Source organism: Leptosomus discolor, chromosome 1 (genome assembly GCF_034619465.1).
Source record: "Leptosomus discolor isolate bLepDis1 chromosome 1, bLepDis1.hap2, whole genome shotgun sequence".
Lineage (NCBI taxonomy): Eukaryota > Metazoa > Chordata > Aves > Leptosomiformes > Leptosomidae > Leptosomus > Leptosomus discolor.
The window spans coordinates 161006500-161139133 of record NC_141391.1 but is presented as its reverse complement, the minus strand read 5'-3'; the positions used below and the strand labels follow the sequence as shown (position 1 = coordinate 161139133).

At 46.9% G+C, this 132634-nt stretch overlaps 4 protein-coding genes across 6 annotated transcripts; all 4 read left to right on the top strand.

Annotated features, from left to right (window-relative positions):
• Nucleotides 1-9618: 9618 nt before the first annotated feature.
• EIF3D (eukaryotic translation initiation factor 3 subunit D) lies at nt 9619-17333 on the top strand. Of its 3 annotated transcripts, none has more exons than XM_086468772.1 (15): nt 9619-9659; nt 10060-10193; nt 10510-10555; nt 10955-11091; nt 11208-11293; nt 11774-11846; nt 11986-12098; nt 12316-12448; nt 13063-13210; nt 13461-13591; nt 14049-14134; nt 14360-14489; nt 14975-15117; nt 15950-16230; nt 17282-17333. In XM_086468772.1, exons 2-15 carry the CDS (start codon nt 10071-10073, stop codon nt 17293-17295), a joined length of 1644 nt encoding a protein of 547 aa, XP_086324898.1. In that variant the 5' UTR covers nt 9619-9659; nt 10060-10070; the 3' UTR covers nt 17296-17333. The 3 variants fall into 3 exon arrangements, with proteins under 3 accessions (XP_086324898.1, XP_086324896.1, XP_086324897.1); XM_086468770.1 differs by having other exon boundaries at nt 11983-12098; XM_086468771.1 differs by lacking the exon at nt 9619-9659 and having other exon boundaries at nt 10029-10193; nt 11983-12098.
• A 1159-nt stretch (nt 17334-18492) lies between these two features.
• Nucleotides 18493-26194, top strand: FOXRED2 (FAD dependent oxidoreductase domain containing 2). The gene is made up of 8 exons (XM_009951225.2): nt 18493-19016; nt 20582-20833; nt 21328-21597; nt 22318-22484; nt 23147-23312; nt 23834-24075; nt 24982-25152; nt 25926-26194. The coding sequence occupies exons 1-8, from the start codon at nt 18493-18495 to the stop codon at nt 26192-26194; spliced, it is 2061 nt and encodes a 686-aa protein (XP_009949527.2).
• Nucleotides 26195-28575: 2381 nt separating this feature from the next.
• On the top strand, nt 28576-36969 carry TXN2 (thioredoxin 2). Its single transcript, XM_086468750.1, has 4 exons — nt 28576-28616; nt 29303-29502; nt 31145-31268; nt 36221-36969. The coding sequence occupies exons 2-4, from the start codon at nt 29303-29305 to the stop codon at nt 36335-36337; spliced, it is 441 nt and encodes a 146-aa protein (XP_086324876.1). The 5' UTR covers nt 28576-28616; the 3' UTR covers nt 36338-36969.
• A 38871-nt stretch (nt 36970-75840) lies between these two features.
• On the top strand, nt 75841-132027 carry MYH9 (myosin heavy chain 9). Its single transcript, XM_009953572.2, has 40 exons — nt 75841-76190; nt 82147-82303; nt 92579-92606; nt 93405-93498; nt 98698-98790; nt 99490-99553; nt 100107-100205; nt 101075-101218; nt 103188-103283; nt 104370-104488; nt 105565-105717; nt 107504-107677; nt 108447-108620; nt 109127-109241; nt 111606-111799; nt 112133-112254; nt 112635-112704; nt 113658-113818; nt 114547-114655; nt 115629-115760; nt 116412-116618; nt 117137-117274; nt 117773-117896; nt 118730-118901; nt 119474-119686; nt 120148-120292; nt 120820-121026; nt 121990-122094; nt 123335-123487; nt 123851-124099; nt 124709-124921; nt 125631-125843; nt 126201-126362; nt 127063-127191; nt 127535-127623; nt 127826-127949; nt 129055-129263; nt 129699-129807; nt 130130-130302; nt 130476-132027. The coding sequence occupies exons 1-40, from the start codon at nt 75858-75860 to the stop codon at nt 130591-130593; spliced, it is 5883 nt and encodes a 1960-aa protein (XP_009951874.1). The 5' UTR covers nt 75841-75857; the 3' UTR covers nt 130594-132027.
• Nucleotides 132028-132634: the final 607 nt, after the last annotated feature.

The window sequence follows — 132634 nt, the reverse complement described above, 5'->3', positions numbered from 1 at the left end:
TCCCCCTGTCCCAGTAGTGGGGGAGGAAAGCCAGCAGGCCCTCTGCAGTGCAGCAGGAGTGAAGATGCAGCAGGCAAAGTTTGGTCTGATGCCTTCAGCCAAGTCCCTGCTGCACCCCAGCTCCGGGACCTCTCTGGGGTCAATGGCCATTCCCTTTCAGGTGCCAGAGAAAAGCAACACCCAGCCCTGCAGGGGTGTGATTTCTGACACACACACACACTGCCTCCAAATCTGAGGACACGCTCTCAAATGCTGACTGAGGATGGGTGGAAGGCAGGGAGGGCATCTGCCAGGGAGAGGGCTGCCCCACTCAGACAGAGCAATCCCCTAGGATGGCTCTGGCAAAGGATCTGAGCTCAAGAGGGCACGGTCTGCCCAAGGGATGCTGGCCAGCGCTGGCAGTGGTGCCAGGTCTTCCCTTGCCACAGAGGCAGCATAGCTGAAGAGGAGCTCCCTTTGGGGGAGGGTATGGGGTGAGGGAGTGCTTCCTGCTGAGTAATGCCCAGCTCCTGATGCTGGTGGGTCTGCCGGTAACGTGTGCTCGCCGCTCCTCTGCTGCTTCTCTCATGTGGACCACAGCCAGGGCTGGCTGGGTTTTGCTTCTGTGGGAGACACTCTGAGAGCTCCTCATGTGGGGAAACCCAGATACTTGGCTATTGAATTAACACTGGGCATTTAACAGCAACATTGAAACGGTTTAAAGACCTAGGAGCGGTAATTAGTAATAATGATTTGGTGAGGGAGGAAATTAAGACCCAGGTATGGAGCCCAGTACTTTTCTCTGCAGATAATTTTTAGTGCCAAATGACTACAGAGAGAGGCCAAGCGTCAGACACACCATCCTACTGTCTTTCTTGCATGTGAGCACTGACCCAGGGGAGGAAGACAGCCACATATCTCACCTTGCAAAGCCAAGCACCAAGGCCAAGGATGGAGAGAGGCTCAAGAAGGAGAGCTGATGAAGAAAAGGGGTCTGTGAGGAGGAAAAAGTCAACCTAACAAAAGCCACTAGGTGAGGAAGGCTAGCAATGGGCAAGCTAGTTGAATGTCCTGGAGGTCTGTCCAAGGGTAGTGGTGGCTCCAGATGACCCAGCATCCCCTCCAGCTGCTGGGGGCTTCTCCCATCCTCTCCCCAGACCCTTCTGGACACCCCCTGGAGAGATAGAAAGAAACAACAGTTTTGGTAGGGAAAGAAGATAGAGGGAGGGTAAATTTAACAGTAGCCAAGGACCTATACAGATTAAGGGGATATGAATTGTATGCCATCGGACTGAGTTTTCCCTTTGAGAGCAGAGAAAAAGTCATCCCTCTCACTAAGCTGAGACACGGAGCAGGACCCCCTGAGGGTTACTGCCCAGTATGCTGCTCCTCACGCAGGTGGGGCATTTACAAGAAGTCCTGACCAAACCAAGCATACCCGCACCACTGTGGTGGTTCTGCAGAGCTCCAGAGCAGCTGTGCAGCCAAAATCCCCCATGGAGAGGAGAAACATCCATCCAGCACAGGAGAGGGGACAGGGACCTGTCATCAGGACATGGGACAAGTCCTAAAAAGCCCCTTTCCTACTCACAAGGGTAGGGTGGACATCTGTGATGCCCCACTGTCCACAGTGAATACTCCATCCTAAAGCCATCAACCACAGGCTGGTAGAGGGGTGCTGAGGACCTGTCGGGCATGGAGCTGCAGTGACGTCCCCGCCAGAGGAGTCAGCACCCCAATGGGCCATGCTGCTTCCCACAGGCGCAGCAGCAGAGGCAGGAGACTGGTGCCTGGTGCTCACCCAGCCCTTATCTTCCTGAGCTGCAAATCCCAGCTTTGACCTGGCTCCGGCAGAGCCAACGCAGATGTGAGCCATTCTGGTAGAGTGTTGTCACTTGTGCCAGTTTTACACCGCAGAGAGGAGTAACGTGCGAATGACGCCAAACCCTGCTGGCCTCATTTCGCTTGCCCTTTATCGAAACCTCCAGGCCTTGCACGCCAGGCATGGAGCGACAAGGGTGCAACAGCTCATGTGTTGCAACGAGGGCTCGGACAAGGCGTCCTCGGCATCCTCTGCAGCGGTCGGCTCTTGACATTGCGAAAAGTCCGCAGTGAAGGAGGCAGCTGGCCCAGCACCCGCAGCTTCAGCAAAGGGGTCAAGATATACGGGTATGGGCTAAGTCCCAGAAACAGATCTGCAAGGGCAAAGTGCTGGGCTTGGGAAAGGGTTTTCTCTGCTGCTGCTCCTCCTGCTGCTCCTGATTCCCTCGGGGCTGGAGAAAACAAGGGACTTTGCTCTCTAGGGACCTGTCAGTCAGAATCTGCCACCACCATTTAATTTGCTGAATTTATGCTTGCCAGGAGCGCCGGCCTGGCTGCCCGTTCCTGAGCAGGCAGTGCCATCCCGTGGGACGAGCTCGGCACAGCAGCGGAGTCTCAAAGCCGCACTGTGTGGGAGCCGGAGAAGCCGCGAAGCTCCCGCAGGAGATGCAGCAGTGCGACCCTTGCCCGGTGTCCCACTGGTGCACAGGGGCGACCAGGGACCATTTCTAGTTTGCCAGGGGTCCTCACTACCTGCTTCTTCTCATTCCCTCTCTCCTTCTGGCAGGAAAGCTCAGCGGTGGCACAACGACATAATTTGCCTGGACATGGGGGTTCAGCTCACTCCCACCTGGGACAGGCTCCAGCCAGCCCAGAGGCAGGTATGATTTTAGGAGGGGAGGGAAGATAACAAAATTCTTACCCTTAGCTTGGTGTGGCTGTGAGGTTCGAGGCAGCATGTCCCAGCAAACTGCCTGCCATCAGCAAGCCTCCCCACTTCTCCTCCTCTAAATTTTGCAGCTCCTGTGATCTACGGCTGGTGCCGGGCCAGGGATGGTCCAGGAGGGTTTAGCGGGAAGATACTTCATGCGTGCAGAGGAAAGAGCAATCCCACGGAGCAGTTCCCAGGTCAGGGAGCCCCATGGCTGCCCCATGTCTCCTCCTGCCCCTGCTGCTCTCCCCGGAGGGCTTGGTGCTGCTCGTGGGCCCTTTCGGTGAGCGAGCAGTGCAGGGAAGGTCCCTCCCCAGCCCCAGCCCTTTCCCATCCCTTCCTGCAGAGGCCACAGCAAAGCCTGGACCCGACCTTGGGAGTCAGCTGTGACCTTGGGAAGTGCCTCATCCAGAGGGACAGACTGCGGACGGGAAAGAGGAGAGAAAGACCTTGGGCTGCTGCAGTGGGAGCTTTCTGGAGCAAGGCTGAGAGTGCGCATCCTTCCCGGCTGCCTCGGGGTGCCTGACGCCCGATGGGGGACACAGCACGGCTTTGCCAGAAGGGACAAAAGCACCCGGCTGACTCCTCCAAAGACAGAAGAGAGCAGATGGCGCTGAAATCTGCTCAAGAGGAGAGGAAGAAATAGCCCCGAGGCTCTGCACTCCCTGTACCCCGAGAGGCACATTTGTCCCCAGCCAAGCGTGTCGGCCAGCTCCTTCTCTGACTTACCGAGGGGCAGAGAAGGGAAAGGCGGCTGCAGGCTCACTGAGCTCCTGTGTGTCTCTTGCTGCTGTTGTCTTTTGCGGGGACTTTTCTGAAAGTCCCTGGGAGGGGAACAGCACGTTATACATGGGTAGCATCTGCATTCAACTCCTTACTGCCTTGATAATTGGGTCTTCTGCAATTGGGGTTCGACTCTGCTCCCTGCCTCCTGATGTCCTGCTTAGCCCTCTTTGTCTGGCTGACACAAACAGTAAGCTTTCCAGAGGAGGGACCAGCCAGGCAGGAGCATTTGCAGAGCATGTTTAGCCCCAGAAGGTTCTGATTTTTCACAGAGGTTACCATAACACCGATGATGTTGAAGGAAATAACTAAGCACGTCTGTGCTGGCCAAGGGCCCTTGTAAAGAAAGCCCGTGTTGCCCGCAGTTCTGCTCACACACATCAGGATTCCCTCCAGGGCGGTGCCGAATATAACTCAGGCACTGGAGAACCGCAGGGCATGGAGCAGGGCTCCCGCAGCTGAAAAGCAAATGGCTAACTCAGTGCTGAGAAGGCACGGCGTGCCTCGCACCCTCCATCACCCGGGGCCTCATCCTCTTCCCCGCTGTTGGTCCAGCTGGATCTACGTAGCATTTCCCAGACACAGCAGCTGTGACCTGCTTCTGCCTCTGTTGACACGGTTCCCCATCACCACGACAGCTTCCATCTCTAATGTATTTCTCCTCCGGTGAGGCAGGGAAATGTTGTCCCTCCCTGCGCAGCACAGAGGTGCCAAGCTCCCAATGGGTGGCCTGGAGGACAGCAGCAGAGCGGGGATTTGCAGCTCAGCCTGTAGACTCCCAAGCTCATACCCCAGCCATTGCACCAGCCTTCCTTTCCTTCTGCAGGCTTGAAGCCAGCAAGGACGCTGCCGGCGCCAGCTGCTCTAATTGAGCTTTGTAGAATAAACTTGTGGAATTAGCCTGTTGGCTGCTGGGATGAACTCCAGCGCTGAGTGCAGATCAAAGGAGGCAATCTTGCTGACAGTGTGCGGGGAGACAGCTGAACCCAGGCTCCTTCTGCAGCTCTGGAGAGGGCAGTGTTCAGCAGCCAAGGACAAGGACGGAGCGTGACACATGCTGCCTCTTCAACGACACATGTGGCCCAGTCCCCGATGGTCAAAGGACTAATTCAGAGAAAGACAATTTTTGGGTGTGTCATAAATCTGTGGCTTTTCCTGGTAGCATGGAAGGAGCAGACAATGCAAGGCCAAGCGCTGAGCCCAGCCTTCAGAAGCAACATGGTTTAAGAAGGGGAAGCCTGCCCTTGCCAGGATTCTGTCTGTCCTTGAGGGCGAGACGGTCTGGCCCAGCAGCTGCGGGGAAAGCTCAGTATGGCAGGAGGAAGAAGAGGCAGAAAGCCTCACAGTGAAAGCACTACCTGCTACCAAGAATAATAAACTCAGCACATTCCCTGCGTGGGCCTTATTGTTCGGACACGGCCGGTCTGAACACACGCAGCAAATCTGCCAGGTGCCACCTGCTCCCAGCCCCGCTAGATCGCACAGGCAGCAGATTAAAAATCAGATTCACAGCACGTGCACAGTAAAGTTGCTTTACGGCTGTTTTTCCAGGGTTCCTGAAAAATCCGATCAAGCATTTCCCCGAAAAAGCTGGCAAGCAACTGCCACGCGGGGAGGGCAGGTTTATAGCACAGCCTCCAGGGTACACCCCAGAGAGGGATGAATGCGCTGGGAAGGAGGCCACGCATCGCAGCGAAGCACCTGCCCTGGGAGAACAGCAGCCTGAGAGGGCAGATAAAAGTGCAGCGGGAAAGACGGGATGCAAAGAGGAAGGCCAGGGAAGGACGGAGGGCTTCCCAGCCTGTGAACACCAGCCTGTGGCAGGAGCCAGTTCATATACGGACAGGGTTGGTTGCAACGAGAGCCCAGGAGCCAGCAGATAAAGTGCTGCTTTTAAGACAGCAACAATGACTTCGGAAGAAGAGTCTGACCTGGAGGTGTGCAAACACCAGGCCTGTCCGCAGGGGGAAGGCGTTAAGGCTGAAGACTATTTCCCTTGGTTTCTGGGTTTGTCAAGAAGCGTGGGGCAGTGGAGACCAAGCACGTGGCACAGGCATACGGTGTGTTTGTTGTCCAGTGAGGAAAAAGAACCCAACTGGCCATTTTTGATGCATTTGTTATAAAAATGAGAAAAGGAACTACTGGGAAATAGTGTTTTAATGTGAACATTAGTCTTCCAAGCCTCAGCTGCCCCTTTGAGTTGAAGTACAGTCACACGAGCTGGAAAGCAACCCCTGCCTTAAGGCTTTCCGAGGCATCTTCAGTCAAGGCAGCGATGATCTGTTTTCTAGGAAAGGCCCCTAAAGGGTTGGGCACTTGGACTTGCTCTGCTTCGTTTAAACGTGGCAAACCTCTGGTAACACTGCCTGAGCCGCGTGCTGTCCTCGCTCAGCAGGAGGAGGCCGCTGCTCAACGCAGAGCCAGCTCACAGAGCGCCAGCTCTCCAACAAGCCCCAAACCGCGGTGGAGGCTGACGGCGGTGAAGGTTTAGGACTGGGACAGCCACGGTGCTGGAACGTGCCCCTCTTTTATGGATCTGCTAACACCAGAACAGAGAGAAGTGGGAGACAAGAACAGAAAACCAGATGGGAGCAATTTATCCTGGCTGTTCTCATGAGCATCTTCCAGGGGAGAAAGATTAGCCTTATTAACTGATTAAGTGGTTAATTAACTGATGAACTGAAATTATGGATCAAATGATTGCACGCAAGTGTATTTTTGAGTGCTTTTCCGGGAAACGACGTATCTCACGTGCCTTTAACGAAAGCTAGAGGCCGAGCAGTGAACCGTTTGCGGCAGCGGTGTGCAGGGGACGAGACAGGACGGGAGGCGCATGCAGCCGCGGGGTCCCGGCCGCAGCACGGCACAGGAGACAGGAGCTGCAGTGCCTGGCACGAAGCGGAAAGCGAGACAGACCCGCTCCCTCCCCTCTTCTAGTAAACCTGACCTAAATGTGGCAGCAAATCTCACCCGCTTCAAGACTGGATTTTTTCCTCAGAATCTTTCTTCCCCTTGATAAAAAAAAAAATGGAAGGTTACGTCCGTGTCCAGAGTAGCATTTATCCCACACGGGCCACTCCCTACACACGCTCTCTCCTCCAGCCTGCACCCATACCCAACTCTGTCCCCAGAAAAGGTAGTTTGATGGGCCAAGCCCAAACTGCAGATGTTCTGTCACCTCTGGGAGACACCAGCGGCGTTACATCCTCTTGTAAGCACCTCACGCAGGCTCGGGAGTGAAGAGGATGCCGTGGGAAGGAAGGAATTTTGGTTTATCAGGCTATTTGTCATTGCTTCTCTTCATTCATGCCTTAGTCCAGTTTTCTCTTCAGAACTTCTTGCTCTTTTTATTGCCATCTCCTAAGCAGACAGTCCCTCTGAGCCTGCTCAGCCCATTGCCCCCGGCTCTGGAGGGCGAAGGATGGCCGCTGGGGGGGGTTACCTGGAGCTGGGATCGCACTGAGCCACCACCAGCAACCAGCGAGGCAGTTCCAGCACTAATAACGTTTATCTCAAAAAAGGCTGTTTAGGTCAGACAGTTACAAATTGTATTTTATAAACTGTATTTCTGTAAGTGGATTTTTTCGCTAGCGGAGAAAAGTGCTTTAACAATCCCACTTCTGATTAATGGCAGGGTGTCTTGGCAAAGCAAAGACTGCTGCGGCTTTGGTTGTTTCTCGAGAAGGAATTACAAGTGGCAAATAAAGAAGAAAATGCACATCTCTCTGCCTGGAAAATATTGAGCTAGACTCTTCTTAGGTAAAATATATCCAGTAAAATTCTCTAAAGAGTTAGTTTTTATCCAGTGAGCTGAAGAGATCTGTAAACCAGATCCCTGCTCTTTTTAGGGGTAGCAAAAATTTCAGTCCCTCTGGCACGTGAACATCTGAGATTGAATGATTTATTGCCCTCACTCCCTGAGAAGAAACACTATCCCTCTTACAGAGACAGGGATCTGAGGCACATGCTGTATTAAATCACTGGTTCGTGGTCTCCTAGAGAGGCCATAGGGCTGAATCCTAATTTTCAGCCCTGGGTCTCCCCTCCAGCAGGTCAAGGAAAACTACTAGGGACAATGCAAAACCTTGAAGACCATATTGTGAACACAGCAAGGGCAACTGCAATTCCATTCTTCGCACATCTTTACCTCTCAAAGTCAAGTGCTTTGTAACAACCTCTAAAACACAGAGTCCGTTAAATAATCATACAACTACAGCTGGAAAAGCACTCGCTTTTCTGCAAAACCATTGCATAGTTTGGAATACGTTTTTATTTCAAGACGCTCTGTGTGTGTGAACATTAAGAGGCAAAGCATTAAATCATGTTTCCTCTTCTGACACATGGCTTTATCGATAAAATTCATAGAATCATAGGTTGGAATAGACCTCTAAGATCATCCAGTTCAACCGTTGACCCAACACCTCCATGCCCACTAAACCATGTCCCAAAGTGCCACATCTACACGTTTTTTGAACACCTCCAGGGACGGTGACTCCACCACTTCCCTGGGCAGCCTGTTTCAGTGCTTGACCACTCTTTCACTAAAGAAATTTTTCCTAATGTCCAATCTAAACCTCCCCTGACGGAACTTGAGGCCATTTCCTCGCGTCCTATCACTTGTTACTTGGGAAACGAGACCGACCCCCACCTCGCTACAACCTCCTTTCAGGCAGTTGTAGAGAGCGATAAGGTCTCCCCTCAGCCTCCTCTTCTCCAGACTGAACAACCCCCGTTCCCTCAGCCGCTCCTCGCCAGACCTGTTCTCCAGACCCTTCACCAGCTTCGTTGCCCTTCTCTGAACACACTCCAGCACCTCAATGTCCTTCTTGTGGTGAGGGGCCCAGAGACCTGTAAGTTTGTTCTCTATCAAAGTTATAAATCTCTGTCTCCATTTTTACCTGTCAAAACAGGAATTTTCCTACCAGACTTTACAGTAACTCCATCTCATGTCTGTAGAGCAACCTAGCACAATCAGATGGGGACCGCACGCTACTAGTTGAAATATTCACTTGCCTAAGCTGAGGATCAGTATTCTTCCAATACATGATTTTAATTCAAATTTAAATTTAATTAGAATTCATGTTCTTCCAAAGAAAAAAAAAAAACACATTCTTGTGATCGGGCAGTCTTTTGTGTGGTCGTGAAGCCCAAATTATCTTCATGAGAGAAGAGGACAGTCAGGAGGAGGAAATCTGTTAGACAAACTATGCCACCCTGCTGCCATCAGGCGAGTCAACTACACCAAAACCATCCCCAACAGACATCTGCCCGCTGTAGGCCTAGATACTTCTGGTAAGAGAAGTTCCACGTTTCTAGGAAGTTTGATCACTATTACCGCTGGAGGAGACGTTTCCGACAGCTCAGCGTTGTTTGTTTGAGCTGCCGTGCTGCGCCACGAAAGTAGAAAACTATGTTTTCTTCCTCTGTGTGACAGTCGGGTACAAACCGAACCGTTTTGTCATGTGTCACCCCCGTCTTCTCCTACCTAAAAGCCAAACCCAAGCTTTTTAATCAATAGGGCGAATCTACCGTCATTAACATCACTCTCTTCCCACTCCTACGCATTTTTGTCATTAAGCGGTAATTAGGAGGGAGGGAAATCTCGGTAAGTGACACCGCCGTGACAGAAGGCACAACACAGCCGGGGACAGACCCACCCGACCCGGGCACACGGGGCGCAGCTCCACGGCGGGCGCGGGCCCCTGCGCCGCCCCCCAGCTGCAGGGACGGGCGGCTCCGACGCCCTCGGCCACGAAGCCGGACACGGAAGGGAACCGCGGCTGCCGTGGCCTGAGGACGGAGCCACGGCCGCCGCCACCCGCCGCCATCGCCCGGGCCCGGCGGCCCCGCGCGGCGCCCGGCGGCACTCGCCACAGGGGGCGCTCGCGTCCGCCGCGCCCTTTCTAGCCCGGCCCTCCCGCAGCTCTATGGCTGTGACGCACTGCGCCGTCGGGGGGGGGGGGGCGCTTTACGGCAGCCGCGCTCTGCTCCTTTACGGTTGGGGGGGGGGTTGTTTAGTTTTACGACAGCGGTGCTGCCGTCGCGCGGGCTGACGCGGAAGAGGCGGGCCGGGGCCGCGCGCGGCCTTTTCACTCCCCGCCGCCGCCGCATCCGCTGCCATCGGGGCCGTGACGGTGTCGCGCAGGTGAGGGGGGGCGCTGGGGCCGCCCCGGGACCGGCCTCCTGCCCTACGGGCACCCGCCCACGGGCATCGGGACCCCCCGGCCCCGCCCCGGCGCTGCCACCGGTTCCGGTGGGGGCCGCCTCGCCGCCCCTCCCCCTGCACACACACACACAGTGGCAGCGGCGACCGGGGCTCCCTGGCCCGGCCTGTCTCGTCCCGGCCGCTCCGCTCGGTGCGGGCCGGGCCGGTGGAGGTGGCCTCCCCTCCCTCCCCTCACGGTGGCACCGCGCCCTGGCCTGGGCCGGGGCAAGGCCGCGGTCCCCGGTGTCCCACGGGCGTCACGGCGTGCGGCGGGGCTCAGCTGAGGGTTTGAGGTTGTTTGGGGTTTTGGTGGGGTTTTTTTGCTTTTTCTCCCCTCTAGACGTTTAAAAAATGGCGAAGTTTGTGACACCCGTGATCCAGGACAACCCCTCCGGCTGGGGTCCGTGCGCCGTCCCCGAGCAGTTCAGGGACATGCCCTACCAGCCCTTCAGCAAAGGAGACCGCCTGGGAAAGGTACCTCCTTCCTGCCGCGGTGCCTTGGGCTGCTGCTGAACGAGCCCCATGTGCCTCCTGGCATCCCCCCCTCTGCGCGCTGCCACCGGTTGTCGCCTCGTGACTGCTGTGGGTGCTCTGCTGGCACCCTTTGCCGTGCACCCTAGCACCTCGGGCAGCAGGGCTGGCAGGCGGAGGTGGGAGTTGAAACGGTTGGTTCTGAAGCGTACAGCAGTGTTTGCTTCGGCTGCTTGAGGTCGTGCATGTGTCAAGTCAGACATGGGGGGCGAGAAATGTCACGTTAATACTTATTTTGACTGGTTATGCTTGTCCTTAGGTGGCTGATTGGACGGGAGCCACGTATCAGGATAAAAGATACACAAGTACGTGCTGTCTGGTGGCTTCCGTGGTTTATTTCCTACAGAGTTTTCTTCAAGCGTCATTCCTGCTTTCATGTCTCACACCCGCCCTGGTGGTTACCTGTGCACCTCAGCAAGAGAGGCTTCTTAAATTAGGAAGTGTGCCTCACCCTTAGGAGAGCTCTGTGGGGCTCTCGCTGTCCTTAAGGCTTTCTTCTGATTTTTGTATGGGACTTCTGGGGCTTCTCAGGGAGGTGTGGAGGGGGAGGAAACACTCTGCTGTAAGACAGGAGTCCCAGTTTATGTATTGGACTTGGGTGAAGGCAGTTAGAGGGAATTTGGGCGAGAAAAGGGCAAAATGTCACCTTTTTTTTTTTTTTTTTCATAGAATCTTAGTATCCAGCTGCTTTGTTTTATTTCCAGACAAATACTCGTCGCAGTTTGGTGGCGGGAGTCAGTATGCATATTTCCATGAGGAGGATGAGACCAGCTTCCAGCTGGTGGATACAGCCCGAACGCAGAAAACGGCGTACCAGAGGAACCGCATGCGGTTTGCACAGGTAATGTGTTTTCAGAAGCAGGCTCAGAGGAGAGCTTCAGCGGCACGCAGGTGTTTTGCGACTGATGTATTTTTTTAAATTTTTTTTTTTTTTTCTCCTTTTCTTTGTTTCTGCAGAGGAACCTTCGGAGAGACAAGGACCGTCGGAACATGCTGCAGTTCAGCATGCAGACGCTGCCAAAGAGCGCCAAGCAGAAGGAGAGGTGAGGCCTCAGATACGAGCGTACCGTACTTGGGTTGGAGTGTGTGAACGTACCGTTGATAAATTTATGAAGTTACTGTAACAGAACCCACTAGGGCTAACAGCAAAGAATTTTGGGATATTTCAAATCACTGATGCCCCCGGTGGTTATGAGCCTGGGTTTCGAACCGCTGTCGAAGAATTTAGAAGGATTTTTGGGTCATGTTTAGAAAGCAAACATGACGTTTTAAAGCCGAGCATACCCATGCTGAAAACGGTGTTGCAGTCTGGAGATGAAAATATTTAAAGGGTTGCTCAGAATAAAGCACGGAGCTTTTAGTGTTTCGGGCATCTTGATCAACAGACAGCTCAGCACATGTTGCAGTGGCTCGGTGCCTAAAAGCATTGCTCCTCTGGTGGTAGCTTGGAAGCGTAGGAATGGCTGTGGCGCGTAAGAATCAAGAGCTTCTCCTCACGGCTTTTCTCACGTTTATCATTTTAGAGATCGTTTGCGCCTACAAAAGAAGTTTCAGAAGCAGTTTGGAGTGAGGCAGAAGTGGGACCAGAAATCCCAGGTAAACTCGCAAGCTTTGTGCCCGCTGCGATGGCTTGGTTTCTCTGGCTGCGCTCACGGGGCAGCCGCTCTCGCGCAAATCCTGATGTGCTCTGTCTCCGTTTCTCTCTCCGTCTGCCCCACCTCTGGCCGCGCAGCAGAAGCCTCGTGACTCCTCTGTTGAAGTCCGCAGTGATTGGGAGGTGAAAGAAGAGATGGATTTTCCTCGGCTGATGAAGATGCGCTACCTGGAGGTGTCGGAGCCGCAGGACATGTGAGTTCCTAAAGCGGCTGTGCCCTTGCTTCTTGAACGGACTGGATTTTTGGAAAGCAGGAGGGACAGGGGTCTCCTGGCCTGGTCCCAGGGATTTCATTGAGGTACCCAAAGCAAGGGGAGGTGATGGAACATCCAGCAGGCCCCTCAGTCCCATGTGGTTTGTGGGTGGTGTTAGCTGCAGGTGTGTATCAGGATGGTCCCTTTCCCTCTGCAGAGAGTGCTGCGGAGCCCTAGAGTACTATGACAAAGCCTTCGACCGCATTACAACGAGGAACGAGAAGCTACTGAGGAGCATTAAGCGCATCTTCCATACCGTCACTACTACTGATGACCCAGTAATCCGAAAGGTACGTTTACTGGTTTATAAAACCCAGTAGTGTGTTTCTTGGTGGGTGCTGTTTTAGAGACCAGCTGTCGCCCTCAGACCGAAGTTAAGAGAAGGACAGAAAAATTCCAGATCCCCCAGCTCGCTAAGGAAAAGAAGCATTAGCTGGCATCGTTATTTTCCTTAGGTCCAAGGCAGAGCTAGATTAATGCAAAACGAGGAGTGCTGGCCAAGGAAAAGCTGTAATTCTGGAAAGGCAAGGGGAGCAGTACTTGAGCTGTGTTAGGAAAGAAACTTCCACGTCAGAGACCTGGCTCTTGGGGTTTCTGCTTTTGGAGATGAGGAAGGGTCGGAGAGTTCTTTCTGTGACCTGATGAGCAATAAGGAGCCATGCCTTTTCCCCACAGAATTAATATTTTGTAATAGCTTTCTTAGTTTTTCCTTGTTTGGGTGAGGGTGGGCCTGGGTTGCTGGGTAGTACCTCGCGCTTTGTCTGGCAACCTACCAGCCTGGCTCCCCCAGCGCGGTAGAAGAAATTAGCTATGTGGTTTGCTAACGCTTCTCGTCCCGGCTGGGGAAGGGAAGGGGTGTCTGTTCCTGTTGCTGAAACACTGTTTTCTCCTCCTCTGTCCGTAGCTGGCCAAGACCCAAGGGAATGTGTTTGCCACAGATGCCATCCTGGCCACACTGATGAGCTGCACTCGCTCCGTCTATTCCTGGGACATCATTGTCCAGAGAGTTGGATCCAAGCTTTTCTTTGACAAGAGGGACAATTCAGATTTTGGTGAGGAAAAGTCCTGAAAGAAATTTCTGTTAGAGTAGGTAAAGGGTCTAATTTTCTTTATGCTTTTTTGAGTTTAGTCTGTCTCAGTGTCCAGACTGAGACCTCTGGAACAACCTGATTACTGCAGGACACTTGCTAGCTGTGGGGGTAACTTCAGGACTGATCTGCTGCAGTGTGGGGCTGGAGACTCACTGAAGCTGACGTCGTTTCTCCCGTGAGTGTAACCTCTTGTGTCTGGTTTTCTTCCCAGATCTCCTGACGGTGAGTGAAACAGCCAATGAACCACCGCAGGAAGAAGGCAACTCCTTTAATTCTCCACGCAACCTTGCCATGGAAGCTACCTACATCAATCATAACTTCTCGCAGCAGTGTCTGAGGATGGTAAGGTTGGGCAGTGCCGGGTGGTAGGGTCTGTGTTTCAGAGAGTCTCAGGAAGAGCCTTCATTAAGGCTGCTTTAGTGCAGCACTTTTAATTGTCAGAATTATGTTACAGTGATGTTCTTGCAGCTTGAAAAGGGGGATTACTTCTGGTGAGCAGTGTGATTTTGTTGTAGAAAGGTTTTTTCACCTTGATTCCTCAAAGAAATGCCACTCCCATTGGTGAAGCAGGCAGGCTTCTGAGTACACTTGGTGAAGCCGAAGTGCCAGTAGAAGTACTGGTTACAGCGGAGTGACTAATGTGAGGATGAGGCTTCTCATGAGCTGTCTTAGTATTTTAGCATTTTTCTATATAAGGGGAATTAGCTACTGTTGCTAACAGAGAATATTTATCCAGTAGGGGAGAGCTCCCTCAGATTTTTTTTTTTCTCCTAATGTGCCCTTCTGTTTTCTTCTGCAGGGAAAGGAGAAGTACAAGTTTCCCAACCCAAACCCCTTTGTGGAGGATGACATGGATAAAAACGAAGTAGCCTCTGTTGCGTACAGGTATGTTGATCTCCCTGTCTGATGCCCAGGCTTGGCAAGGGGGCAGGATGTTGGCATGTTACAGGGGCAAAACAAGTTAGAAGTTTTACTGGTAGAATCCATGGGAGGGATTCCTGGACATCCTCACAGTGAACAGATAGAGGGGGAAAGGGTTTTGCCGAGTGCTGTCATGGATCTGGAAGAAAACAAGGGTCAGAAATAACCATTTGAATTGTTTGTTGGCAGATACCGAAGGTGGAAGCTGGGAGATGATATAGATCTCATTGTCCGCTGTGAACATGATGGAGTGATGACAGGAGCTAACGGAGAAGTGTCGTTCATCAACATCAAAACACTGAACGAGTGGGATTCCAGGGTGAGGAAGAATGAGGTCCCAAAGCTAGCACTAACTGCTTCACTGCTGCCTGACGTGCCAGGTACAGCAGGCAAGATGAGACAAAGCTCTGGCGATGCCCCCCGGGTGGTTACGTTCCACCAAAGCAGTGTAACTTTGGTGGGCCAGCAGTGCTGACGGGATTCTGCCCTAGACGCGAGGCAGCTGGTTTGAACCCCTTTGTCCCCAGGTGTTTGGCACAACAGCCAGTCCGTTCCCGTGCTTCCCTCCTGAACTCTTCCCTCACAAACTTCCCTTCCTAACCAGCGCCACAAACGTCGGCCCGTCCCTGCTGTTCGCGTTTCTCCCCTTGCGGTGCAAAGGCTTTCCCTGTCGGTCGCCATTCGCGTTCCCTCGTGCGGTATCGTGACATAGACAGAGGGAACTTCCCTACGTGATGTCAAGATGGCTGAAGAGTCGCCTGTGGCGGCTTGTTAGATTGACCCTGGTTTTAATCCTCCTCTCAGTATTGCAATGGAGTAGACTGGCGCCAGAAGCTTGACTCTCAGAGAGGAGCTGTGATTGCCACAGAGCTGAAAAACAACAGCTACAAATTGGCCCGCTGGACGTGTTGCGCGCTGTTGGCTGGATCGGAGTATCTTAAACTCGGGTAAGACGGGGTGTTCACACCAAACGTCTTTCAGGTGCGTGTTCCGTGATTTAACCCGGTATGTGTCAAAGTGAACCGTTTGCACAATGAGTAGTCGTAAAATCGCCCCATGTTTTGAGCGGCCAAGAGGGGAAAGCTTGGGGTGAGCGCAGCAGCCTTGGTGTGAGCTGTTTCCCCTCAGCATCCAGCTGATGTGCCCATCATCCCCCCTGCACTGTGACTGACCGTGTGAGACCTCACACGCGTGACGGACAGGTGGCTTAGGCAGCTCTCAGCCTGTTTGCCGAGATTGGCAGCAAGGGAAATAAACGTGGTGACTGTTCAACCTGTCCAGGGTTTGACTGAGATCCTCAGTGCCCTCTTACTGAGAAATTAGGTGGAGGGGAGGTACCGCCACAGCCCTTATTTGAACTATTGGCTTAAAATCAGTTGAGTCTGTGCTGGGGATAGCAAACGAGAGGCATTTGCAGACGTGGTTCTGGTGGTTCTGCAGTCCCGGGTTCCGTCCCTGGATATGGGACTGATGCATTTGCATCTGTTCAATTCCAAACTCCCAGCTAATCCTGTTACTGCTTAGTTTTTATCTGTGGGACTAATTCTGCTGTATCTTTTGTACCCCATCTGATTTGGGGGGGTGGAAGGATTCCAGGTACATTACTGATTGACAGCTTGTAGCCAGGAGATCCTCTTAGCTTTCAGTGTTGGAGTATTAGGATTTTCCAGCCCAGAAAACAAAACTAAAGATGATCACGCTGCTTTTCTCGGTGTCATTCTTCTGTCTGGGATTAGTCTGCTGATACCCCTCTGGTTTCTTCTCTGCGCCCCCCCCCAGGTACGTATCCCGTTACCACGTGAAGGACTCTGCCCGCCACGTGATCCTGGGCACGCAGCAGTTCAAGCCAAATGAGTTTGCCAGCCAGATCAACCTGAGCATAGAGAACGCCTGGGGCATCCTGCGATGCGTCATCGACATCTGCATGAAGCTGGATGAGGGGAAATACCTCATCCTCAAGGACCCTAACAAGCAGGTGATCCGAATCTACAGCTTGCCTGATGGCACCTTCAGCTCTGATGAAGATGAGGAGGACGAGGAGGAAGAAGAGGAAGAGGAAGGTTCGTAGCATACTTGGTGGTGATAAATGCTTTTAAGTGACCTACTGATCTGAATGAAGAGGGGTGACCTACAGTAAAGACCAGAGTAGGATCTGACTAGTGCAGTGACAGGAGAGGAACGAGGCCGGAGAACGTGTGGTCCCAAGGATGGGACTCGGTGGTGGAAAAGGTGCAAGCGACAGCAGGAGGACTCAGCTGGAAGCAAAAAACTGAGCATTGGAAATGCAGACGTTGTGCCCCTCTGAGTGAGGACTGATGTTGGTGGGGGAAAGAATTGTATCATAGAACCATGGAATGGTTTGGGTTGGAAGGGACCTCAAAGACCATCTAGTTCCAACCCCCCTGCCATGGGCAGGGACACCTCCCACTAGACCAGGTTGCTCAAAGCCCCTGAACGTTTTCCCAGAGCACTGACTGGGAAAACGAAGCCTGCCGAGGAGCCCTTCCTTCCGCGGCCCCAGGGTTTGAGGGAGTGGGTGGGTGCGGATTCCTGTTGGTACTGGGATATTTTTTTTTAACTGTGGGTTTAGAAACAGGAGTGACTGTAAGATGACACATTTAAAATGTGCGGTCACCTGGCCCAAGGGCGGTAGTGCTCACGGAGAAGCGACTGTTGAAGTTGAGCAAGGGCTAGTTGGTCAGTTTGGGAGAGTTGGGGGTGCCGCATCGGACAGCTGCTGCCCTCGCTTCGCTACCTGAAACCCCGACGTGTGCTCTGTCGGCCGTGGGGGATCCACGGGACCTAGAGCTCTTGCTTCCACGATACGAAAAATACCTTCCAGCTTTGGGGGTTTTGTTTTTAGGCTGTTAAACTGAGCCTGGCTGCTCTGGCTTTCATTAAGGAAATTTTAGGTCGCTGTGTAATTTGCTCAGGAGCGAGGATTGTGTAATGCCGTATGACGTGTGTGTGTGTGTGGTGGCTGGGGGGGGGGGGTTGCAGGGGTGAGGGGACAGGCTTGATTTCTCCGTGGCATTTCTGCGGCAGGGAGGGTTGGGTGGGGGCCTTGGGGCGCTCTCCTTTCCCTTCATCGCTGTTTCTGGTCTCTTGCAGAGGAAGAGAGCTGAACCCGCCGTGAGCCAACGGGGCGGGCCGCGGCGCCCGGGCCCCCTCCCTCTCCCTGCGGGGCGGCCGGTGGTCGCCTCACCGTGGCCCCCGGCTGCTTTGCGCGTCAGGCGTGACGGGGCGGGGGGGGTAAAGCGGAATAAAGTTACTTGTGGCCGGTGACGCTGTGTGGTGTGTGCCGAGGGGGAGGGAGGGGGGGGGGGGGAAACACGCGGGGGGCGGGGCGGCGCTGGAGCCGGTGCCAGGTAAGTCGCGGATTCCCTTGCGCGCCTGCCCCTTTAAGGGATTCGCCCCGCCCGCTCTCCCGCACACGTGGTAGGCGCGCGGCGGCGCCGTGGTGCCGGCGGCGGGAAGCGGGAGCAGCGGCGGCGACGGCGTCACGTGACGCGGCGCGGGGTGGTGGCTCGGCGTGGGGCGCGCGCGCGCGCGCGCGCCCGCGCCTCCCCCGCGCTCACCCCTGGGCGGGCGGCCGCGCTGCCCCCTTTCTCGCTTCCGCCACCCCCCTCCCCCCTCCCGCTTTGGCGCGTGCGGCGGCCGCCGGGCGCGGCGCGGGAGGAGGGTGAGCGGCGCGAGCTCTATGGTGCAGGTGCGGCCGTTGGCGGGACGGGTCCGGCCGGCTCGCGGCGGCGGCCCCGCGCGCCAGGTGCGCCGCGCCGCACGTGCGGCGCCTCGCGAGTGGCGGAAACGCCCTGAACGCTATTGGGCGGGGGCGAAGGTGGGGGGGGGGGGTTGGGCGCATGAGGCCGAGACCCGTCCCTATTGGCGGGGCAGCGAGGGCAGCGCGGGGCACCCCATCTCCCATTGGCTGATGGGCTAGCGCCTCCTTTTCCTATTGGCTGTTCGGGTGCTGAGGCACGGTGGAGGCTTGTGACCGTTACGTGCTGCCTCGCCTTCGTACCTCCTGGCCCCTGCTGTTGGCTGGGGCAGGGGGCCCTGTGTGCCCATTGGGTGGAAGACCTGGGACCCCCTCTTGCTGTTGGCTGGCAGGGAGTGGGGCCCCGCCCCAACACGCCCGCCTCAGCTTGGGGCCCTGAGGGGCGGGGGTGGCATCATGGTGGCAGCGGGGTCTGGGCAGAGACCAGGCAGGCTGTGGGGGTCTCCTGTGGGGTGGTCTCTGCCTGCTGGTGTCACTCACCCCCTGAGTGACACCCGCCCCCCCCTCGCCCTCTCCCCGCAGGGGCAGCTGTCCCGGCCCCGCCATGGCCCCGGAGGTCTGCGGGGCGCTCCTGGGGCTGGCCTTGTGCGCCGGCAGCCTGTGCGCAGCGACCAGCGCCACTTTCCTCTACCACGACTACTGCGTCATCGGGGCCGGCCCCTCAGGCTTGCAGGCGGCCTATTTCCTCCAGCGAGCCGGCCGGGACTACGTCGTCTTCGAGCGGAGCCACGCTCCCGGCAGCTTCTTCGCCCTCTACCCTCGCCACCGCAAGCTCATCAGCATCAACAAGCGGTACACGGGCAAACCCAACAGCGAGTTCAACCTCCGCCACGACTGGAACTCACTCCTCAGCCACGACCGCCAGCTGCTTTTCCGACGCTACTCCCGCGACTTCTTCCCGGACGCTGACGCGATGGTGCGTTACCTGGAGGACTTTGCTTCCCTGCTGAAGCTGCGGGTTCAGTACAACACGGCCATCGTCCACGTGACGCTGGAGAAGGACGAGCAGGCCTGGCATGGCCACTACTTCCTCCTGACTGACCAGGACAGACAGAACTACAAGTGCAGGTAACGGGTGAACCTGGGACTAACCACGCCGCTCTCCGTGGGCATCTTCGAAGTCACAAAATCACAGAATAAATTAGGTTGGAAGAAACCAGTAAAGGTCATTTCGTCCAAGTCCCCTGCCCAATGCAGGGCCAGCAACGTCAGGTTGCTCAGAGCCTTGCCCTGTTGAGGCGTGAATATCTCCAAGGACAGAGATTTCCCAGCCTCTTAGAGCTTTAACCCCCATGACAGGGGAAAAACATTTTGCAGGGATCAGTGGGGTGGGTGGGTGAAATAACTGCTCCTGGGAAGGTGTTTCCTTTCGTGAGCAGTGTTATGCCTTGGACAGATGAGGGGCTGGCAGGGCAGACACAAGCTGGCTGTGATTGCCATATCACTGCAGGTTCCGATCTTGAAATCATTTTTGGTTTATCACTAGGTAATTGCTCTCTGTGGAAAAAAAAAAACCCTCAGACCTAGTTGTTGTAGCCGCTGCTGTATTTGTTACAAACTCGAGTGAGTCAGTGCGGCAACACCTCGCTTCCATTAACCCACATGTACTCGGGAGTGTGTCCCAGGCAACTGAAGCCCTGGGCTAGCACAGAGCTGGCAGGGGGGAAAATAGCGAAAAGCGGGGCTGTTGCAGCAGAGGGAGCTGACTGTAAGAAATAACCCTCGAGGCTGCTGGTCCCTGAATTCCCCTTCCCCCTTGTCGTACGTACACGTGTGTATCTTGTACTGCCATTGAGCTACGTTCCTGAAAACCCAGAAGTTACTCGTGTGAACATACGGAGTGTATTTCTCACCTCTCCTGAGAACCTCAGCTCTACGACAGCAGGTCGTGCTGGCTGTCGCTTGGAGGTGTGCTGGCTGGCAGGCTCAGAGGGGACAGAAGGCAGTCCCGGACACTCACGCGCTGCAAGCGAGTGGCTGTTGGGAGCTGTGTGAGCAAGGCTGGGACAGGAGGTAGTGCCACTAGCCTTGTCTGCCTGGTGTTTCTGTCTGAATCACAAAAATTTCCCTGAGATTCAAGTAAAAGTTCCTATGGAGAGATATAAAAAGATTGCTGTGTTTAATTTTATTGTTAACAATCAGTGATGTTGCTAAAGTGTTTTTATGACTAGGAGTTACGTTTTAAAATATCAAAATCATTTTCTATCCCTCTTAAAAATTATTTTTGTTCTGCTGTACTAAAAGACAACACAAATTTTAAACCAAAATTTTACACAACATATAATCAACCCGTAAAACTTTAGTATTATATAGATCATCAGTGAGTACAAATGAGTAGTACTTGCACACTCATGAGCAACGGAGGTAGATGTACATGCACAGCACCCACACCGACTTTTGCTCTGTATAACGATGTTCCTAGACGTCTTTGTTGGCCTGAGGATAGGGAAGAGAGCAGCAAGTCATTAGGTGAAGCTTGGGAGAGGTTTCTTTTGAAACCATGACCTGTGCAGCTGATCCAGGGTCACATCACAGCCATCTTCTCCAGCGGGAGGAGGAAGGAGTGATGAGGTGGAACGACAGCTCCATTCTCGTAATTCCTGCGTTCCCCGGTGCTATCCCTGTTTTTGCAGCGCTCTGTTGGTCGCCACTGGGATGTGGGTCCCCAACGTGGTAAACTTCCCTGGCTCAGAATACGTTGAGGGTTACGAGACTGTGTCCGTCAATCCGGAAGACTTTGCTGGCCAAACCGTGTTGATCTTGGGCCGAGGGAATTCGGCCTTTGAGACGGCGGAGAACATACTGGGCGTCACGAATTTCATCCACATGGTGAGCCGGTCCCGCGTGCGCCTCTCGTGGGCCACCCACTACGTTGGGGATCTGAGGTAAGAAACCACTCCTCGAGCTCTTTCTAACGCGGCTGGAGTACACACAAGGGGAATCGCTTCTTGCCCAGGAGACGAGTCAGGCTGGCACAGGAGGTGTTGTGCTCCTGGGGGTCGCAGAGGAAACATGGGGCCTTCTGTCTTTAGGTCCTCGGTTTAAAGCAGGTTGCAGTTGCTTGAACACAGGAGCCTGATGAGAGCTCTTTGAAGTCTGAAATAGGAAAATGTCCCCTTGGAAACTGTATCACTAAAAAGTGCTGGCTTCCAAGTTGCTCCCTCGCTTGCGACCACAGAGGAGAGCTGAGAGGTTGACTACGTCCTGCCAGGGCAGCCAGGCTGTGTTACCTGTGCTGTTCCTGTGAGCCCTGAGGCTCTGGGAGTGAAGGGGAGGGTGGGATGCCTGGTAAAGGTGTCCCATTTTCAGCAGCTGAGACAGAACCACAGATCCCACCTCTCCTCCCTTCTTTTAGCCCTTCTTACATTCTCTTTTGTAGAGCAATTAACAACGGCCTGCTGGACACCTACCAGCTGAAATCTCTGGATGGGCTTCTAGAGGGTGACCTGGAAGATCTGGCTATCGTCAAGGACAAGAAAGGGAAGCTGCACATCACGCTCCGGTTCTACCTGGAGAACAGGAACACCAGTGCAGGCATCGACTCCATCACCCTCCCACAGGACGAACTGGATAATTTTGCCACCCGCGCACCTTACGACCGTGTCATCCGCTGCCTGGGCTGGAAGTTCGACTTCTCTGTCTACAACAGGTGAGGGAGAACCAGGATCTCCGGGGAAGCAGGTATTTAGAGTGAAGGGCCTGATGAGGGAAGAAAGGGAAGGGCAAGTCCTCTCCTGGCAACGTTGCCCAGACCTCCACGTGCTCTGAACTACCCGGTGCTGCACAGTCGTTTGTTTACCCTGCAGCTACGGCCATGTCCCAGTGGGAACCTGTGTGTCACTGCCCTCAGACCGACAGGCTCTGGGGCTGAGCAAATGGCAGCGTTGGGACCTGGGTGACACAGAAATACTCGTGCCTTTAGAACTTAACATCCTGGCCTGCAAGATCACATGGAGCAGGCTAGCAATGGTTTGCGGTTTGGGTTTTTTTGGAATGAGGACGGTACAGGTATGGATTGCTACAGAAAGGTTTTCTCTGCTTTTTTTCCCTGAGGATGCAACCTTCACTTCACCTTGGTTTGTCTCCTAGTACGCCCTGCAGTTGAAAACGATACCGCTAATTTCACTGTCTTCCAAAATTCACTGTCAGTGGCTCAGACTGGAATTTGATCTTGGCCAGAGCTACGTTGAGATGAGCACCCTTGTCTTCTGGAAGATCCTTGTTGTAGCAATAAATCCCACTGAAGGCAGTGGGGGCGTGAAGCCATGTCTTGCAGTGGCTGCAGTCTAATGTGTGCCTTAACAGAAACCCTTTTCATTTTTCCACCCCTGCCCTTCCTGACAGCCTGCTCTTCTCTTTTGCACATCAGATCCCTTCAAATGATGCCAGGGAAAGGGAATAAAAAGAAGTATCCTCAGATCAAACCCAGCTACGAGTCCAGAAGCACTCAGGGGCTCTTTGTTCTTGGCACTGCTAGCCATTCCATTGACTTCAGGAAATCTGCTGGGGGCTTCATCCATGGATTCCGGTATACAAGTGAGTATTGGGGTGTACAGAAAGGGCAGAGGCGGGAATCGTGCCTCCCTTCGAAGGAACAATTCATAGCTCACTGCTGGACAGAGATCACCCTTAGTCTTGTGCCGGCAGTAAGAACAACAAAACACAGCCAAGCTGCAGCTGCGTCGTCTGAAGTGGAGGAGAAGTGACTTGGGGTCATATCTGAAGTTTTTGGTTGTCTGTCTTTGTTTTGTCTTGTGTCTCTCTTGCCCGTTGTCTCTTATTTATGTAACACAATAGATTTCTGCCTGCCAGATGCTCTGCCTCGTGACAGGCTGTGGGTGAGAGGTCTGTGCTCTGGAGTTAAAACCCAGCGGCTTTGGGCAGTAGCAAGATTTTTCATCTTTATGCGTGTGTGCCCATCCTTATCATTAAAGGACTACTCAGAAGTAATGAAATATCCCTGAGGACCCCCCCCCCCGCCCCCTCACCAACCACTTAGCATCACATCAGCTTTCAGAGGGCATCTCCACTGCGGTTACCGGTGATTGGGGTGGGAGATCCAGAGCGCGGATGAGCTGTAAAGCTTATTTATTGTGTCCTGCCGGTGTCTGCCTGTGCCGCAGCAGAGCAGTCGGATTTCTCAAAAGCGTCAGCTTGGAGTTTTAAATAAGCTGTCCTTGTTCCTCTCGATGTCTTAGCTCGTGCAGTCCACCGCCTGTTGGAAAACCGTCACCATGGTGTCCCCTGGCCATCCACAGTCTACCCTGTTACACAGCTGACCAATTCCATCATCAAGCGGGTGAACGAGGCCTCAGGCCTCTACCAGATGTTCAGTGTCCTGGCTGACATCATACTGCTGAGAGAGTGAGTGAGTGAGTAATTATTCCCAGCGCTGCATTCCATCGTTTCATTCCTTTTTTTCCTTTACCATTGCTTCCCATTGTGGTGCCACCACAGAAATTGCTCTGTTGCTGCCTAAGAACGTTACCGTCACGTAGGCAGCCACCTCAAAACCCTGTATCGCTGCCACAACTGGTGCCAGTATGCCCAGTTCTACCAGTTAGTTCTCTCTCTTAAAGGGCTGAAATGGGCCAGACCTCCCCTCTAGGCTCAGAGGTGTAGTACCCCATTACTGTCCCCAGGGGAAAGCTTTCCTTGAGCAGTGCTAATGGAGAGAGGAATCCCATAATCGAGGAAAATAATGAAGTAACAGTATCTGCAGCCTTCATAAGTTCTGCGTCAAGTCCAGCCAACATCCATAATGACCATAAATAATTACTGTCTAATGGCTCTTTGGCCTTAGCCTCGGCCAGCGGAGGGGGTGTTGGATCCCAGCTGGCTTTTCTCTGGTGGAAAAGGCTGATGGTTGTGGTTGCAATTCACAGGAACGCCACAGCGTTTGAATACCTGGAAGAGTACCCGGTCGGAATCCTGGCTGAGCTGGAAATGCAGACGGGGAGAAAGGCTCCCAATGGGCTGTTTGTCGTCATCATGGAGTATGGGAGGAATTTCTCTGGGGCTGACAAGGATGTCTTCTACTACAACCGAGCCGTGGGAGAGGCGCAGCATGCCTGGCAGTCCAACTTTTTGCACCCTGTTATTTACTACTACAAACGCCTCCCAACAGGTAAGCTTTCCTGCCTCTGCCTGCTCGTTATCGGATACGAGCACAACGGAGAGGGATGAAGATACTTCAGAGCCAAAGCTGGGGGGGTCGTACCCGAAGGCATTGCACATCCTTCTCCACTTCCTTCATGTGCATCCTCCAGGGCCCGCGCCGCCGCTGTGTGAGCTGAGAAAAAAGCTGGGAGTTGGCGAGAAGTTTCCATCGGTCGGACCGATACGGGGTGTGCGGTGTGGGGGTTGTACCAGAGTCCTCACATCTGAGAACAGAAGCAAAGAGGCGTGCTGGAAATGTCCCCGTTCCCAAAAAAAAAAAAAAAAAAAAAAAAGGAACGTTGCTTCCCTTTGGCTGGCACCCTGCATGTATTTTGCAGAGTCCCGGCAGATGAAGCTGGGCCGCTCAGCGTTACTGCCAAAAGAAAGCTGCGCTCTGCGGCTGGCCCAGGTCTGAGAGGTCGCACAGTGCTAGAGGCAGCCAAAGGCAAGGGTTTGAAGACGAGGGTTGCATCCAGCAAACCACACGCTCAGAACAGATTTCCTTGGGAACTGAGCGTGCTGAATCTTCGTCTCTAGAAACCTAGGGGTCAGGGGCCGGCCTGCCTTGCACGGAAGGCAGCGTGATGGGTAGCAGCATTAAAGCTTGGACGCGGTTCAGCCCGTCTGGCAGTCCCTGCCCAGGGGGAACAGGAGTGAAAGGACAGGAAGCACTGCGGGCAGGGACGAGGGGCAGCTGTGCGGTGGCAGGGCTGCTGAGGACAGAGCTAGCAGAGGGGATCGCAAATGAAAGTAAGGTAGGGATTAAAAGGTCAGGACAAAAGCCGAAACAGCTGTCGTAGCTGCTTTCCACTCCCCGAGCTCTTTTTAATGCTGTTTTGATTCTGAGAGATCCTCTTTAATATTCTCTTGGCAGAGCGTGAGATGAGGCTTCGGCCCCCAGATTGGCCTCTCCCCCGCCCAGATGCCATCCATCACATTGTGGAGGACTTTCTGACGGACTGGACGGCCCCGAATGCTCACATCCTGCCGCTGAGGCGGTTTTTGGAGAACTGCCTCAGCACCGATCTGCGCAGTTTCTTTGCAGGTAATCTGAGCACAGGGTCGAGGTGGCAGGAGGAGGAGGGATGCAAGGGACGAGCTACAGGAGCGATCTCTTCTGCAAATCTCTTCTGAGATCTCTTTTGAGATCTCCCTGTGGTGAGCTGGTGGCCTCAGCATCAGTCACGCCTCTTTGGTGCACTCCCCAGATGGGAAAAAGTGACGGTGCTTTGTGTGTGTGTGTTCCCAAATAGCCTTTGCTCTTGCTGACCACCAGAGACTGCCCTGGGCACACCTGGATTTAGGGAAAGGTGTATGAGATGGGGCTCAATACATTTTCTAGCTGCAGCTTTCTTTCCTCCTCCATTATCTGAACGTTCCTTTGTGCCATCGGGTACCAGATCTCTTTCCATGTACTGATGATGGGATTGCTTTCCCATGGGAAGAGGGAGGGCTGGGGTGTGAGAGCCAGAAAGCCTCTGCTGCCTCCCTTCCTGGTCTTGAAGACCAGTCTGGGAACCTCCTGCAGGAAGCCCACGTGGCACGCAAAGGGAAGTGATCCTGTGGTATGAAGAAGATGGCTGCAAGCTCAAATCCAGACCCTTTTCCTCTCGGAGTGCAGACTGGAGACCCCACTCGGCATCTCCTGAGCTCTGCAGAATTCAGTCGCTTACTCTGCTGCCATCCGGGGCAGGGTGCTGGGTGGGAAACTCCAGTCCTCTTCCCTCATCCTCTCTGCGTTTTTGTTTTGAATGAGTCCTCAAGAGTTTATGGGAATTTTTGTCTGCTGAGTCCGGTTTTTGATCCTTTCCCCCGCAGAGTCCTGTTTCCTGTTTGCCTTCACCCGTCAGAAGCTGCCTCCCTTCTGTCAGCAGGGGTACGTGAGAATGCAAGGGCTGCTGGGCAGCGAGGGGCTCCGGCGCCATGCGGTAGAAGCTGGCCTGCTGGAGGATTACGCTCTCACAGACATTTCGGGCGACGGACCCCCTGACAGCCACAAAGGGTCACAGGACCAGCTGCTGCTGAGAGATCACGCGATGCCGGTTCATCCGCTGCAGCACCTTGTTAATGCCAAGGATGAGCTTTAACCTTTCTCGCTCCACTCTGAAACCCGGAGGTGCTGTCGTGACAATGTTGCAACAGGGATCCACAGCAGGATTCTGCCCTTTCCCGTGCACCTTGTCCATCCCCCCCCGCCTTCCCCTGGTCGTGAGCTGCCAAAGACCTGCTCGGATCTTGCTGTTACAAAGAGGACCGACGTGCTCCGAAGGATAAGTGAGGGGCCAAAATCCAGTGACGCTGAGGCTCCCGCCTTGTCCTTGCGGAGTTCAGAGTTGCCTGAAGATGGTGGTTGTGTTTCTCTCGCAGGCGGGCATCTGCAGTGACGCCTGGGGGGGGGTCAGAGAAGAGAGTGCAGGAACTCCTGGGTAACTTAAAATGTCACGTCCCTCTTCCGAGGCGACCTGCTTGCACCCTGTGGCGGCCTGGTGCAGGCTCTCTGCTCCTTGGATGCCGTACGCGGCCGTTTGTGCGCCGAAGCCCAAAGCAGCACTCCAGGCAAACCCCCCCGGTATTTTTCCTGCATTTCAGTTCGGGCAGTTGTGTAGCTGGAGTGGAGGGGGGGGGGTTGTTGTTACCGTGTAGGCTGGATAATTTGTCATTTCCTGGAGAACCCTACAAGGGACCTTTCCCTCCACGAAGGAGGAGGAGCTTGCCTGGAATACCTGGGACACAGAGACTCACGCTGAGTTTGGCTCCGCTGGCCTCACGTTTTTCTTCTCCCACACTAAGGAGCCCGAACGGTTAGCCCTGTCTTTTATAGAGCATGACCAATATTTCTCCTATTTTGCACTATGTCTCATCAAGAAAGTTTCGAGTGGACTTGGATGTTGTTAAAATGCTTGTTCTCTATTTTATTCCCCTCCAGTCACCCTGAGATCCTACTGGTGTTGACTGGGGGGGCTGCCCGCACTTTGTGGCTCCCTGTCAGCCACGTGCATTTGTCCATCACCTCCCCGTGGGCTCCTTCCATGGCCCTGGAGTTGCAAAGCAGGAGCATTTTGAGCTTGACCTTATGGTGTCCCTGTGATTTCTAGGAAATAGAGGAGGGGCGAGAGGGAACAACAGGCTTTTACCCCTGCAGGTGTTTCCCAGCCCCTTGGCACCCAGAAGCACGTGCCCCTCTGGGCTCATGCTTCCCAATACTCCTGGCGGGGGGGGGGGGGCTGTACCTACATGGACCTAAAACTCGCCCAATCCTTCAAATTCCTGCCCCACCTCTGCTTCGTGTTTGGAGAGGCTGGGGAGCAGGAGAAGCGAAGGAGGTGACAAAGGAGTTCTTGCTCCTCTTTGGGAAGCCTGGGCTGTGCCAGTGCTGCTGCCACTGCTGCCGGATGACCTTATGTGTTCACACGCAGCCGGAAAGGGGAAACAATCACCCTCTCCCTTGGCGTCGATCAGCACCCTTCCGTGGGCTCCGCAGCCCGTTGCCCCAGCTCCAAGGCCGGTCCAGGAATGGCTTTCATGGCCCGTAGTTGTCTGGGTGGTGCCCCTACTTGCTACACCCTTGGCACTGTGGGCTTTTCGTTTGGGGACTGTCCAGAGGGAAGAAAAGGGCCTGTGATGGAACCGGCCCGACCGGCTGTTTTGTTACACGCTGGCGCAGGCTGCCTCCGCGTTGGACCGACGTGTGGTCTGCAGGTGCTTCCTCTGCCGTCCTCAGATTCCCGTGAGACCCGCAGGCCGTGCCCTCGTGGTATCACGTGGTGCCTTGAATTGCGATTCCCCTGGAAGAGCCACGCTCCTAAAAAAAAGAAAAAAAGTGGCCCCCACACGCCTCCCTCCCGGGGCTGGGTTTGCTTGGACCCCAGAGACCTCGCTGCCACTCGCTCCCAGCGGGTCCCGGGGATCCCTGTCCCCACCCTTCGCGGGCTGCTGGGCGAGCGTCGCCCTTTTGGCCTCGCCCAGGCCGGGCCCGATTCCATCAGTTTGGGGTCAGCCGTGGGAGCGGCGCTGCTGCTCTGCCCCGCCGTGCGTCCTGTGGGAGGGAGTTAATCGCTGGCCGCAAGGCCGGGGGGTTGCGGGGTTTCCTTTCAGGAAAGCGGAGAGAAGCGGGGGGCAGCGCCCGGCCCCGCCCGGCCCCCGGGACAGGGGAGCCGCCGGCCGGTGCCGCCGGGGGCGGGGCGGGGCGGGGCCTGCGCCATGTGCCGCAGGTGCGCCACGCCCCGGACCGCGCTCGCGGCGCCCATTGGAGGGCGCCGTCGCCAATCAGCGCCCAGGGCTCGCCTCGCGTGACACAGCGCGCCGGCCCCTACAAGGCAGTGGGATGGGGCTCGAAGGACGGCCACGGAGGCCAGTCAGAGATCGCCGTTTGGGGCGGCGGCCAATCGGCTGGGAGGATGCTGTTCCGTTCTTCTCAGCCTTCCTGCGGCGGCGGCCAATCAGCGGGCGGGAGGGCGGGGCGCTAAGCGGAAGTTTGGTTGAGCGTGGGTCACCTCCGGGCCCGGGAAGGTGAGGGGCGGGGGCTGGGGAGGGGTCCCGTGGGTTTGGGGTATTCCGGCACGGGCGGGGACCCCTCCTGGCTAAGGCGTCTTGCCCTCTGGCGCTGGAGGGAGGGGTCGGGTCCCCGTGGTAGGATGGGGTCCCGCTCTCGGGGGGTGGAGCCCCCGTGGCTTGGGGGGGGGTGCCCTTCCTCACCGGGTTGGGGGGGCTGGGAGGGGGACCTCACGGTTGGGGGGCCCTGTCCCACAGATGGAAGCTGCTGGGACCCTCTGGCCGAAGGAGCCGTGACCCATGGGATCAGGGGAATGAGGGTCCCGTGGCTGAGGGCGCCTGCCCTGTGGGTGGGAAGCAACAGGCCCGGGGGCAGGGCTCTGCTCTGTAGGGCTGGGGGCAACGGGGACCCTGTGCCCGGAGCGGGGTGCCCTGCCCCGTAGAAATGGGGAGGAAGCTGAGGTCTGTAGCCAGGGGTTCCATGGCGGTTGGGATCCCCCAGTTGTGGGGCTGATGTTGCAGTGGGGTGGCAAGCGCTGGGCGTAGGGGCAGTAAGCGTTCCCATGCGATGCCCCCTATATTTCTGTCTAGGGCAACTCCTGGCTTGGGGGCTGCCCTGCCGAGGGGACTCTGAGCAGGGCACTGCTGCCGTGGGACCGGCCATGGGGTGCACCCACCCCACATACCTCCTCCTCTCCCCACAGATGGCCCAGAGGCTCGTGCTCCGGCGGCTGCTGTCCCTCACCCCCAGGACACTGCCCTCACAGGGCCCCCCGGCACCCCACGGCAGGGCCTTTGGCACCTCAGCAGGCTGCAGGAGCACCTTCAACGTGCAGGATGGCAGCGACTTCCAAGACCGGGTGGTGAACAACCCCAAACCTGTCGTGGTGGACTTCCACGCGCAGTAAGTTACCCCTCACGGCTCTTGCGCCCATCTGTGCTGTCACACGTGCAGGTGTGTCCCTGGTGCTTTTCTGACACGGTGGCACTCTGGATGCACCGGGGATGTGAGCATGCCCGAGGGCTTCCCACGCTGTGGAGCTGCCAACTGCCCTGCCGGGTGCCTGCTGTTAAAAGATGCTTCTGCCCCTACAGCGCAATCCATAGAGGTTTCACTCCTCGGGCTGTGCTGCTGTAGGTGTAAGCTACACCCTGCAGGATCGTAAAACACCAGTGCCAGGAAGGCGTTCCCCAGGGCAGCGTAGCTGCACCTCCCACGTGCTCAGGTGTCACCCCGGTCCCAGCGCTGCATCACCCTGCAAAAGACACCTCGAGAAGAAGCTCTGGTATCTCTCTTAGTTTAGCTTTGTGGATTAAATGTCCTCTTAAAAACACTAAATGATGTTAAGAGCTGTGGAAGGACACTGCACTTGGTACGCCCTGCACCATCACGTTGTGTCTTTCCAGTTTTCTTTCGCTGCGTGCTCTTGAGGCAGGGCTCGTGATAGCAAATGCCTTTATGTATTAATAACAGCTACGTGACACCAACGGCAGCATTCATCATCAATAAAAGCATTGTCATCCTCTTGCTAGTAAAAATGTTCTTAGATTTTATCAGCTGGATTAATGATACTGATTATCTTTGTTTTCTCACGTATTTTCATAGTCCCACAGTGCTGTCATGTGAGCCTCTTGTGGCTGATTCTGGGCAAACAGAGTATGAAACAGCCCAAAAACTTCTGCTCTAAATAGACCAAACTGACAAACCAGAATGAAAATTAATTAGGATCATCCAGGGAGGAGGGGGACAAATAATTGAAAGCCTGAAACCTGATACAGAGGGCCCCTAAGGAGGAACAAAGTTTACCAGAGCTTCAATTTTAAAAGAAAATGACACTTTGAGCTCAAACTTACGTTTTCCTTGAACTGAGTAAGTTCATACCTTCCTAACTGGTGCAGTTTCAGGACGCAGGGGGTGTTTTCTGTGTACGGGGCCTCGTGAAGCCTGCTGTTGCCGCACCAGGGTTTGGAATAGGTGGTCTCTCTTAGCTGCAATGCCTCTGCGAGTTCTGCAGCCAAAGGGGCATTTCTGTACACCCCGCAATGAGTGTGGAGGGGAAGCCTATGATTGGCATGACCCGATTTGAGTGTGGGCTGCGACCCCTGCGGCTGGCAGCGACGCTCGGTGTGGGGCAGCTTTGTGGTCAGCCGGGTCACCGCTCTGCGCGTACACACCCGTGAGGGTGCAAAGCAGCGTAGGGATGAACGGACGAGAAGAGGGGGCAGGAGGACCGCCAAGGCTGGCAGAGCAGACTGCAGCATGATCAAAATGACATCAGAAGCACCACAAATGCCAAACAGTGACCTCTTTTTCCACTTAGCCCCACCACCACACACACAGAGGAGAAAAATCTTTGACAGCTTCTTTGTGAGGAAAACGTTTTTCTAAGCTGCGGTTTGGGAATGGTGTTTCCAGGCTGGCTCTCGAATGGCGATGGTGTTAAAGGCCTTAGCATACCAGCAAGCCTTCCACAGCTGCTGCTGCGCTCGTCTCCTCTGATTTTCCCTCTCCTCCTTTAATCTTCCCTCTCCTCTTTCTCCATCAGGTGGTGTGGTCCCTGCAAGATCCTAGGCCCCAGGTTAGAGAAGATGGTGGCCAAGCAGGAGGGAAAGGTGCTGATGGCCAAAGTGGACATTGATGATCACACAGACCTTGCTATTGAGTACGAGGTAGGAGCCAGAAGAGCGCAGACTTTCTTTTGCCGGTGGGGCAAAGAAGGTCCCTCGCTGGGGAGAGGTGTCCCCGCACGGCAGCGGTGTTGGTGAGGACAGTGAGCCCAGTGCCTACGGGTTCCTGATCCCTCAGGTCACTCCTTAGTAGGTGGATTTCGCTGCTTGGCTCTCCTCCAGCTCTGCTGCTCATGGTCAGCATCCCCACCTCTAATTCTGCAGAAAGGTGTCCTCTAAGCCTTGCAGGCATCTGTCAACATAAGTGCTTGCCTGGCCTCAGGGAGCCTGCAGCACACGCGGTGTTCTGCTCCGTGCGTGGGCTGCTCGGGTGCAGGGTAGAAATGTGAAGTAACGAGCCTCAGTCTGCTCTGCTCTTGAACGTGGTTCTTCGTGCAGCCCCACCCTCCTCTCTTTCCTTTCCTTGTTCAAGAATTCTTGCTGAGTGATAATGTCCCATCCTTAAGCCGCAGCACAAGGACACACTGTGGGTTTTGTTTGGACAGGTAGAAACCAGGTCGGAGAGCACATGTAAGCAGCAGGAGCACATGTCCTGCTCTTAACAAGTGTGGACCTTGGTGCTTACACTAGTGTTTTACACGCCTGTTGGCTGTGTTCCCTGTGCTTCCTTGCTCCCAGGAAGGAGCAGTGACTGGAGAATGCCACGGCTTTGGTTTACGCAATTTATTTATTTTTTTCCCCTGTGTCAGTGATTAGGTAGTTTAAGAAATGCCAGATCTTCTCTGATGACTGTGCTTGCCTCTGTGGTTTCTCCTTGTAAACAACAGCTCAGTCTATGGGGTCAGGGCATCCTGCTGCTGTGTTTTACAGGGAAGAACGTGCTTAATTTTCACTCACGTATCACACAGATGGAGCTGCTCCCTCTCTAGAGATGAAGTCCTGCTCCCACAGCAGAGGCTAGCACAGGAAGCTCCTCAAGTTGCCCAGCAAAGTGTGAACCATCTCCTGAGCAAGCTGTCATCTTGTTGAGCTTGGAGAAGACACTCTGTGCTGCTCCCACACCCTGCAGAGCTGGAAGGAGAAGGAAGTGGAAACAGCTTGTTCCCTCCTCCTACTCTTTCCCAAGGAGACCTTTCTGCCTGTGCTGTGGTGGCGTGTCCACCCAGCTGGCACCCACAAACGTGACCTGCAGCTTCCACGAGCTGAGCGCGAGAGCCTCCGGTGCTCTGCCCTGTGGTGGCGGGCTGGCAGATACGCCCCAGGCCAAGGAAGATGGCTGCTGGCTTCTGAGCAGGGCTGGGTGTTGCAAGCCTGAAGGCTGCATAGCTCGAGGGTGCTGGTGAGAAGAAGTTGAAGAGGGTGAGGTTGTTTCATTGGTGGTCAGATAGTGTGTAAATCCTGGCCCTGGTAGCAACCACCCTAAGGAGAAGAGAATAGAGATTATTAGCTTAACTCTTGTTTTGTTCCAAGCCTTCCAGTAGATCGAATTAGCTGGGATTACAAGAGGATAATCTCAGATGACTGGAAAACGGCAAACAGAGTGTGTGCGTGTGAGGAAAGGTCTTTAAAAAGAGTCTGAAAGTTCCCGAGTTGTGCAGGTTTGACACGCTGCATGCGCTCTCCCACCAGATGGTGAGGGAGCAGCTGCGCAGCCGGCTGCGTACAGGCGTCTGTCTGCAGGGTCTGCCTGTCCTGCAGCCCTGGTGGCGTAGGTGCAGGCAGGATTGAGGCTGCAGGCAAGGGTCACCTTCCAGCAGCTCGTTCTGGAGCCTTGTATACAAACATGAAGTTTTTGGTTTGCAGCAGGGCGTGGGGATCGTTGCTGCGTCCTCTGCTCCCGGAGCGATGCGTGTTTCTGGTCTTGACCGTTATCCCCATGGCTAAAACCCCATCCCTAGGCAGTGCCTGTGAGTAGGATAGCTGCAAATGGGTGGGGGTAGAGAGGAAATTTTTGCTTTGATCATCCTATTTTGGGGCATCCTTTTCAAGGCAGAAGTTTGGTTCATGTGCTGAGCATGTGCTCGGTTTTGCTTTGTCTTCTGGGAAGTTGCCACTTAAGGAGACGTGAGCATAAGGGCTGATGGGAAGACACCAAGTCGAGATCAAAGAGGGACCAAAGGTGGTATCTGGGAGAGATCAGGAAAACCAAAGGCAGTATTTGGGAGAGATCAGGAAAGGTTTATTTGTTTCAAAGCCATTCCATTGGGGATCAGATGTCTGCAGGCTGAGAAAGTTTTTGCTTCAAGGGTTTTCAGCATCCATGCCGCCCCCACAAGCTGCCAGGAAGTCTCCTTCCATCCCTGTTTATTCCCCTGCCCATGCACGCAGGCCCCAGCTTGCCACCCGATTGCACAACGTCCTCTTCAGCAGCCTCCTTGGCGCAGGGGGAGGCAGGGTGAGGGGGAGAGACCCTCTGGAAGAGCTGAGGAATGCTGGCACATTCCTTCACACAAGCTGCCGTCTGCCCTCGGCTCCCAGCCCTCCCGGCTTAGCACGAAGCGGGGACACGTTTCCTGCAACTAGAAACGTCCCCGGCACCCTTCCCTGTCCGGTTATGCCCAGCACAAAAGTTCTTTCTGTGGGGATTCCTCCTTTTATCTAACACCTTTCATCTCTGGTTGTGGCCTTTCTCCGCTGCTCCAGCCCACTCCTGACCTCTCGCCCCGAGAGCAGAAAGGCAGAAGAAATACTTTTGTTTAAAATGCCATCTCAAAATTCTTTAGATTTATCTCTTGCCTTTGTCCATTGCTCTTGCACGTGGCCACTGGGAAAGTGGAGCCCCTTCTCCGGCTGCTGTGGGTGGGCAGCTCGGGAGACCTGCTGGGTACAGGGATGGTCATTCATCAGCAGAGCTCGGTCCTGCTTTGTGCCTCATTCTGAAGCCCGAGTGAAATCCTTCCCCTTGCTCCGTTGTGTGGCATCTGAGCTTGTATAAAAGCCCCAGTTTCAGATGGAAGAGAATTCCCTCGGTACGGGCGCTGCCAGGAATAACTTGGATGGCCACATTTATTTATTTATCTGTGTGGTCAGCGCTGATCAAAAGCAGCCTGACTTTTTCTCTAGAAATGCTGTTGAGGGAGGAGGAGGGTTTGTTTAGGTTCAGTGCAGATGGGACCCAAAAAAAGAAGGGAAGAAAAAAAAAAGGCCCTAACTTTGCATTCTAGAAATTCCCATGACACTTGTTTCTCAAGCAGCAAAACAAAGTACGTGCTCCGTTAACAGGCTGCCCTTGCTGGAGCTAGTGGGAAGGAAGCTGTCAAAAGCATCGTGTTTTCTGGGCAGAGGCAAGTTGCTCGGTGCCCCTGGTTCTCGCCCAGCTCTGCAGCGCCAGCCCCAGGCCTGCCACCCATTCTCAGGGTTCGCTCACCAGCACAAAAAGGGGAAGAGGAGGGCTGGAGGCTGTGTGAAGCTCGTAGGTGCGCTGGTCGGCATGCAGAGCCCCGTAACGGTGTTAGCGGCTTCTCTGTAGTGTTCTCACGGTGGCCGTGATGGCCTGATGCTTGCTGTTGCTGGTAGGGCACGCTGGGTTTTTTTGGGTGGAGCTGGGGCAACTCTGCTCATTGTTAACCCACTTTGCAAACCAGAGGGAGGCTCAGTGGAGCTTTGCCCTTCTCGGGGAGGGAGAGACCAGCTGAGCGCAGCGCTGGTGCCATCCTTTCTCACCCCTAAGATCACAAGGGAGCACGTTGGCGGCACCATCGGCAGCGGTGGGGCCCGAGCCCTCCGGATCCGCTCCCGCCAGTCACTAGGAGGAGCTGAAGATCGTGCGTTGCTGCAGCCCCGGCGCTCCCGTCCCTTCGGATGAGACCGCACAAGCCCTGGAGGACAGACTGCGCGGAGCCACGCTGGACTGGCTGGCCGGGGTCGGGTGGGAAGGGAAGCACAAAATGTCCCTTTCATCTCAGGCTCTGGATGGGAGAAAAGCCAGCCCTCTGGCAGGTTTCCCGAGGAAGGATTTGCAGATCCTCGCTGGCAGCGGGGCTGGCAGCACGCACGGGAAGGCCCCGCAGGCTGGCGGGGAGGCGGCAGGCGAGATAAGGACAGGAGGTGGTTTTTTTTGTTGGGGGGAGGCTTTGCAGAGATAAGGGTACCGAAGCTGTGGGGTCAGAAACACGACCCTTTCTGCCACCACAGCTCTCTGAGCTCTGGTTGCTCCTTCTCTCGATTGTGTCCCCAGGGTCTCTTCTGTCACTGGTCAGCCGGCAAATCCCTGGGGAGTGTTGTCATTTCTACGGCTGTTCTCTTGGATAATTCCCAGGAAACTTTTTTCTGGGCTAAAAAAGCAGCACCCGGAGCAGCGCAGCTGCCTGCTGGCTCTGGTCAGAGGGACGTTTTCACTTCTTACCTAATCATCAGGGATCTGCAGTGGACAGCCACTGGCATGTGACCAGTTAAACCACTGAAAAGAGGAGCAGAAAAGGAAAGGGTTGGAGGGGGTTGTCATTACCGTGATAGGATGGAGCAGGAAATCTGCCTGTGCAGTGATGGGGTGGGGGGGGCCCTTCAGCTCCAGTCCTGTCTGGAGAAGAACACGGGTCCAGTCTGATACCACCCTGTCCATAAAATGTCCAAAGGTCATCGTGTCTGAGAGGTGTCCTGGTAAAAGACTGGGTTTGTTTGCTTATGATACGACAGAAGGGAAGGAGAAGAGGAATTTGTAGAGGAGAGGGGGGGAAAGGCTTTGCCTTGTTATTTTTATATTAGCTTTGGTTTTGTCTTTAAAATTTTGGATCTTATTTAATCTTGAAAAGCTGCTCAGCTTTGACTTAAGCAGTGTGACGTATGTCAGTGCAGAGATGAGGGCACAGGTTGAGGAGTAACATGGAGCTCAGCTGGCCTGTGTTTTGCGAGCAGACATGTTACCCTTGAGCACTGTATGCTCAGCTCCTTTGTAGCCACCTCTTCTGTAGAGCTCCATTTGGGGCCCGGGTGCAGCTGGCCTCCCTGCAGCCTCCGCTCAACCTGCGTGTGTCTCCCCATTTCTCTTCCCCCAGGTGTCAGCAGTGCCAACCGTGCTGGCTATGAAGAATGGAGATGTCGTGGATAAGTTTGTAGGGATAAAGGACGAGGATCAGCTGGAGGCATTCCTCAAGAAACTCATCGGAGCCTGAAGTAAAAGGGTGGCTGTACCTCTGCCTCTGGACACGTCCACATTGTGCATTCCTTGCCTGGGAGAGCCGAGGGGCACGTGAACTGCCTGCCTTGTACAACCTGGGGTTTTCTTCTCGTATGGGGTTTTTAGGAGATGAACAGTGTTGTGACCCTTCCCTCCCACTCCCCCTTCTCTTGAGCAGCAGTAGTTGAAAAGGGCGCTGAGGAGCGGGGCTGCTTATTCTCAAAACGGAGAATGCGGCTGGAATTAGGAGCCTGCGTTTATCAGCAAAGAGCTGACGTGCGGAGCTGCTGCTGAGTTAAGAGGAATGTTTCTCTCTTTGCCTAGCATCTGATAGCCCAGAGCAGAGGGCAGCTGCTCCCTGCAAGATGTGGGTGCATACCTGCCCTGGGTGGGTTTGTTTAAAGCTGAGAATGCCTCTGCCTTGTCTGTGAAACCTGTCTCTTTGTCCCTCTGTCCTCGTGTTGCTGGGACAGGTACAACTCCCCCACAAGTCCATGGGCTCCTGTCATAATTTTATAAGAGAAAATAGAAGTATTTTATGGATCTCCTTTTGTAGGTCTGTAATAAAGAGAACTTTATCGGTCACTGCTGTCTAGCTGGAGAATAAAACTTAACTCTCAGAAATCACAGGGATGTCCTTTGTCTGTCCAGAGAGGGATTATCGGCAGCACAGTGGCTGGTTTCTAACGATGGGCTGGGAGAGCGCAGGTTACAACTTGATCCCTACTAAAAGGTAATGTGCCAAAAAACAAGTGTGTTACTTTCACGGGGCTTTCAGTGCTGCTTCTAGGACCCCCTTTGGGCGCTGCTGGATGTGGGACGCCGGAGGAAGGACTCTCCTCCTGTGTACAGGGGAACAGCGGCTCGTTGTGCACAAGGAACGTGGGCTGTGCTTGCTCCCCCTGTGCTTTTCTCACTCCACTCCTGCCCGAGGAGCCTGAGAGCCTCCCTCTCCTTTGCGTGAATGATTAAATCTGCTCATGCAGGTGAGCCCTGCCGAAAGGCAGTCTTTCGACTTTAATTACCCTGACCTTTAGACTAAGGGAGGCAACTGTGTGCTCGTATCGCAGGCAGCCTTCAGCCCTTCCCATCTCTTCCTCCTCCTCCCCGTATACACCTGTCTCCAGCCAACCTGGCTTCTAAGTGCTCCCAGCCTCCTCCTGCGCTGGTAGGCAGAGTACAGCACCAGGGCTGATGTCTGCTGTAATGCTTAATTCCAGTTTGCTTATCTAAGCTGCATGAGAACATTGTAAGCGCTTAATAACCGTGTACAAGTGGCTTGGTTTGTTTTTTTCCTTCCCAGCTTCTGTTTCCTTCAGTCACTTTTAACTCTGCTTTGGCTCTGCTCCATTTTGCCTCCCTGGCATAGGTTGTTAGGAGCGGTGAGGCAATTTTTTTTCTGCGCCTTTGCAATAACTATTTATGACCTTTGAAGGAGCAGGGGAGTGGTGATCCAAGTGCTGCCTGTCCTGCTGCAACCGCAGTGCTGCAGGCATCGCTGGTCCCGCCTGCTTCCATCACCCCTGGGGCCTGGGCAGTAGCACAAGGTGGTGGCTGGTCCCCCGAGATGGGTACCTCCCTGGCCAGGCTGGGCTGATCTCACCCGCCACGTGCTGCTAGAGGTGATGTCACTTGGATGTAATTTGGTAAAGAACTGTTGGTCAGTTACGATCAGTAAAAACTGGCATTTTGTTTCATTTGGGAGACCACAGAAGCTACGGTGCTCATGTCCTGCTCGTGTTTCAGACCAGGCAATTTGCCCTGCAGTTTCAGTGTTCCTGCTCTGTAAACACTGCTAGTAAAAAGACCATCTCCCATTTTCCTGCATGAGCAGGAAAAGTAGGGGAACAGCGTCACATACCCGACAATAGTCAACTTTCATACTTCACCATCCTACAGAACAGGAAAAAACACAGTGAGTTTGCATTGTGTAATTAAGGGGCAGTATAAATTAGCTATTTTATCACTTCCTTCTAAGGAAAAGTGGAGCTAAGGTGCCATTCAGCTATTAAAGTGCCAGCAGGCTTTAGGGCACGTTATGTGAAAGCCACAACTGTTTCTTTGAGATAAGTGCTGAGGACCCACACACGTGGTGCCCTGTGGAAATCCTTCAGAAACAGCATAATGGGTGGAGAAAAGGAGGAGAGATTTGGGGGCAGCTCAAGCTTCCCCAAGCACTTTGCACAGTTTTCACCACAGGACAGGACTCAAAGCACAAGGATGTTTTCTGTGGCGGGATCTTAATTCGGCTCCCTGTTTGCTGACTGCTGGGAGAGGCTTCAGGGATTCCCACAGCTGCTGGTAATAACAGAGGAGGTGCAAGCGGGAAGCACTCCCAGCAGTGTATTCATGTAGTGGTTAAAAGAGGGGTTGCACAGCAATTTTCATGTCACCTGAATATGATGTCGGCCTTTTCCCAAAAGAGAGCTGAAGCAATAGGTAGTTCCTCAGCAGGAACTGCTTTTTCCAAGTCAGCTAGGAAAATATTTCCTCTCTGTGCTCACTCCAGCAAGGATGCAGTTGGTTTTCTCTTTCGGAGTTAAGCACATCGCATGCTCCTCTGATCTGTTAAGCATTTGCTCTCTCCTGCCCAAGCCTGTCTATGTTACAGCAGCTTTCTCAGCTTCTAATGTTCCTGGTTGCTGTTTTAAGAGGACATGGTGGTCGGTGCCTTCCCAAGGGGAGCAAAGCTCAGCTAAACACGCTTCCCCCTCCCCAGGTATGTTCTGAACCCAGTGCTGAGTTTCCCCTCAAAGGTCAGGCGCAGTGCCTCTGTCCCCACACTCTTGTCCAAGGCGCCCGATTCCGGGCAGGTGGAAGTTTTCCATTTGTTTCTGTTGGGTTCACACTCGCATCAAGCCCTAATGCAGCTGCTCCTTTTCCCAAAATGTTTGTTCCTGCCTGCTGAACCCTATGTTAAGCTCCAACTGCTCTGGGCCATGGTGAATGCCTGCAAGGAGGGAGAGCTGCGCTACCTTCTCTGTTAGGAGTGCTACACCGAGACCAGCTTCAAGTGCTGGTAGAGGATGGGAAATTTGGGTTGCCTGGCTTGCGGCAGATGGGGGGGCTGTGTGTTTGTGGTCCTCTGCATCTTTGAAGGGGACAGTTTTGGCCACATTTAGCTCCAATGAGGTCTGGCCTCAGCAGCCCGGCCACCCAGCATTGACAGTAAATCCTTTGCTTTACCAATCTAGTACGTGATTCCTCCTGTGCAAAGGACAAAACAAAGACCAGCTCCATGTCAACAGGGAAATGGCCGCCACTGACGCTGCCCCAGGCAGGGACTTTCACCAGCCCTGCCAGGCTGTTTGCCCTAACAGTTTGTTAATCACTTTGAGCTTTCCCTCTCCAACCTCATTTTTCTCAACTAAGTAATTATAGGATTCAGACAGAATTTGCAATTAAATTCTCTAACGCTGCTGTTAGCAGCAACGTTCTCAGCACTGTTCAAAACTGTTGCCGAATCGCGTTAAGAGCTCGCGGTGTGTTGCAGCTTCCTGCAAGTTAAACAATAACAGCTTGCACAGCGGCATTATCCTAAGCAATACAAAGATAAGATAAAACTACCATAAGCTTGACTTCCAGACCAAAACCAAACTAGATCACCTGTTACACAGTCCTGTCCTCATTACCTGCTCCTGCAACCCACCCAGGCTCAAGTCCATCACTACAAGCGGGTGCTTTCCTGCTGCTCTTCTCAAGGACACAGGATGAATTTGTGAGCTTCGTGGTTTCTCTGCCTCTGCAGCTTTGTAACATCAGCAACACTTTCCCTCTTAAAACCTTTCTTGGACAAAAAACCAGAGGCTGAAACTCATGGTGAGAGTGGTAGCCGCAGGCTGGGCACGATGCCGGAGGGGGCTGCTGTGCTGAGCCATGCCTGGTTGTTTTTTAACTCAACGTGCATTCTACATCCAGGTAAGGATGGAAGCAGGAGCAGCAGGGGAAACCTCATGTTTCTTACACCCAGAGGAGCCAATGGGTAGAAACTGGAGGCTTTTGGAGAGAGCTTGAAAATATGGCACCCCACATCCCAGGGAGGGTGGAGCGAGGAGAAACCCTGTGGCTGCCTTCCTGGTGGCAAGAAGTCCCTGCTGGGCAGTGAAATGGGGGAACTGGTCCTGTGAGGAGAGGCCAAAGGGGGATGCTGGAGCTGCTCTGCTCATGCCCTGTGGGCAGAGGAGAGCTGACAGCTGCCAGCAACAGGGCAGCACCCAACCCCCGCCTGCCCACATGGACTTCCTAGGCCCTCATAATGCAAATAAAATGGATTTCACAATAAAAATGCATTAAAATTGACTGGGTTTTCTCTATGGCCTCCAGCTTCTGTGAAGTAATGTCCCTGCATGTATATATATGTGTTTATCCACTCACATACTCTTGTTCTTTGTTGTGGAGAGTGCCAGGAGCTTCTGGGGCTCACAGATGTCCCCAGCAGCTGTAGCTGCTGACGGAAGAGGACAGGAGCCAGCCTGCTTGCTCTCCCACTCAGGGGAAGGCTGAGCTCCCAGCACCCTTCTTGGCACACACTACTCATCCCTCTGCTGCTGAAGGCACCCTGGCTCCATCTCTCCTATGAGCAGAGAAGTGGTTGAGCAATAGTGAAAATCAGGAAATTTTTGCAGCAAGAGTCCTCTGAAACATCCACTTCAAGTTGTCCAGAGGGTACGAAATGCACCCAGAGATTTCGGTGGTTTCCAGAGATGATGGTGACCTCTGGCCACCCGTGTGGCTGCAACTCCTCCATGCTGGTCCCGTGCAGCTGGCAGCGAGAGGGTTTGTCCTGGCCGGCTCTGCACACATAGCTTCATGGCCTCCAGACAGAGAACAGCAGCATCCCCCGAGGTTGCTTTCTCGCTCCACCACAGGGCAATAAGGCTTCCTCGTGGGGCCCGTAGCCGTGGGCACAGGGACTGCACGGCTCCTTTCCTTGCAGGTGGCTTTAACCACAGGGCCGTGCCGCACTGCAGCCAGCCGGTTATGAATGCCCTGGGCCTGGCCAGCACAGCGGCTGTGATGGAGACGGAGCGCTGTACTGCATGCAAGCTCCGGCATGCCCGCCGGTATTTATATAACATCGTTTTGCTTTAATCTGGCTTTTTAAGTAAATTGTCAAAGCCCTTTCTGTTCACTAGGAACCTTTTTCTTTTCTTTTTTTTTTTTTTTTTGACTGCAAGTTTTGTCTTTCAAAGCTCGTCTAGTTTTGAGTGATGCTGAAAAACCCCATTTGCAGTGGCTTTTTGTTCCGTGCCGGTATTGTTCAGGCAAAAGTGGTTGTTTTCTTTTCATTCTGGCATAGCTCAGGAGTGACTGCATGGTCTGAGCTCAAACTTTCTAAAAATACTCACCCGTGAGGAGAGATCCAGCATGGCAGTGTTCAGACCCAGAGATTAACGCCTTGGAAAGGTGTGGTGGTCTGAAAAAAAAAGCTGGTGGCAGCATCGTGCCAACTCTGGACACTGTAAGCCCTGAAGCTGCAATGTGTGGCAGGCAAAGAGGGCCTGCAAAGTGCTGCAGGTCTCTCTGGGGTGCTGGGACCCAGGTACAGGGGAAGTCCACACAGTGCCTGCAGAACCAGCCCAGGGGAAATACTGTCTGCGGGGAGGCTATCGGGTGACTCAGAAGTCATAAAGAAAAGCACTTCTTGCTGCTTAGAGAAGCAAGGCTGAACGATGAGCCTGCTCCTCACCAGAGGTTGGTCTTCATAACCACATCCTCTTGTCAGAGCGTGAGACAGGCGGCTCTGGGGGAAGGGAGGATGGTGGGGACTGAGAAGAGCAAGGATCAGGCATATGACAAATTGCAGGAAAGCATGTGGGAGCTCCTTTTTGTCCTTCCACTGGCTGATTGCAGGAAGCTCCCCAGGTGACGGGTTTAGCAGCTGCTGGGACAGGAGACCTTATTGTTCAGCACTCGTGTTTACAGCCGTGCCAGTTTTTGGCAGGAAGCTACAAGACAAAACCCTGACGTTCTTCTTTCCCACTAGCCGGGTTTGCTCTCCCAGGGCTGATCCTTCAGCTTAGCTCTTTCAGCTTAGCTCGCCACCTGAGGAGGTCCAGCTTCCCCTTCCCAGCCAGGCCAGGTCCCATGGGCTTCGCTCTAAGATCCTGGCAGGACCACGGAGACTTTTCATAGAGCTCAGGCAATATTAAAGGTTGCTGCTGTCACACCTGCCACTGCACTTCTAACGCTAAGCTATGCGGTCGCCCAGCACACCAACCCCCTTGTACCTGCCTGGGGCCTTGTTTCGTTCCCGTTTCCCTTTCCCTGGCCTTGGCCTCAAGTTCTGTTCTCAGTTTGGGTTTTGTTGGTGACACTCAGAGGAAGCGTGTTTAGGGTTTTCTTAATCTGTCTGGCATTGCACAGGAAGGCAGATGCTGGTAGCACCCTTGAGATGAAAGGATGTGGGAACATGAGGGACCCGTCACTGCTGGTCTCACTGGAGCCCGCAGCACAGAAACTGGCAGCATGTGGCTGTGTCCGCAAGCAAACTCCTTAGGTCGCTGTCATCTCCCTGTTCTGCTGCTTCTCTGCGATGCTGTGCCTCTGTGTGACACTGTGCCCAGCCTGTGGTGGCCAGCAGCACGTGGCTGACCCAAGGGCACGGTTTCCAGCCTCATATCCTCCAGCCTGCAGCAGGGGCACAGCAGCTGAGCTCTGCCAGTGTTCAATCCCAAGCCTTGTTCCCTTGCCTCCTTTTTCCTTCCCTCCATGGGGTTTTATACCGAGGCCAGGAATGACGGTCGTGTCCCCTCCGAGGAATCAACAGGCTGCGGCAATTCCGTTGAGGGTGGCCGCGTGTTGGAGGCTGCCAGCAGCAAATACCCCGTCATGGGGCTGACGGGACAGGCAAGTTAGTGTGTCACCGGCTCTGATAAGGGCTGTCAGACAGGGTTTTGCATGGAGTGGATTCACCCGGTGTTGTAATCTCACCTGGAGAGCACCTGGCTGCTGTTCAGCCCCCACCACGCTTGCCTGCACCCGTGATCTCATGGGGTTTTGCAAGTGCTGGCTGGGCACAGCCAGCTCATGGTAGGGGAGCTGCAGGGAAGGCTCAGAGCCTGGGGTGATTCAGCCAGGGAGCCTCTCTCCCAGATGAGTCAGGCTTTATTCCAGTGTCTCCATGCCCTGCTGCAGGGGGGGATACGTCTACAAATTGCAGGATCCCTCACAAACTGGGTCTCGCCAGCACTGCTGCCCCTTTGTCCCCCCCAGCCCAGCATCCTGGCCAAAGCTGGCTCCTGCCGTGGCTGCTTCCAGTACTGCTGCGCACAAACAGCTGCATCACGTCAGCCCGGCGGGCTGTGCCGCCCTGGCAAATGACCCGATTCCCGAGAGCGGGGATGGAGCTGCCAATGTACAGCTCCCCAGACTGAGGGGAGGGCAGTGGATGGCCTAGCCGTGCTCTGGGGACCTCACCGTGCATCTCATCTGTGTCTCCCACCAACATCGTGTCTCCCACCAACATCATATCTCCCAGTGTCTTCTCTTGCCACACACAGCAGCACGGGTAGCGCCCAGGGTGTTTAAGTCCATAACCCCTCCTTTGCAGAAAGGGCAAACGGGCTCTGCCCGGGCAATAGGCTTGGGGGGGTGACAGGCAGCGCCGTTGACACTTTGGAAAGCTGTGGCCCATTCCTTGGAAGCAGAGTCAGCAGAGGCTGAGCGCCTGCAAATAATGCCCACGCAAAGATGGAGGAGGGGCAGCCTCCAGCCATCACCCACCTATCGGCAGCACCATGAGCTCGGTCTGGGGGCACTGGGAAACTGAATGCCACCTAACGGGGTGTTCTCCAGCCCCGTTTCTGCCCCGGCCACTGCTGGCTCTGCCCTCTCTCGCACTGGGACCGCGGGATGGAACAGGAAGGCCCTCATTATTCAGGGCTTGTTAATTAGACAGGAATGTTATCTCCAGCCCAGATGTCAGCTCTGACCTCCCTCTAACCTTCTTCTGGAAATCAAAACAGACGCAACTCTGTTTGTCTTAAAATAATAAAAATAAGCATTTAGGTTGAAGCAGGAAAACCTGGCCCTAGGGGTACCACTGGGGAGGGAGGAGGACACGCGACCAGATAAGCCTGGTAAGATATGCCAGGCTGCAGAGCTGGGAGGGACAGGCCACCCTGCCCTGGGCAGAGAACAAAGTCCCATGGCTTTACAGTGGCTGTGCACGTATTTTGGGCCCTCTAACCTATATCCAGCAGTGGTGGTTGTGCAGGCACAGCTTCCCATCCCACCCCAACCCATCCCCATAGGTCCAGAGGTGGAACTGATGGGGAAGGTCAACTGAGTTTGTATTTTACCTCCCTGCCTTGATGTGGGGTTTACCAAAAGGTCTCAAAAGGCGATGTTGATCCCTGGAACGAGCTCTGCCTTTCAAACTTGACCTGACTGCCTTTTGCTCATGCCACCTAAGGCAGTCCCCAAATCATTTTGGACTGAAGGGAGCTGGGTGACATGAACAGCTGGTGATTCTTGTCCTTGGCTTGTAGCAAAAACTTGTTGTATTTGCATTTCTGTAATAACCCGCTATAGCTGGGGAGCAAACTTTGCCTGGGTCTGAACTGGGCCAGTCCTTTGAGCACCTCATCCTACGTTAACCCAGGTTTACATCTCTGTTCCCCATAGCAGACTACGTTGCTTCACTTCCTCTTCTTTGTAAGCCCACAGCTCCAGCCTAGAGCTTAACACCAAGGAGGTGTTCACCTGGCACGCCTTGTCCTTCTGTGCTGGACCTCCAGGCACCCTGGGCTGCAGCACCAAAGCTCCTTATGAGAGGCTTGATGGCAGTTCTTGCTGCAAAACGAGGAGCGGATGTGATGGGCTGAGAACCAGCACTCTCAGGCTTTCTCATTCTGCTGCGGCCTCTGTAGCTCGGCACAGCTGCTGGTCCAGCCTTGCCTCTGTCCTACCCAGTCACTGACACTGTGGGAACAAGAGTGTGGCCTGCCCTTACTGCCCCAAGCCCCCTTTCCAGGTACTCCTCCTGTTGGGGCTTTCAGCTGCGTAAGATGGACTGGGGGGGAGCCGAGCTGCACAGTCAGCTGGCAGTGCAGAGATGCCCCGTCCCTCCCTCCCTCCTTGCCTGCAGATCATGTCCATCACCTATTTGTCAGCCTTGTACCTGACATCTCACATCCCTGCGGTGCATTTCCCCCATCCACAGACTGGAGCTCATCTCACCATCTCCATTTCCCACCCTTTATGAAGATTTCAGAGGGATGGCTCATCATGCTGCAATCCTGCTATTGCAAAAGGCACCGCTGATTTGCAGTTACACGTCATTTTGCCTACCATTATCTCCAAGACAGCAAGCAGGTAAAAGTTTTGAGGTGTCCCTTCTCACTTGCTCACATTACCTGCTGGCCCACTGAGTAATGGGTGTTCTTTTTTACACTCTGAAGGTCGTGCCTCACAGTTATGACATCAGAGCAGTGATGCATTGCCCTCTGGCAACATCACCAGAGCAGAACATAATCTCCGTTGTCTTCCAGTCCTAGCTAATGCCTGGTACACCCTGTCTCCTCAAGCTTCAAGGTTACTGAAGCAGAGTAATACCTGACAGGTGAGTAATCGAGAAGATACCTGACCAGATTTAGAAGATGGAAACATCTTCTCCGATAACAATGGGAAGGAGGATCTGTGTCTAAGGTGCAGAGCTGCGGAAGGAGAAGGATGGTGCACGGACATCCCTGGGTGTGCATACAAACGGCATTCACACAGCGCACCTGCCGTACAACTCTGCTCACAGAAACCAGCACAGCTCCCCGGACTCGAGTGCAAGTGCACCCATTTTTATGACCTAAACTTCTGAGCCAATATTTACATGATGGGCGGATGCACCGACTCCCTGTGTGACGCTGTGTACACGCACTGACCCACGCCAGTACTGCACATGTACACCCCAACAAACGCACTCGCAAAGACTCCTGCTTTTACACGTAGGCAGAGACACCCGCTCTCCTCCAGGAGGTGAGACAGACAATTCCTCAGGATGCTTTGGGACGGTCCTTTACATTTGCAAGAGGGACATTAACAAACTGGAGCAACTCCAGTGGAGGGGCACGAAGCTGGCCAAGAGGCTGGACCATCTGACACATAAGCAGGGGCTGAGGGAGCTGGGTTGGTTTGCAAAGAGAGAAGGTTTGTGAGGGGGACTGTCTGACCTCTGTCTTCTACTACCCAAATAGAGGTTGTGCAGATGGTAGAGCCAGATTGCCAGAGGTGCTCAGTGAAAGGACAAGAGGCAAGAACAGAGACTGTGGATTTGCCATCCTCTGAGATTTTCAAAACCCAGATGGATATGGCCCTGAGCACCTTGATCAAACCTTAAGGCTGGTCCTGCTCCCAGCAGGTGGTTGGACCGGAGACCTCCAAAGTTACCTCCTCTACACTAAATGATGCTGTGATTTTGGTAATCCTACATGTTTGGCAATAGACATTCCTTATGTCTATTAATCATGTCTAAATCAGTTCAGATACTGATTGCAACCACTTGCACGTGGGATGCTGTAACAACCCCTGTGACCAGCCACGCAGCTGGAGTAAATTCATTCACAGTGTCACTGGAAAGGAGGCTTTCTGGCCTCTCCTGGGCTGCAATTCCCTCATAGTTTCTGACCAGCTTTTGTCTGGCTGTCCATGACCATGTATTTCCAGCACCCCTCTAGCACCCAGGTCATCAAATGGACCAAGGAAATGGAAGCTGGAAACATCTCTCTTCCTTTTGGTTCAAGTTTCTTTCCAGCTGAATCAGCTGGCTGTGTCATCTGGGTCTGGCAGTGGGAACGTGAAGATCAGAGGAGGGAGGGGAACAGCCCACCTTTGGGGGCTGCTCAGACTTGGGTTGGCTTCACGCAGACAACCCTGGCACTTGTGAAGCTGAGGAGGCACGTGATGTTCCACCCTTGCAGGTTAACCTAACTCACGTCACTCATCCTAGGGGGAAAAGGTGCACAGCTTCTCTTTCTTGAGCCACAGGCAGCCTGCAAGCAGTTGAAGGGTGGCAGGTGTGGTAAGCTCAGGAGAGGGGGGGGGATCACCAAATCACTCTCACCTGTGAACCACTCCCACAGATCCTGCCCCCCTTGTCTCTTAAAAATATGTGGCTTGAGAACTATAAAAACTCAGCACATGGTAGGGAAGGTTGACACATCTGGCAGCTTGTGCTCTTCTGTACAAACTTGGGTGTCTGAGAACTGGTACGTCCATGTGGTAGCATCTCGCCCACTCAACCCTGCGTTTCTGTGACTTGAGCATAGCCTCAACTACAAGAAGTGTATTATAGAGGAAGCTCTCAGTGCCTGTTTCCTCTCATAAAACAGAGATAACTGCCTCCCGGAGTGCTAAATATACTTGGTTTTGGTAAAGATTGCTGAGGGCTGGTAGTCAGCATGTGCTCTGTCCTCTGGAAGGCCAGCCTTCCACAGCTCACAAGCAGCACGGCTAATCCCTGCCTGCTGTTCATTCCCGAAACAAGCCAGTGTTGGCAGAAGGAGGTGGGTGCTGCGACATCTTTTTTTTTTTTTTTTTTTTCTTTTTTCTCCCATTGGGAGAAATTGAGTCACACCGGGGTGATGTCCTATGGGCTGGCAGGAGCTGAAAAGCAGAGTTACAGCTTGAAACCCTGCTCACTGTACCCGCTTCCTCAGCCCAGCCACTGTATGCATATGGCTTAACTTTTCATGTCCTTGGTTTAATGAACTTGTGTCAGGAATTTTATGTGCATAGCAACCTTATCTGATGACAGTGACATTTTTAGCATGTTTATGTTTGGTTTTATTTGTAACCAGTTTCCAGCATAGTTCAGCTGGGCGGATTGGATGGGGTTGAAATGGGGTAAGAACCCACAACATGGGCAGCTCAGCCAGAGATACTGGGGGGGAGAGTCTGAAGCACATCCAGAGGCAAAAGGGTCTGCAACGGAGTTCATGCACCAAATTTGCCAGCTGCAGCCTTTCACACACTCACTAGTGTCTGACAACCAACGCTGGGGGGGCCGAGGGGCGCGTTGCTTGTTTTGCCTTTGGTTTTTTTCTTTCTTCCGGTTCTCAGTACTATCACAACCAGATGGGAATAGGTTTCCCACATCGGATGCGGGGGACTCTCCAACCCAGTGCTCCCAGATACCCACATTACAAATCCAGACGTTTCTGCTTCACCACAGCTCCAGCTATTAGGAGTTACGGGGGAGAAGGGGAGGGGAGCTGGGTCATTTTGTAGTTTGAAATTTAAACAGCTGGATTCAGCGAGGGTTCCCAGGGTTTTTCCCGGGAAGGAGGTCAGCGGCTTGAGCAGGCAGATAGCCTGGGAGCAAGCATCAGGAGTGCCCCTTGAGGCTCCACCTCCGCAGCTCTGCCTCGAGTGGAGCGCTCTTGCCCATATAAGGCTGTGGTTGTCGCAATGAAAAAGAGCCATAAATAGTTGTATGATCGTTACCTGCCTTGCTCTGTGCAAGATTGGGCACCTTCCCAAGTCAGACTCTTCCTGCCTGCAGCTTCCAGCGCTCCCCTCCCCACTCCAGCTCCAGAAAGGCAGCGTTTCCCATGTCTCTGCTCACGGATGTGTGAGCCGGGGCCACGAGGTCCAGTTTCGCCAAGAGGTCCAGTTTCTCCATCTGCTCTGCCCTGCACAGCTCCTTGCCTTGAACTGTTCAAAGTGTAGAACGCCTCCTGCCCGAGACTATTCACTTGCTTTACAAAGCGCTGCAGGAGGGGGGCTGCGGTTCACGTGTCTATGTGCCTTTCTTCAGCAGCTCATGTGCTAAAAGTTTCCTTAGTTTGAAAGGTGGCACTTTCATTCTTCAATTGAGAGTGCATGTACAGGGGAAGGTGTAGGAGGAGAAAGAAAAACAGTACATCAGAGCAAAACAAGACAGTAGCAGAGACGGTAAGCAGCCCTATGCAAGACTTTTCTGCTTGCTTCTTTTCCAAAGTGTGAGATCCCACAGGGGAGGATGCACCCGCGACAGGGAAGGAGCTGTGCTGACCAGCATGTGGGCAGGGATCACACCACCCTGCTGAGCTTGATCCTAATCCCATAGCGTGGCTGTGGCACTTCTCTTGCCGAGTCCCCTGCACCCTGTACAGCCCCTGGGGACCTGAGGCACATGGGCGGACACACTGGGCAGGGACTTAGCTGTGCCGTGCAGCTGCTGCTGTTGGTGTCGAGGAAGGAGGCTGTCCTCAGGGTCTTATGCTTAGCATGTCAGCCTTTCAATGGCCACCTTCCCCCATCTTTTCCCTCTAGGAAAATTATCTTCCAAGGGCATATTTCCCTTTCTGAGATGCAGTGCGTTCCCGTGGGGAACACCTAAATACAGAGGAGACCTTGCTGTCTCCTGGAAGCAGAAGCTTATCATGATGAGGAAGACACCATGGGCTGAGCAGCAGCAAAGTCCTAGACCAGCAGTTTCAGGAGACCTGGTGTACCCATTAGACAATTATTTACCTGTTTCCTGATGTGGCTGAGTTTTACTCCTTCCCCCCTTCTCAATTTTTCTCTAAGTAATGAAGCAATTCATTGTCAGTGCATATTTTAAACACTGGCTCTCTTGGTTCCTGTCTTAGACCCGGCACACACTTCCCAAAAGTTTCCTGTGGGCCCCAACTACAGCAGTTTAAACATTTTCCATCGTACGTGAAGTAGCTCTGTGCTGCCATGGGGTCCTTGGTTCCCTGACTTGCCTGGTCAGTCAGAGTAGTATCCTGTACCCAGCTCCTGCCTGGGATCTGCTGCAGGCATTGGGGCCAGCCTCAGCCTGCCTTCACTTCTGATTGCTCTCTCACACTGAGTTTGTCTGGTCCATTTGAGCTTGAAAGCTCTTTGGGGAAAGCAACAGGAGCTGATCTTGGCTTGAGAATCAGTCTGTGCTACCACAACACAGTGAGAAAGGAGGACTGTGGTTTGACATGCAGCAACAAAGGGGGGAATGCCTATCTTCACTAGGTATCTTCACTAGGCTATCCTCAGTCTCTTCCAGAGAGGAGAGACAAGGTTGCTTCCAATGAGGACTGCTATGCTTGGGAAGCTGCCACTGAGAATTATGAGTTTTCCCCTAGACAGTCTTTTCCAGGTCTGCTGGCAGGCCACGAGACACAGACCCTGGTGGGACTGTAGCTTGAGCTGCTCTTTCCCCAGTCTCACATAAACACTGCTCCCCTGCTTTCTGGGCAGCTCCTTGGACACAAAGGCAACCTTCAGGGAACACAGACATAGCCCCTCATCTATGCTTCAACATCTGGGTGCCTTCTACATTATAAAGGTCTCAGGCAAACAGCACTATCACAGGCGACAAGACAACTGACTGGAGACTGAATCATAACGTGCTTCTCCTGATTCTGTGGGTTAAAGTGCCTCGCTCGCCCTTTCTCCAGAAATCCAACAGAGAACAAGATTAGAGAGCAGCAGTGTGAAAGGTTTCATGCCAATGCAGGGTGTAAAACTTTAGCATTAAGCCGGCAGTTGTCCTTAGAGTACAGTTTTCCATCACTGGGATTGCCTCTTGTTGAGGCAGAAGGATTGCCCCAAGCCCCTGGGCTTCTTCCTTCCCTGGCGGGGAGGCGGGGGGAGGAGGAGGAGGGGTACCAGTGCCAGGGTGGCTGGCGCTCCCCTGCGGGACAGCTCGGTGCCAAGAAGTGAGGTCATTGCCATCAGGACCAAGCGTAGCGTTGGCAGGGAGGAGGGCAGAGGCCTCTCCCTTCCCAGCTGTTGTGTGTCTCTGGGCGTGAGCACACGCTGAGCAGCCGGCCAGGACACCGGCAAGCAAAAAGACGTCCAGCGGGCCAAGCAGGGCCCTCTTTTTTAAAGCAAACTTTGCTTTGCAAATGGAATGGACAGAGAGGGTCTGGAGGAATTACAGCTCACAGCCCCTCTTGCTTTCCTCCACTTCCCTCCTCCTGCAGGGGTGAGGGTAGCACTCATTTCAGGGCACACAAACCCAGGCCAGGTTCTTTCCCATCCCTAGGCATTTATACCCAGGGTCACTTCCAGGCAACCACAATCTAGATTTTCAGTTTTAAAGGAGACTTCACAGTGATCTAAAAAGACCTTGGACTCCTGTATCACAAAAAAGGCATCTTTAAGTGCTTCTAATTATACCTTTTATTTTCCCCCTCCTGCTTCACATATTTTCCTGCTTGGGTTTGGTGTTTTTTTGGTTTGTTTTTTTTTTTTCTTTTCTTTGATAATTAGAAGACTAATTTTAGAAATTAGTCTTGTCCACTCTGGAAAACTAATAGAAAATTAGTAAAAATGTGGTAGCATAAAAATGAAAGTGAGCCTGGGGAAAGGTAATTGTTTATAACTAAGGGGTTTTGTTAACTCCTGTGCCTAATTAACACACTACAAAGGGGAACCTTTGTTGAAACTTCCACACCCTGCTTTCTCAATTAAGGTACAAGAGAGATCATAATAAAAAGAGTTTGGAGACGGCTGGTATGTCCCCTAGCAAAGCCAAACCTGATTTAGCATTCCTTAAATAATAAAACAACCAACAAACCAAATATACACATACCTTCTTTTCCTGCATATGATTCTTTTTTTTTTCCATGTAATGCAAAGCTCTTTCTCATGGATTCCTAGTAGGAATAAAACCCTTAAGTTATGATCCTCATTGCTGATGTGTTTTTAGCCCACAGGAAAAAGGGTCTGGGATGATTATTTTCACGGTTATGATGGCTGTTAGAAGAAACTTTGCAGGGAAGCTGAATCATCGGGTGAGCATCTTGTTTTCATCTTTTTGTGTTCTACTATCCCACATCTAAGGGGCGGCTTACGAAAATTCAAAAGGCTTTTATACATGTACATTCCTCTATAAAGAGTCGAGGAATTATAGGCCTCTGTGCTGTCTCGCAATTAGCCGCAAACTTATGTACAGGTGTGTGTTTCAAGTTCAGTGCCAGACGCAGCCGTAATCAGGAGAATGGCAGAGTAGCAAGAGGTTTAAGGATGCTTTTATTCCATGTATAAACAGAAAAAAAAAAAAAGGAGGGAGTGGACAGGATTTACCATGGGTTGAATGCCTCGACCTACTAGGTAGAAGAGAGTAATCTTCTTATTTTGTGCTTTAGATTTGTATCATGCTCGAGTCTGTAACTCAGAGTCCAAATACTCTCTTCCACAAAAAACCCTTTTAACCTCTTGTTCTTTTCTAAGGCAGTGCAGAAGGCAGCAGTGCTTGCAGGACTCCTTACATCCCAGCCTAATATAAGCTGCCACTTCACATGGATGAATTCAGAAGAAGCCCCTGAGCACCTCTGTCCTGTGGGTTTGATACCTCTAACACTCTCCTGTCTCTTGGTAGCTAAGCAATATTGCAGAGCAGGTGCTAGCCTGCAGTTGGGGAGCTCAGTAGCCTGCTACTCCTCAGTGAAGTATAGATTTTTGACAGGAATTATGTGTTATGCAAACAGGCAGGATGCTCAGCAAGTTGCTTTCTTTGTTCCAGAATAATCCCAGGAAATGATACTCTGATAAATGGGAAAGAAGGTGATTGTGTTAAATGGAGCTCGTCTGCACCTTGGCTAAAAGATGGTTTCCTGCAGTGATGGCACCTCATGTTGGTATTTTCTCACATCCTTCAAAGCTGACGCCTCAGTAAGTCCCAGCTAATTTTCTGCCTTCTGTGCCAGGGCTGTCGGCTCAGTCTTCTGGTCCATCCACCTGACCCAGACATGGGGCTGAGAATAAGGGCAATGCGTGGATCTTCTTTGTGCCCAGCTTCCTGCCCTGGCCCATACGTTCCCAAAGGCAGAGCAGACCAGCAACTCTCTACCGAACAGTCCACGCTGACAGTGGGAGGCCAGAGGAGCTGGGAGAATTGAGGAGGCTCTCAAAGGAGCAAGAAAAAAGTCCCAAATGTGGGAGGGAATCTTGGCAGAAATGAAAGGGGGGTTGTTGAGCAAAGCATGCACTGGCTCCAGACGCACAGAGCTTGCAATGTGTTACGCTGAGAATCTGTGGGTGTGTTTATAAGACCTGCTGCTGACATGCAAGCACAAAGGATGTAGCCTCCTCTTATCAGAAAAATGTGGGCTTCAGTCTTGCAGAAGAGGGAGAACGAATGCTTGAGTAACTTCACACTGAGTCTTCTTTCTGGTTGTAGCCCTGCAGAACAGTCCCAAAGTTGGGCTTTGACTGGACCTACTTTGGTTTCTGGCAGACAAAAGTGGTGTCTTTAATTGTGGCAGGCTATAAACGAGTTAGTTCCCCTGCAGTTCCCACAACAAAGCTACAATGAGAATCTGGCTCACTTTCTACAGCACTGGAAAAATCCCTTGTTCCTAGCATCTCTTGGGCATACTAGAATATTTCAAGCTAGTTTCACTTTGTCCTCAGCCTGTTCCCTGGAATGAGAACCACAGAGCCACTTCATTTGAGCAAATATTTGGCCTTGATTACTATTGCAGGCTGAGCCCAAAACCAAACAGCAAACATGAGGTAAGCTCAGAGGACCATTAGTGGAGCAAAAGCTCACACAGTAACCTCAGAAAAAGCAGCAAGCTGAAAGTAGGGGTGCTCTCATTTTTTCTGTAGGGAGGGGTGAAAAAAAGTGAGACTAAATTCCTGCTGGGAGAGGAAGACAGAAGTGAACATCCAGTTAGATGCCTTTTGCTTAGAGGTCCGTTAAAGGTGACTGATGCTGAAAAGCAATTAAAGCAATGAAAAAAAAAGTGAAGCAGTTAAACACTACCACCTTTATGTATTCTGTGAACTTAGTCCTGCTTTCCAAACAGCGCAGTCACCCTGCTACTGAATTCTTGGTTCTTGGAAAACACCACCCAGCCTGAGACCTATGGAAGGAAAAGAGAAGCAAAGGTGGTGTAAAGCTCTCCACAGCCCGGCTTTATCAGGATTAATTAAACAGCGTTTAGATGGATTCACCAATCTCTTTAAAGCATTTTTTCCTTATCAATCTCTGACCCAAGCCTGGCAAGTATGTTTGCTACCTGAGTGTCACAAGCCTGACAGGTGCAGGGTGACAGAGGAGCTGGGGAGGATGTTATTCTCCTTTCAGCTTACCCTCTGTGGAGTAAGAAGAATGCCCCCAAGCCCTTCTAAACTCAGGAATGTGAAGCATTTCTTACCCCCTCTGAGAAAGGGAGAAGGAAAAGGAGGTATTTGAGATGTTAATAAAGGACCCTTCGCAATTGTTGAACCAGGAAGCTGTGAGGCCAGGACAGACAAGCCTAAAATTACATGCATCGTACTTGCTGAATTATCACTGAAGGAGCTAAACTGTAACAAATTGTGTGAAAATGTCTGTTTTCTGCAGCAAAGACTTGCCGTGCTTACTTAAGGCAGGTAACAGGATGTGTTCTGCTGGCACTTTGGACAAGTCTGGCTAGGCCCAAGGCAGAAAACTCGGATTCCAAATCTCAGTTTTGGGGCAAAGATACTTTTGCTGTTGGTTTGTATGCCTCTCGGCCTTTTTGTATAACGGTGTTGGACGCCAGCTTTCCCCAAATTTAAAGCTGAATTGAAAATAGTGAGCAGCAAGAGAACAGGGCTAGCGGAAACAAGGTTAAGAAGGGGATATACTGAACTCAAAAATGTCTGTTGCTTAGCATTGTGCTTGCATTTAGATGGCAGAGAGGATTATATTAGAATTCCTTGGAGGTAAAGAGCTCTGGGACATTATTCTTAGCATGTCAGATCAGGAATGTGGTGTCTCTAACCATGCATAATGGAGTTGTAGTCCTACCTCAGGGTTTGGAGGAACTTGCAAGCTCCAAGAAGAGTCTTCCTCTGCCTAAGACAGAACTTTTCATGTAGGTGTGTTTCTGAGGATACTTCCACGACTTCAGTCAGAGCACAGTTCTTTGATAACCTGCTTCTCCAATAAAGGTCACTCTCATTTTATTGAAAGGAGGGACACTGGAACAAGATAAATATGCTTACTGCGCTACATAACCAATGCCTCCGAATGGTAACCCAAACGAGCAGAGATGCTGTACGCAAATGCTTTGTTTTTCAGCTGCAGACCTTGTCATCAATGTGTTAAGAAAGTAAAAACATGTTCCTCTTTTACTAAAGCTGAAGCAAGAACCACAATGAGGGAGCAGGAGTTCAGCAGGTTATTCACACGGGACTGTGTGGGTGGAGTGTCGGGGAGAGGTGAAAAGTAGAATAACTGTTTTAAATGCTAGAGTACGCCAGGTACAGCTCCTCCCCAGTCTTGGGGTACAGGTATAGTTCCCTCTTAAATTTTCTCCCTCAGCAAAGTCAATTTGAAAGACTCCTGTCACAGTGCCTGAGTTTAATCCCTTCAGCTGTGCTGATGCATCTCTCTATGGGCCTATAAACTAGATCAGTGAACTGATCTTTTTTCTTGACCTTCTTTTTTAACTCCAGCAATCCAGTTTACAATACGGCCTTTGAAACATCTGCATCAGCACTGCTGGAGCAGTGGTAAGCTATGACACACACCAGGAACCAATGGCTGGTGGGAGAACAGACAGCATCTTAAACCAGCTTCACTGATGAAGAGGGCATGATGGAATCGCACCTGGACATGTGAAAATGAGCCAATTAAGCCATACCTTTTCCACAGCCATGCCAGAAGTTGGGTAGTCATGCTAAGGGTAACATCATTCTGTAAGAAAAGGGCTACTCTCCTCCTAGCACCTGCTACTGGCTGCTTCTGAGACAGGTTACTGGGCCATGTTTCCCTTGCTGTGGTCCAGCGCAGCTCTATTATGTCAGCTGCGCCTGGTAGAAGCTGGATGAACAGAGCTAGAACTTGGGCTTAAATGGTTAGTCACTAAATTTGTAAGCTCTGATCCCCCAGTGGAAACATCACTTGCTTTCACTCCTTCCACATCTGAAGTTCACGGTGTTCCGTCTTCTGCACTCTCACAGTTTGGATTTGGCATTTGTTACAGGGGCAGAACAACAACGAATTGGTATAAGGGGAAAAGGAAGTTATGTGCAAATAGGTGCTGTCTAAATTGCAGACAAATTTCAGGTTGTTTAGAGGACTTGGGCGTGAAGTCCACAGACACACGTGGCTTTCTTCTACAGACCCACCTTCAAAGCGACACTTCTTTTGTTACAAAATGTGAAAACCCTTCAAGTTCTCATCTGCATTTATAGCTGCTGCTTTGTATGAGTGTACATATTAAAGCCACCTCAGAGCTGCTTTTTTTGAGAAATTCTAATTATGTATCTGCACTGAAACTACTGATGTTTCAGGCTTTTGCAAAAGCAGAGTTCAGCCTTCTTAGCAATACCAGATTGTGACATTCTCCAGATCTGTACATGTGCGGTTTCTGTCTAAAGCCACTGTGGTTAGCATTTACCAATGTGACTTCTCCAATGAAGTAAACACCTTTTGTCTCTGTCACTATTCTTGTTTCACCCACTCAAGCTTGTCAATAAGAAACTAGTTTTGGAAGAAGCCTTGGAAATTATTCACCAAAATGAATTGAGCCACTTAGCTGTTTGTCAGATACAGAAATCAAATGTCCCTGCATTTATTGTTGATCACAGAAGTGCAGGCTTCTTCCAGGAATTGCTGTTTGCCAACAAACTTAAGCCCAACTGTCTTGGATTAGACCAGTGTAGGGGAAAACACTGTAGTTCAGCAAAGTGGACATCTGTTTCGTCTGCAGTTACGGCATCTCTGGATGCTTACTGCTTAGTAGATTTTTTTTTCCCCTCTACAGTATCATTAATTTACTCCCACCAACCTGGTAAATCTGCCCGCTGCAGAGATTATGTTTTTGAGAATTCAATGACTACTACAGCTTTGCTCTCCCAAAGGATGCTGGTTTGCAAACGTTGATGGAAAATGTGAGTGAAGTTGATCAGAAGGATCCAAATAAACATCCTGTGAATTTGTAGAAAGTAAGAGATGTGTAAAACTAATACGATAGCTTTTTCAGTCACACTTGTTTCTTTCTGAGGTGTGTCTCCTTTCCTGGGTAACTTCCTGCCACCAGATCAACACAAAAATCTGCTGCACTTATTTTCAAAGCAATTGAGCTATCGAAAACAGATTTTCAGATCTGACTTGCCTCAACTACCGCACATCTATCAATTTGACCATGAGGTAAATACACAGTTTTCAAAAGAGGTGGGATATACTTTTTGTTAAGGATGGTGTAAACCTGCAGTAATCTTTGCTCCAAACTCAGTTTTGATGCTTTAGTGCTGAAGCAAGCTTTTGATATTGATTAAAGCAAGCAAGCAAGCAAGCAAGCAAGAAAGATAGATAATGCCAAACCTTAAGACAACAGTCCAGGCTGACCTTAGACTTAAATCTTAGCATCGGGAAGAGCAGAGTGCATATGAAAGTATGAGAGAAAAGAATAAAAAAAATTTAAATGCTCAGTTACCATATGCTCTTTAAAAATGACTTTGTGGCAGCCTTTCTATGTCCCCGTTTCATGCTTACAGTCATTATTTTTTTATTTCCCACATTACTGGGAACTGTCAGTCCATTCTGCCTTTTGTTTTCCCATCTGAGATCTGCTGGTTTTCTCCTTTAAAAGCTTTATTTAGGCTTGATACTGACTGCTTTCCTTCACTTAGCTTTCCTTTCTCAACCACTTGGCTGAAGAGCAGCCTCTCCTGTTCTTAAAAAGACTTTGATATATGTAGTTACCTCCACTATTTTAATTCTGCTTCATTTTTGTGGGAGAATTTAAAACCCTGTCATCCCACCAGCAAATATCCTTTCCATATGTTGGTCACTTTTTTTTTTTTTCATGGATCAAAACTAGATACTGCAGATCATTTCACCATCTAAGGTATCTGGTTATGTAGGTATCTCTGGTTGTCACAATTCCAGCTTCCTTTTATTTTCTGCCATAATGTACTAGCGAAGACCTATCCGATATGTTCTCTTCTCACTGTCAAATTAAATTCTCACTGCTATTTTGTACCTGTATTTACATTTCTCATCTCTGTCATTAACAATGACACCTCTGTATCCCTGACACTCAGCCGTACAAACCTTTCTGTGATTTCTCCCACTGCCTTTCGTGTCTTGAGATACAAAGGTCTAGCATTGTTTCCAAACTGCTGCAGTGATTCTTTCTAAGTCTGTCCTAAGTGTTTCACCTGGACAAGAGATGGTTACTTGAGATGCTTCTCCATGAACTTCTCTCTCTATTCATGCCTCTTTGACTTCACTTGCCTCTTCCACTTGTAACTTTTATATTGTCATCAGTAAATGTCACCTTGCATTTTCTGTCACTGGCACCTACATCTGCAAACCTGGCCTCCTTGCAGGAAGTCCCAAAGAGAGGGAGCCCTGTATTTCTGCATGCTTGTGCAATACACCCCATCTGCACAGTTGGATCTGACATATAGACTTACATACTCTTTTCTGAAGGATTTTTATCTTGCATCTCGGCTACTACTTCCCGCTGTTACTCGTCCTGAAGTTCAGCCTTGGAGAGCACTGTACTTCAAATGCAAAGACGACGGAGAATTACACCACCTCTCTGTTTTCTCACCTCCACTGTTTTGACATGCCTTTTTTAACCCATTTCGAGCCTCCTTTGGCACATGCACCAGCTGTTCGAACACCTCAGCAGCATCGGGGGCTGCTTAGGCCAGTGCTTCTGTTCACATCAGTTCTGTCCCTTTATCGGAATTCTGACTTGCATCTTTCTATCGCGGATAGTTTGCACTATCATACAAGAGGGTTGGGCGGGGACTTCTTGACCAGGTGGGGATTTCCTCCCCCCCATTTCCGAGGGCTTCTGGCATGGCCTCCAGAAGACCGGGCCTCAGCCCATCGCCCTGCTACCGGAGGCTGACCCCGAGCTCCCTTCTCCCAGCCCTAGGGGCACGCCGGGGCTGGCAAACTCGAGCCCCTCCAGAGTGCCATTGACGTACCGCTGCCACAGCGCCGGAGGCTGGCGCCGGTCCCCGGTACCCGCCCGGCGCGGGGTATTGTGGGGGCTGGCCTGGCACTGCCGGGCGCGCGGGGTTGTGGGAGCGGCTTGGCACGGCTCCACCCGGGGGGAAGGGGAGCGGGGACAGGGGGCAGGGCGAGGCCAGGCCCCATGGCCGGCGCGGGGAGGCGAGGCCAGGCCTGGCCACGCCACTCGCCTCTCCCGACCCCTCGGCGGCCACCGGCCCGCGCTGCGCTGCGCCGCGCCGCGCCGCGCCCTGCCCGAGCGGCCGCCGGGCTGGTCTGGGCCGGGCCGCCGAGGGGCGGAGCTCTGCGCGCGCCCGGGCGTTGCTAACGGCAGAGGGCGCGGGACGCCACCCCCTTCCCTCAACGGCTCGCCGCTTCCTCAACCGCTCGCCTCCGCCCTGCGGCCGGCTCCTACTGGCGGCGGCGGCCGTCAGCTCTCCGCAGCCGGCGTTGCCATTGGCTGGCGGTAGCGCGGGTGGGGTGGGGGGGAGGCGGGGGGGGGCGGGTCGGCGGCGTTGCTGGGCCGCGGCGGCTCCTCCCGGCCGGGCGCCTCGCAGTGCCGGTGAGCGAGAGGCGGTCGCGGTACCTGCAGGAGGAGCCGGCAGCGTGAGGACGCCACTCTTGCCGCGAGGAGCGCAGCCGCCGCCGCCGCCGCCGCGGCGTTTCCCTCCCTCCCTCACTCCGCCGTAGCCGGGCTCAGGTGAAGCCGGTTGGGTGGGGTGGTGGGCGCGGGTGGCCGCGGTTTGTCCCCCCTGGCGGGTTTCGCGCCTCTTTGTCCGGTCGGGACAGAAGGTATCGCTCTCCTGCTGCTCTCCGCCGTCTTCCCCGCGGAGCCGGGCGGCAGGCAGCCGGGCTGGGCACCGACCTGCCGTGCTTGAGGTGCTCTCCCCGCCGCCCCACCCCCCGGCTTCCCCCTGTCCTGCGGGGGCGTGTGTGCCGCCGCGCCGGGCGCCGCACGGTTGCATTATGCCCAGGGAGTTGCCTCTCTCCTCCCTCCACGCCCTGCTAACTGGCCGCCTCGGAGGTGGGGTGGCGTTATTCGCGCTCTTTTTTTCGCCGGACCGTCCTCTCTTCCCCTCCCTCCGGTGCGTCTCCCCCCTTTCCCTCCCCCTCGCGTTGCAGTGTCCGTCCTTTGGAAGTAACGGGTAGGGGAAAATAGGACCGTTTGGCAGCTGTCAGGGCTGTAGCCTGAGTCACAGGCTGACAATCCTCCTGCAGACATTGCAATGGGCTTGGCTTCCGCCCTCAGATCTCCACTTCCTCGTTCGGTTTGGTCTGTAGAGTGAAGCCAGGAGAGAGGGAGGAGGGAGCGACGGGGCAAGATGAAGCTTGCAGTAAAAACTCTCGCAGATAGCTTGTGCTTTTAGGCATCACCTCCAACCGAGTAGGAAGAGTTCTCCGTCTTTTAGTGATATCGTTACCAACTTGTCTCCAGTAGGTGTGGAAAAGTAACAAGTTTCATAGCCCCTGAGGGTGGTGTGTACCCAGTGGGTTTAATAAGGATTGCTCCTAATTTGCTTAAACACAGGGTGAAATGAGTTTTAAAGTAATAAAGTGCTCCTGGTAATAAAGAGGAATTTTTCAGAAGTAAACTGCATTGGTTGGGAAGCTTTTCACGCAGCGGCTGTTAATTTCCCTTTTTTTTTTTTTTTCCTCTTTAAGGTTCCTTTCCTTCTTTTCTCTTGAAACACCATTTGTGCTTCATCTTTCTTCTTCCACAGGTGCTTCTTCTGTATCCTATGTCATGATGTCCTGAGCTGCACTCCATCAGAGCAGACTAAGAACCTAAACTTTTTTCTAAGTGAGCAGGTCTGTCCTAAACAGAATAATCTCTCAAGTAATAAGAAATTTTTGCTTCAGACTTGAAGAGATATTGTGGTAGATGGACTTTGGCCTGCAGACTGTGATTTCTGTGCCCTACACTATAAAGAAATATAAGTTAATTTGCCTGGAGGCTGTTGAACCATGGCTTGAAAGATTAAATTATACATTCTTAACTCTCATATACATCTCCTGTCTGTAAGGCTAGATACGGTACAGTTTTAACGCCGAAGTAACAGCGCTCTAATCAGTTACCCCTTGTGTAAAGACGCTTTCGAAATTAGTCACTAGGTAACAATGTGACTAAGTTCACTTATCCGTGGCATTCCAGTAAAAATGGCAAATCATGGTGCAGATATCTATTGACTCATAGATTCACTGTCTGCAACTGTAGCACTCTCTCCCAGAGTTTAAATGAGATAAGCAAATATTTTTGTTAACTAGAAGGTTGTAATGAGGGAAAGCAATTGATAAATAGAAGTGGAGTTGCCTTTAGCACAAAAGAGTTTTGAAGTTGTTAATCACAATTGCCAAAACTGTACAAACACAAGATTGTGCTGCTGATCTGACCTTGTAAAAATAATGAGAGTGAAATCATGCAACAGTTCTGTGAAGATCCATGTCAGGTGGAACTGTTTAAATTGACATATTCTCCTTCTTGATAGCTTTATTTGTTGCACTTAGTGTATGCACTGTATTTCTGGATGCGGACAGGCAAAATTTTCAGTAACTCTAAGGTAACTGCAAAATTGCTAATAGTGGATAGAAACGAGGGTCTGAACTTTGCATATTTACTGACCTGGAACCTCAAAGTGAGTATGACCAGCGCCAAGCTGGCGAGTTACGTGGTTCTTTTTGCAATTTGGTGTCATCTCGTGGATGCTTGATTTGTATAACCAAGATCTGGTTTTGGAAGTTCTCTGGAGAAGAGACTTCAACCTCAAAGTTTGCTCTGCCGGGTAGCATGTGGCTGTTTCTGTATAAACAGGAAGACTAAATAGTCAAGTTCTGTCTGTCCCAGAAGAATTGGTGTAGAAACTGAAGGCCTTCTATTGAACTTTGTTTGCACAGATTGTTAGGATACTTCTACCGTGGTTCTGGGATTATTTTTTTTCTTTGAAGTTATTTTCATGGGAAAAAAGTTGTCAGGGTGGTATTATGATCTGAAGAGAAAAAGAAAAAATAAGCTGCTTTTCATTATTTCCTTTAGGTGGATTTTGATAGGTTGAGAAATGAGTTGAGAGCTACACCGTATTTCAAGTGAATCGGTAGTGAATGAGGAATAATAATAATGAAGAAAAAGAACAAAATTACTTGTCCAGTGAAGTTGTAGGAAAGAGATTAAAAAAACTTCCCATCTAGGAGGCTGGAATAATCTGTGTTGTCCATCACATTATTTTGGTATTATGAAAAATATTGGAGAGTGTTTGAACTGTGTAGTGGGTGGTAGCTCTAATACTCATCTTTGAGCTGAAAACTGCAGCGGAGTCAGATGCCACAGGTGCTTAAATCTCTTTGCAACAGTACTTGGCATTGGAAATATTTTACTACAAGTGTGGAGACTTACATTTACCACTGCAACAAATTACCTCTAAAACTTGAACCATTATTATCTTGGCAGGTCTTTGAAAATAATGTACTAAATGTTTATAATAACTACTAATTCATAGGTTAGTCCTCTGTCAGACTGCTCACGTGCAGGTACAAGGGAGTGTGTGTATCTATCAGCATGGCTACTAACTACATGAGAATACACTTCAGGTGAACTGGGAGATTGAAGTAGTCTGTCTATACTCAAAAATTCAGGTTTTGTTCTGTTAATCTCCTGGATGCTGAACAGATGAGACAGGCCACATGTCATAGGTACTGTGATTTCTGAGATGATTCTGCTGAATATTCTGCTTCTGCCCCTATCCCTAGGCCCGTGTCTTGCCCCGATTTATGTCACTTATGAGTTGGTGTGACTGTAATAGGGTGAGATTGTAAGTGGACCCGCTGGAGGTACAGGAAGCCATCTGGTCAGTGCAAGGCTTAGCAAAAGGGGAAGTCAGAGTTAAGGTTGTTTTATCCCCCACCCTTGTGTACTACATCCCCTTTCTTGCGTGGTAACTTCAGGTTATTGGGTAACATGCTGAAGCTAACTGATGACTAAAGTGCATTTTGGCGGCTCAGAGTTAGTGTGCACACCTACTAAAAGGTGTCTAAAACTTTAATCCTGAGTGTATGATTTAATAAGTTTTTGTTCATTTGACTCAATGATGCACTCAGTGCCCTCAAACATCCATTTTTGTCTCTGATTTCTCGTATAAATATCTTATTAGTCTTTGTTTTCTTAGTTTATAATTGAGGCACAGCTGTTTGCATGTTAAGTAGAGAAATTGTGTGCCTGACGTTAAGCCTTCTGTGGGTTGGAACAAAACTATAATAGCATAGGATTGCCTACAGCAGCATTGTTTTTGCTGGCAGTTGCTCTAGCTTAATGGTGGCTTGGTGACCTTGTACCTTAAATTTCTTTTCAGTTTAAGCACACAATGGTTATAATTGAGTTTCCTAGTGTAGAAAGAGATGGAAAGTAGCAACCTGATTTAAATAGAGTATGATGAGACAAAAACATAAATGCAAGTTCTGCCCTGGAAGCTAATGCAAATGGGTGTTGTCTAACTCAATGAAATGCATCAGCTTACAAGTTCATCTTAATTATGGTTTATCCGCTTCACTTTTTTCTTTTGCGGCTGTGAGAACTTGTTCTGAGTACTTGAAGTAATAATCTCAACACCGATTCATCTTGCAATCCTGGGTTACTGTAGTGGCTTAACATCTTCTGACCTCATTCCAACCCAGTCCTGTTCAGTGTCATGGACCTAGTCCCTGTTTTCAGTTAATGGCCCTTCGGCCTGTCGCTATTCAGCACAATATGTTGCCTTTCTAAGTGTCCGAAAAAGTCTAAAGAGGTAGTAAGTGTCTACGGTTTTCCAGTGATGGAACTATGATTGGTTTCATTGTAAGATACTTCTGGAGCTAGTACTGCTTAGTCTTGTCCTTTTTAAACATAGCAAAGTGGAAACTAAAACTGATCTAGCATACTTGTCTGCTGCAAATTGTTTCTTATAGAAGTATTACAAATGTATTGCTGTTGGATGCGGAGAGGTATAATGAAAAATAACTCTGCATACTGTGGTTTGACTCCGTGACCTCTTTATGAAATTTATGCCTCTAGAGTTTTGTACATAGGGTTTAGATTCTGCTTGTCTTCATGACTAGAAATTTAAATTTCTCCTAATGCGTGTATGCTGACTCTACTGAGAGTAGTAAATAAAACCACATGGATGAGTGAATTCAGTACACTCAAGCTAATAATTAATATATGTTGAGGGAAACTTAACTTGGAAATCTGTATCGTAAAAATCTCTTTAACTGATGAATACTTCTATTCATCAAGAACTACCATTTTAATGACTCTCGGCAGGAAATCCATTGTGATATATGCCTCAACACAGAACTGGAGTTCTGATTTGAATGAAAGCAAAGTAGCCGTTCAGACTTGTAAGAAGAGAGTTTTAGAGAAATTTTACAGCTCAACTTTGACAGTCCTGTGCAGTCAGATTATTTTTTTTTCCTGTTGGGCAGCTTCCTGTTTAAAACCTAAGATTTAAAGCATGCTCTTGTAATAGTTTACTTCCGTTTTTATTGTTTGTAGTAATGAGAGTACATTCATCTGTGTTTTTTCTTTTAAAGTCAAGACTTTACCAGTTCACTTGAATTTAGGCTCTTCTAATCAACCTTGGGGGTGCAGTAGATTTGACTTTGGTTGAAGTCAGTTGTGGCCACACTCAATCCAGCTAGTTTTACTGACATACTTAGAGTTGATTTAAACATCCAAGAAAAAACCCCATGAAATCTACAGCAAAATTTCCATAAAAAAATTAATTTCAGTTGCTTCTATCTTTTTCTCCAAATATGACTGACTTAAAACGACTGTTGTATCAGTTTGTAGGTAAATTTGTAGTCAGTAAGCTCTTTTTCTCAGGGCCTGTTACACTGTGGGTCTGCTTGCCATTTGGTGCAAGATTCCAGTCTTACCATGCTCAGAATCAATAAAATCAATTACCTTGAAATGTGTACAAATTAATTTTCATTTATAGTGTTTCTTTTTCTTATATTGATAGTCTGTCTTAGGACTTAGGCATATTTGAACAGATGCTTAAATGTAAGAACTTGGCATCAAACATTGAATGTAAATCTGAAGTCAAACCAGTCAACTGGATGAGAAAGTTCCTGGCTAAGCACTTGGAACTAGTTGATTGAGGAGATAAATTTACTTTTGAGAGCTTTTTTAATGTAGATGAAGAAAAATACTCTCTGGCTTCTGTTTTGGCAGTGTCATTCATAGTTTAAAATACAAAGGAAGGTATTGACATTTTTCTTTGGTCTTTTTTTCTTTCTTTTTTGGTTGCTTGGGGGGCGGGTAACTGTTTAACAATTAGTGGAACAGATCAAAAGGGGTGGATTTGAGATGAAGCTATCCAGAAACAGGCAATTTAATTCATAAATTGCTGATTGCAGGTAACTATCTAGAAAACAATATTTAGTTACTTTTTGCTTGTAAATGCATCTGAAGTAGTCCAATAAATATTTTTTATTATTAATGGAATTTTATTTTGTTAGCAGAATACCACTTAATATATTTTATTAGTCATAGATGTTGTTCAGATGTCTTTGTTTTTGTTGTTCAGACAGACATGTTTTTATCCCTTTTTGACATCAAATAAAATGTATTTAGATTTTACAGTATTGAGACTGATGCTGTTTAATGTCTTTGTTGGTGACAAGGACGGTGGCATTGAATGCACCCTCAGCAAGTTTGCCAATGACACCAGGCTGTGTGGTGCAGTCAACACGCTGGAGGGAAGGGAGGCCATCTAGAGGGACCTGGACAGGCTGGAGAGGTGGGCCTGTACAAACCTTATGAAGTTCAACAAGGCCAAGTGCAAGGTCCTGCACCTTGGTTGGGGCAATCCCAAGCACAGATACAGGCTGGGCAGTGGGTGGATAGAGACCAGCTCTGTGGAGGAGGGCTTTGGGGTGTTGGTTGATGAGAAGCTCAACATGACTCGGCCATGTATGTTTGAAAGCAAATCGCATCCTGGGCTGCATCAAGGAGCGTGGCCAGCAGGTCGAGGAAGGTGATTCTGCCTACCTGCAGTGCTGCGTCCAGCTCTGGGGCCCCCAGCATGAGAAAGATGTGGACCTGTTGGAGTGAGTCCAGAGGAGGCTCACGAAGATGCTCAGGGGGCTGGAGCACCTCCCCTATGAGGACAGGCTGAGAGAGCTGGGGTTGTTCAGCCTGGAGAAGAGAAGGCTCCAGGGAGACCTTATAGCGGCCTTCCAGTGCTTAAAGGGGGCCTGCAGGGAAGGTGGGGAGGGACGATTCATCAGTGAGTGTAGTGATAGGATGAGGGGTAACGGTTTCAAACTGAAAGAGGGGAGATTTAGGTTAGCTATTAGGAAGAAGTTCTTCACTGAGGGTGGTGAGACACTGGCACAGGCTGCCCAGCGAAGCTGTGGCTGCCCCCTGCATGGGGGTGTTCAAGGCCAGGCTGGATGGGGCTTTGAGCAACCTGGTCTAGTGGGAGGTGTCTGTGCCCACGGCAGGGGGGTTGGAACTAGATGGTCTTTAAGGTCCCTTCCAACCCAAATCATTCTGATTCTGTGGTTCTAAAAACTTGATGTAGATTTAACTGATAAATATTACCACACTGTGTTATACCAGCTCTATCAGGGAAAAAATACAACTGCAGTAATGATTCAGCTCTTGCTTGTATAGATAAGGAGAAGAATATAATAAAATCATAGAATGGTTTGTGTTGGAAGGGACATTAAAGATCACCTAGTTCTGACACCCCTGCTGTGGGCAGGGATACCTCCCACTAGACCAGGTTGCTCAAAGCCCCATCCAGCCTGGCTTTGAGCATTGCCAGGGAGGGGGCAGCCACAGCCTCTCTGGGCAACCTGTCTCAGTGTCTCACCACCACAGCATTGTAGATATGTGGTTGTGGAGAATGTCATTAACTATGGTGGAAATACATGATACAGTTCTGCTACTCTATGGTGTTTCCTCATGCTGTTTTTTATCCTGTTATGCCAGAAAGCTAAACTTTGTTTGAAACTTCAAATTATATTTGCCCCCTCTTATTGGGACCGTGGAATGTCATAGTATGTCAGTCTCCTGTCAGAAGGAGGTAATTTTTTTTTTTTCCAAAAAAATCTTTTCCTGTAATGCTAGAATAAAGAAAATTTCATATGCCATATAGCCATGATTGTTAACAGTTCAGACTAGGATCCTACTTCAAATGCCCCTGCTTTTACTTGTTTCAAATTGAAAGATGAGTCCCTTCTTCTCCTTTAATATAAAAATCAGTGCTTCAGGAGATCCAGACAGGAAGGCATGGTTGGGTGAATTCTAAAATAAGAGGTGCCTAATGCTGTTCCTTTTTTAAAGACTGCTCTATTTGACATTTAGGGAAGAAAGCACAGGTCAGGACAGGAACAAGCTAACCAGAAAACAAGCATGAGGCTGAGGTGTACAGACCAGGCAAGTGTCCTTGCGTGCTCAGCTGCACTGGGGGCTTTTTCCTGAACATAGGTTATAGTGGATAGCCAAGTAAGGAGCCACAAAGCTGTGCAAGACCTTGAACGCAATAGGGAAATGTCACAATCAGAATGTTTCGAAGCTTTTTGAGACCTTTTTGAACTTGCTCTTTGTGCTCTGCGAGGTTGTTTTCAACCTGGCCTCCTTATACATCCTGGAGCTTAAGGCTGTGTAGCTTTTCCTTCAGTGTGGGAAAAGCTGCTGTTCTCATGTTCAGAAAGAGTCACTCTCCTCCTGCCCACCACCTCCAATATCACCTTCATAAGAAGAGGTGGGTCCTCTTAATGAATCCCTGTGTGTAGCTAGAAGAATTGAGAATTGAACTTGGACCCTGTAAAGGTGGTAGACTTCTCTGTGCCAGGGTTTTTCCCTACCATCCCCATAGCTGCAGTTAATGGCAGAACAGAACTATTTGAAACAAAAATAAAAATATGAGATATAGCAGGAGGCTCTTTGTACATGGTCATAGTTTGGCACAGTAGGTTGAGCTGTAAGTGTCTAGAGAAATGTGGTTCCCTGCTGCAATGTAAAAATATTTTTTTAAAATAGTTTGTCAAACATACTTGCACTGATTCTCGGTCCTTTCCAGTATGAGCTAGAAGAAAATTAGTATAATTGATGCTGAGATCAATTTCTTAGTTAACATAAGCAAGAATAATTGTCCCTGTAAAATGACTTTATCTTAGCCACGTATATGCTAAATATTTGTCTCTGAAAGAGTGACCCAGAACCACATTTTTCTTCCCCGTGCTTAGATGTAACTGTTTTATTCCTTGTTCCCTCTTGTGGCAATGACAAAGATGATAGGGAGTGCTAATTGATACAGAGCTGCCTATTGGAAGAGCTCCCTTAGGCTTCAGTGCCCCAGAGAGTTCTTGGCAGATATCTTTTTAGCCTTAAATCAGAATATTAGGGAAGGGATGAAAAGTGACCCTGAGATAACAAGGACAGGCTGAAACTTTCCAAGCTCTTCCTCCCTCTCTCATGCAATGTCCCTAGGGAATTCTGCATGCCTGATCAGAACTTTTGCAGTCCAATATGCCTCCTGAAAACAAGTCTTCCAGCAAAACAGCTTGAACAGCAGGGATGGGCTGCAGTTTTCTGAACTACAGCTGTCTCCTTAAGTGGGATTACTTTGCTGAGTGGTCACGAAGAATGTATTCTCCCCCTGGAATGTTTTCCTTGTGGGCACACTGTCTCTGGAAGAGGAATTCTCTCCTCTGCTGAGAAGGCATGTACTGTACCCGCACTAATGAGAAACAACAGTTGCAGAAAGTGTATTATGCAGGATTGTAAACTTTGAATATTTATTCAAAGTGAATGGGGTTGGGTGGCAGCCAGCCTAGCTTTGTCATGCTAAAGACTGGACTTGAAATCAACAGAAGGCTACCCTCCCCCTCCCTAAATCAGTGTTTAGTGTGTTTAAACAATGTGCACAGGCTTCATAGAACTGATTAACTTTATTGGTGCCATGTACGTGGTAATGTGTCTTTGTGTCTCACTGAACTGAGAAGGTGCAGTTAAAATAGGGGCAAGTATACCCTCCCTGGCATTCACTTAGGGAAGCTATGCCTGGCCATATTTGCCTATAACCTACAGTGATTAATCTCTTTACGGTATGCAGTGAGGTTGCCCAAGATCATTTCTGTGCCTGTATAGCCCGTGGTGAAGCCTGCGCTATCCTGTTTTCACTCTTTGGTACCCAAAACTAGTCCCTTCAGACTGACACTAATTTATGTTACATCTACATGTGCTGTGCTTGTAGCTTCTGTTCTCCCAATCTTGCCATTTATTTGAACCTAGTGGAGAGAAAAAGGGATTACTAAGTGGCATGTAAGGACAGTGTATGGCTTTGTGGCCTTTGCAATTTGCCATGGAAAGTCCCAGCTTCACAGAGCAAACCTCCTGTGGCAGCTGTCACAGCAGAATATGCAAGTGCTGCTTCACACATACCAGAAAGTGGTGCTTGACAGCTGATGAAGAGCTGGACACGCAGAGACTGAGAAACAACTGAGAAACGTTTGTTCTGTTTTCGTTGTTCTGAGGATGCATGCCAGGTACCTTTAGGGCACCTGGAAGATACAGCATTCCCTTCCCTTCTTTCTTCTGTCTGACATGTAGTCTGGTCAGTAGATCACTTTTGTGTAATACAGGTATCATTTTTACATTAGATAATTAGATTCCTCCTTCTTGATTCTTGGAGCCCTGTGCATACAGAGAAGGCACTTCAGTGCTCTCCCTTGAGTTTAACTTACAGTAATAAACACGGTAGCTGGCAAGTCTGGGCAGCACTACAGTCAAACTGAATATGCAACAATAATTGCCAGCAATCTGCATTCCAGTTGTGAAATAAATCTTTCAACAATGTATTGTGTGCGTCAGACTGTGACTAGGGAGGAAAGCAGTGAACTACAGTAAGCCTAATAGCAATCATTATGAATCCCAAATAAAGCTGAACTAGAAGAAATGAGTCTGCGTGGCAGCACAGCATTCTGAACAAAAAGGGTAAGTGTCGCTGAATGCCTTCAGCTGGGGCGGGGGGGGGGGGGGCGCTGTCTGTGAGGGAGTATTAATTGCAAACTCGTGTACTTGCCTGATGTTGTATTCTCTAGCGGGATAACTGAAATTCATGATTCTTGAGTTCGGTCTGAAGCATCAAGCACTGGTGTGTCACAATATGCTGAACCTGAGAAACAAGCAGATATAACCAGTCCATCCGTTCAGCTTCTTGACAGCTTTTCCCCTTCCCTTCCTCTCCCCCTCCCCCCTGTGATTCGTTTCTCACCCATAGTGAATCAGACTTCGGTTTTTATATAGGTGTTACTTACAAATTGGAGCAGTTTGTGCTAACAAACTTCACAGTTTTCTTTCCCATAAACATCCTGGCCTGTGGAGCTGTGAAGTGTCAGCCTAGTGCATCCGAAACAGATGAGATCTGAATAGTTTCTTAGTGAATACAAGGGAATTATAGGGAGGGTTTTCTTGGTGGGTTAGGTTTTGGTTTTTAATGTTGTCCGTTCCTAGTCGCTGTAGGCAGTCTGACCACTAAAGTCTGCTTACTGTGCGTTCTAGCTGCACTTAATGCAACTGTTTCTGTTGATTTGATGAACTGTATTCAGCTGGCTGGGGAAAGTGAAATAGTTGAGTTTGCAAAAATAATGCAAGTATTAGCTGTTCAGTTTGTATGCTTAGCAAGGATTCCCATCATATGAATGTTACTGACCAAACTTGGTTGGAATCATTAGCTCCTTCTCAAAGTAAGATTATCTTTTTTAAATGCTGTGTATTAACAAAGAATTAAGTTTCTTCACTGAGGACAATTTAGTTGTAACTGAAATGGGACTGTAAGTGACTGGTAGTGTTGTGATTTTCTAGTGTAGAAGTCTTGTTTTACCTGTAGAAATGGTGTGCGGTCCTTTTGCACTGTGAAAGGGCCTTTTGTCTTGTATGCCGTTCTCTCACAACCTGCTAAAGGTAAGCCAGTTCAGAAAATGGCAGAATTGTGTTCCTGAAATACTTTCAAAATGTGAACTGTAGAAACAAAGGGAAATGAACTTGTTTTCAGTCTAAACATGTTTGCTGTTTATTGTTCATTCTTTTTGTCACCCCGATCTTTAGGGTAGTTCCTCTTGCACTGCTGGTATAAAGGCCAACTAGATAAGCCATATGGGGGGATCATTTCATGTGAAGTTGCGAGGTTCTTGTAACAGTGCCTTACTGGTGGATATGAAGCAGAAGAAAACTTCTAGTAATTACCCACATATGTACCTTCTCACACAGTCTCAGTCTTACAGCAAAGTTCTGAAATGATGATCTGAATCAGCAAGTATACAGTACATGTATCTGGCTATTTTATGTTCTCTATAGCCCAGTATTTCACAAACTTCTCGTAATTCATTAAAGTAGGGAAATGGTTTGTGACTAAAGCTGTCTGTTCCAATCTAGTAACACATATTTGCTAATGATTAGGCTGAAGCCTAAAAAGAATGTGGGGATCCCTACTTTGATGGCGGTTCAGATAACTCAAACTAGAAGTGCTCTCCTTGCCTAGCTGGTGCTCTAATACTTGTTAGTAAGTGTGATACTTTAACTGTTGCCACTCTTCTGAATATATTCTATTTCTACTTCAGCCATTACCTCGATAGTTTAGCATAGCCCAAGCTCATCTTATTGAGCAGTCGCTCAGTCCCAGAAACAATTCCGTGGCTGCTGACAGAGTAAACATTGGGGATGTGTGTGTGTGTGTGATACAAATAGTTCTGGAAAATTAAATTGCAAACAGATAGCGTTCTGTGCTTTTAGCAGTTGCAAAACACTGTAATTGAAGGGAAGGGACCTTATAGCAGAGGCAGCTGTTAGACCTTTCCAAGCCAGACAAGGTGTGTGTTTCCAGCTTTTTGGGAAGCACTTGATGCTTTGAGTAGGGAGACGAGTGTGTGAAGTGTCTTATAATTCAAGCCTTAAGGGTATGAAATTGTAGAAGGCCAAGGCAAACTTCTGTCCATGTGATTGTATTCAAATAAGCATTTTGGGTAGTTCTGCCTAGTTCAAAGGGAATGCATGGCATCTTAACTTAAAGCCAGTGTTTAATTTGTTCATCTCAAAAGAATCTGCAGGGAGATATGCATTTAAAGGGTTGGTCCTGTCCTGTTCATGACTGTAGAGATCGCTTTGCCTCCATCTGTAAACTGTATGGCATCTTTGTGGCAACTATGTAGTTAGTTAAATGGCAAAATAGTGTCTTTTGGCACCTGAAATAATGGGGGGAAAAAAAGCGATGTTTGACCAGCCTGTTCCTCATACTGCCATGAGCCACAATAAGGGAGCATACTGGGTTAACAGGGAAGTGACTGTAGTATTTCATTTTTGGAAACAATACTAGGAAGGAGACATTTAAACTCAAAACAAGGATGGTCTGTCTTCCTTTTTTTTTTTTTTTTTTTGGTCTTCTTACCTATAGACTGGTGTTGCATCAAAAAGGAATATTGTTAACGGTATTCTCATCTGACAGTTGCATAATAGGCATGTAAAGATAAATGTCCTTGCCCCACTTAATTATCTACACCTCAAATGCAAACTACTGGGCAAACAAATTGCTTCCTAATTTGTTCCTAAAATAGTAGTGGCTTGCATTAGTCGCAAGTTGCTGCAAGGCTGCAAGGGCTTACTGGGCTTCCTTCTCTGACCACTTAAGGGTTTTTTTAGAAATGCCCGGTGAAATGCAGCATAAGCTAGGAAGAAAATTTTGTAGCCCATGAGATGAAACTTGCTGAATCTGATTCCTCTAGTACTGTTCTTGTGGAGAAGGCAAATTAATGGTTGGTTTGTGGTATTGCTAGTTTAGAGGCCCTGTGGGTTAGAAGTCAACCTCGAGAATAGCACTAATACCATGTTATCTTAGCATGATCCTCCAGTTTTTTAGTTCTAGTACCTGATGATTCTGTTCTGGAGCGTTTGAGATGGTGATAATAAGATTGTTTGCTGCTGCCATTCAATAGGGTAATTTTCAAGTCTGTTTAAAATTTGAGCTGCAGACCATCTTTGAATCTCCTCACTGTTTGGTGGTACTGGCATATAAAACTTAGTGTTTGGTGAGATTTTAGAATAGCCATGTTAGGCTGTTTCTCTTCTTACTGTGGAAGTTGTTTTCAGTCCTGGGTATAAAAAGGGATAGATGCTATAGAATGACTTCTTACTGGCTGAAGAATGCAGTCTTGCTGTATGCAAGATAATTTGAGGTTCTCCTCCTGTGAGACTTTGATTAATCTTTCTCTGTAGATATCTTCTCTCCTTAGTTCTCTCCAGATCTAGAACTGGCTGGGGATATGTCTTGTAAGATTTTGTGTAGTCTTACGTATTTCTTATGCAAAAAGAATTAGTCTTTATCGCAGAATAATCCTCCATGGTGTATTGAATGTGTGTACTCTTAACAGTAAGGAAGTGAGGAATATATTTCAGTGTAATGTAGGACACTTCAGATGGCTGGTTACTTAGGATTCCTCAGGAAATGATGAAACTGAATTTAGCTGAAGCATACTGCCTCTGTGTCCTGCCTGATTATAGCCAAAAAAGGCAACTGGTTAGATTCTGGGAGTTGCATAGGCAGGAAACTGTGTAATGGAGGGTAGAGCACAGCTGTTGCCTTGCCAAACCTGATACAACTCTGAACACAATTGAATTTTTTTTTCCTTTTTCCCTCCTTCCCTCCACTCCCTTTTTTTAACCCTTTGACCACAACCTGCAGATGATACTCTGCAATGTCATGGAGTCTCAATATCTTTTGTTGAATTGTTAGTCTCCTCGATTTCCTACATGCTCTGTCAGGCTAGCTGTTGTAGGGCGGTCTTGGAGCTGTCTTCGCAGCTCAAATTTTTCATGGCAGCCTCCTGATTGCTACATCCAATCTCTGCAACAAATTTCTTCATCGTGTACCCATTAAAATCTGGATTTTCAATACAAATATGAAAAGCCAGGGAGGAGGAGTTGCTGTGAGAATCGGCATTGTGGTGAATGAGGTGGGAGTGTCAGTGACCCTGTGGGGAAGGAAAGTGTGGGATAGCTGCTTGGCATATCCTGTAAGGCTTAAGACAAAGATTTTAAACTCAAACTAAAGGAAACAATTATTTATAGAGTAATTTTCTCTTTGTTTGCTAAAGAATTTTTTGACTGTGAACATAGAGCTATCCATACAGTCTCTGGCATAAAGTTGCATACCACCTACAGTGATACATTTGTTGAAAGGAATTTCCCTACATGCTTACAAATGACTGATGTGGGCATTTGTGCCCATCATTATTATAGCTGATGTTTTTCTGGCTTCATTCACTGCTTGCTAATGCTGGGACTCAACATCTATTGTTGCTCTCATGCATATTTCAGGAGTTGAACTGCTTCTGTCCTGCTCTCAACACCTTTTTGTCTGTGTTACCTATAGTCAGACTTCACCTATTTGATTTGCAGGCTGGTTTGTAAATATGGGTATGTTCTGAAGAAAAGTTGTCCCTATAGGTCCTGACAGCCTTCCATGACATGAATGTCGATATTTTAATTTCGTCTTCTTTTGGCTCTAGCTTCTATCCAAGTTATGAAAAACATATATTGAGGACACTGGTATCTTTGTAAGGAAGGATCCAAGAAGTATTGTTTATGGGACCCTGTAAAGAGGCTGCTGTTACATGGTTAATGAGCCTTGACGCATGCAGTCCTTTCTTCTGATTAAAAGGATTTCTGAATGGCACCAATAAAATTGCTGCCTTATAAACTGGAAAATCCCTAGTGGTAGTGGTTTGCTTTTGATGAAAAGATCAATCTAGGGTGCCATTTTCTGAGCATCTTCCTCTTGTAGGGCTGGTACTCTCTCCTCTACCTGACCACAGCTTCATAGCAGGATTCCAATAGAGAATTTTTTTGCTGTAAAATTTCCTGATCACAGGTTTATTCTGTTACTGTCTTGGAGGTATTTTGCCTACTGAACATTGTCTAGGAATAAGATACAAACCGGTGGGCTGGGTGTTGCTGCTAAGCTGGTGATGGCAAGTATCTAATGTCGGTCTTAACTGGTGTCCTTAAATTTATCAATGTCTTTTAGAAGCAAAGTGTGCGTATCATGCACTTTGGTATTTGTCATTTATAAGAAGTTGTGTTATTTGATTCGTAGTTTATCAGAACAATGAGATAGGAAGTAAAAGTGTTGATTAAACATTTATGATTATATTTCTGAGCTAATATCTCTACCAAGTAGGGCAGTGAAGAGCTAATCTTGACCTGAACGTTACTGACATAGTATCTGACGCTATGAGTGTTGGCACACTTTACAAATCGTTTGATGCTTGCCACTTTAATGTGCTTTCTCTTTTCTGCCAAATAATGGCTTCCAAATGCTTAATGGTCAGTGTTTTGTTGTAGGGTTTTTTTTAACTGCTTGCTAGTTTGTGTGTTGGTTTTTTTTTTTTCATCCTCTTGGCAAGCAAAACTTTGACCTTATTGGAAGTTTGACAACTTACCAGTGCTTACTAACATGAAACTAAAGGAGGGGGAGGCGTGTTCTGATGACCAGGGACTCAGAGTACTTAGCATGTGCCTGTCTGCCTCTAGGAATTTGCAAGGCAACTTGAGGCTTTAAAAACATCTCTCCCCCCCTCTTTTTTCACAGGTCCCCAGTTCTGAAACACAATGTCGCAAAGAGATGCAGACAAGTACCTTTATGTGGACAAAAACATCATTAATAACCCCTTGACTCAGGCTGACTGGGCAGCTAAGAAGCTGGTATGGGTTCCATCAGAGAAGAATGGGTTTGAGGCAGCAAGCCTGAAGGAAGAAGTAGGAGATGAGGCCATCGTGGAACTGGCAGAGAATGGGAAGAAAGTGAAAGTAAATAAGGATGACATCCAGAAGATGAATCCCCCCAAATTCTCTAAAGTGGAAGATATGGCAGAGCTGACATGCCTGAATGAAGCTTCTGTGCTTCACAACTTGAAGGAGAGATACTACTCAGGACTGATCTATGTAAGTAATCTTGTCTGTTGGGGTAAGAGTTCTTGATTACATAGTGTGTGAACTTACTGTAATCACTTTGCTTCTGAAATATGTATGTTAACCTTTCATTGCCCCTTTATGCAACTCTCATGTGACTTAGCTTCTTCCCTCTGCTTAAAATTTTTTCACTAAACTATGCCAATCCTCCTCCAGTTAATGTTGAAGCTTTCAAGGAATGCTGGGTAAATCTGTCTTTAACATTTTAATGTCTTCGTTTGCTGGATGTTTTGAATGCCATTTAACTTTCTTTTAGCAAGAAGTGTGAGCAGTTGAAAAGTAGTAAACAAGGGAGTCTGATCTGAACTGAACCAAATAATAATAATAAAAACACACTCCTAATATACCCGACATCTGAATGTCTTTTTCTCATGTCTGGAGCTTCAGTGGGAAAGAATGTTAATGCCAAGCTTTTTGTGTTACAAAAATTCTGGATCTGAGTGTCTTACTAGAGAAGGCATGTATGTGCCTGCATCTGCTTACAGATAGGAAATACTTCCTTTTCTTTCCGCCCCAAAATGGACAAGAACAGAGATTCCTGCTTCTTATTGCTGTGGAAATGACAAAGGTGCCATTATCATGAATGATTAAACTCAGTAGTAATCACAGAATGTTAGGGGTTGGAAGGGACCTTGAAAGATATCTAGTCCAATCCCCCTGCCAGAGCAGGACCACGTAAAATTTAGGTGCAGTCACTGGTTAAAACAGGAGCTAGTGTTAGTTGGTTTGTTTATTCTCAGACTAGCGTCTGCTTACAAAATTAAAATGGGACCGCCTGAGATGAAATCTTGAGGGATGTAGAAATGTGGGATGTTCACTATTTTTAGGCACTATGAAATCTTTTTCACAGTAGGTTAGAAGATCTATTAAAATAAAATGTATTAAAGAATGAATTTCATATGTAAACATGTACATTAATATAGTCCTTGAAGAAAGTCTGTCTAGATTTTCTGCTCTCCCCCGCCTCTTTTGTGCTGCTGAAACCCCAAAGCTGCCTCTCTTGTCATGTGGAGAAGACAACATAAGCAAAAATTCTCTGCCATGTCTATCTGTATGTTTTTGGGTTTTTTGAATGCTTACTACTTCATCAAACCCAAAGGGATGCAGTCTTTTATGTAGTCATCTTATGTGGCAAGCTGCAGATGATCTCTTCTGCCCTAACAGGGGCTGGTGGTATCTCAGACACCATATAGCAGGAATTCACCCTAGCTATCCATCTTGGATAGAAACCTTTGTGAACTGCTGCCTTCTAAGTTAAGGAGCATGAACACAAACTAGAAGCTCTTGACTCTGTGACTGCTCCAGAAGAGTGGCACAAAGGCATATAGACAACTGTTGCAGAAATGCTCAGAGAACATCTGAAGGCTGCAAAGCTGATATAAATTTAGTCTGACTCACACTGTCTGATGTCAAAATTTTGAGAGCTAATGTGGTTGGAGGTTGATGCAGTTAGTTATTCTGCGTAGTCGATAACTCCTTTGACTATTGGTCAAAAATCTATTCTCAGAAGGAAGAATCTTGGTATTGAGATGAAATAGGATGTGCAAGATCACATGTAACGCTTTTAGAACAGGAAGCATTGCTAGGTTATGTAATAAGTTGTTGAAAATAATTCAACAGGATCTCGAAGTCTGTTGCACACTGTGCAATGGGCTGTTTCACGTATCTTGCAAGATATCCTCTGAAATTTCAGACATAGTCTGTGACTGTAATAAATTAAGTTCTTCTAATTGGATTGTGAGAAGTATTAAAAAATCCCCACGCCCTTCACCCAAGTAAACTTAGCATAGTAATTCTCTGTTACAGAATCTTAGCCTTGCCAAAACTGCGTTTCTGTGCACTAGTGAAATGGACTGATCTCACCTGTCAGCAGTTCTCAGCAAGTCAGGAGATTAATGCAAAGGCTTAAAATACTTTCATTGGAGTGACTATTAGTTGATTATTAATCCTTCTGAAGAAAGAGAATACACACAATGTATCTCTATCATTAATGTCTTGGAAAGATCATAAGCATGATTTAGTTCTGTTCTTGTCCTTTTGCTCTTCTTTGCCAGCAGGGCTGTGTGGTTTTGTGGCTTCTTTCTTTTTTTTTTTTTTTTTAAGCTTTATTTTTCTGTCTACCCATTCTATAAAAGGAGGGGGGAAATCTTATGGCTGGTGCAAACAAATTTGAGCAGGGAGTGTCAAACCTTTCAAGAACTAAGAGCTTGAGTCTGATGCCAATTTGCTGTTTCCGTGTGCTTATTGGTTGTGCTGTGCACTGAGGTGACTTGCTCGTAGACTGGCTTTCATATTAACCCTTTCTGTTTGGAATGCTTTATCAGAAGATCATTTTCAGCTTCTGTGTTGCTTACCCGAACTGTGTTGTTTGTATTCAGTGTCAAGCTTAAAATGCAGCCTTACGCATTCCAGTTATTTCATTGAAGTTAACAGTTGCTGCAAAATAAACTTTCTGATGCTGGAAGCTTTGTGCCATGCTGCAGATGGTCCTTTCAGCCCTTCAGAGCTAGTTTAGCAGTTAGAAAAATAAAACTAGTTTCAGTTTGGCCCGTGTGTCACTTGAAATGGTTAGTGAAAGGTAATGCCAGAATTCTATTTTGAGATAGTAATGGCTGAAACAAAGTACAGATTTCCAAGCCAGCTATGCTTATAATAGATTAGCCTTTCAGTTGGAGCGTTGGGTTCAATTCAGGGATTTATGCATAGAAGTCTTTTTACTTGTACTTTAATAAGGTGAAGATGACTCTTGTCCTCTCTGTGGTAGCGCTGGCAGCTTCTGCTCAATATAATTCAACTTGCTTCCTATAGAAAACTCTGTCAGCGTACTTGACCAGCAGTCATGACATGGTGGTCTTGCTCAGTTGCATATCCTAGCCATGACTAGTTGCCTCTGTTTATTAGACAAAAATATCACCTCACACATCTGTCTGAGATCATTATACTGCAAGGAAACTTCCCTTAGGTATTTCTCCTGGCAATTAGAATGCTGGAAGAAGGTGATGGCATTTTCCTGCATGCCTGCTTCATGGCTTCATCACTCTAACTGAAATTAATGTCTTCCATTTTCTAAACTGCTGCTCTGATCCATAAGGCTGCTTCAGTCCAGCTTCAGACCTTTACACTATTCTTACTTGAAAAGTAACAATTCTAATTTGTCACCAAACATGGCCATAAAAAGTCACAGTTCTTGCTACCACTTTTCTTTTGCTCTCACTTCTAATCCTCCCAAAGTAGCAAACAGGCATTTAGCTTTATTAACATCTTCAAAGGAGAGGTAGGTTTGGTCTGTGGCATGAGTTACAGTTTTGTTGCAGGGGGAGAACAGGGACTATATAGGGCATCTTCTTTTGATTACTACATGCATGTTACTACATGCAGGTCCAGAGGAGAGCCACAAAGATGCTCAGGGGGCTGGAGCACCTCCCCTATGAGGACAGGCTGAGAGAGCTGGGGTTGTTCAGCCTGGAGAAGAGAAGGCTCCGGGGAGACCTTATAGCGGCCTTCCAGTGCCTAAAGGGGGCCTGCAGGGAAGGTGGGGAGGGACGATTCATCAGGGAGTGTAGTGATAGGATGAGGGGTAACTGTTTGAAACTGAAAGAGGGGAGATTTAGGTTAGCTATTAGGAAGAAGTTCTTCACTGTGAGGGTGGTGAGACACTGGCACAGGCTGCCCAGCGAAGCTGTGGCTGCCCCCTGCATGGGGGTGTTCAAGGCCAGGCTGGATGGGGCTTTGAGCAACCTGGTCTAGTGGGAGGTGTCTGTGCCCATGGCAGGGGGGTTGGAACTAGAAGGTCTTTGTGGTTGCTTCCAACCCAAACCATTCTATGATTCTATGTTGCTGCTGCCATGGGATTTGAGGCAAGATGGTTGTTAATGGAGACAGCTGTAACTGGCAGTCTAGAGGGGTTTTGTTTACTTGTTTTCCAGAACTCTGCTAAAATTACAGCTTTTCTTCTAACAGTTCAGTTGACTCAATTATTTCCATGCCTGTATAAGGAAAAGATGTATTGCATGTACTGTGAACATGCTACTCTTGAGTCGACTCCTTTCTACCTTTTGGTCCTACTCTGTCTTCCACTAGTGTAGTTAAAGGTCAGGAAAGCATTACGCAGTCTTTCAGTTGCTACTCTGTGCTTTACAAGTCCCGTCTGGTATGATGGAGAAGTGAGGCTGAGGCAAAAGGAACTAGCATTGCCGAGTTGGTTTCTGCAAACCCCTTGAACTGTTCATTTCAAGTACTACCTCAAACCTAAGCTGACTAGAATGTCTCAGTGAAGCTTAGCTTTCTGGAACTTTCGAAGTCCTACATTAAAAGGTTTTTAGTCAACTTTCATAGTTTCCCACTTTGGAAAGAGATATAGTATTTTCTGTAAGCTATTCGAATGTTCCTCAGATATTTAAAAAAAAAAAAAAAATTAAGGCCTGGGAACATATCCTGATAGTTTGTACTGGAGAATGGAAAAGGAACCTTAAATACCTATGAAAATTTTGCTCTGTGGGGGACATAGGGTGAAAGCTGTATCTGAATCTGCTGTACGTAAGAGTGGGCTAATTACTTAAGCCAGCAAGGAGAAAATTTGGATATAAGACCATAAACTGTGTAGTAGATGCTATTTTCACTCTTCTGATCACTGTAGTCTAATCCTTACCTTTATCTAGCTAAAGAGGCTAAATCTGATTAAGTACTCTCTGTGCTCATTGTGGAGAACTCTTGTCCACTCCAAAGCACTCTTCATTGAGCAAACAATAGAAGAGATGGTAGCAATAGAAATAAAAAGTGTCAAATGTACTCTTTCCTGGTAGCGCTGCAAGTTGCTGTAGAAAGCTACTCCTCTCCAGATGTTTCAAACAGCTGTCTCTAAAACTGACAGGGAGCTAGGGTACCTCTAAACCCCAGGAGCAGGGCTTGCAATGCTATTCTTAGAATATCTAGGATATACCTAAGAAGTCTCTGCTCTTCCTATACCCTTTGCAAGTGAAATAGTTGTTAGGGGTTTTTTAGGTATTCAGATCGCAAAGGTGTGTTTTTCTTTTAAGAAGCCTAATATTTTCACTAGAAGTATTTTGACAGTTGTCTTCCATTAGAACTGTAGGTTTTAAGCCAGTGGAAACTGATTAAGAAATCGAGGTTTGCTGTCACAGATCAAAGAATTAACTGTTTGAAATTAGAAGTAAACTTTGGCAAATGTTGCTGACTCCGAGCATGGGATACTTTAGAATTATCTTCTATATTGACTAGTTCAGAACGATACTACATTAATGACCTTACAGTTTTGAATCTAGTTCTAATTATACCCATCACATTAAGAATCATGGAAGTGTTCAGGCTGGAAAGGCCTTCTTTAGAAGGCCATCTAATCCAACTGCCTGCTCAGAGCAGCATCAGCACTGAATTCAACCTAGTCCAGTCGCCTTGAAAACCTCTAAGGAGTACACAGGTCTTATTTTTCTTTTAGTAACTATTTTGGCTTGAAGTTTTATTACATTGTAATTGATGAATTACTGGATAAATCCATAGCAAACATGAGGCAGAACATAATAAAATGCATGTTTCTAGGAGCGGAACACCTACCTTATATAATGAAACAGGCACTTGACTTGAGTATAGGAACTTTGAAAGGAAGAAAAGCCAGTCCTAGTGGACTGTTAATTAGCTGGAGAGCAAGCCAGTTTGATATCAGTGTGACTAATGTGTCAGTTGATGCTCTGTGCATGCTTGGAAAGGTTGAGTACTAGTCAAGTGGATACGACCTTAGCTGTTGCTCAGACTCCAATATTGTTTAGTGGGAAGCATCCCACATGGCATCACTGGAAGAAGCACTTAAAAAAGAACTGTTTGGTTGGTTTGTTTTTCCAAGTAATATACTGTTAAAATGTGCAAGTATACAACATTTTAGATGTCTTTATTTGCTGGGATGTTTTCTTTCCAGACCTACTCAGGCCTGTTCTGCGTGGTAATCAATCCTTACAAGAACCTGCCCATATACTCAGAAGAAATAGTGGAGATGTACAAAGGCAAAAAGAGACATGAGATGCCCCCTCATATCTATGCCATCACAGACACAGCCTACAGGAGTATGATGCAAGGTGAGTGCTGACTGAGATAATGACTCTTGTTGAAATCCCAAATCAAGGTGGCAGTCAAAACACTGTGGGAGAACAGCAGCTCACTGCTATCAAAAGGCATTGTTGCACTGTCTGTCCTTGCTGACAGACACCTGACACCTACTTGCTACCAGCTTTTGTCATCAGCTTTCTCCTGCTGTAGTGGATTGAAGAACCTTACAAAGAGTCTGGCAAGAGCTAAACTTGACATAAAGAACAGACTGGTGTGAATGCAAGGCGTTCAGAGAAGGCAGCAAGGCGGACTGAGGTAGTGAACTTCCCTTCTCAGTGATGAGCCTATGGAATGATAGCTGTAGGTGGGCAAGTATGTGTATTCGTTGATAGAGGCTTTTAACAAAAGTATTTAAAATACGGTCTTACAGTCTGGTTGGGTAAAACAAGCTTAGTATAACCTGCATTTTGAAGTGTGATGTTCAGTGGTAGTTTTACTGATCAGGAGTTGTTTGGTTAAATTCTTGTTCTGTTAAGAATAAAACTTACTATTGGGCAATATTAAATACATCTGTTGACTTTTCATAGAATAAAAGCAAGCAGATTGACCTTCCCACCCCCTGTATTCAAAAGAGAAGTAAAGAACCATATATATTATCTGCTGCTTGTTCATTTGTCACTTGAGGACTTTTAAATATCGAGCTCTGAATGTCCTGTGCATATCCCTCCTTCTGAGAGGAGGTCTTTCACAGAGTCAGTGCTTGTATTTGTGTTTGGGGAGTGTTCAGGTATAGAGGTATCTTGTGCTTTTCTTCCCATTTGTAGCTGGGTTATATGAAGAAGCATTAAGGTTTAAAGGGTATAATGGACAGTTTGATTTGGCATGGCTTGTATGAACTTGATTGCTAGTCATCAGAAAATAAAGGAGTAATGATTATGGTGTTTGTCTCTCCTAGGTCTTGTCATTAGCCTCACTTTTTTGAACAAAGGCCAGATATAATTAAATCATGCTTTAAAATTCTAATTAGACTGTTTTAAAGAGTTCTGCTTTTCCTCTGCCCTCACTGCCACTTGCACCTCCAAGCATAGGAGGACTATAACAATATGGTTGCCCAGAGTGGAAAAGGAGCAAGAAAAACTCCTTCCACTTACCCGCGTATGACTTTAAACAAATTTTACATGTAAAGAATGCTGAGAAAGGTTACTGAAGTGTGGTGCCATGCAGAGCGGAGCACATGGGAGATGTAACGTGATGGATCAATTAAGCTGTATTTGTTAAAGCCTTGGGTGGGGAGGGGTGGGCTGTACAGACATGCCGCAGTGGACTGGTGGCGGGGCACTGATAGCAGTTTGATGATGTGGCAGCTCTTGAAGAAATACAGCTGTACTACTGATGTGTTACTCTGAAAGGAATGCTGTATCCAGAGGAAAAAAACTGTGAACCTGGACCTATGTAGGACCTCACGTCCCTCAGGCAAAGACTGGATCTGCCATGAAGGACAAGGACAGATGCACTGCCTATACTATACGTGGTGGCATGGTTGTTCATAAACCTCGAATATCACTGTTTCACTTCCTTTTTTATTTCCTTCACTTTCTTGCCCACTACTTGTCAGCTCAAGAGCCAACGTGTATTTTTCTTAAACAAGCTTGACAACCCTACCAGAGTTACTGTTCCCTAAAAAGAAATCTTTTCTATGTAGACTCAGAAACAGTTTCTTTGGCATTGTTGTAAGGAGACTGAAGAAGTCCTTTTGCCTCTACAGACAAAAGTTAAACCATTTGGAACTGCCTGTGCATGCATCTTGTCCTTCATCCCTGCCAGATGTATCAGTACAAGGCAGTGGATATGCAGACAAGTGCAATCCTGCAAAAAGGGACAGGTGAACTTCGCTGGTCTGATGGTGCTTCAGAGCTAGTGATTAATCTACATGGATATTTTCTTTCCTTTTCAAAAGGGGAGGTGTCTCTGTCAGACCACTGCTTGAGTGATGTCAAAAACTTGGAAATCCTAGTCCTAAATTGCTTTGGTGTACAAAGCTAAAGAATGGCAGCCCTGCCTCTGTTTTCCTAGCACGGGAAAGTTGCTGTGAGCTCTGATGGAGCGTTTACCTTTCCCAGAACAATTCTAGCTATGCAATATTCTCAGCAATATTGGCAGTCTAGAGGTTTACCCCGGCTCTTCTTTGCCTGATTTGAGATACCTTGTCACTGACTTTATGGAAAGCTCGTTGGATGTGAATATCATTCCCGATTAGCTTTTGAACTAGCTTGCTTTGACCTGTTTAATTAGGTTTGGAAAATTTTCTTTGTGTGTGTTGCTTCACATGAGCGTATGTGTGCTAGCAAGAACCCTAGAGGTCGTTCCAGGGTTGTTTGCTGCCTTATTTCCTGATTGCAGGAGGTAACAGCAGCATTCTGGTGTGTGCTACTGGGAGTGAAGGTGAGTAGGTTGTTGCAGTGTCTCTGGTCCTGGCTAGCATCTGGGGCAATGGAAAGCAACATTTCTATTCCACTTTCTCAGTTTTGCTTAGCAGTGGGGGAGGCTTGGTGCAGCAGCCAGTGGTATGGCAGGAATCTGTACAGAGAATAGAAGATGAAAGGGTCCGGTGCTCCACATGAGCCGGAGGCATTTAGGATTAGGCTGCCTTGCCTAAGTTACTTTCACAGCCCTGAAGACCGGGAATCCTTCGTGGTCTGGAGAAGGATAGCAAGCTGTTGACTCTGACTTTTGTCAGCATGGGGTATAGTTATCTCTTAAGCTGACAGAGCGGAAAAGCCTTGCATGTTAATTGATTTGGACTCGGCTTTTTTTTTTTGGTTTTCAGTCAGTTTATGGTATTCTAATAAGCAGACCACTCAAAGGGATGTTCATCGGGAAAGGAATTGGGAAGGGAGAGGAAGATGAGAGCTTTATTCCAGCCTCTGCTAATCCAGAAACTATTTAACCCTTTTCAGACATCTATGCTGATGCACTTTGAGTGAGCTTGGTCCTCTTTTTGTGTCTACCCTGGTTACTCCATTCACAAAAGTGTCATGTGGCATTTATCTGTTTCAAGAAATTAAATTGCTTTTTGTTAAATTTCACCAGAAGTGCTTTCTTGAAGCAACAACATGATGGAGAACGTCTTTAAAGTGATTTTTTTTTTTTCTTTTTTCCTCCTTTCTTTGACTCAAGACATTAAGACTCAGAAATGAGGCGAAAACATTATTTTGGTGCATGGTACTTGGAGAGAAGACTTAGTGTGCTTCAAGAGCAGAACTCTGCAAAAGGTGTAACATGTTTATTTTTGGAGAAAACAACCATTTGTCTTAATGTTTCTGTTCCCTGGGTAACCTGGATGCCAGAAGCCTCAGGTCTGATTGCTTTCAGAAGAGTTACTCTTCTGGTGCTGGTGATTGAAGCACAGTGCCTGCAAGTGGAGTGGTGTCTTGAGCAAACAAATCATTACTGTAATGCAGCAGACGTACACTGAAGGGGTACGTTCTTCACTTCAATTCATAGTCTCCAGGGGATCTATTTAGAAAAACGTATTTCAAAGCTGTTAGACAGCACCAGTTTGTCTTACTTAGAATAGGGAATTTTCTATGTCAAGTGCTGATAGAAGCTAGAAATTTCATTGGTGTCTGGAGCACAATGGCTGCTTTAATGCCAGTGTCTGAAAGTTCTGTAATAGGTTAGATCGGTGTGGTTATTGTGGTCTCCAAAGCTCAACCTGCTCAACTAAGAGATAGGTAGGAGAGGCAATAGACAGCGCACTGTTAATGAATGTACTCCATCTTTCTCATCCAGTTTCTCCACATATTAGTGTAGGGCTCCTAATGGTTCACTGAACAAAACTCTTAAAATCATTGTGCAGTGATTAAACCCTCCTTGATCTTGATGGATTAGTCTGCAAAGGAGCCTGTGCAGCCAGTACCTTGGTGGTATTCACTTGAGAGGTAGTCTCTGGGTTTCGTGTTTAAAAGGAAATATTCTGGAGCATAGTAACTTCATTATTTTTATTGGCTTTGTTACATTAAGGAAGGAAACAGTGTTAGCTGTTGTAAGACAAATGACTTGCTGTTGTAGATCTTCATGTGCACCTAAGGCCCAGTTGTCCTTTTCACAAGAAACAGTCCTCTAGATTGGCTTCTATAGAACATGACCTTGAAGTATTGTATTTGTAACTCTTAGATGTTTATGTATTTTTTAAGTTTCTGAACTAGTAGAACTGTTTTAACCCTCTTGGTCTCAATTTTTCTTTCTCAGCTTGCTTCTTAGCATTGGTCTGCTGTGCTGCAGTGTGTATTGCACTGTCCCAAAGTGCATCTTTATATGCAATATTCCGTGTGTGCTTACCAGTTCAGGGATACTTGATTGACAGAACTGTTCAGATTATGTAGAGGCACAGACTTCTCTTTCAAGTTGCATGTAAAGGTCAAGTTATGTTTCCACTAAACCAAATAGCCTGTGGTTTCACTAGTTTGTTTCCAAGATTTGTCCAAATTTCTGATGCAAAGGGCAATGTTAAGTTTGGATACTAATTATGAAGGATGTTCGTTTTGCTGGTGTTTGTGTACAATGGCAAGAAAAGATGTACGTAGTTTCTGATTTTCTTAAGAAATGTTTTACATGCTTTGAATTACTTGAGATTTCTAAATGCAGCTCTCAAAATCTGTGTCTCGAAATGTGGTTTTCAATAGAACAAGGAGCTAAAAACAGTCTGTTGCCCGCTTGTTTTTTAGTAGTTACCACACCCTTTTTGCTTCATTCCTGTAAACCCGAGCAGGAGCTCTCTGGCAGTCACTTATGTAATGTTTCAGCCTTTGCTGTCAGTCTCCCTGCAGTTCACTGTTTTAGTATCATAAGCTGCCTGAGCTTTTGCAGCCTGTGTACCAGTTATTCTTTCCTGTCAGAACTTCATAAACATTTGTGTAACCTAAAATTACAGCCTAACTTGTTTTCCTGTTTTGCTATCTCCAGATTCAGTTGAGGTATGCTAGAAAGGGGTATCGGCTCTAGTCCAAAAATTTCTTGGGGAAATAAATATTTGCATTTGACCCACTAGGATATATTTTTCCTTTTTTCTTTCTTTTTTTTTGAAATGAAACTTACTTTTCTCCTTGTGACTATCCTCAGACTTCAGATAATGCAAAGCTGAATCTTGGCACTGCAGTATTCCTGCCAACTCAAGTGATTTTTCTTCTTTTTTTTACATCTTGAAGTTCTGTTGTCGAGAGCTGTCTTGGGTATGCTATGTTTGTCCTTCATTTGATTTTTCTTTTTCTTTTTTTTTGTACTTGATAGGTTATTAGCGTTTTGAAACCTCTATAATGCTTTCCTTAAATGATAATGCAAAAACAGGCTCTCAGGCTCTGTTCTGGTGTTCCTCTGGTGTGTTTTTGCTCCTACTCAAACCAGCATGTAGGTTAAAGTACCACAGTGAACATATTTGATTAGATTTTATGCCAGTGGGGTTGTTCTGCGTAACACAGTGTCAAGCGCCTGGGGCTCCTCCTGTGTCACAGCCCTGAGGGAAGGACAATGGTCAGGTCATAAGAGTATGTTGAGCTCAGAAGAGAAGTTTGAGGAGGGACTGAAACTACTGCGTGGTTGAAGCACTTGCCTGCATATAAGACTAATTCTTGCTTTAGGTCAGCTCTCTAACTTGGTCAGCCAGCCCGTTGCCCAAGCAGGGCTGCAGGCATTCACCGCAGTGCTACGGGAGCAGCACGGTAGCGGAAACCGAGAGGGCCAGGCTGCTCCATCCTGCCAGGCGCTTGGTGGTTAGGGGGTGGGTGGTACCATCTAGTAGCTATGGTTAAGCTTTTAGCCTTAATGAGTCAGCTATAGGCAGGGGACTGCAAGCCAAGCCTTTGCCTTTCAGCTACACTTCCTCTTAGCTGGAGAGATGATGTCACCATTGTGTGAGCGCTATATTACTTCTCCTTTTATGGAGATGAACGGGCTTGAAACTGGAGTCACTCATGCAGAGGAAGTGGGTGATAAAGGCCTGCTAGGATGTTCTGTAACTGAGATGTGGAGCTTAAATTGCACATTCTCTTCTAGCCTCTCAACCTTTTTCTTCTCCCGTCCCAAAACATCTAAAAACAAAATTCAAGAGTTTGGAGCTCTATTAATTTATCAATTATGTCAATGTATTCAACCACAGCCGTTCAACATTCATTCAGATTCGTTGTTTTGCAGTAGAATATTTGGCAGAGGACTTGTTTTCACAAGAGACATCTTGTGCATAAAAAAATGTTGTTTTATTAGGTTTCTAATGTATGTTGAAGGTCCTGGAAGCAGGCTAAAATGCAGTCTTTTATTTTAGGACTGAAGAAAGTCAAGAATGAGTTAGATATTATGGGGTTTTTTGTATAGTAAAAATAATTACTGATCTTATTATACCATACTGCTGTATAGCTTAAATTTGAAGGATGTTTTACTTCCTGAATTTCTGGATGCTTGAGGCTGCTGCTTCTTATGATCACTTGAGTACTGTGGTGATGAAGCTAAAGAAGAGCCTAGATAAAAAGCTTTCCTTGCCAGCTGGTCTGAAATACAGAGCTGTTGCTATAATTAACTAATGAGTTGTTATTCTGGATTGTTTTTAATAAGTGACTCTGTTTAGGATTGAAAAGCAGATGCAGATTTCTTTTAATCAGGCGTTTCTTGATTGTGTTATTATAAGCAACTCAGTTTACGGTACCCAGCACATTCTCTTTTGCTGAGTAGGTTGCTTGCACAACTGACAATGGAGTAAAGACAAGTGCTGACTGAAGTTGTGCCTTACGCCCGTGTGGAATGATCCTTTAAAAAAAAGGGGGGGGGGGGGGGCGTGGAGGTGGCCTCTTGTCTGGGCAACTGAATTCTGATTCGTGATGGCACAAGTCAGTATTGTGTGGAGAATGAATATTGGCATTTAAAGCAATTCTTAACTGGAAGTGTATCTAAGAGTTATGCTTTTGTATGCATTAGCTCTTTCGCCCTTTGGTCGGCTCCAGTTTCCTGTTGCTCAAGACATTATTTGAGTTGTCTGTCTGTACACAATTAGAAGAATTCCAGCTATCCCAATGACTGCTGCTTTGCAGTCCTGGGAAAGAATTTCCCCCGGATTGCAAACAGGAATGTTGCCTTTTATGGCAGTGTCTGCACGCTGCTGGTGACTTGCCTGCACTCGCAGGTACGTTCCTGCTGGCTTAAAGCAGAGGTGACTAACGCAGCTGCAGCAGGCCACCGGGAAAGTATGTTGGGGGAGGAAAATGTACACTGTCTGTGACTTTTCCTGTCTGAGCACCTTTCAACACCTTGCTCCGTGCTAAGGCGTGGAAAAATTCTGTGCTTGCCCCTTTGGGACTTCTTGGGTCATTCTAGGGTGCTGTTGCTACCTTGCCTTGTTGGAATGAGGTTTGAAAAGAGCTTCTCAACTGAGTGTGATGATCAAAAAGTGTTCAGTGCCAAAGAGCTTCTTGGTATTACCTGATGTTGATCATCTCTCTCTCTGTTGGGCAGTCGGTTTATTTGTCTGCTTACCAATGTATTTTGCCGGAATAAAGGATCTTCTCCTGGAAGAGGCAGATTGGGAAGACATGTGCTGTTCAAGTGCTTGGGGCTCCATTGCCTGTTTGAGGAGCTCCAGCTTGTCATTCCAAGACCAGAGCTGTCTACCAGGAATAACAAGCACTTTCCTTAGGGTTATCTTTTTTTTTTTTTTTTTCCCCTTTCTCTCAAATTGGTTTCTTGGAAGAGCCTCTATATATAACCTTTTCTAGGTCAAATGGGCTGCTTGTTTATAGTGAAGCTTTTGGAAGTCAGATGTTATTCAGAGGCACAATCTTGTCCTTTCACGTAGCTGCTTTCTGATAGAGCATTGCACCCAGGTGTCCCACTGCTGAAGAATACATTTCTTTAGGCAATTCCTAAATGAGTCATTAGTTATTCCCCTGATCCACCCTCAACGTGGCCAGTCACGAACAGGGCTGGTGTGTGCTGTGCTGAGCTCTTGACCCACTGGAAACCTTGAGTGGGTGGGGCCTTTGGAGCTGGCTAACATCTGCTCTTAGCCTGTCCCTCAGCAAAAGGGGTGCATGTCTTAAAGGCAATGAATAAAATTCAACACTTGAAAGAATGAATTTGCAATGCTAGTAAAGCTGCAGTGTCTAGTTTTGAATGCCTAAAAATTTGCCAGGCCAAAACCATTTGAATGATGATTTTCTTCTACTTGCTTTCTTCCAGTCTTAGGGCTGATCAGCTCTTTCTGAGAACAGTATTAACAAGGATAAAGCAGATTATTTTCCTCTGATTTTTTTTTTTTGTGCTCACCTGCATACAATCAGTTTCCAGTAAAGAAGCTTAAGAGCAGGAGTTGCCTATCTGTAGCATGTGAACCTAATGTTTCCGTTATTGGTTTTAGAATAATTTAAGAAAAGATAGAATCTCCAATTTAGTAGGTTTACCTGCTTTCCTTATTCCATGAAAATGTGTCCAAAGACACTTCTCTCTTTACAAACTGAATTTATAGGAGATTTTTCTTTATAAATATGGCAATCATGATGTTAGGACTGAAATGCTAAATTCGCTTGCAGCGGCAGTGAAGAATGGTGGTTTCAGGGTAAAGAGAGTGGTTTCAGGTACCTGAACTCTATCTGACTATAAAGCCTTCCCTAATTACAGCTCCATCTCTTTATCTTGCACAAATGAACTTGAATGGTGACTCAATTATATTGTCTAAGTACTTTCTGATGGGGAAAATACTGAGTGCACTTGGGTTCTCTAAGCGGCTGGAGAAGGGAATAGAACCAGTAGTTAAAATATAGAGACAGTCACATCCATAAATGTACTGATGAAGGTTACCAGTTACTGAAATAATTTATTAGAGCATTATTGAATTTGTATGCTCGCATGGATGTTTGAGGCTTGCTTTCTCTCTGTTGAGAGATTAGACTTCAGTCCAACACCAAATTAGTGCTTAGCGTGGAAAAAGGAAAGAATGACAATAACTGGATGAAATCTAACTGCTGTGTTACTGGCATTCTCAGACTGGATGATCTGATAGTTCTCTGGTCTTGATCTTAAGCAAAAAAACCCCTCTAAAGTCAAATAAAACAGACACAGCCAAATGGATGACTTACAAACTAATGGGGATTTTTGAGTTTAGTGGCAGAGTCTGTTCTGTGAGTGCCCCAATAGCTCTTGTGGACTGTGTGTGAATGACTTGCTGTGCTCAAGTCTGTCCATGTCTGAACAGGTCTTGCTGGCCCTGTGATGGCGACAAGCTACTAAAGCTGTTGTGGTGTAGACACAGTCACTCTGCAGTCTGCCCGGTCTTCCAGCTGGTTCCTTGGCATGGGGGAGGAATGGGATGCAGGGGGTGGGGGCACAAGGTGGAGGGGTGGATGAAAGGTGACACCAAGGCAGAAGCAGGGGAGTGTGTTCACACAGAAGTGGTGGAGGAGCAGTGGGATGAAGGCATGGTGGAAGGACTAGCCAGGACTGCTTATGAGGAAGTGGAATCGTAGGTGACAGCTAAATGAAGGTGAAAGATGTGGGAAAAGATAGTGGTGGATTGGCTGGGTGAAGTAAGTTCTGCAACTGGAAAGATATTATCATCCACAGCTGGGAATTGAACACAGGAATTAATGTGTCTACTGGTATGTCAACATGAAAAAGAAAAGGTTTCTACTGTTACTAGATGCTGTGTTAATATAATAGGAGATGGTGCCATGAACAAATCTGCTGTATAGGACTTAGGCTGCTCTTCAGTCTGGTAGTTTTCAAGTCCATTCTGTACAAAATAAGTAACAAAAACTTCTCACTGAGCTTCCAGTGTTTTTTTTTGGGGGGGTGGGTGAGTGGTGAAAGCCTCTGTTAGATGTGAGGTTTTGGCACTTTGGGATTTGTAAAGATTGCTGTCCCACTTCCCACCCCTCCGCCTTTCATTTCTGCTGCTCTGTTGGTAACTTCTGTAAGCCAGTATGGGTGCAGTATAATAACGGAGGGGGCTGAAGAAGTTGTACATATACATCAAATTGTAGCTCTGTGGTAAAGTGATATTCAGTGGTATACTTCTGTATTGTTTGTAGAGAAATTGTAATGCAAATAATACTCTTTCTGGATGAAGAAAACTAAATTGCTGAGATGCCATTATACTTTGGCATATGGTGGGAGGTTGGGGTCTGTTGCTGGAGAAGGGGTTACCTGACCATATTTCTGAAGATACTTGTCAGAGTTTACTAGTTCCTGGTTTTGTCTTTGGTGTTGACTTCTGTCATAGAAATTTAGAGTCTTAGTCTGACTGCTTCTTTTAAATTTTATTCTAGATCGAGAGGATCAGTCCATCCTTTGCACGTGAGTATTTACAGTTGTCAGCATGTCAAATTTTGAGTTTTAAAATTCTTGGTTGGAGGACTCTTTTAAATCATCAGTGCTGGGGATAGGTCAGTAAATCAGGTAATAATGGAGAGTCAAGGAGGGTTTTGCTACAGTTCTTCCAATATATATTTAATCCTTTCTGCAGAATAATTTTTGTAAGAAGTGTAGGAAGAAGGGAGGTTTTGAAACAGCCCCTGTGCTCAAACTGCTAAAGAAATGCAGCTTTGTCAATGGAAGGGCTTGGAGAAGTCCGTCAGATTTGATACAGCTGTTATGTTTAAGTACATTCGTAGTAATGAGACTGATTCAGTAACAGATACTCCTGATACAGCAGTTTCTTTTCTAGACAGACAAAATTGTTTGGCCCTCAGTTCTGCTTAAGGAGTTGGTATGTTTCTTCTTGCAGTCAGGAGGCTTCTTTTTGAGATTCAGTTCATTACCTTTCACCCCTACCTCTACAGCAGCCTCTGAATTATTCCTCAGCCACTCAGCAGTCTTTGTATCCAAGTGACTAGAAAGCATAGTTCTTTATTACCTTCCCTCCCCTGTCATGTACCTGGGGAACCTGCATCCAGCAGCAAACTGGCTGAGGGCTAGTCTGCAGTCCAGCTCTGCTGCTGCCATTTGCCAGTACAACTTGCTCTTTCTTGGTTTTGAGGAGGTGCTGCAGTGGCCAGAATGCAGTTCAGGAGCTCTGTAGCCGTTTTGGGGTTAGAAATATGAATATGTCCCCCTACATCTTGTTTGTGAATGAATTGCAGATTTTCTTTACAGAGGTGAATCAGGAGCTGGTAAAACAGAGAACACCAAGAAGGTCATTCAGTATCTGGCTCATGTTGCTTCCTCGCACAAGTCTAAAAAAGACCAGGTAAGACCTAGGTTTAATGATGCTTTATTGCTGTGCTGACTTTGGACAATAAATACATCTTGGCTGATGTTGGTAAAAGCCGTATTGCTCAGTAAAAGCCTAGCTACTAACATCTATCAGGGGACTTGAGGAGGACAGTGAACTATGAAACAATAAAAAGTTGTCAAAAATTGCAAGCCAGGGAACATTGTTCTAAGTCATAACTATTTGAATTCAGTGGACCTCCAGTGGGGATATACTCATCCACAACCTCTTGGATTTGTGGGCAGGTGCACAGGCAATAGATGCTGTAAAGGAAGCATCACCCGTCCTGATTTTTTCACACGGATGCATTGCTTGTAACCACTATAGGCAGTTTAAAACTGATCCTTCTGTGGAGGAGCTGTCTCCTTTCTTCTGTACTTTTATAGATTAGATCTGGCTATTATATGTAGTCCCAAAACTGGATAATATAGTGATAGGCTGGTGGACATCAGCTGAAAACTTTGAAATTGTAGGAAAACATTAAGAGGGTGGAAAACAGCCAAGTGTTAGCAGCACATGAAAAGAGGGTGGTGGTGATGGTGGGAGGACTTTAAAGATGTCTCACTTATATTTTTTTCCCCCTCCCTCTCCCCCGATGGACTATTGCCGAATTCGTCAGTTGTATCCTCGTAGGTGAGCTGCACGTTTACTGCACGTTCTGCACCAGGAATGCATTTTCTGTCCCATTGTGTGATTTTTTTGAGCAGCTTTTCACTCCACACCAATATCACTTTCTGCAGCTAAAACAAATCCATAGACAATTCACAATTTATTTTTTTTTCTTGTGTGTGGTGCACAATAATCTTTTTGTGAGGATGTTCAGTTGGAGACTGAAATAGTATCAAGAATACTTGTGTTCTATTCTCAATACTAGTTTGCATTTAAGGTTTTTCTTTCAGGATTTTCCCAGATACACCATTCAAGAAGTATTCCTCCAGGGCAATAGGGCTGGACCAGGCTTTCCTAGAACCATAAGTGTCTAGTGTGTATGCTGTTCCTAGTAAGATAAATGTAGTTAAGCGTTTAGCTTTCTGTTCCCTGCACTGAGATGTGGCTGCAGGTTGCAAAGAAAAGTCAGGGGGAAGGCTGCCCTGCAGACAGGGTGTTCCAGGACTGTGAGCTTGTTAGCTAGAGCTGAACATGTTGGAAATGTTCACTGGTGAGCTGTGTGATGAAAGCCAGATGCCAAGTGTGTCCGCTGTATCTACGTAAGAGTTTTCCCATAGTAGCTTGATGTGTAGGCATGTCTTATGCGTGTAGAGTATATGAATAAGAAGGCATCTCTGCACGCAGGCATACTATGTGTGCGCACGCACACGGTAATAAGTAATTTCTGGAATGCAACCAAAAAAAAAACTTTCTACGTGCCAAGCTTTCAGACATATGAAGGCTTTTTCCATGGTCTGTCAGTAGCTGTATTTAGAAACATTCTCCTTTTTTTTCTTTTTTCTTTTTTTTTTTGAGTGTGGAAAATAGAATCATGGGTTTGAGTTAAGTGTTCTTCCACTGCTTATTCTTGAGCAAAATTTCAACCACCGAAGCAGGACTAGCAGTCTGCTTAGAAGAATAAGACAGTCCTATATTGGACTGGTTGATGATTTGCCCAAGTTTGATATTTATCCCCCCCTAAGTTTTGAATCTTCCAAAAAGTCCTGCAGCTCACATTTTGCTCCGGTGTTGTGGCTAAACGGTAGCGCTGACCTTACTAGAGAGGGTTTAGAACTGGAGTCTTTGAATGTTAATTGGTAGTGAGTGCTGTATGCAACAATTCTTTACAAACCCTAAACTTGGAACTAGGTTGTAAGAGTTTATGAAGATGCATACTTGCATTTTTTGAGGATGTCTCTAGTATACTGGTCATGGCAGATTTTTTTTCTTTAGGTAGAATATCATAGTGTTGAACCTTTATGCTGCAAGACTAGGCACATAACTGAACCGATGGTACTATTGAAAGTAGGGGTGCTTTACCTACCAGAAAGATTTCCTGACTGTCACCTATTAGAAGTTTTGGATGTAAACGTCTGTTTTTTTTCAAGTATCAGAGCAAAATCATATTTATAAAACATATTCTTTAATTCTAGCTCTCTTGTTTTCGAGGTAGCGGCACCTTCCACCGATCCCAGTGCATTAGTATATTCAGCTAAATAGCTTCTAGCTGCATGGTGTGACTACTAAGCACATTAAGGCTGCTTTTGTGGCCTATTGAATCTAATTATATAAACACTTATTTAATTTGATGAAACTTTATTTATGGAAATTGAGATTGATGTTTTCCCATGTTTAATCTCTGCTTCTCTGCTGACTTCTTAAATCATGTAGTGTTTTTTTCAAGATGAGAATGTTTGCAGCTAATCAGAAAGTCATGGGTAATAGTTGCTAATGCTTAAATATTTGTAATGAAGGTTAGGTTACTGATGATCTTTCTCCCTTCTCCATCCAACCCACTGTTGTTTGGATTCAGTTATTTGGGAATCTCTTGCGTGACTGCAGAGAAGAATACAAAAGCGAATCCCTAAAGTGTTAAAAAAGCAAAACAACAAAAGAACACCACCATAACCAAACAAAAACCCCCGAACATCCTCCCCATCTTTAGTTCTTTAAGTTGCACACTGTTAAAGTTAGCTGTGATTTCTAGATGCTTTTCTTCATACCTCTTGAGGAATAAATGGCTGGCAAACCTACCTTGCATAGAAGTAATTCCAAAAACTCTGAGATGCAAAAAAATTCAGAGTCCAAGATAAACGTCAAGGATTTTAATTGCTTTAAATTGGTGTTGGAACATCAGAGCAGTAGAAAAGGAGTGTACTGTGCGCTGCCCAACCACAGGCTAACAGATCCAGTGGCTGTTAGTGCTTCTGTTTTCATGAAGAATATTGTACGTACTTCAAATGCATGCCAAGTATTAAACAAATTTGTTTCAGGTCAAGGAATGGCAATTACAGGTGTCAGAACATTGGCAGCCTCTTAATGATAGGAACTTTAGAATTTCTAGAAAGCTTGTGACGGACAGCTCTGTGTTGTCCTGGTTTTGCTTTGCAGAATCACCCATTGTATAATAATAATGAAGTATCTTCCTTCGGTGAAAGGTGACCATCAAAATTTGAGGTAAAAAACGCCAACAGACTCCATCCAAAAACTTCTTTAAAATTTTGAAGGTAATGGGATTGTCTTTTTAAACGAAGACAGCAGACAGTGAGGAATGGATACATTGCAGTAATTGCAGCCACTTAAATTGCTGTGGCATGCTGAGAACTTGATCCTCCAGTTGTATCATGGCGCTAAGGCAAGTTGAGAGCTAACTGACTTGACCAACTCTTCGTGTTCTCCTTTTCCCACAGCTTTATATTGCTGTGAGCCTGAGCTGGCCTTCAGTATGCGTATTGCTACCTTGGTGGTTCAAGAGACCTAATCACCTCTAAACTACAGTTTACCAACACCTACTTGACACTAATGACACTTTCTTCCTGAGGTACTAAATAACAGGAGAGTCTATAGTATGAATTTCTATAAACTTTTCATCTTTGTGTAGCTAAGCATGACCTTAGTTTTATTTTTGGCCAAATAATTAAAATAGATTTGATGTCAAAACCTGATTTCTGTTTAGAGGAAAAAATGGGCTTTTTTAGTCTCTTCCCTCTGTTCCATAGTTGGGTTGAAATGCGATGTTGCTGGCGTCTCTCACTTGCATAGGAACAGATTGCAGTCGCAAAGGCCTAGGACTTCGCTGCAGGATGGGGACGAGGAATGGAGTGAGGGAAGAGTGTTCAACTTCAGTACATGTGCCAGAATAGGAGGGGAAAATGTAACTTCCATGCAGTTTCAAGGAGTGAACCCTAGTTTCAAGGCTTTCTCCTTACAAAGCCCCATGGTGGCTCTGTTGTGAGAGAGCAGGTGTCCCAGCTCAGGTTCCCTTCGCAGGGCAAACTCCCTTCTTACATATATTTGACAGTGAATGAAAGGGTTTGCAGCAGCTGCCACTTCTGTGTATGGGCAGTTCCACAGGGACTGAGGGGCTGGTTTGGCCTTGCACTTTGCAAGCATGAAGTGAGGTGACTGTGGAAATAAGGAATAAAGACTTGCAGTTCTTTGTACATTTTCTCATGTATCTTCCTTTTTTTGTTTTTATTGCATGTACTTTTAGAGAAACTCTGTGAAGACCAATCTGTTTTGTAATGCACTTTGAAAATGAATGGGAACAATTTTCCTTTTAGAAATAGCCTAAAATAATTTGCCCATAAATTCCAGTTCTCTCAAGTCAAACTTCGTTCCCATCTGTTATGCATAGGAAGTTTTGAGTACTTAATGATAACTGCTAAAAAAGAAACATTAATCCAAATGGTCATTTTCTGTCTCTAGGCGCTTTTTAGGTAATCTTGAAATATATAGAACTTCATGCTTTTAGCACAGAGGACAAGTAATTTTTAAAAACAGACAGGGATATATCTAGAGCCTGCAGGGAAAGGTGTATATGCTCCAATGGTCTAGTACTTGGCAGGGATAAAGGTTCTGAATTTTCTTTTTCTACAGCTCCAGCATTTTGTGTTCCTTGAGGGGAGGAGTGTGCGAATATGGCAGCAGAATGCAAGCGATCATGCAGTTTGTGGGATACCACTAATTCACTTTTTTGTGTGCCTCCTTACAAAGGAAGTTTTTGCATGTTTGTTTTTTGGAAGACGTAGACTCTTAATGCAAGGTTTTTTGCTTGTTTTTTAAAACACTAGACTTTTTCAGACTAACTTCTTAACCTACTACTAGCAGAGTTCAGGGCTGTCTTGCACTAGCAAGACAGGATTTTCCTCGCTCTTCCAGCGTAGATGTCAAGATGCTTCTGGGATGAGGGCCTGATCTTGGATTGTATGGTGTTTCGCTTGGATCCTTGGAAGTCTGTGGGATATTATGGCCAAGTGGCTTTGAAGGGCTTCTTGTTAACAGGAAGACAGTACTGGGATGCCCTTGTGTTGAGGAAGGGAATAAGGCATATTCGTGAATGTTTCTGTTTTACCCATATAACTAATGAGTCTCCTTCGAAGGTTTAAGGGATCATCTCCTAAGGTTTAATGTGGCTTCTCTACAACAGATGCAAAGCTAGTGTGAATTGAAACTTCAGCACTGGTTTGACCCAAGGTTAATGTTGTGAACTGCTACCTACTGTATTAATTTCTGGTTTGTCTCTAGGGTGAATTGGAGAGACAGTTGCTCCAGGCTAATCCTATCCTGGAGGCCTTTGGAAATGCCAAGACAGTAAAGAATGACAACTCCTCAAGATTTGTGAGTATTACTATCTAGCACAGGTGCCAATATTCTACACTTTCCAGAGGGAAGACTTGATCTACTTTTGGGTGAATTGCTGTCAGGGATAGGACGACTGTCTGTGAGTGACTACCTTCAAATTAATCTGGGAAGCGAATTTCATTCAGTGAATTATCCAGAATGGACCTTAGAGGTTTCTGGAATGATGAAACCTGACTCTGTGCCAGGGTTGTCTATGATGATTTTTATTGTGAGTTTATTAGAGTCAGTTTTATCCTGAAGAGCAAATACTAGTCTTTATTTTGCTTGCTTTGGAGACAAGTGGACAGGGTCTGAGAGGCAGATGGTAGAGCTAGAGCTGGAACTAAATGAAAATGGCTGAAGCTAACTCTGAGGGAGGTGGAACTGTCTAGATCATATAGCACATGAAACTGAAGGGACCCTGGTTGTGGAAAATCTAGGCTGAAATATAATGAATTTGAATTGTAGGGTGTCTGAATGTCAGGAATGTCTGAAAGTGTTTGGTATCTTGTTTGTTAAATTGCTGTTGTGATCAGCAGGCATTGCGCATTGGCTGACCTTATGTTTTGCGTAAAACCTGCCTGACCTGTTCTGAATTTCCTTTCCTGGATTAAAAAGAGAAGGTTTACCTTTGCTGTTTACTGCTGTTACCAGATAGAATGAGTACTAATCTTAATGCTATTGTCTTCCTCTTAGGGCAAGTTCATCAGAATCAACTTTGATGTCAATGGCTACATTGTTGGAGCCAATATCGAGACCTGTATCCTTTCTGTGACCGCATAAAAGGAGGAGTTAAAGGCTTTAGAGGTGTCAATAATGGTACCTAACAATCTCTTTGCAACTGAGGTCAGGTCGAGAAAGTGGTAGGAAGCACTTAAATTTATGCTAGGAAGATTACTGTTGTAGTCTTCTGCTTCTTCGTGCAGTATTTTGTGACCTTTGTGATCACGGTGGACATCTTTTCTGAATGAATGCATTCTAATCTCAGGAGGCTGAAATGAAAGCGTAAACTGTGATAAGATGAATAGCTTTGAAATTTCATAAGCCATTCTCGCTTCTGTCCAAGGCAGGTAGGGATGGATGGCCACTGTTTTTTTGGCTTTTTATCAGTTAAGCGTCTCTTTTCATAGCCATCATTCAGAAGCTGGCAGAACTGAGACCAGAAGCTCAGTGGGTCGTTGACTGATAATGGTTGCTAAATCAATACCCCTGATAATTGATATGAGGAAAACATCAGGTAGTATGAATTTTTTCTCTTGCCATAGAATAGGAAGTGATTTGTATGTCCTGCCATATGCCTTGACTCCCTGAAGATCTGCTGGAGAAGTCACGTGCAATTCGTCAAGCCAAAGAGGAGAGAACCTTCCACATCTTTTACTACCTGCTGTCTGGGGCAGGGGAGCATTTGAAGAGTAAGTTTGATTTTGTTGTAGTTATGGGGTTCCCTCAAAACAATGACAGAGGGTCCAAACCACTTGTAGACTAGGACCTGTTCCTTCATAGTTTCTTGGCTCTGCTTTTTAGATATGATCACTCCCTTCTCCGTTTCTTCTGTATACTCATGTGTCTGTCTGCCCTCCCCCTGGACTTCTTGGTTCCTGAAAACTTGCTTCTCTGGTTCCTTCCTGCACTTGTCTCCTTGCCAGCAATGACTCTACATCCTTCCTTATCTAAATCACTGTCCCATGTTTAGTCTTGTCTTGCATGATGTAAAACCTTCTAGTGCAGGAATGGTCCTACTGTGATGTACTCGGCGTTTAACTGAATGGAGAAAAGCTGTTAGCACCTAAGCAGCTCTAGAAGTCTAGGATCCTAGTGCACCTGGCTTTAATACCTCAGCCTAGTAATCAGGGTCCATGTTGTGCGAGAGCTGCAAACTGATCTGGAGGAAGGACAGGAGAGAACTTTCCTCGTAGTTGCTACTGTTTCAAGAGCTATATATTAACTTTCACTTGACTTGAAACAAATGAGGTGTCTGAAATGAAAGGCAAATTTACTTTCAAGTTAATCCCTGCTTCTTATAAACTTAGGGCATAATGATGATTGACGCTGCTTTGGTGCAGTAGTCCAGAGGAGGGAATAGAAAGAAGTAAGGCAGAAATGTAAAATACATTAGATGTTTGGGCTGCAGTAAAAGTGGGCTTAATCCCAGATTCATCCAGCACCTGCTAGCATATGCAAGTCTGAAATTTGATCTTAGCAGTAGCTTGTTGTCTGTGGGAAAAAAGCAAAAGCAAAAAAAAAAAAGCCATAATAACTTCTTTCTTGATTCTTTCCTAAGATGATCTGTTGCTGGAGCCTTACAACAAATATCGCTTCCTTTCCAATGGGCATGTTACGATCCCGGGTCAGCAAGACAAAGATATGTTTCAGGAGACCATGGAGGCAATGAAGATCATGGGCATCCCAGATGAGGAGCAAATAGGTATGAATCCTCTGAAGGGCTTGAAAATGCAAGATGAAAGAGGGAACAGATCGTATCTCTCTGGAGGTTGTGGGGTTTTTTGTTCTGGGGTTGTTTGGTTGGTTGGTTTGGATTTTTTGTTGCTTTTGTTTTGTCTGGTGTCCATTCCTGCCCCAAGTGAACAAGTGTGCAAGTGTTAAACTTAGTGGCTTTGGAGTGACCTACCTCAGGATCTACCAGCACAGTTTCAGTTTATACAGTTAAGGTTAGAAGTCAAGCGGCTAATGAAAACATGCTTCTGCTTACTGGTTTTGTTCCCAATCTGAAGGCTATGTATCTAGTTTATGAATAACACATCCAAGATACAAGAATCCCCTCATTCTCTTCTGCAATGCATGGCTTGTGTGCTCCCCCTATCCCTAAGCAGTGGCTTTAAAGTATCTAATCCAGCCACTGCTGGATTAGTACTTTGAGAATGGCCTGGTCATAGTGCCTTTCTTTCCAGCTTAACACTGAACTGCTGATCAGAAATTAATATTGTCTGATTCTGAGAGCACAGTACCGTGACAGTGAAGCTAGAATTGCATGCAGCCAGCACAAAGTACGGTGATATGTATTCACCAGAGCTCCGTGCTGTCTCATTCATGATCTGCCTCACTGGCTGGGAACTAGTGTTCTGCAAAATCTCAGTTTGTAGATATATAATGTCTTCGAAAACTAGGACTGATTTTTCTCTACACTGAAGCAAGCATCTGTGGTGGTTTCAGGTCACCGCCTCCCCTGCTGGAGGCTGCAGCTCTTGTAGCTGTAGGGGATATGTGCCTGTGGTTAACTATTGCTCTTCACAGTCCAGCCTGCTATAAATCCATGCTGTTGTTATCCATGATTTAATACACGTCTTGATATCCTGAATCATCTGAGACTGAAACTGCTGTACGGAGGTGAAAAGAAATTTGCCTGAACTGAATGAAAGAATTGGAAGCCTAATTTATTGTCAGGACCTTCTACTATGCTCAATTTTTTGAGTTGAGTTTTTAATGTATGCTCTAGGGCATGCCTTTGCTGTCACATAGATGAGCTATTGGTTCCAGCCACTACAGCAAAGATAGCTTTAGTGTTTTGCACTTGCTGTTCAAAGTATGAAATGCATTAATGATCCTTATAGGCTTAGGAGAACAATACACAGAGTAGCTGGCTGGTAGGCTTACTTAGTTTTGATGTAAAGTCTAAGCACTAACTATCTTCATTTGTGAGACAACATCAAAACAAGCTGTCTGTCCAAGTGCCCGGACTCCAGATTCAGCTGTCAAAACCACCGAATTTCATAACACGCCACTCTGGGAACATACATGTTTCTTTTCTGTTAGTCCTCATGTAGCATATATGGAGCCTTTGTTTGCTCTGCTATCAAAAGGATATTGTTTTAAAACAAATGTTTCTGTAACAGGTAGAAATTAGGGGACAACAAAATCTTTGGTACAAGATCCCCTTTGCAAGTGACTGGCAGTTTACTTTGCTCAAGGCAACTAGAAGCTATTATGCAATGAGCTTTCATTGATACACCGTGAAAACTGAATTGAATCTATGGCATTGAAGTATGTCTTTCCTGTCTCTTTCCTGTGTTTAACAGTAGCCGTAGAGGAAAGTAGTAGATTTTGGCCCTCTAAAAGAGAACAAACATTTTATCAAAAGATATAGATGTCGTAGGGTAGCACGTTACCCTCAGTCCTGTCTCCCACTTTACTATAGTGATGTTGAGAATGGATAAATTTCCAGGCTGTGTAGTCTTGAATAGAAGGAACAGGGCAAGTCCTGTGTCCTGAATGGGAGTCAGATAGAGGAATTACCTGTCATGTTTTTTCCAAATTCCAGAAAAATCTATGGGATGTTGACAAGGGCCTCTTAACCTTAACGTGTCAGGAAAGGTAACTGGGTCATATCAGGGCTTTTGGTGATGTCTGACATTAAGCTGCTATTATTATTTTAAAAGGTCTGCTGAAGGTTATCTCAGGTGTTCTTCAACTTGGCAACATAGTCTTCAAGAAGGAGCGTAATACAGACCAAGCCTCTATGCCAGACAATACAGGTAACCACTCTCCTTTCTCCCCCACCAAAGAGAAACGTAGAAAAAAGCCTACAGGAAGTTCTTGCAAGTAGACGAATGTATTACGATGTGTAGGGAATGCTGGAGTCTTGTTTTTCTTTAATGTAAATTATTTGTCAAGTGAGCTGATACTCTCCTTCATACGAATACAGACTGTTCTGCCAGGCGTGTGTTTGCAGCCACCCATGGGCAGGAATGTGGCACTGTTCTTGTGACAGGGCTAGGCAGGAAGCACACGTGATGGCCAGATGAAAAGGATTACTCTACTGGAATATGTAGTGTGTGTGTGTTTTAACCAAGCTAGGAATGATTACTCCTACAAACCTATATTATGAGACTTGAAGAAATGTTCTTTGCTGACTTTGTCGGTAGACTAGTAACTGTAAAAGTAAGGTGCATGGTTTTATGGTGAGTATCAAGTACGTGTACATCTTTTAATTGCACTGCCCACTGTTGCATGTGTAAATAGTACCATGTTTCACATGACAGAAGGCTGTCTGTTGGAAGACTTAGCTCTTAGACCTTCGTTATAGATGTACTGCAGAAATATAAGAGGTTGCTAATTTATCTTTTAAGTGTTTGTATTTTTGGCTATTATGGAAAATATGGCCTAAATGCATTTTGGGGAGGAGAGTAAACAAATTCGGGTTTTGCATCTTGAATCTGAAATACGGAGTTGCCTCAAAGACTAATCAGTAAATGAAGACAGAACAATTAGCTTGATTAAGAAATCCGTTACTTGACGTATCTTTAAATTAATTACAGACCATGAACTTTCTAAAGCTTCCGTGTTATGACTTAATGGCATGAGAGTGTCGCTTCAAATTTACTTTTGTGGCTTCTGGAGAAACTCAATGGCCTGTAGTATGGGTTGCAAGAGTTTTTGGGGGATTTTCTTGTTTTGAAGATACCTTTCTTTGTCTCATCAACCAGTTCTTCTTTTTTTTTTTTTTTTATAAGCTGTTTCATGACTCTCTTGCGAAAACAGTTGCAGGAATGTTTTTCTCTTGCTTTTTGTGAGAAGAACAAAAGAACATTAATATTTTTGTTTCCTTTTACCATCTTTAGCTGCTCAGAAGGTGTCTCACCTTTTGGGTATCAATGTGACGGATTTCACGAGAGGTATCCTGACTCCTCGCATCAAAGTTGGGCGAGATTATGTCCAGAAAGCTCAGACCAAAGAGCAGGTATGAGTTTTCTAAAAATTAATGAGTACTTTAGTCTTTAATCTTGCTGTCATAAAGCTAACAAATGTATTAGAGGTTTCTGTAGCGTTTAATAACCATTTTTGCAATGTATGGTAACCACACTTGAATAATGTAACTTACATATTGCTTCTAGTATTTGCTCACTTGATCTGTATAAAAATAGAAATCACCCTGCCCCTGGAGCACTCTTTCTCATTTGGGGAAAAAAAAAAAAAAAGAGAACACAACTCCCCTAGTTTTGGTGACTGGCTGTCCCAAGGGAGTAAGTTCCTTCAGTGCTGTATGTGAGGATGACATTTTCAAGTTGCTGTAATACAGAAAGTACCATTTTTGAGTAGGTCAGGGTGGAAGAATTTGCTGTTTACCCTTGAAACTGATTGTAAATTTTGTGACGCTCTTGAATTGGTTTGTGCTCTAAATGAAACCTGATCTAGGAGCTGGTGGCCTCCTGAATGGAGCAAAGCCTGTGCGCTTGCTGCAGGGCTTCTTTATAAACACATCCTTATTCTCAGTGTAAATAAACATGCTCCCATAACATGGAAGGGATTAGGAAGAGAATGAAGTCTAGAAATAGTCACAGGCTACCTTTCCATTTTGATATTTAACTTCTTACTATACGTAGTATTTTTGTGTCAGTCAGAGGTAGGATAGTGACATGGAAGGGAGGCACTGGTCTTCACAAATCCTAAATTACAAAAGACTTTAAATGTTTTTCTTTGGGCCTATGGAACGTGCTATGTTGCTATAGTCTTTGGAGGTGACTGGGCATAATTTTTCTTGTCTGAATACTGGCCATCGGTTTCTCTAACAGGCAGGATTCTGAAATTTGGCTCTAACACGCTAATTTAGTAAGATGAATTCTTTGCTCTTGTTTATGGACTGTCGCTGTGCCATCTACTTTTCATTGGGAATAACCTCTAAAATGAGCCTTGTTCAGTGAATTTGGTGGTGGAGAGAAAAATCTCAGACTACATTGGGCCGTTAGGTGCCAAAACAGTGTAATCTGTGCCTTCTTTTGGAATATAACTCCTGATCTCTGTCTTTTTTCTGTTTAGGCTGACTTTGCCATTGAAGCGCTGGCTAAAGCCACTTACGAACGTATGTTCCGGTGGCTGGTTATGCGTATCAACAAGGCATTGGATAAGACCAAGCGACAGGGTGCGTCCTTCATTGGGATCCTTGACATTGCTGGCTTTGAGATTTTCGAGGTAAGGAGATGTCAGGTCCTTGCACTTAGCACAGTTTACCATGGAGCAAAGGCTGCTGAAGGAAATCCCTTTAAAACTGGAAAAGACAATATAGTTTTGGAAAGGATGTGTATTCTGCGTTTGTTATTTGAGATCTTTGCTGATGTGAACTGTCAGATAAGTTATTAAGTAACTTAAGCGGTTCATTCTTTAGTATTTTATGTATTCTGCAAGGGTTTTGTCTCACTGCTGTGTATTCTGGTGCTTGCATCCTTTTTGGCATGTGCATTAGAATTATTTTAATTTCACAGTTACAGGTGTTCTTGACCCTTTATAGCTCATAGCTTAAGTGTTTGCTAACCTACAAAAGAGTCTCTTTAATGTAGAGTTATGGATCACCACTGGACTTAAAATTTTATGTCCCATTAGTCTGTCCCAAAACGTTTAATGGATGATCCGCTGAAACCTATTTGCATCGTTAAAAATTGTCAGAGATAGTTTCTTCTTCCTGCTAATGTGTTTTGGAAAAGACAAAGACAGGGTAGACCAAATCAGATCCAACACAAATTCTGACTTACGTATGCTCCTTTCTGCAAGAAGCCTGAAAATCGGGGATCAGAGTGTGGTTTCACATACAGCTAAACGGATTTAACTGCAGCTCCTTGATGCAGAAAAGGAGTGAACTTGTTCGTTTTGCCCTCTGCTGCCTCTGGCTGCAATTCCTTGTACTGTTCACCTCGCTAGCCCTGTGGAAAGCATTTTCTTAGGGTGTTTTATAATTGAGTCATTCTGCAAAGGGGAATCTGAGCATAAAAACTGATGCAAGATAAATGTAGGAGAGGAAGAGCTCAAGGAAATTTGAGGGAGAGATGGAAAAGAGGGGAAGTATGGAGCTCCCTCTATAGGTGGCAGTGAACTGTTAGGCCAAACCATTATGTCTATGAAACAGCAATTTTAGAATGTGGCTTTGCGTTATACTTGCTCTGAAGCAGCCACAGGCTGCCACCAAAAAGAACTATCCTGCCATTATCCCAGCCAGGGAGCTCCTATCAACTTGTGTTATGCTGGACCTAGCTCATGTGCAGCTGCAAAGTGAACTGGACCAATTTGTTGATGAAATGGAAAACTAAGAGACAGAGAAGTTAGTTTCCTCCTGCCCCGATCAGTCTAGCTTTGGTTTCGTGGTTGCTGGATCTCATGAAAAGAGAGGAGTGGAAATACATGGTTAAGAATTACTGAAACGTGGAGGAAGTAGAACAGGACCGTTCTCTTTAGCAGCTGCAGTATATTTGGTGTGCTCTAACATGAAAATGCACCTTGTCCATACAGTTTGAAGAAATCTAGAGATATTGATGAAATTTCCCTCACTTTCCTTGCCCTGATTTTATATATGAGGATTAAAAAGGGACTTTCCAGTCCACATGCTTTTAGGAATTTGTCTTCAGGCTTCTGTTGCTTCATCTTCCTATGAGGAGTGCTTGCCAGCTCTGAGTTTGTGAGGAATCTTTTCTGTTCCCGGGTTAAGTAGCTGCAGTAATTCTTCTGCTGTTTACAACTAAACATTCTTTTGTGAAGTCTGAGGAACAGTGTGTATGAACTTCCCTAGGGATTGTGGCAGTGATGCAGTGGCACATGACGGGAAAGACAGTTCATAAGCAAATGGACTTACTGACGAAGGGCTCTCCACCCCACACGGAACACTAGCTTAAATTCCTGAGCTATAGATGTGATCTTTCATGCTTAGAGAATAGTAGGTGTGTCTTCAAAAGCAGCTGTTCAAACATCTTTCTTCCTTTTTCTTGGTTAGTTGAACTCCTTTGAGCAGTTGTGCATTAACTACACAAATGAAAAGTTGCAGCAGCTATTTAACCACACCATGTTCATTCTGGAGCAAGAGGAGTACCAGAGGGAGGGCATCGAGTGGAATTTCATTGACTTTGGCCTGGATCTGCAGCCCTGCATTGACCTCATAGAGAAGCCGGTAAGCTTTTTGTTCTATGACTGAGCAGCAAAAAAATGGCTGCACTAATTTTATCATTGAGCACATAACCTCTACCTGTGGACTGGAAACTTGTGGTATGCTTTTGACACTGTGGTATGCTTAGAAGTGGAATTAAACAGCTTCCACTTTGTCTGAAAGTATGTCACCGATAAATCTGTTAGTATCAGTTCTGTAGGAAATATGGCATGAAAACAGTCAGACACGTTTTCCTCTTACAAAGTTGTATTCATTTGTGTAGATCTGCATGGTGCTAGATGAATGTGTGGCTTACCGTAAGTAGTATGAACTTTCCTACTTAACTGTAAGTGTGATAAGCTGTGAATACCTGTTGCTTTTGTTCTGCTTTAATGAAACTTGGAAATTTACAAATTTCATAGTAGATGTTCCAATAGTAAGGACTAGTTTGTGAAATGTTCTACTGTGGTCTTCTGCATTTAGACACCTGGATATTTGGAGAACAGTGTAACAGGGTTCCTTCTCTTAAAACGATTTTTTTTTTTCTACATAAAACAACCTAGACAAGTGTCATGGAAGAGCCCTTCTAACAGTGTTCAGAATTCAGATAAGGATTTTGAAGACTTGTTAACAACTTCTATTAGTATGGAAGTATTTGAACTGATACCACACAACAGGTGAATGTGGTGGGGATCAGGCTTAGGTATCCTTTTTATTTTTTCTAGCCATCTAAAGGTGTTTGTTATTGGTGTAGTCATGTATTAATGATGTTTTGATGTTTCCCTTCTTTAAGGCTGGGCCTCCTGGTATACTGGCCCTGCTGGATGAAGAGTGCTGGTTCCCAAAAGCAACAGACAAAAGCTTTGTGGAAAAAGTTGTACAAGAACAAGGCACCCACCCCAAATTTCAGAAGCCAAAACAGCTGAAAGACAAAGCTGACTTCTGTATCATACATTATGCTGGCAAGGTAAAGAATTAGTGGCTAAAACGTCAACACTGGAATATCTTCTGTGTTTCCTAATGTATAACCACTGCTTCTTAGAAATGGCTGCGTACCAAAGTAACTGGCTATGGGAAACCAGTGGGAGATTTCATGAAGTTGTTCTGTTGTTGTGAACCTTACAGGGCCTAAGGGGATTTGCCTACAAGTTGTATATATATGTATGGCTGAAGACCTATCAAAATGACACCAATTTAAATTTGTTCTCTGTGACTTGGTGAGATTTGAGGTACTTTTCAGAAACGTTTCATCAAGACTTCCCCACCAAAAATGATGATGATGCAGTTGTTTTTTGTGTCACGCTCTGGGTGGTGCAAACTAGCATTGCAAATCCATTCCCTTTACTGACAGAACAGAACATGCAGCTGTTTCTTACTGTTTGAAATTTGTAGGTATGCTTGATTAGATGGCAAATCCAAGAATGATTAGATAATCTGCTGTTGATTGTGCAAACATCAATTTATCTTCTCCAGGTGGATTATAAAGCAGATGAATGGCTGATGAAGAACATGGATCCACTGAATGATAACATTGCTACTCTTCTCCACCAGTCATCGGATAAGTTTGTGTCTGAGCTGTGGAAAGACGGTATGCAATTAAATTTAATCTCATTTATTTTCTCTTGCTTTATGTGGAAAAGTTTGTTTGATCATCAGAAGCCTGTGATGACCTGTGTTGCTTTTTTCCCTGAAGGCTAAGCCACCAAGATGAGCATTATCTGGAACATCCTTTGCTTAGATCATGGTATCTCATTTCAAGTTCGCTGCAAGTCAAGAGAAAGGTTCACTTGCATCAACTTACATTAAGCTTACCGCATATATAGTGATTATTTCTCAAAACCAGGAATGCCAGGATAAAATATGAGTGCACCATTATGTCCCAGTAGCTTGCATAGCTGTGACACTCAAACACAAGATCTGAGATTGAATCTATGTTTTCAGTTCTGCAACTAGTGTGTTCTTTCTGCCGTGCTGTTCAGTATTTTACTCTATCTTCTCTGGGTTTTATCTGCTTTTGAGTCTTATGTTTCTGTCACTTTCTGTGGTGGGTTTTCTTTGACGTCTCTGTCTGTTGCAGAGATGCAGAACGTTCAGAGAGCCTATTTCTATCAACACTTTCCTATTCTTCATCTAGAACCAGGTGACTGAGAAACCCAGCTGTTGTGTCATGTGTGTAATGCATTCTAGAGCCATGCAAGAAGTGCTTCCGTTAACTTCTCTTTGTCCCTTTGTCATACCTGCTTGTCTTTCTTGTTCATTTCCTTTGCTTTGTGCTAGTAGCTCCTCACGGACTTCAAAACAAAAGCAAAAGTCACCTTGCAAGTGGATACAAGAAAAATATAGACCTGTCCAGGTGCTAAAGGTTGCTCTTGCAAGACTTGCGTAGCAACAGCTACAAGAAAATCCCTGTCAACTGATTGAAAGTAGAGCTAGCAGGGCTGTATTTCTTGCAAGATTTGGAAGGAAGATTTCTGAGACTGAAATCCAGTTTATCATTGATTCTAGTATTGGGATTTGGCTTCAGCTGCTGATCATTAAAAAAGAGTTAGTTTGTCAAAGGAAATTTTACTGCATGAAAAATGGCTGCCAGCCACTTGTGCCTTACAAGGCCTTTGCTGTGTGAGGCTCGTTTTGGGCTTGAAATGCCAACTGAAACACAGCTCATTCGTTCTCATTTATTGTTCTTAGCTGGATCTTCGGTTGCAAGTGACTGTCCTTTTTGCTATCTTGATGTAGATTGCAGGGCTCAAGATTTTTAAGAGGATTGTTCCAGCCGCAATCTGGGACAGTCTTATGTGGATTTCCCTGTCATGTCATCTAGTAACATAACCTTCTTTTCTTTCTGATAAGGCAACCTTGACCCTATTCTAACAGCTGCTCCAGAACTGAGCAGTTCCAAACTAGTATTAGCTATAAATCAGAGTATCCTTTCTTGTTTCTTCTTTTGTAGAGGTCTCTCTTAGCAGCTTTTTAAATCAGAAGCCAGTTGAGCACAAGCTCGTGTATTTTCTGAAGTGAAGATTGGCAGCCTGAGTGTAGGCATCAGCCAGCCACTAAAGATCAAGTAGTAGCTTAAAGCCCTTAAAGGTGTACTGGAGGTGTGGAAACTTACAGTGATACAGTTCATTTTGGTTGGATGGGTGAATTTTTATCTCAGCCTAGGAGTGCAGTGGGGAAAAGTAATGCTTTAGTTTAGTGTTGCCCCTGCTACTCTCAGATCTAGCTAGCTTCCGTTGGGGGGGAAAAAAACATCTGTGGAGTCCACCCATCAAGGTGATAGTTCCATCAGTGCTTGAATGTCACTGTGGCATAGTGGAGAAACTGTTGGGGCAGGGAGTTCTGACTTTCTCCTACTGGTATTGTTCACATCTCTGTCATAGAATACTTGTACTCCAAAAAAAACCTCAAACAGTGGTATCTTGAGGTTTGGTTTCTATCATGCCTTTTACCATGTTTGCTCAGTTTCCAAGTAGATACGGCTTTTCTGATCACCAATCATGGCAGTTCTGCCTGTAATGCAAGAGTGAAGCTGGGCTTTTTCTCTAACTCTGGCCCATTCTGTGTCAGAGTTAACTAATAGTTGACTCTGCTGGGCTAGCAGCTAGAACTCTTGGTTTGTTGTTTTTCATTGTAACCTAAGCAAGCAGAAGCATCTGAAACTCACTTCTAGATTGCTCTTCCAGAGCTGCCACCCAGAGCATCAGTAGAATGTGTTTGGGAGCAAGTTTGACTCCATCACTCAAACTTCCTGTAGTGAGCTGTTGCTTTTTTTTCCTTCCTGCTCCTATCCCTGCACAAATTCTGTACAGGAATCGACAACTGTGTAGAGATGAAGCAAAAAGGATCCTGCAGCTCCTCTCATTTATCCTGTTCTACCCAGATGTTCTTTGCACGTTCCAATGCTTCCTTTGTTTGTGGCAGAATTTTAACTCTCTTTCTTTGCTCTCTCTAGTTGACCGTATTGTTGGGCTGGATCAGGTGGCTGGTATGTCAGATACAGCATTGCCAGGGGCCTTTAAAACCAGGAAGGGTATGTTCCGAACAGTGGGGCAGCTCTATAAAGAACAGCTGGCTAAACTGATGGCTACCTTGAGGAACACCAACCCCAACTTCGTCCGTTGCATCATCCCCAACCATGAGAAGAAGGTAAAGACAGTCAGAACAGTACAGCCCGTGCAGTCTTACATGGGCTTCCTGGGGCCTGTGGCTGGGTTGCTATCTTTTGTCGGGTTTTGCAAGAGACCTTAAAGAGGTCCTGTTCTCTCAGGATATCTCTTTACCATCATCCTAAATAAATGTATACTTACCAAAATTTTGGGGACTGATCTCTGCTGCTGTTCTAAGTTGGCATAAAAGCTTTCAATTGCTTCTAAGTGGAAAAGAGAGAACTAGCTGCTTTAAAAAGAGGGGGAGCCAAGGGAGTAAACCTCTTTTGTAAAAGCTTTGTGGTATTTATAAAATATACTTTTTCCTCACTAGGCTGGAAAACTAGATCCCCACTTGGTCCTCGACCAGCTTCGCTGTAACGGAGTGCTGGAGGGAATCCGTATTTGTCGTCAAGGTTTCCCCAACAGAGTTGTATTTCAGGAATTCAGGCAAAGGTAAGGCCTAGAAAAGAATCTGAAGCAGTTTTTACTCTGGCAAAGTTAAGACATAAGTGCAAAAATTTTTTTTTTTTATTGAAACTAGTTTGCTACTGTTTTCCAAGGCAGGACATCTGTCGCTTGGTGTTCCCTGGCATAAAGCCTCCCAAAATCATCTTTGACTTTCTCTAGTAAGTGTGTAGTTAAGGTGAGGTGTAGAGGACCCCATCTAAGACTGCTGCTTCATACTGTGTTGTCTAGAGATGCAATCTTTTTCTTCTAACAAGACCGTAAACTATCAGACTCATAATGGCATAGGAATGCATTACTGCTTTCTTTTGTTTGTTCTCGTTTTCAAATATACTTGTATAACTAGTCTAAGGCTTTCTCTTTTTCAGATATGAAATCTTAACTCCAAATGCAATTCCCAAAGGATTTATGGATGGAAAGCAGGCTTGTGTGCTGATGGTAAGACATTCCAGAAACTCTGCTTGAATAAACTTCACGGATGTGGTTTGGAAATCAGAGTTGTGCAGGTTAAATATATCTAGTACTCACAGACCAAAAATCCAAAGTCAAATGTTTTGTCTGAGAGAAGAAGGGTGCAGGAAGCTCTCTTGGCTTAGCAGATGGAGGCTTTTGACTAGCATGAGGTTCAGTAATCCTAGGCAAAAAGGATCTTTCTGTTTCCACAGATGCATAGACTTTGAGATGCCAGCAGTATTCATGGAATCGAAATGCTTAGAAGCATTAACGTTATCTTTAGCACATGCTTGAAGTATGAGCTTCAACAAACTTGTAAGGGCCTACTGATGACAAATGCTCTCAGTGAAGGCTCCAGTTAATTTCTGTGGAATTGCCTGCTTCAAAGGGAAAGCTTTGGCTCTGTAGCTTGAAGTCTAGGGGAGACAGAATTGAATTTGGCTGTAAGGGATTCCCCTTTTTCTGTCTTAAAGGAGTATACCTGATTTGTCTTAACTAGCATAACTGTTGACAGCAAGTCCTTTAAAGGATGGGAAAGCTGGCTGGGGTGCCTTTTTCTGACAAAGATTAGGACTGGGAAAAAATAAATAGGAGGGATCAACAGATGTGTCTCTTTTAGGGAAGGAAGAGGGCTCTGGGACTAGGCATATGTTCCTCACAGCATCCTTGTAGTTCTGGGTACTTGATGTGGTGTTGTATTAAACAAGGCTTTGTATCATATTTTCTGTCTCTGGTTACCTCTGTTTCATGCTGTGCTTGGCTGAGCTCCAACCCCTCTAATGGGGACAGGACTTAATTGGGAGCTAGCAACTTTGGTTGGCCTGAGTGGCTCATCGTAGGGAAGGGGTGTCTTAGAGCCATGACACACAAATGTGTTTTGTGGTGTTTCACATGAAGCAGTCTTTGCAGGAGATGAATTCTTCTCTTTCTCCTCTTAGATCAAAGCATTGGAGCTGGATTCCAACCTTTACCGAATTGGACAGAGTAAAGTGTTTTTCAGAGCTGGAGTCCTTGCTCATCTTGAAGAAGAGAGAGACCTGAAGATCACAGATGTCATTATTGGCTTCCAAGCATGCTGCAGAGGCTACCTGGCCAGAAAGTAAGGACCATATTTTGTAAAGTACACTATAAACGTTTATTTCTCCCTTTCAGGTACAAGTTTCTCTTCCAAAAAAGCTGAAAGAAGTTATTTTTTTTTGTCAGAAAGTCCATGATTTTTTTGGTTGTATATAACAGTTGATGGTGTTTTAGGGTTCTCTGATCTGTGTAGTGCCCGACTTCTGGCACCTGCAATAAACTCTGTGTGCTGCTATCCTCCATACTGCTAGAGCAGTAAAGTCTACTCCTCCCCATAGGAATACTATACAGAAGGCAAAGTTTTTGACAGAAGTGCTGGAAACTGCAAATGTGAAAATTAAAAGGTCTTAGTACAGTACTGATCCAGGAGGTGTAGGCTTTCTTTTAAGCGATTAGGTCAGACTGCAACTGCTAGAGTTCTAAAAACAAAAGTAGTATCTGTCAGGTTCGCAGGAAAACACACTTCTGTTTCAGAACTCCCTGTTTTGAAGTGAAAATAGTGAGGCTTTTCAGATTAGAAGACATTAGGGAAAAACTGTGTTAAATAGGAAATGGAATAAAGGAAAGGATAACCACTCTTACCTGAGCAGAAAAAACTTGAAAAGATAGAAGTGGTTCACTGGAAATTTTGTTGTTTATTTAGGAGGAAGCCTTCTAAAGTAAAAATTTAGACGTATGTAAGAAAGGGCTTGGTGGAGAGAATTGTGTGCCATGGTGGGTTCCTTTGTCTGACCTTTCCTTACCTTGCAGAGCCTTTGCCAAGCGCCAGCAGCAATTGACAGCCATGAAAGTTCTTCAGAGGAACTGTGCTGCCTATTTGAAACTGCGGAACTGGCAATGGTGGAGGTTGTTCACCAAGGTAATATTTTTTTCCCTTTGCAGTTTTGACAGTTTGGTTGCAATTTCAGCTTCTCAAGTTGAACCAGAGGACAAAAACTACTTCTACAATTGGACTGGCTTGCAGCTACACCTTCATTCATTTAGGCAGAGAATATAATTTCATAGCATATCTTATAGCTATGCGTTATGCCTGTGTAAACCAAGTGCAAGGCTATATCCAATTAATGTTGTGGAGAAGCAGAAGTCATCTTTTAATGCTTTGTGCCTAAGAAGAGTAAGAGGATGGCTTGCTTTGGTGGTATGGCACTTTGAAGAGTCACTTAGTAAGTGGCTAGTCAGTTTAATTAGACAAAAATTGTTAATACAGGGATGGCTTGCCGTCTCTTTCTCCAGGGTTTTAAGAGCAAAGGAAAAGCACTGAGGTCTGATCTTGCTGTTAGACATGTAGATATTTTACCTTTATAAAGATAATGAACACATGAAGAAACAGTCTCTCTTCTAAACATATGAGATTTCTTGCTTTTTAGCCATGAGACTTTGCAGCTAAATGAGACTTGACAACAGAGTTTAAACTTTTCTTCTTTTTCCTATGAAATGACTTCTAAGGTTTTTGATGGGAGAGCACAGAGATGGGTGTTTTTTGGTTTTTTGTTTACATTGACCTACCTGTGAATTTCCTCACTGTATTGCAACTTTTCTATTCTCCTGCTGTTACTACTTAGCCCTTGCGGGTCTGGAATTTACCCAGCCCTTTTTTGATGCATCTGTCCTGGGGGAGAAGTTGGGCAGGCAGAAAGTGTGGTATTGGCAGAGTAGATGATACTTAGTTCTCTATGAGCCTCCCAGTGTTCACCACAAAACAATTGGTCAGTCCTTCAAATGTGACGCTTATCTACAGTGTTGTTTTATTCAATGCTTATCAGGTACAAGAGCGTTTCTTCATGTTTTCCTTGTTCCTTGTACACATCTCATTACCTTGGTTTCCCTTTCAGGTGAAGCCCCTTCTGCAAGTAAGCAGACAGGAAGAGGAGATGATGGCCAAGGAAGAAGAGCTAATAAAGGTCAAGGAGAAGCAGCTAGCTGCAGAAAATAGACTGAGTGAGATGGAGACCTTCCAGGCCCAGGTGAGTTTACAAATCTCATGTGTAAAAGTCATTCTCTCTTTACCTGGCCAACTGCTTGAGAGCACCTCCTTTGCTTTATTGGTTTGATGGGCAAGCTGCAGGATTCCAGCTTGTTGAAATAGGTGACTTGACTGCCATCTTGTTCAATTTCCTTTGCCGTTCTTCCCAGCTCAGTTCATCTAGCAGGTCATTTTGTACAATGACCACCTATTGCCCTTCCATAGCCGTTATGTGAAGAAAAGTCTCCTTTGGCTGAGTATTATAGCAAGCTGGTTGTATTCAGCCTCGTCATTAATGGAATCCTTTTTGTTTGGAACACAAAAGGTGGCAGCAGGATCGTTTTTCTGTAGGGCTGATAATTACTGGTGTTACTTTTGCAAGGGAAAACTGGACCATCTCCTTATTTGAAATGGATATGGTCTTGAGAAATTTAAGGCTAACATAATATGTGGTTGTGGTGCATGGTTTGTGAAGGAGAACAAACACTGAAAACTGTGTTTTGATACTTGGCTTTTGATTAGCAGCAGGAGACTGCTACGGTGATTAAGACTAACTGTGGAACGCAGGAGCACGTGACTTCACTTAACACAGATTGCTAAGTGCTTTGGTAAATCAGAACTTGTCTTATTTCTGGCTTTGTGTCCAATGTAGTTAATGGCAGAGAAGATGCAGCTGCAGGAACAGTTGCAAGCAGAAACCGAACTCTGTGCTGAAGCTGAGGAGATAAGAGCCCGCCTGACAGCCAAGAAACAAGAACTGGAGGAGATATGTCATGACCTGGAAGCAAGGGTAGAGGAAGAGGAAGAACGATGTCAGCATCTGCAAGCTGAAAAGAAGAAAATGCAGCAGAACATCCAGGTAATGCCTTAGGAATGCTGTCTCTTGTCAGTAAAGAGGATAGTAAGGGTTAGAGTCGTTCTTTTGTCTCAGCTTAGAGGGAAATGGGAGAGAGAGAGAATAAAAAAAAAAAAAACCATAGAAAAATCTATCTGTGGAAATAGCAATAGAACACAGCGATTCTGGCGCTGAGCCTGAGGCGTTCAGTCAGTCATCTGGAATGAGTGTTCCGTTCTTGAAGATGAAGATGATGGCCACTTGTCAAATAATGAGACAGGTCTTTCCTTAAGCCAGGTGTTTTAGGAATGGTAGCATTCCTCTTTGCAAAATAGCATTGTTTATTCTGCTGGAAAACTTATTTGTTAGAATGCAGTGTGTTGCATTAAGTCATGATAGAGCTGTCACTTCTGGGAAGTACTCGTAATAACCTTGAAGGATGGGTCAAGAAACCTGCCAAGTTCTCGTATTGCTACTATGCTGTTACGTTGGTTAGTGAGCAGCGCTGACAAATGCCTTGCTTTTCTGTGGGTGTTGTGAAGGAGCTAGAGGAGCAGCTTGAAGAAGAGGAAAGCGCAAGGCAGAAGCTGCAGCTAGAAAAAGTGACCACAGAGGCCAAACTGAAGAAGCTGGAAGAAGACGTGATAGTTCTGGAAGATCAGAATCTCAAATTGGCTAAGGTAGGACTCCTGCAGCTTCTTATGCAGGCTAAAGATGCACAGTTGTTTCTTCTGGAGCCACCCACCAAAGGCTGACCTTTCCCGTATTACAGGGGAACTTATGAATAAATTCAGTCTCGTCTTTGAAAATTCTGACCTGAATTTTTGAAATTAGCTGCCTGCCTGTATTCTTTAAGTCAGTATTGTATGATATTTAAATTGCCTTGTCTAACTAAGGATCCATGAACAAATTTTTTCTGATACATTGTTATGTTAAATAGTATCAAGTTATTTCATAAACAGACTTCCCTTTCAGCTTTGAAGGGGCTATCAAATACAAATCTTTACATAACCATTTATTTGAATACTATCTGTAATCCTGAAAGGATTTGTTTCATTCAAGTTTCCTTGTAGCAGGAGTAGTCACTCATGACACTGACATCTTTAAGCACAGTCAGCTCTGGAAAAATCTCCTGTAATTCCAGCAACTGCTTTTACACTGCCTTCTCAATCCTGCAGGAAAAGAAACTGTTGGAAGACAGAATGTCTGAATTTACAACAAACCTGACAGAGGAGGAGGAGAAATCTAAAAGTTTAGCCAAACTCAAGAATAAGCATGAGGCCATGATCACAGACCTTGAAGGTGGTTTGGGTTTTGTGGTTTTTTTTGGTTGGTTTTTTGCCTTTTGTTTTTAAGGCAGATACTGCAAAGGACTTGCCTGTTTAGTTTTAGGTGGTTTCTTGTTAAAATTTGTCAAACTTCAGTTTCTTTTCTAGAGCTTTAGTCCTCTCCAGTTTCTGAGGGGTTAAAAATTAGTCTATAGTGTGTATGCTATTGATCGGTTTGATAGAGCTGTTCAGTGGCTGGCTGAAGGTTATGTGCCTTGTCAGCTGAGCCCTTGATCTAAATAAAAATCCTCTCCGAAGCAGCAGGCCAATGGAGAAGAGAGGCTGGTTCTCTTTCTTCTCCTGCTGTGGAAGTATCTCCACTTACCTACTTCCAGCAGCATCAATCTGTCAGGGTTAGTGCTGTTTCTGATATCCTGTTTGCACGAGTTCTTCAGAGTTCAGGCTAGAGGCGCTTCATCTGGAGACTGCCAAGGTTAACACAGCAGGAGCCAGCCTGTTTAGTTTCAGTAAAGGGAGAGCAGACCTTGTGTTCAGCATCACTTAATGAGTGCTTGTGCCTGTGTGGTGTGGATGTTGGGAGAGACTGGCATTGTTTATTACGGAGAAAGAGGGGAAGGAGGTTTGGCTGTAAGATGAGGAAAAGGGAAATTGCCCGGATATGTTTTGAGGGGAAAATATGGGGACAGTTGCATGTACAGGTCCTGACAGAATAATGCTCTCCAGCTACAGTTGGGACAATTGTATTATTAGGAAAGAAACTGTTGCTTAGCTTTATTTTCTCCGCTTGTATAGCGTTCTTAGAGTAGGTGTTGGTCGTGTAACTTAATGTGTCCCCATCTCCATCAGAACGTCTGCGACGTGAGGAAAAGCAGAGGCAAGAATTGGAAAAGACTCGTCGAAAGCTTGAAGGGGACTCCAGTGACCTGCATGACCAGATTGCTGAGCTGCAGGCTCAGATTGCAGAACTCAAAATGCAGCTGGCCAAGAAGGAAGAGGAGCTGCAGGCAGCCTTAGCTAGGTGAGAATCTGACCTGCGGGGTTCAGGGACCACCAGGTGGGGAAGTATTTCTTGTCTTGTGTCCCTTTGGAATAGGGACTAAATGGAATCTGTGGCTGTTATATTTCAGCCTGTGGACTGTTAAGATCCATGTCTTAGATCCCAAGCATCAGAGTTCTTTGGCTGCTGCTCACTGCCACACTCTCTGTACAGAGCTAGACTACGAATGTAGTGTGCACTGCACACGTTTCACTGGAGCAGTAAGGTTTCAGAGGGGGTTAAAAAGTAGCAGCAACTATGTTCATCTGTTCAGTAAAGTGTCCAATTTCCAATGTAAAATGGTGCTTTCTCTTCTGCTTTCTTCTGTTGTCAGTCTCTCTCTGTCCCCTTCTTTAAGGTAAGTAATCATGCTCTCTCAAGTCTTGGGAAATAGAACTTAGAATTTGTAGATGATATATGGATCAAAGTTTGACTGTAATATGGTAGAGCTGACCAATACCAGCTTTTTTCTGGATTATTCTTGGTAGGGCAGGTGGTTTTAATTTATGTATGGTTTAAACATGGCTCTGACCAGAATCCTATGTTGAACACAGGGTGGAAGAAGAGGCAGCTCAGAAGAACATGGCCCTGAAAAAGATCAGGGAACTTGAATCCCAGATCACTGAGCTGCAGGAAGACCTGGAGTCAGAGAGAGCATTCAGGAATAAAGCTGAAAAACAGAAGCGGGATCTGGGAGAAGAGCTGGAAGCACTGAAAACAGAGCTAGAAGACACACTAGATTCTACAGCTGCTCAGCAAGAGCTCAGGTAACTCCAACATGTAGCTGTGTTGTCTTACTTGGGTTTGGTTTTGGCTTTTTTTAGTAAATGCTGCTGTATCCAGTCCCTTACCAAAGCAAGTCTTTGCTTTTATCAGGGTAGGCTGGTGAGCAGCCTCAGTAACTACAGAAGGAGGTGGTGTGCAAGCTGTAGTCAAGACTGCATTACCTCACCTGATGTAAGAAAGTTAATTTGCTCCCTAACCACAGTGTTTGTGATATCCGTGAAACATTCGTGCTTCCAGGCTGTTATGACTTAGGCTGAAAGTAATGCTGCCAGCTTGTGCCTAAGAAGGGTGCGGTGCTAAGTTCTAACTTTGAAAAGCGTCTTTATAGCTCGTAGGGCTAAACAGACCGTGGCATTTTTCTGCGTTATAGATGCTGTTGGTGGATGTACGCATCTGTTTGAGTCTCTCCTTGGCATCTAAATGGAATCTGTGATTTTTGCAGGTCAAAGAGAGAACAAGAAGTAACGGTTTTGAAGAAAACCCTTGAAGATGAGGCAAAGACTCATGAGGCTCAAATCCAAGAGATGAGGCAGAAACATTCACAAGCTATTGAAGAGCTGGCAGAGCAGTTAGAACAAACCAAACGGGTATGTGGAATAGAAAACACAAGGCTAAAGCAGACAACCTCCCCAAAATAACTGCGCTATGACCATGTCTTAAAGCTGCAGAAGAACATGAAGTATTCATGACACTAGGCTTCTGATACACGTACTCTCCTTCCCTTGGTAGATCATTTTTCACTATGAAGTGTATATGAAGTTGTTTTAAGTAGTTGCATTCATTCTTTTTTTCCAATCAGGGACGTTGTACTGTATAGCCGAAACGTTCTTTTCGCTGCTAGCACTTGTTGACTTGAACGAACTTTAATTTGGAAATTTGATGGTACAAGACTCTCTCCTGTATTGTTGTCTTCTCTAATTGTTAAGTTGTCCCCCGCTTCTCAGTGACAGGCTGTTCAAATTGTTTTTTCTGAGCAAGCAGTCTGCAACTTAACTGCTAAACATGCAACATTAGCTTGCTTGTTGAAAAACAAACAAAAAAAATTACTCAATGGAAGGATCCTGCCATATCTAAAGTCTTGAGGGGTTGTTTGTTTCTTTTTTTATCTTTTCAGGTGAAAGCAAATCTTGAAAAAGCAAAACAAGCTCTGGAAAGTGAGAGGGCTGAACTGTCCAATGAGGTGAAGGTTCTTCTGCAGGGCAAAGGGGATGCTGAGCACAAGCGGAAAAAAGTAGATGCTCAGCTCCAAGAACTGCAGGTGAAGTTTACAGAAGGTGAAAGAGTGAAGACCGAACTGGCTGAGAGGGTTAACAAATTGCAGGTGAGTGGCATGGCTTTCCCTTAGCTGCTGATTCAGCCCAGAGCTGGAGAGAAAAGGTTGTAGGATGGCACCTCCCCATAGCTAGTTCAAAAATCTTGTTCCTTCTGAGGCTAAAGTTAGACAAAAAGCAAATCCATGGTTTGCTTCCCAAGGGCTACACAAACTCCTTAACTCATTGTCAGGGCAGGACATTTGGATTGATGTCGCTTATCACGAGCAGCCCTGAGAAGGTGGAGTAACTAGTTGCCATTTGAGTTTTGTCGGCCTTGAAGTATCAGTATGTCTGCTGCCCATCAGCATGCAGCGGTGTGTACAGAACAGTTCTGCAAGCCTTCAGCTGCTTGTGGACCTAGGGTGGCACAAACAGGCTGATGATTGTGTAACTAACTTGGAAGACAGTGTCTTGAAGCTTTGGAATGTGGTTGGTGATGAGGAGTGGCTCAAGGATGATGTGGAAATTTAGGGTTTTCTCCTCCTTTCTTCAAGGAAACAACAAATCACTTTAATTCACACAAAACGTTGTCTTCTGCCTTCTCCTTTATGGAGGGTTGTCATTGAAAGTTGAGTGTGGCTGCTGTGTGCACTGTCTTTTGGAGTGTGAAAAGGTGATTTTGAGACTCAAGATATAGTCCAGAAGCAGATAGTGTAACATAGAAAAGACTTTAACAGAGCTTTTAAAATTCTTGCCAGGCTCTCTAAAATCTCATATAGGCCTTAAAAAAAAAACCAGACCTGTTTGGCTGTTGCAACAGAGGTGATCCCAAGTAAAAATCTCTTCTTGACTTCTTGTATTTCATCCCTGGGACTTTGGAAATGATGCATTCATTCCCCTGAGAATTATGCATGTGCCTTACTGTTGAGAGGTGCCTCAGTTTTCACTTCTGGGTGTCGTAGCTGCTCATCTGTTACTGGCTTTGTTTTTGCTGGTACATTTAATAGCTGATACTCTGATCTTTCCTTCAGGTCGAGTTGGACAATGTCACAGGTCTTTTGAACCAGTCTGACAGCAAATCAATCAAATTAGCAAAGGACTTCTCTGCTCTGGAATCACAGCTTCAGGATGCACAGGTGAGTGCTTTGGAAGCCAAGGCATCTGTGTGTGCTGCAGCCAGTGCCTGTTACAAATTCTTAAAGTGAGAAATCACTCTGGACACCGTTAAATACTGGATATACAACCCTTCAAAGGACTGGATCTGTCTGGTTTTTGCTAAGAGTGGTTATATTGCATGATATTGAGAGCATTTCTGCAGAAACAAGCTGGTTTATCTTCCTTCCACTTCCTCAGCACGTGGAATGTACGTAACTTTCCCTGTCTTAGATTTAGAAGTCCTCCTTTATCACCTTTCTGCTTGAGAGCTCTTTCATGCAAGAACTGCACTGGAATGCTACATTCTTGTTTGAGATCTTCATAGTCAGTATTTGGCAGGGTTTTTTTTGTGTGTGTGGTTTCTGGTAAATTTGTAAAGTTAAGCAGAACATTTTATTTCCTAGTGGATGCTGGGGAAGTGATAGATTCAAATAATTTGGTATTTTTTGAGGGGAAAAAAAAATCGTGCTTAGTCTTACACTTTGGGATAAAACAACCATTTGCAGTTAATAGAATACGACTGGTTTGGTAAAGCATGGAGTACCAAGCAGAACATTGGAAGGGAAAGGAAGAGCACACCAGACCTGAGACACTAAGTAACCTTGAATAGACATTGATGTTCTGTCTGCTTATTACTCTTTAAAAAAAACAACCCAGACTCAAAGATAGTGCAGAATACAAACATTTATGCACTAGTTTGAAGACTGGTCTCACTAGTCTCTACAGATCATTCAGCTCAAGCACTGGCAGCGTAAGTCAATACATGTTGGTAGAGGACCACTGTCTTACAATTCTGCTAGGACCAACTTTGTTTTTAACTGTGTTACATCATTTTAGCCTGTTGTCCATTTCTTTGATACTTGAATATGAGAAAGTCCTGTATCAGAGTACAGTCACACTATTGTTGGGAGAGGTTTTAACGTTTTGTGTGCTACTCGGAGGACTCCAGAAAGGGCTGTGGATGGCTTGTGTAGTGAAGTATGCCAATACTCTAACCATTGGAGTGTACGAGAGAATAGGACCCTTCTGGATATTTTGTTTCTATACTGACGTGCTGGAAGACAATTACTTAAATTCTGTCTTGGGTTCTCTTATCTGTGAAATAAGTTGCATACTTAAACTCAACTTCAGAAGTACTCATTCTGGAGAGAGTGGGTGAAGATTGTGAGCCTTTATAGCCAAGGAGCAGTGCTGAATTCCACTGGGGTGTTTGCTTTACAGGAGCTGCTGCAGGAGGAGACTCGCTTGAAACTGAGCCTCAGCACGAAGCTGAAGCAAATGGAGGATGAGAAGAACAGTTTCAAAGAGCAACTGGAAGAAGAAGAGGAGACAAAGAGAAACCTGGAGAAACAGATCTCTATTCTTCAGCAACAGGTACAGTGCCTGTATCACATAAACCGGTGACTTTGGAGAGAAAGCAGAAGTGCGGGTCTGTCTCGAAGGAAGTAAAATCTAAATGCAGAATTGACTTCTAGTAACAGAACCTTTTCTGGGAAAGGGGGATCCTGCTGATTTAGGTGGGAGAGGACATGAAGAGGTCTCTCATGATAATCATAGAAACTGCTTGTAGATTTCTGTCCGGGAATTCCTTAGTTAATTCAGTCATATAGTATTATTCGAGGGGGTAGTAGTACCTTCAGAAATGAGCAGACGTATTTCCTCAACTTCTGGCATCAATAAACTACATATAGTGTTATCTGTGGCGTGGCTTCACATGTGATCTTTTCTCTCCTTCAGGCAATAGATGCAAAGAAGAAGATGGATGATGGTTTGGGCTGCCTTGAGTCAGCAGAGGAAGCCAGGAAGAAGCTGCAGAAGGACTTGGAGGGCTTGAGCCAGCGTTATGAAGAGAAGACAGCTGCGTATGACAAACTGGAAAAAACAAAGACCCGCCTGCAGCAAGAGCTGGATGACCTCACTGTGGACCTTGATCATCAGCGGCAGATTGTTTCCAACCTAGAGAAGAAGCAGAAGAAGTTTGATCAGGTACGCCTTCAGTCACCGGGCGTTCAGTAGGTGCATCTTATAGAATCACAGAATGGTTTGGGTTGGAAGGGACCTTAAAAGACCATCTAGTTCCAACCCCTCTGCCACGGGCAGGGACACCTCCCACTGGACCAGGTTGCTCAAAGCCCCATCCAACCTGGCCTTGTTGACAGGTCTGCTTTAAGAATACCTAAGCAGTGCTGCTTGGAGAATGCATATTTGTTTCTAAACGAAGGCATAGCATATCAAGTGGAGGAATAAGCTTTCACAGCAGTAAATTAATTCTCTTCCATGCATAAGAATTTTAGTGATGCTCCTTTTCCCTTGGATGTATACCAAGATCAAGTTCAAAACATTGTTGGTAGATCATCTTTGTAAGAAAATTGGAAATAATAGGTTGGAGGCCTAGAGAATCAGAAATTTGTTCATTTGGGGTCAGCACAGTTACTAAAGGTGGGATGGCACACTTCATTCTTTGAAGCTGCATTTTCTTGGTTCCTTTTGTCCCTGGCAGAACACCGTTAAGAAGGCACTAATGAAAAGATGCGTGTTTACCTTGTTAGAGAATTGTCAGTAATTTTGCAGAATACTGATGCTGTGCTCTTGTAGCTATTGGCAGAGGAGAAGAACATCTCTGCCAAGTACGCAGAAGAACGGGACCGTGCTGAGGCCGAAGCCCGTGAGAAGGAGACTAAGGCCCTCTCCCTGGCCAGAGCCCTGGAAGAAGCCATAGAGCAGAAAGCTGAGCTGGAACGAGTCAACAAGCAGTTCCGGGCAGAGATGGAAGACCTGATGAGTTCAAAGGATGATGTTGGGAAAAGTGTAAGTACGAAGTTAAAATACCTGGGCAGGAAATGTCACACAGGTCTTAATGTTAATTTAATACTGCGAAAAGCTTATGTTAGTGCCGATACAGAGAAATGTAGTAGAGAATACTGGACACGTCGTGAGTTTGTGAATGTTATGTTTGCATAACATTAGTAAGTGGGAAAGATGGGTTGGAAGAGCCTGGAAATGACCCAAATGAGGTAGTGGCAAACTGAAAATTCACTGGTATCGTTATGGTAGAGATGCAGGTATGATGTGAACTTGATACATAAAATACAGGGATTAGCCAGGCGAAGGAAGACAGTAACCCAAATATTTCAAGACAAAAAGTGTTAGGACAAGCAGGAAGGAAAAGAAAAAATTCAGAGACTAAAAAGTATTTTCTTTAATTCTGTCAGAACCAGAGGTGTCCAGCTCTGCTAAGTCTGCAGTAGGTCAGGACTGGGCTAACAAATGCTTTTCTCTTTCTCCCCACCACCACACATACATGACCAGAACTAGTAGGTAATAGTGATTCACAGTGGCAGCTTGCAGGTATGCGAGCAGCTGGCTTTGAGGGGTATCTCTGCCGTAATACAGGGGACAGATGCAGCGTTCTTGTATCCCAGTGATACAGTGGCTGTTCTTAGATTCTTGTGCTCTTAGGACAGGTGAAATTCTCTGCGTCCTTTGAGGAAACCTCATGTGTGGTACTGTGCTGTAGGTCCATGAGCTGGAGAAGGCGAAGCGAGCCCTGGAGCAGCAGGTGGAGGAGATGAAGACACAGCTGGAAGAGCTGGAGGATGAACTGCAGGCCACAGAGGATGCCAAACTGCGGCTAGAAGTGAACCAACAGGCCATGAAGGCACAGTTTGACCGGGACCTCCAGGGACGTGACGAACAGAATGAAGAGAAGAAGAAACAGCTGATTAGACAAGTAAGAATTGCTCTGTAAATCCTGAAAGTGTTCTGTACACAAAGGCACTTGTGTCCAAAGATGGTTAGACGGACACTGCCAATCCACAGATTCTTGATAATGTAACTCTCCAGGCAGCGCCGCAAAGCTGTGAGAGACTTTCCCCCTTGTGCGCACGATTGTTCAAACAGGCTTTGTCTATCAAAGGAACCCGTGCAGCTTTATTAGTGAGGAATGTTAGCCCCATCCCCCTGCCAGGAAGAATGAAAATCAGTCACATGCTTGCACTTAATGTACAGTTTGAAAGGGAGATGCGAAAAGCGGCTGTTGGGGAAAACCAGGGAGCTGGAATGCTGATGCCTGCGTTTCTCCATACAGGTGCGGGAGATGGAGGTGGAATTGGAAGATGAACGAAAACAGCGCTCCGTTGCTGTAGCCGCCAGGAAGAAGCTAGAGATGGACCTGAAGGATCTGGAAAGCCACATAGACACTGCTAACAAGAATCGTGACGAAGCCATCAAGCAGCTCCGCAAACTGCAGGTGAGGCTCTGCAGCTGCTCTAGCTATCAGTGTAGAGCATTTACCCGGGGAAATGGGGCACAAGATTTCACCTCATGAGAACGATGAGTCACTGTCACAAGAGCAGCAGAACCTTGCAGCAATTTACCATAAAAGACTTATCGGCATTTCAAATATGCTTCTAACCCCAATCTGCCTGTTTAGCTCCCTGGGAGACAAGCTGTAGGGAAAGTCCACTCTAGTGCTTGCCTCCTGTCAGGGCTTTTGGAAAGGATTATGCAGCTGCAAAGCTAGAGGGACCTAAATATCACCTAGGCCTTCTCCTGCCCCAAGACTGTTCCGTTACGCCTTTGTAATTCCTACAGGTATTTGTCTGATCTGTTCTTAGGAAAATCTCCAAGTCCTCCCTAGGCTGTCCATTCCATTTCTTCACTAGGAAAGCTTCCTGTACCCTCCCTTTCCCCCCTCCCTATATCTGACAAGATTTTCTTCTTTCCTACAGTTTAAGCATTCCTGTTTGCTTCCATTACTATTTCTCCTTGTTACTTGTGAAATGGGAAGGGGATTGGTCCTCTTTCTTTTACAGCAACCTTTTTGGTAGCTGAAGATTAATGAATCCCTGTTTCCATTTTCCCCCTCCATGCTTCCCGTAAGATAAACAAACCCAATTTGTTAACGTGGATGCTCTAAAATTCATCCTTTTTTTGTTCTCCCTTTTCAGGCACAAATGAAGGATTACATGCGGGAACTGGAAGACACACGTACTTCCAGAGAAGAGATCTTGGCACAGGCCAAAGAAAATGAGAAGAAGTTGAAGAGCATGGAGGCAGAGATGATCCAATTGCAGGAGGTAATGGAATATGCCTGCAAGTCAAGGGTTTGTTCGTTTTCTTTGGCCAAGAGCTAGGTGTAGCAGTCTAAGCTGGAGCGGTTATTTGTTTTCTTTTGTACTTTTTGCTCTGCTCAAATACAAATCACTTCAAAATGCAGAATTTGGCCCTTTTCTTGGCAGCTGCGACAGGAGTGTGCACAACAAAGGAAGCTGTGGGGTGGGAGGGGAACAGACTGTGTCTTATAATTAAGTCTGGATCTAGCTAGAGACCGTACCACCCGTTACCAGTAACTACTTTTTCCTATGCTGTGTTAATTGGTAGCTTCCCATTGGATCGCTGACCGTCTCGTTTTCATTCCAGGAACTTGCAGCTGCTGAGCGTGCCAAGCGCCAGGCCCAGCAAGAAAGGGATGAGCTGGCTGATGAGATTGCCAACAACAGTGGTAAAGGGTGAGTAATGTTCCCCGTTTAAGGGTGGAGGAGCTGGTTTGAGAAAATACTTTGCAGGCTGTTATTTTTATGTAGGCTGCAGCGTGCGCTATATCCTCTCTGCTCTTGAAAGATGGAGCTTATTTTGTAAAATTAGAAGAGGCGAGTTTTCCCCAAGGTGTTAATGCCACTAACACGACTTCTGTGTTTCTGTGTCCTGCAGAGCCCTGGCCATGGAGGAGAAGAGACGCCTGGAGGCCCGGATAGCTCAGCTGGAGGAGGAGTTAGAAGAAGAACAGGGCAACACAGAGATAATCAATGACCGGCTCAAGAAGGCAAACCTTCAGGTACCTGTTCAGGCTGCATGTGCCAGTAGGGGTTCTGTAGTCTGTGTAAAATGTCAGACTGCACCCTCAGTAGTGCCAGCTGTTGCTCTGAGTACAGTACAGGCCCTCAGAAGTCCCTAGAGGTGAGCAAGATGAAATACCCGAGTACCACGATACAGAAAATAGGGTGGGCAATCAAGAGCTGATATTTTTGATCATTTAAATAATTGGGTAGCTGGAACGATCTCCCAAGTTTATTAAAAATACAAAACCAAACCAAAACCAAAAAAAAACCCCACGTCGCAACCTTCCAGTCCCTTTCTTCCGTATTAAGGAATTAGGAGAAAGATGATCTGTCACATGCTGCTCCAACGTGGCATGCTGAACAGTGCCACAATGTCTTTGGAAAATGACTTTGCTGCCAGTTCTGTGCTCCTTTAAATGGACTATCCATATGGAATTTGTTAGGCTGCTATAGAAACCATGATCTTAATCTGCCTGTTCTCTGCCATATTTTATCTGTCCAACTTTGAGAGTCAAGTATGTCATTTTCTTAGCATTTCTAAAGCCAAGGAGCTAGGCTGATGGTTTTTCAAACGGCTTGTTCACTGGTGGATGCGTGGATGAGAGCGTAGTTCTCTACTTGGTTGACTGTCAGCCAGAGCCTTGGCTTGGAAGTGGACTGAGTTCTTGCCCTTTGAAAGTCAGTATTTTTAAGCTGCTGCTTTGTAGTGGAATTAGACAGCAAATAAACGATAAATTAGTAAAGCACACGTATTGGATCCACTTGCCTCAGGATTTTTGTAATTTGCTAAGACTGATAATTACTGTGTTAAGTGTCAAACCATGGCCTTCGCCCCAGGGAGCGTTGTACATGATTGGCAAATTTAGCCTTAAGAGGAGGTTGATAAACCTGTTATTCAAGGAATTACTTTGAAAATCTGGGTAAACTAAGATATTTTGAGAAGTGCCCTGCCTACAGACAGCTCCCTCTGCATCATAGTTATTCCAGGTATTCAGCTCACCCTGAGGGTCCTTCTTCTCCAAGTGTCAGCGTGTGCCTGAGAAATTAATCAGCCTTTCAGCCTGGTGCGCTCGATATGCTGAGTACTTCTTCTCTCTGCAGATTGATCAGATGAATGCCGACCTGAATGCTGAGCGTAGCAACGCACAGAAGAATGAGAACGCTCGCCAGCAGATGGAGCGCCAGAACAAGGAGCTTAAGCTTAAACTGCAGGAGATGGAGTGCGCAGTAAAGTCCAAGTACAAGGCTACCATCACGGCCTTGGAAGCAAAGATAGCGCAGCTGGAAGAGCAGTTGGACATGGAGACAAAGTATGTCCTAGTAGAGACCCTGTCTGTTTTACCAGCCTCCGCCCGCTCTGGGATTTTAAGCTCTTCTGAACAAATGGTGATTTGTCTGAGTGAGGGCTTTATCCTAACTGTGCTGGGTAGTGCAGAAGAAAGATCTCGTCAAACCTTCGTTGCTTTTCACTGTAGAGACTTCTAGCTGCTTCTGGACTGAACCACTCCTAAAACTGCAGCCATGATACGCTTGCTGCCCCTCTATAGCTTCAAGAAGGGTCATATCTGTGTGATGTCAGCGCCTTTTGGTCATTTCTGGGAAATGTTGCCTCCCATCCCCTTTTTTTGTCTAAGTTAGGAGGACTTCTGCTATCTTCCTTGTTTCTAACTTGCCCAAGTCGGGTCATCTTGTGGGGGACAATGGGAGCTAAGTCCTTGTCTGAGCGTCGCTCTGTTTCTGCGTAGGGAGCGCCAGGCTGCCAGCAAGCAGGTGCGCCGTGCCGAGAAGAAGCTGAAAGACATCTTGCTGCAGGTGGATGATGAGAGGCGTAACGCCGAGCAATTCAAAGATCAGGTGTGTATAGTTACCTTGCAGCACTGCCAGGTCTTCTGGTGGAGGCATTTCCCTTCTATGACCAAGGCATTGGCTGGATGATTCTATGACCAAGGCATCATTCCTATGGATTTCTCTTCTTTTCCCTCACTGTCATCATTATAAGATGACACAGATGAAAAGGTAATGTTTTTAAGGGAAAGCTTGGAGCTGTCAAGACCTGGGCAACTCCATTGAGAAAGGGAAGAGGGGCCTTTGGAAACTCTGCTTTCTGCTTCTCTAACTGCTGTGCTGTAACTCTGGAGAAACATCATTCTCTCTTTTTTTCCCCCGACGCGCTCAGGCGGACAAGGCAAACATGCGCTTGAAGCAGCTGAAACGCCAGCTCGAGGAAGCAGAAGAGGAGGCCCAGCGAGCCAATGCATCCCGTAGGAAGCTCCAGCGGGAGCTGGAGGATGCCACCGAAACGGCTGATGCGATGAACAGAGAAGTCAGCTCCCTGAAGAGCAAACTCAGGTAAGGGGGAGCATTTTGTGCAAGACCTTGGCAGTGAGTCCAGCGTAGTCTTGCTGTAACTGCCCGCAGCAAACAGCACGGCCAGCTGCTTCCTTGCCCCTTCCCAGAGCCTGCCCTGTCCGGTGAGCTCAGTGAAACCCGGTGTTGCTGATCTTCTGCCTGTCCTTCCCTAGGCGCGGGGACCTGCCCTTTGTCGTGACACGTCGCATTGTCAGGAAGGGTGCAGGAGAGTGCTCCGATGAGGAAGTGGACGGCAAGGCAGATGCTGGTGAAGCCAAAGCTACTGAATAAGTCCTCCCGTTTGACCCAGGTTACACGCGATGGAGTGACCCATCCACCCTCCCCTCTTCCATTGGACTTTCAGCAAACCCTGTCCTCCTAAATTGGCTGGGGATCTGCAGAGCAAGCCCAGCTCTGTGTATCTGGAGCCATTGGGCATCTGTGTCCCTAGTTTCCTCCTCTTTCCAGTTTCCTAATCCTCTTTGTATTTAATGCCAAAGAGTCGGGGCTCTGAAATCTGACCAGCAGTTTGGCCACTACAAAGGCCTGCAGAACTGTCCGTGCCATGTCTGCTGGTGAATCCTTACACAGTTTGGAGGGAGTGGGGTTAGGGAAAGATTATTTTTGCTGTAAATCTCCTTTTGTCTTTGATTCTAGCTGCAGGGAAGCTCCTTCCTGTATTCTTTCCCCTCCCTCTTTGTTTGCTTTCGGCAATCATGTTCAGTGACCTCAGACTTCTTCCTCTTTTAATCTGCCCACCCACGTGGTTTGGGAGCAGTTTCAGGAAAAACGGTGTGCTTTGGCCATGGCAATTTGCCTTTTCTTCTTTCACATGTTGCCAGGGAGGGGTGAAGAGGGAAGCTCCTCTCGGGACTAGTTACCTGGAGGACTTGCCAAAGTTGTCTTTTTTTTTCTTTTTTTTTTTTTCTTTTTTTTTTATTCCCCTCTTTCTCCTCTTCCTATTTTTACTGTCTGGACAGATCTCTGAAGTGCAATGATGTCCTGTTAGTGTCTCTGCCTCTGAGCGGTTTCATCTAAGGTAGTGTGGACCAGTAGTTAATGACAGGCTGGGGAAGCAGAACAATGTCCTTGTGCTTGTCTGAGAATCTCTGGGGGACCAAATATATTTAATGGTAATAGACAGAATCTGGGGGAATTTAATAGAGTAGTGGGCAGAGGGTGGGGATAAGGGGAGGGAAATCCCTCTTTTATGGACCTGTCCAAGCCTCTTGCACCTGCTCTGTAACCAGGGGTTGGGATTAGTTATTGTGCACCATTGACTAAGAGTATATAAAAAACCCTTTAATCTGCACAGATATATGTAAGGCCTTTGTATCTCTCGTAATAAGTAACTAAGAAAAAGATAAAGGTCTTTATCACTGCCTTTCTATTGGGACCATGGTTATATATAGATAGTCTTTACTTTTCTACACCGTACACTGGTTGCTGGATTTCCCTGTATTCTTAACCATATTGTATATGCTGCATTTAGACCTACTTATGAGCGAAGTAAAAATAATTAAATATGAAGCACCATACTGTATGCCTGAAGCGCTCTAAATGCAGGAGCCTCGTGTCCCAATTGCTGTCACAAAAAAATTAAATTTTTTTTTTATATAATAAAAGTGCCTTAGCATGTGCCTCAGCTGTGTGTCACCACTACAGTCAGTAATGGTTTACTGGTGCTCCACTGATGTTACCAATAAAGATTATCCATGTGCTGCAGTCCGTGTGCGTGTGTTGCCGTTCCCTCCTTCCCCAGGTGCGGTGACGACCGTATGTGTCACCTCCAGAGGTGGTGGCTGTGGTGTCAGAGCGTCGGCCCGGCCCGCCGGCAGCGCGGCAGAGCTCCCCTGGCACCGAGTGGCTCTCAGTAGCTGAAATCAGGTGTTAGAGCACGCTCCGTGTGTCAGCGGGGCAGCTGGCTGTGGCCAGCACCAGGGATTTTGGAGGAAGGTAAAGCATCTCGTTTGTGTGCTTTCAGAGTTGCCTATCCAAAACATGGGGCTGTGAATTCCAGCTGAACTGGTTCTGTTCTTGGCCTGAAGATGGTATTTATGAGACTAACAACTGTGCAAGTTTTTTTTATTTCCAGTCTCTGGAGTCACCGGAAGGTAAGGTTAGTGGAGGAGGTGATAGATGTGCCTGGAAGTCTGTTTTATCAGTGGTTTGGCAAAGCTGCCTTTCACGCATCTTCCAGCTTGTCCCCAGAAAATCCACCTTTTGATACATTTTTGCTAGAAATTGAGTAAGGAACTTGAGGTTGTAATCATTTTCTGGTCCGTGGCCCCTTAAACTGCCCCAGGTGCTCATGTGTTTTGGTGCTACAGCC

Coding starts and splice junctions, on each gene's coding strand:
- TXN2 (XM_086468750.1), top strand. CDS start 29,303: ATGGCCCAGAGGCTCGTGCTCCGGCGGCTGCTGTCCCTCACCCCCAGG. Junction 29,503..31,144: donor GTGGTGGACTTCCACGCGCA/GTAAGTTACCCC, acceptor TTTCTCCATCAG/GTGGTGTGGTCCCTGCAAGA. Junction 31,269..36,220: donor ACCTTGCTATTGAGTACGAG/GTAGGAGCCAGA, acceptor CTCTTCCCCCAG/GTGTCAGCAGTGCCAACCGT.
- EIF3D (XM_086468770.1), top strand. CDS start 10,071: ATGGCGAAGTTTGTGACACCCGTGATCCAGGACAACCCCTCCGGCTGG. Junction 11,294..11,773: donor AGCGCCAAGCAGAAGGAGAG/GTGAGGCCTCAG, acceptor TTATCATTTTAG/AGATCGTTTGCGCCTACAAA. Junction 12,099..12,315: donor GTGTCGGAGCCGCAGGACAT/GTGAGTTCCTAA, acceptor TTCCCTCTGCAG/AGAGTGCTGCGGAGCCCTAG.
- FOXRED2 (XM_009951225.2), top strand. CDS start 18,493: ATGGCCCCGGAGGTCTGCGGGGCGCTCCTGGGGCTGGCCTTGTGCGCC. Junction 20,834..21,327: donor CACTACGTTGGGGATCTGAG/GTAAGAAACCAC, acceptor TCTCTTTTGTAG/AGCAATTAACAACGGCCTGC. Junction 22,485..23,146: donor CCATGGATTCCGGTATACAA/GTGAGTATTGGG, acceptor TCGATGTCTTAG/CTCGTGCAGTCCACCGCCTG.
- MYH9 (XM_009953572.2), top strand. CDS start 75,858: ATGTCGCAAAGAGATGCAGACAAGTACCTTTATGTGGACAAAAACATC. Junction 127,950..129,054: donor TCAAGAAGGCAAACCTTCAG/GTACCTGTTCAG, acceptor TTCTCTCTGCAG/ATTGATCAGATGAATGCCGA. Junction 130,303..130,475: donor TCCCTGAAGAGCAAACTCAG/GTAAGGGGGAGC, acceptor GTCCTTCCCTAG/GCGCGGGGACCTGCCCTTTG.